We start from the raw sequence: 135688 nt of genomic DNA on the forward strand, positions 1-135688 counted from the left end.
CAGCCATTTTGTCTGAAAAGGGGATTTTCCCCCCTCTCCCTGTCTTCACGGAGGGGGTGGCGGTGCTGCAGGGGGGGTTGTTTTAAAAATAATTTCCAGGCGGCCATCTTAGTGCCTCAGCTCTGAGAAATATCTCTGAGCGCCCCCCTCAGAATTTAAATATATTTAAAGTGACGGGGAGGGGGGCAGAGGGAAGTCGAAAACTTTTATATATATATATATATATATTTTTTTCTTCTTCTTCTTTTAATCCTCCTTTCTTGTTCTCTTGGAAGGAGAGAAGAAAAAAAGTCTCTCTTCAATTTTTTCCAAGAACCCGTTTTTGGGTGGTTCGGCCCCCTCCTCAGCCGGCGGCCCCGCGGGCGGGAGCTCTGGGGGGGGGCGCCCCGGGGGCCTGGGGGGCCGGGGAGGCTGAGGAGGAGGAGGCCGCCGCCAGGCGGGAGGAGGAGGAGGAGGAGGGGGAGGAGGGGGAGGCGGGGGTGGTGGTAGCGGTGGGGGAGGCGGGCGGGCGGTGGGTGGGGGGGTGGTGGGGGGGCCAGAGCCACAGGATGGCTTCCCCTCTGAGGGACGAGGAGGAGGAGGAGGAGGAGATGGTGGTGTCGGAGGAGGAAGAAGAGGAGGAAGATGAGGGTGACGAAGAGGAGGAGGAGGTGGAGGCGGCCGACGAAGACGATGAGGACGACGACGAGGGGATCCTCGGGCGCGGGCCGGGCCACGACCGGGGCCGCGACCGCGACCGCCACAGCCCCCCCGCCTGCCACCTCTTCCCGCCGCCGCCGCCGCCCCCGCCGCCCCCGCCGCCAGGTAAGCGGCCGCCGACTCACCCCCGCCCCGGCCCGAGGGGGCCGCCGGCGCGCGAGGCCGGGCTGGGGCGACGCACCCGCCGCGCGGCCGAACCGAGGCGAATCCGGGGCGCGGAACGCCGTCTCGGGCCCGGGGCCCCGCGGCGGTCCGAGCGGTCCGGGCGGCGGCGGCGGCCGCGGGGCCAGGCCTCCTCCCCTCCCCGCCGCCCCCCGCCCCCGCCGCCGCCGCCCGGGCTGGAGAGCGCTGGGCGCGAGCTGCGCGCGCGGACCGGGCCACTCGGTCGCGGCTTCGGGGGAGGAGGAGGAGGAGGTTTTTTTTCCCTCGGCGGGGAGGGGGCAGGCAGGAAACGGCCGCGGCGAAGCCCGGGCCCCCTCCCTGGCCGCGCGAGGGACCGCGGAGACCCGGCGGCCGGCCGGCGGCGGGGGAGGGGCGCGTGGGGGAGGGGCGGCCGCGGGCACCCCGCGGGCTCCGGCCCGGGTGGGGTCGGCCGGCGGTGAAGTGGGGTGTCCGCGTGTGGAGCGGCCGCGGCCCTCCCCGTCCCCCCTCAGGAGTCGGAGAGGCGGCGGGGGGGCGGTGTCCGTGGGACCCCCACCTGCCGGGACCTCAGTGTCCGCCGGCTCGGGGCCGCGGGGGGAGGGTCGCGTGCCTGTCTGGGCCGCCGAGGACCGGGCAGGTGGCGCACCCTCCACGCAGGCCACTTCCGGGAACCCCGCAGGGAGAGCGGGCACTCAGAATGGGGGGGGCAAGGGTCTGGGGGCCCAGACGCCCCCAAGTCCATCTCCTGTGCTCGGGGCTCTTTTGTGTCAAGTGCGCACACCCCGCCCCCCCGCCCCTGTCAGTCCGGGTGGCCGAGCTGCCCGGCCAGGAGCCTCACGTGGCTGCCACTCACTGTCACTCCAGCCGGAACCACCCGCGCCCCGAGCAGGTCGGGGCGAGTGAACTGCCCACCCTGCTGCCCGGCGGCCCGGCCGGCGCTCGGCCCCTCCCCAGGGACGACCGGGCGCCTGCCTCCCGGCCCTTCCTCCCGCTGCGGAGGGGACACCCTGCTCGCCCCGGGCCGGAGACGGCCCCGCGCAGACCCCTCTCCCGGGAGTTCTCTCTCGTCCTCGAGGCGAGCATCCTTAGGCTCCACACCCTCCGCTGGGGCAGTGAAAGGGGAGACCCACGCCCCGAGCCTCTGGGTGCCATGCGGCACCAATGCACCAAACTTCGCCACGTCCAGCAGCGTGTTCTTTGTAAAACGGTCCTGCCGATCTGTGGCGCCCGTGGCAGGCGTCCTGTGGGGAGAGTAGGTGCTTCTATTTAGGAGGGCAGGGGGCTGCGTGTCGGGTGAAACGGGATAAAGCCCTCTCCACCGTCGCCAGGCTGCTCTGAAAGGGGAAAAGTTTTTAGAAAGTTGTCCCCGCGAGCCCATTGATTTGCTGGAGGGAAAAGGAATCAGGAGCTGGGAGGGAAGGCGCCAGGAAAACAGCCCAAGGGGCTAAAAGCGAGGGACAGAAAGGATGTCGGTTCCGAGGGGGATTGGCAGCTGTCACCCATTCGCATTTCCAAGTTGGGATGTGCGATCGGGGGGTTTTGATCGGGATTTAGGTTTGTGAGCGGAGCAGGGTCTGAGGGGGAGATGGGTCTTTGTGTCAGTTCTCCCTCCCCTTTCCCTCTTGGCGTTCTGAATAGACCAGAAGAAACGTCAGATGTTTTTAAAATTCTTTATTTGAATTGAAAACCCACCTCCTCTGTCTCCCAGGGCAATTTTTATCTCCCTTTCAGCCCTCCAAGTCTAATCAGTGACCTTAGATGACTTTCTGGGGTAAAACTTTGGAAAAATATTTTTAGTCTGCTCATTATTTCTGTCTAAGTGTGGGCTAAATCACCCTTCTTCAAGGAAATTTGCTCGGGCTGCCCTCCCTCAGCCTTTTCTATGTGCGTATTAGAGGCTTCTATTGTTTTTCCTTTTGACTGCTTTGATTCTCACCATTTTGTCTTACATTTTTTCCCCAAGACCAATTTTATCCCTTCCCCCCTCTCCAGTCTCCTTACATTGTTGAACGTTTAAAATAATAGCACTCGTATTGATGGGGGAAGGGAGCAGGAAGCCCAAAACTCATTTCTTCTCCCTCCCCCTTCTGGCAAGTCTAGAGAAATAATATAACATAATATATAGATGTGATTCCTGGGGGTGGGGGTGGGGAATGATTGTGGGTGGTGCGGAAAATTCTGGTAGTTTCTTTGCAAAAGGTCTGAAGATACAAACCCACCCCCTGCGTGCAATACGCATGTGCAGCAGACCTATTATGGTGGTTCGTTGTGGGGGAGGGAAGGGAATTTGAGAAAAAAATAAATATATGTGTGAGAGATTGATGGTGAGATTAGGAGAGGGGCGGGCGGGAGGCGCGGCTTGCAGCGAGGCTCCTCCCGCTTTCGGGGCTGCCAGGCTCCGCCCTCCGCCCTCCGCCCTCGCCGTCTTCCCGCGATCCGCCGGGCTGTGGGAGAGTCTGGGCTCCAGGCCAGCTTTGAGCGGCTGGTGAGACCGAGGTTGGGGTTTAGATTTGCCTCACTGCCCTCCCTTTCCTTTCCTTTCCTTTCCTAGCCACGCTGCTACCTAGCCTCTCCCCACCACTCTCTTCCGAAGTCCGGAAACCTGCTGGGGTGGGGATTGGACTTAGGGCGGCGAGGTCCCAGGGCTGGGCCCCGCCCCCAGCTGGTGGCGACCCAGGCGGTGTCCCTGGTCCTTAGCCAGTTGGCCGGCTCTTGCCACTCTCCCCGCAGCCCCGTTTCCATGTTCCTATTAATCTCCGTCCCCGGGGTTAGGGAGAGCTGACTGCTGAGGCCTGGCGTCTTACTGACTTCCTATTTCCTATTACAATTTTCACTCTGCCCTCCCCCCGCCCCCATCCCCGGGAGGGTGGGGAGCTTTCTGCAGACCCCCCACCCCCCCCTATTCCTAGGGTGTCTTCCTGCAGGAGAGGACACGGGATCCAGGAGTTAGGAAGAACAGCATTGAAGGGATTCTGAGGCAATGGAAACGGAGGCCTCCAGTGTTAATTGTGGCTAATTTTCCCTTGGCTGTTGTGGGAGGAAGGATTGTGTGTCCTGGAGCAAGGGGCTGGGCCAAGCGCTGGTTCTCTCCAGCACAGCCACAGCCACAGCCACAGCCACCTCTGTCTAACAAGACAGGTCTGGCTGGTTAGTCTAATGCTTGCTGTGGGAGCAAAGCCAATCAGGGCTCCATGTCTCTGTGGCATCAGTGTCTTCCTCTGCATGGAGTAACTCTGTCTCCTAAGCCTCCACAGACTGGCAGGGGTCATGGGAAATGGAGCAGGGGGAAATCAAGGAAGAACCAGCCCTGGCCTCTCTGACAGACATTTGGAGAGAAAGTTAGGGGCCTAGTAGCCCTGCTGAAAGCAGGTACAGGCTATCCTCGATGTGTGCTTGTAAGTATGAGAGTATGCTTGTGCATGTGATAGTATAGATGCAGGGTGTGTCTGTGTCTATATCTTTGTCTGGGTCTCCCATACTGTTTATTTATGAATGGTCAGGATGTCTGGAACTAAATTTAGAAATGAAGGGTGAGACTAAGGGACAAAGAATAGGGCCCTAGAGTTCCCAAAGGGAGCAGGGACATAGAAATAGATTTGAAGGCAGATTCCAGGCTGCTTAGGAGGAGAAGGAACCCTACATAATAAAAGCCTAATATGTTGAGTGTCCGGTCGTCTGGTCAGCCGTTCAACCAATCAGAGCATAATATGCTAATGATATGCTAAGGCAGCCCAACTGCTCGCTATGATGTGCACTGACCACTATGGGGCAGACGCTCTGACTGGTAGGTTAGCTTATTGCTGGGGTCTGGCCAATTGGGACTGAGCGAGAGGGGCTGGACAGGCCCTGGAGCCCTCCCGTGGTCCCTCCCCGGCTGGCCAACCTCCTGCATCCCTCCCCGGCCCCAGTCATGCACTGGTGGGGTCCCTCAGCCTGGCCTGCACCCTCTCACAATCCGGGATCCCTCGGGGGATGTCAGAGAGCCGGTTTCAGCCTGATCCCTCAGGCCAGGCCAAGGGACCCCATTGGTGCACAAGTTCGTGCACCAGGCCTCTAGTCTATATATATATATATAAAAGGCTAATATGCAAAGTGTCCCCTCAGAAGTTCCACCAGGAGTTCGATTGCTAGCTATGACTTGTGCTGACCACCAGGGGGCGGCACAGAATGAAGGAAGGCCCCGGCCAGCAGCCGGGGAAGGGAGGCCCCAGCCGGCAGCCAAAAGGCCCCAATCGGCCCTGATTGCTGGCCAAGCCTAGGGACCCTACCTATGCACGAATTTTGTGCACTGGGCCTCTAGTATTTAGATAATTGTGGACGCTTTCTACTGTAGGGTTAGGGTGTGATGAAGGAGCCAGAAACTATGAACCTGGGGGCCAGAAGTGAAAGTGCCAGCTGATAATTTTTTTTCCTCCAGGGCTGTGTTGGGGTGACAGAAGGCTGGGTGATCATCTGCAGGAATATAGAGGCCTCCCTCTTCACAAAAAGGATGTGAAGGGCCCCAGGGTGTTAGAGTGAGAACCCAGGTGTCCACCTTTGGCTCTCCCTTCTCAGCATCTGGCTTAGGGAGCTGCCAGCTTGTGTCTCCCCACTCCAAGTGCTGGGGTCGGGCCAGGCCAGCAGCTGGGCATGGCTTCCCCAGTTCCTGGGCAGGATGCCAGCTGGCTAAGCGAGGTTCTGGAAGGCAGGAGGAGCCCTGGCGGCGACTGAAAGGACCTGCCACAGTCGGAGCCCATGACCTAGAGCCTGGTCCCTTGTTAGTAGGAGGGGAGAGAAGGGAGTGGTTTGGCTGCTCTTTCCTTCTGACCCTTGATCTCCCATTCAGAACCAGAGCATCCCAGAGTACTTAAAAGACTCTGTTTGCAACCAGTGAAAAGAGTCAAGGTTCGGAGGAGTTAACGCTGGAGTTCCTAGAGAGTGGGAAGTAGGAACCAAGGAAGTTAGGAAGGGTGAGGTCAAGGGCCTGCATAGACCGGGAACCTAGAAGCTTAGGTTTTTCTGTTATTCTCTGCTCTAAAGATAAGGATGACATTCGACTGCTGCCTTCAGCATTGGGTGTGAAGAAGAGAAAACGAGGACCCAAGAAGCAGAAGGAGAACAAGCCAGGAAAACCCCGAAAACGCAAGAAGCTTGTAAGTGTTAAAGACTTCTGTCTCTACAGTAAGGTTCAGGAGACCCATTCCCAGAGGCCTAAATTGTTTCTCGTCCTGTCTTACCCCCCTCAATCCCTCTCCGCCCCCCCCCCCCCAAACACACCGCCAACCTCCCTGCACCTCTTGCTGGCCTGTATCTCATGTATCTGGGACCCTAACTGCACTTACTACAAACAGGGAAGAGCCTAGTTTTCTATGTAACTTGCCGTAGCAACAGAGAGAAGCAGTTGAAAGCACAGGCTCAGGAGGTAGACTGCATGAATTTGGAGCCTAGCAGTCCTCTGTCTTCTTGGGCAATTTATTTAGCTCTCTGTGCCTCAGTTTCCTCATCTGCAGAAACACACACAACCCAAACGTGCATACAAATAGATTAGTTACTGTCTCATAGGATTGTTGTGAAGGTTAAAAGAGACAATATGTATTATTGCTACGAACAGTTCCTGGCACATGGTAGGGCTGAGGAAATGTAATTTTTATTTCTCTCCCTTAGGACAGTGAAGAGGAATTTGGCTCTGAGCGAGATGAGTACCGGGAGAAGTCGGAGAGTGGAGGCAGTGAGTATGGAACTGGACCAGGTCGGAAGCGGAGACGGAAGCACCGAGAAAAAAAGGAGAAGAAGACCAAGCGGCGGAAAAAAGGGGAGGGAGATGGCGGGCCCAAGGTGAGTACAATTAGGGAGTAAGGGGGAGAAATGAATAGTGAAGACAGATGTGAGGAGGGAGAACCCCAAAGGGGGCTATTTGCTAAATGGAGAGGCTACAATGGGGGACAGCGGGAGATTGGGCTGGAGAATGGGGACATGAAGCAGAAAACCCAGGGAAGCTGGTGGGCCGGTAGGTAGGACCCACCAGCTTCCCTGGGCCTAGGCTGGGGCCTGGAGAAGCACCAACTCAGCCTCACTAAAGCCTGGTGTCTCCCAGCAGGTAGAGCAGAAGTCATCAGCAACTCTGCTTCTCACCTGGGGCCTGGAGGACGTGGAGCATGTGTTCTCGGAGGAGGATTACCACACGCTTACCAACTACAAAGCCTTTAGCCAGTTCATGAGGTGCGGTGGGACTGGAGAGTCCGCGAGAATAGACACTTCTTATTTTGGGGAGGCCCTGGCCCTTCTGAAATCTGATAAAAGCTAAGAAACTGATCTCCAAAGAAATTCACAGCACGCGCACACACACAAAGTTCCAATGTAATTTTAGGGAATCCCTAGACTCCTAAGGATCCAACGGCCACAGTCAGGAGCCCTTCACAGGTCGGGGAGTGTCACAATTCCAGCACCAGGTTAGAAAATGCTCTAGTGACAAAACATAGTGAGGACTGACAAGAGTCCCAGTTTCTCCTGGATGACTTCTCTCTAGACGGCAGCTGAGAGAGAGCGTCAGCATGCCTCCGTTTTCTTTGCTCAGTTATCCAGTCCTCTGCCCCTACTTTAGGCCCCAGTCATAATGGAGGATGCATTGCTAGCAGCAGGACCTGAGCTTCTGTGGCTCCCAAGTAGAGTAGAGTATAGCAGAGATGCCTGTTAGGGAGCAGGCACTTTAACATAGCAGTTTAATGCGCTGGAGGCAGCCTCCTGAGGTTCAGGTCCTCGTATCCTGGCAAGTAACTACACATCTGTAAAATAGGGATGTCATAGTGTGTGCCTCACAGGGGTCTTGTCCTGATTTGATGGGATAATGAATGGAAAGCTCAGTACAGTCGGTGCCTGGCTCCTAGGGAGCATTCAATACCTGGTGGCTGTTATTAAGTACTATTATCTCACCTACCTCACTGCTACAATCACCCATATCCCTGCAAGAGTGTGGCCCGTCAGACTCCACCTGATGGGATCCTTCATCAGGGCTCATGGAACTTGTTAGAAAATTCAGAGAATCATAGCAACTCAGTATTATTGTGAGGATAAAATAAGGTGTGATGGCCATAGCCAGTTTGGCTCAGTGGATAGAGCGTTGGCCTGCAGACTGAAGGTCCCAGGTTCGATTCTGGTCAAGGGCACATACCTCAGTTGCAAGCTCGATCCCAGGCCCTGGTTGGGGTGCATGTGGGAGGCAACCAATCGGTGTGTGTGTCTCTCACATTGATGTTTCTCTGACTCCTCCCTCCCTTCCACGCTCTCTTTAAAATAATCCATGGACCCAAAAAAATAAAATAAAATAAAATAATCCATGGAAAAATGTCCTAGGTGAGGATTAACAACAACAAAAAAGATGTAATGTATATGAAAGTATTTTATGAAATGTAAAGTAATATTCAAAAGTAAAGCATTTTTATATCATTTTTGTTTTATCCTTATCTTCTGTGCATTTAAATTTTATTTTGCTTTTTCTGTTTTTTTAAATACCTTTTCTGTCTTATTTAACCATTTTCTTTAAACTTTTCATTTATTTTCAAGTTGATGTTATTCTTAATAGGACATACTGTCACCACTCAGGAATCCTAGCTTGTACATAGACTTAGTTGATAAGGGGAAATGGCAATATTCCCAGAACATCTGTAAAAGGTCTCAGTCTTCTGCTTGTATGTTTACAGGCCCCTAATTGCTAAGAAGAATCCTAAGATCCCAATGTCGAAGATGATGACCATCCTTGGAGCCAAGTGGAGAGAGTTCAGTGCCAATAACCCCTTCAAGGGGTCGGCAGCAGCTGTGGCAGCAGCAGCGGCTGCAGCAGCCGCAGCTGTAGCTGAGCAGGTGTCAGCTGCTGTCTCATCGGCCACCCCCATAGCACCTTCCGGATCCCCTGCCCTTCCACTCCCACCTGCTGCTGATATCCAACCCCCACCCATCCGAAGAGCCAAAACCAAAGAGGGCAAAGGTGAGAAACCCTCTTTGAACAACTGTCACCCCACCCTCCAAGCCACATGTCCTCAAATTATAGTCTAGAACTCTCTTGTCCTCTCAGTCCTGATTGCTGCAGGAGAAGTGTTCTCCAGGAAGGGTTCTCTGTGAAATCAGAACCCACAGAAAGGATCCCTGTGACCTCTGTCATCCCAGGAGGTCATGACCTCTGCTTCTCCTCCCTCATTGCCACTCCTCATCCAGGTCCCGGCCATAAGAGGCGGAGTAAGAGCCCCCGAGTGCCTGACGGACGCAAGAAGCTTCGGGGAAAGAAGATGACACCACTCAAAATCAAACTAGGGCTTCTGGGTGGCAAGAGGAAGAAAGGCTCAGTGAGTAGCCCTTCCCTGTTCGCTGTACGCCTTCAGGGTGTCAGGGTTTGGGGCTGGGGGGTGGGGGGGGGCAGGTGTCCAGACACAGGGGTCTATGAGGGAAGCTGAAGTGGGAGCTAGAGGCCTGGGGAGGGGAGTAAAATCAAGTCAACCTCTCTGACAGCCATGGGGCTATGGGCAGTATGTTTTTCAGAGTGACGAGGGCCCCGAACCAGAGGCTGAGGAGTCAGACCTGGATAGTGGCAGTGTCCACAGTGCCTCAGGCCGTCCTGATGGCCCTGTCCGCACCAAGAAACTAAAGAGAGGCCGGCCAGGGAGAAAGAAGAAGAAGGGTAAGGGCTGTCAGTTGTGTGTGACCTTGTCAATTTGCTTTCCTTTCATTCCTTCATTGTCTTTCTTATTTTCAATTTTGAATTCTGTATTCAACCCTCCTCTCTCTCTCTCTCTCTCTCTCTCTCTCTCCCCCCCCCCCCCTCCCCGCCCTCCCCTCCCTGCCCCCTCCCCAATCCCTCTTTCTTTCTCTGTTCCTTTGCCTCCACGGGGGTATATGACAGTCCTGGGCTGTCCTGCAGTGGCCGGGGAGGAGGAGGTTGATGGCTACGAGACGGATCACCAGGATTACTGTGAGGTGTGCCAGCAGGGTGGGGAAATTATTCTGTGCGACACCTGCCCCCGTGCCTACCACCTCGTCTGCCTTGATCCTGAGCTTGACCGGGCTCCTGAGGGCAAATGGAGCTGCCCCCACTGTGTGAGTACCTGGTGCCAGCACGTCAGGGACCCGCCCGCCTTTTCCTCCGTGGTTTCCGTTGTCCTCTTCCTATGCCCAGAGGCCTGGCCTTCTCAGTAACGTGTTTAAGTGACCAGGATTCTAGTCTGTATCTCTCCCCATCCCTTTGCTCCCCAAATCAACGTTTTTAGAAACTGGGACATCCTGTGTCTTTGTTCCCACCAGTCTTCCAGGCACTTCTAGGACTTAGGTGTCCTGTCCTTGCCTCTATCTTCCAACCTCACGCCTATTTCCTTTCTTCTGTCTATGTCTGTGTCTGTCCTTGGCCTCCCAGGAGAAGGAGGGGGTACAGTGGGAGGCCAAGGAAGAGGAGGAGGAGTATGAAGAGGAGGGAGAGGAAGAAGGGGAGAAGGAGGAAGAAGACGACCACATGGAGTACTGCCGTGTGTGCAAGGATGGTGGGGAGCTCTTGTGCTGTGACGCTTGCATCTCCTCCTACCACATTCATTGTCTAAACCCACCCCTGCCTGACATCCCCAACGGTGAATGGCTGTGTCCCCGATGCACAGTGAGTGTACCCATCTCTCAGTGTTTACTGTCAGCCCTGACTCCTGTCCCATCTCTGGGTCCCAGACGTTTAGCTCTTCCTCTGCTCTCCCCCACACTTAACCCGAGATTCCCTGGTGGGATCCCTCTCCGACTCTAATGGTGGGCTCTTTCTGCCTTTTTCTTTCCTCCTCGTGTGTGTCCATCCTGAAGTGCCCCATGCTGAAAGGCCGTGTGCAGAAGATCCTGCATTGGCGGTGGGGGGAACCGCCTGTGGCAGTGCCGGCCCCCCCACAGGTAGATGGGAATCCAGATGCCCCACCTCCTCGTCCTCTTCAAGGCAGATCAGAGCGAGAGTTCTTTGTCAAGTGGGTAGGACTGTCCTACTGGCACTGCTCCTGGGCCAAGGAGCTTCAGGTACAAGGGCCTTTCCTTGCCCTCTGTCCTGTGACCCCATTTGCTGCAATTGTCTCTCTCACCCCTCTATTTTCTGTTCTTCCAAATACACAGATTTTGCTTTCCCTCACATCAAGCCTTAGGCCCTCACACCATACCTACTTTCTTAGTTTGCAAATGTGGTGTTCTTGGTCTCTAGTTCTTTCTCTCAGTTTTTATTAGATTTCTTCCCGCAGATATAACATAGTCTTCCTTAATCCCATCTCTTATCTAACTTTAACCGTGTTTTACCTATATTCTCAATTTTTTAAAAATATTTTTTTATTGGTTTCAGAGAGGAAGGGAAAGGGAGAGAGAGAGACAGAACATCAGTGGTGAGAGAGAATCATCGATCAGCTGCCTCCTGCATGCCCTAGACTGGGGATTGAGCCCGCAACCCAGGCATATGTCCAGACCGGGAATCAAACTGTGACCTCCTGGTTCATAGTCGATGCTAAACCACTGAGCCCGCTAGCCGGGCTATAGTCTCAATCTTTTTTTTTTTTTTTTTTTTTTTATATTTTATTGATTTTTCACAGAGAGGAAGGGAGAGAGATAGAGAGCCAGAAACATCGATGAGAGAGAAACATCGACCAGCCGCCTCCCGCACATCTCCCACTGGGGATATGCCCGCAACCCAGGCACATGCCCTTGACCGGAATCAAACCCGGGACCCTTCAGTCCGCAGGCCGACGCTCTATCCACTGAGCCAAACCGGCCTCGGCAATATAGTCTCAATCTTAATAAACCTACTCCCTGCCTCCTTTGTTTATTACATCCCCACACACGTCCTGACTCTGTTCTGCTTCATTGTATTCTCCTGCTTTCGCTTTAATTTGTGTGTCTCATCCCATCTCTCTCATCGCTCCCTTTTCCATGCGCTTCCCCTGGTGGCGTCTTCCTTCTTCCCTTTGTTCCCTGGGATGGTAGGGTTGTCTCTTCCCCACCATCCTCTGTGCCCCATCAGCTGGAAATCTTCCACTTGGTAATGTACCGAAACTACCAACGGAAGAATGACATGGATGAGCCCCCACCCCTGGACTATGGCTCTGGTGAGGATGATGGGAAGAGTGACAAGCGCAAGGTGAAAGATCCGCACTACGCTGAGATGGAGGAGAAATATTATCGTTTTGGCATCAAGCCAGAGTGGATGACGGTCCACCGTATCATCAACCACAGGTGAATCCTCGTTCCCTGGGAAGGCCTTGGCCCTGGGATATGCCGCCCTTCTTGTTGGAAGTATGGCCGCATGTTAGCATTTGTTAATTAACCAAATAATTGTTCTATCTGAGTAACCCCTGCTGCAGCCCCAGCCCTTCTGGCCTTGTTTCCTCTATGGGGATGAAAGACTCCGGGGGGAAGCCCAGCCAGCACTGACTTTTTGCCATTGCTTCCTTTAATCTCTAACAGCACAGGAAATGACACGTGCGTCTGGGGATCAGGGCATGAAAGCAAAACATGAAAAACATGTTTTTAGTATTTCTACTAAATACAGTGCTTTTAGTATTTCTTTCTTCATAGTACTTATTACTGCCTAGTGCTATAATTTATTTTTCTGTTTCATTGTTGCCTTCCCCAGTAGAATATGAGCTCCATGAGAATAGAATTATTTGTCTCTTCTGTTCACTCCTGACTCACCAGTGCCTGGCATATAGTAGATGCTTAGTAAATACTGATTGGATGAACAAGTGATATTGAAGCCCAGGGGTGGGTTTTTGTTTTTTTTTTGTTAATCCTCACTCGAGAATATTTTTCCCATTGATATATAGAGAGAGTAGACGGGAAGGGAGAGACAAAGAGAAACATCGATGTGAGAGAGACACATCAGTTGGTTGCCTCCCACACATTCCCAACCAGGGCCAGGATCTAGCCTGCAACCAAAGTATGTGTCTTCGACCGGAATTGAACCTGAGACCCTTCCGTCCCAAGGCCGATGCTCTATCCACTGCGCCAAACTAGCGAGGGCCCCAGGGGTGTTTTTTGATAGTTGATTTTTAGGAAGCCATTCTGAAAAAGTTAAGGTAGTATTTCAGCCATTCTGAATTCCCTTTTAGTGGCCAGCATTGTGGATTAAGTAACAAATTATGCATGTTTGCTGATAATTGTGTTTATTATGATTTTTTCCTACTTGTGATCCATATTATTTTTCTCCTCCTGTCCCACAGTGTGGATAAAAAGGGAAATTACCACTATTTAGTAAAATGGAGGGACTTGCCATATGACCAGTCCACGTGGGAGGAAGATGAAATGAATATCCCCGAATATGAAGACCATAAGCAAAGCTACTGGAGACACCGGTAAGGGAGCCATGTCATGAGTTAGAGGGAGTCTGAGGATAGAGGCATAAAAGCTAAACCTTTAGCATAAAATGAGGTACAGTAGGGACAGACCTATCTAGAATCTAGGACATTGGGAACCTGGGTCAGGTTGTTTGGGGTGGGGTTGGCGAAGAGGCAGTGTGTGGAACAGAAATATGATTTAGCCTGAGCAATGAGAAAGGGTGCTCAGGAGTAAGAGAGTTAGCTGTAGAGGTGGAATCTAAGGGTGAGGGTACAAAGCCTGGGAGAATATGTAGATTATGGGAAGTGGGAGATAGGTCTGGAATGAGTTCCGAAGAGTGGGGGTACCAAGAACCAGGCCTCACTCAGGACCCACTCTTTTCCCAGAGAACTAATTATGGGAGAGGACCCCGCCCAGCCCCGAAAGTATAAGAAGAAGAAGAAGGAGCTACAGGGTGATGGGCCTCCCAATTCTCCTACTAACGACGTAAGTCCTGTCACGGCTTTGCTCTCATTTCTGGAGCCATGGTGATTGAACATTTCCCAGAGGCTACTGACAGAACTTCCCAGAGTTTCAACAGCTTCTTTGAATAGTAGCTCTTTCTTCAATATTCAGCCTTGCCCCAGGAGTGGCTAGGAATTTTGGCATAAGAGAGCCACTAGAGACAGAAGCACATAGGACCCTTCCACCAGCTTCCTTCCCCACAGTGCTGCTGGGTGTTGTTTTAAGGAATGAGGGGGACGGACTAAAGACTAGAACTTTCATGAGCTCTGGCTATGGTAAAGGGAATTGTGACCCAACTTGGTACCAGTGCCAGGGAGGAGGGCAGAGGAGGAGACCAAGACAGCTGACAGTTTCCTTGAGCTTTTTGACTTCTTAACTCTACAGCCTACAGTGAAATATGAGACTCAGCCACGGTTTATCACAGCCACTGGAGGCACACTGCACATGTATCAGCTGGAAGGGTTGAATTGGCTACGTTTCTCATGGGCCCAGGGCACTGACACCATTCTGGCTGATGAGATGGGGCTGGGCAAGACCATACAAACCATCGTCTTCCTCTATTCACTCTATAAAGAGGTGCTGAATTCTGGGGCTCCTGAGGGGGAAGCCAGGTTGAGGCCTACGCTGGCCTGGGGAATGAGGGAATGGAGGATGGTGGGGCGGGGGGTGACGGGCAGAGGACTGGGGTATACAACCTAGACTAATGGTCCCCCCTACCCTCTACTCCCAGGGCCACACAAAGGGTCCCTTCCTGGTGAGTGCCCCGCTCTCTACCATCATTAATTGGGAGCGGGAGTTCCAGATGTGGGCACCCAAGTTTTATGTGGTGACATACACGGGTGACAAGGACAGCCGGGCCATCATTCGTGAGAATGAGTTTTCCTTTGAAGATAATGCCATCAAAGGCGGCAAGAAAGCCTTTAAGATGAAGGTAAGCCCCTCTGCTTCATATCCTCTCAGACCTCAGATCTGCCATTTCTTTGCCCCAGCCAGGATTTCAGTTTCTTTATTCCTCACTCAGCTTCTTCCTCCTTTACCCACCCTCACCCTCTGCGTTCCCGCCCTGGAGATGTAGTAGGCACTCCCAGGGGTGCACATGGATCTGTCCGTACTGGACATGTGGTGCAAGTTTGGGGGCCACGTTCAGTGATCCCTGCGTGGAGCCAAAGTTGGAGGACAGGATAACTGAGTCCCTTTGGCAGTCATGGTCAGGACAGGGTGCCCTGGTAGAAAATGGGGGTCTAGGGGCTGGGGTGTCGGGTGGCAGCCGAATGGATAATGTTGTGTTGGCAGAGGGAGGCACAGGTGAAGTTCCATGTTCTCCTGACATCGTATGAGTTGATCACCATTGATCAGGCAGCACTTGGCTCCATCCGCTGGGCCTGCCTCGTGGTGGATGAGGCCCATCGACTCAAGAACAACCAGTCCAAGGTGAGTGCGACGCTCAGGCCTCAGAAGCTTGAGGTGTGGACTCCGACTTGCCTTAACCCTAAAATACTAAGTACCAGGGGCTTCTCTGTAGTCCAGGAGGCAAGATGCCAGAGAACCTCTGGGAGAAGTCCAGGTTGGAAGAGGGTGAGGACTAGGGACTTGGAGCCTCTGATCCTGGAGGGAATGGAAGCTGGAGGCAGGAAAAGGTTGATACTGTGGGCCAACCATTTGCCACTGATGGGCCCTTTCTCCTGTCTTCTTGTCCCATTTTCTAGTTTTTCAGGGTCCTCAATGGCTACAAGATAGATCATAAGTTACTGCTAACAGGGACTCCATTGCAAAATAATCTGGAAGAGCTTTTTCATCTGCTGAACTTCCTCACCCCAGAAAGGTTTAAGTAAGTAGCTGCTTAGGGCAGTCTGCAGAAATGAGAGGGGTGGGGGGTGCTAAAACAAGTGGGTGGAGGGTTCATCTGAAGTGAAGAATAGAGCTTGAGTTCAGAGGCAAAGAACCTGACAGCTGTTCACATCTCCTCCTGGCTACTAGCAACCTGGAGGGCTTCCTGGAGGAGTTTGCAGACATATCCAAAGAAGACCAGATTAAAAAACTGCATGATTTGCTGGGGCCACATATGCTTCGGAGGCTCAAGGCTGACGTCTTTAAGAACATGCCAGCCAAGACAGAGCTCATCGTTCGAGTGGAGCTGAGTCCCATGCAGAAGTGAGATGCAAGGCGGGTTACCTGGACCAGGGGTTGGGCATTTGTTGGCAGCTTTCCAAGAGTTGGTGATCAAGTGCAACATCATAATCATTTATCTTATTGTGTCTCTTCTCTACCCTCAACCCCGGTCTTCAGGAAATACTACAAGTATATCCTGACTCGAAATTTTGAGGCCTTGAATTCACGAGGTGGTGGGAACCAAGTGTCACTGCTTAACATCATGATGGATCTTAAGAAGTGCTGCAACCATCCATACCTCTTTCCTGTGGCTGCTATGGTAGATACACGAGCTGGGAACTGATTAGTACATGCTTGGCTTTCTAACAGTGGGAGGTGCTGAGCACAGGGCTGAAGCTGGGACTGGATTTCTGAGAGGAGTAGGAATTTTAAAGGTGTGGAGGCTGGATTTGGGCTTCTAGCCTTCCTAGGCACAGTTAGAATATAGGGGTATGTTTCCTTATTCTCTCCTCCTTTCTCCCTCTTGTCCAGGAGTCCCCAAAACTCCCCAGTGGGGCTTATGAGGGTGGGGCACTTATTAAGTCGTCTGGGAAGCTCATGCTGCTGCAGAAGATGCTGCGGAAGCTGAAGGAGCAAGGACACAGAGTGCTCATCTTCTCACAGGTGACCAGCCCTGTGCTTCACGCTCACCACCCGACTAATCCCTTGCCTCCTTCCTGTGCCTGCCGTGGGATGAGAGATTAGGAGATGGCACCCTTAAGTTTCTGGTATAGCTAAGTTCCTCTTGGACCCTGGTCCCTGTTCTTTGGAAATTGTAGTCAATTTCTTTTAAGCCTCATGGAGAGAATGGGAGGGTGAACCGTCTGCCTCTTCAAGGAGGTCTCTGGGGGCTGGTAGCTATTTCTATTTCTTAACCTTATTGGAGAGGGGAGGAGAGGCAGACCTTTTGGAAATCTTATGAAAGCTATGGGTCCACTCTCCAGAAAAGCTGCACAATTAAACAGTTGTATACAGGTTTTTAGGGGATTTATAGATTTCTTTGAAAACTTTTCGTGGGTCTCAGAGAAGAGTCTCTGCCTTAGGAGAAATGATCTGAAATCAAGAAGAAATTATGACAAGAATGTGGAATGAGAGGGGGTCTGGGGGAAGCAGCACCAGGGGAGCATAGGAGTGCAGGGAGACAAGGGTAAAGATTGGGGTTGAGGGAAAGTAAAGGGATAGTCAGAACAGCCAGGGCACACCCCACTACCTCCTCATTCTGGACTCTTCTTTTCCCTTGCTCTAGATGACCAAAATGTTAGACTTGCTAGAGGATTTCTTAGACTACGAAGGCTACAAGTATGAGCGCATCGATGGTGGCATCACTGGTGCCCTGAGGCAGGAGGCCATTGATAGATTCAACGGTAAGCGGGGAGATGCCTTGGTCCCACTGCGGGAGGCCTGAGAAACCAGTGCATAGGTCCCTGGGCTGGGAGGGGCCTCTTCTGGGAGTATATAAGCCCCTTGGGCTTTTGAGTTGGGGACAGGGTTGTTTGTAGTCAGGGAATATCTAGGAACAGGTAGACTGAATTGCTGGCTACAAGAAAAGCCTTATCTCCTGATTCACTCCTCTTAGCTCCTGGGGCCCAACAATTCTGCTTCCTCCTGTCCACCCGAGCTGGGGGCTTGGGCATCAATCTGGCCACTGCAGACACTGTCATCATCTTCGATTCTGACTGGAACCCTCATAATGACATCCAGGTGAGAACTCGCCTCCTAGAGCTTCTGCACCATTTGGCAAGGAGGCTTTGGTTCATGGAGGAGGGTGTCATGTTCTGGGGTCAGAAATAAACCTCTGGGGGCCCCTAGCCAGTTTGGCTCAGTGGATAGAGCGTCGGCCTGCAGACCAAAGGGTCCCGGGTTTGATTCCAGTCAAGGTCACGTACCTTGGTTGCAGGCTCCTCCCCGGCCCGGGCCCTAGTCGGGCTCGTGCAGGAGGCAACAAATCGATGTGTTTCTCTCACATTGATTTTTCTCTGTGTCCTTCCCTCTCCTATTCTCCCTAAAAATCAATGGAATTGATTAACAAAAAAAAACAAAAACAAACCTCTGGGGGGACAGATAGAAGACTCTTCCTTGCCGGTCTCCTTTCCTGAGCATGTTGATGGCATTTCCTCTGCCATCTCCCCTGGCCCGTCCTCACTTTCTCCCACTCCTGCAGGCCTTTAGCCGCGCTCATCGAATCGGCCAGGCCAACAAAGTAATGATTTACCGGTTTGTGACTCGTGCATCAGTGGAAGAGCGAATCACACAAGTGGCCAAGAGAAAGATGATGCTGACCCACCTGGTCGTGCGTCCTGGGCTGGGCTCCAAGGCGGGCTCCATGTCCAAGCAGGAGCTGGATGACATCCTCAAATTTGGCACTGAGGAACTATTTAAGGATGAAAACGAGGGTGAGAACTTCTTTTGCAACTTCTTCGAACTGGCCCCTGCTCTCCCGTGAGCACTTCTCTTCTGAAACCCTTGAAGAAAACTGTTCTGTTCAGTCTGTGGAGAAAGTTGGCCCCTTTCCTTTCCTGTAGGGTTGAAAACAACAAATCACTACATTGACTTCCAGGGAAAGGGCCTTCTCCAGAGCTCCTGCGGAAGGGAAGCAAAGTGGAATGCTTTCCTTTGATCTTTTTAAAGTTCTGCCCGAGATTTTGGTTGGAACTCAAGAGTTCCCTCTTGTTCCCCATCTCCACCAGGGGAGAACAAGGAGGAGGACAGCAGTGTGATTCACTATGACAATGAGGCCATTGCTCGGCTGTTGGACCGAAACCAGGATGCAACCGAAGACACTGATGTGCAGAATATGAACGAATATCTCAGTTCCTTCAAGGTGGCCCAGTATGTGGTGCGGGAGGAAGACAAGGTGAGGGGCTGGGGCGAGGTAGGTACTGTCTATCCCAGGCCAACTCTGAGGGGCGGTTTCCTTTGCTGGACCTCAAAGTAGGAGGATCCCTTTCCTCTTGTTTTTTATCTGATCTTTTATCTTAGTGCCCAGCAAAGAGCAGTAGTGAACCACAAACAACTGCTTGGTCTGGGTCAAATTGGACTGTGGAGAAAGACTTAGGCACAGAAAGCGCTGCACTGATACACACATAAGGGTGCTTTCTGAGTCAGAGCAGGAGGGACGCAGAGGGCACTAGAGGAGAGGTTTCGAAAGGGAAATAACGAGGAGGAGCGTACTGAAGGTAAGAGATAAGGAACAGGAAAACGTGCGATGTCCAGAAAATGTATGCAGAGCTGAGATCGAGGAGGCAGGAGGGAGAAGGACTGGGTGAAGCGGGAAGCCACCAGCATTCATTCTCCTGCTGTTCAGATTGAGGAGATCGAACGGGAGATCATCAAGCAGGAGGAGAACGTGGACCCTGACTACTGGGAAAAGCTGCTGAGGCATCACTATGAGCAGCAGCAGGAGGACCTAGCCCGGAACCTCGGCAAGGGCAAGCGGGTTCGCAAGCAAGTCAACTACAACGATGCTGCACAAGAGGACCAAGGGGAGGACTGCCCCCCCCCGCCCCCCCCCCCGCCCCCCCAGTGCAGGAACTGAGAAGCACATAGTGCTGAGGAAGGGCCTGAGGCTGGGACATTCCGTAGGAAAGAGAGAGGCCTAGAAGTTGGGCCTTCTTTCTTAAAGGGAAAAGGAATTAGGAAGGATCAGTAGGAGCTACCCAGAGGCCAGGTGGATTTGCAAGCGATCTAAACTGTTTGGTGGTGGTGGAGGGTTCCTATGGACACCCAGGAGTCCTTGTTTAAAGTGGGTTACACAGGATTCAGGAGGGTCAGAGACAAGGTGTGTGGACATGGTTCAGGATATATGGCTTTGAAGTCAGACTGCAGACGTCATCCAGCATCCCCAGGAGGCATCCAGGAGGAAAGGGCTTGTGCAGGGAGCCATCACTGACACTGAGTCTTTTCCCCTTGCAGATAACCAGTCAGAATACTCAGTGGGATCAGAGGAGGAGGATGAAGACTTTGATGAGCGTCCTGAAGGTGGCATCTACTTTCCTGACTTTCTACCACATCTCTTCTCATTTCACTTCCTATTGTCCTTTAAGCCCAGTTTTTATATAAATAAATGCCTTTTTTAAAAATTTATTTATATATATATATATATATATATATATATATATATATATATATTTTATTGAGTTTTTACAGAGAGGAAGGGAGAGAGATAGAGAGTTAGAAACATCGATGAGAGAGAAACATCGATCAGCTGCCTCCTGCACATCTCCTACTGGGGATGTGCCCGCAACCCAGGTACATGCCCTTGACCGGAATCGAACCTGGGACCTTTCAGTCCGCAGGCTGACGCTCTATCCACTGAGCCAAACCGGTTTCGGCAAATGCCTTTTTTTTTTTAAGAAAAAGTAAAGATTACAGATGAGCAGAAAGAAAGAAATATCCCTAACCTCACCACTGTTAAAATTTGGAGTATATAACCACACAAGCTTAGATGCCTAAATGAAAGATAAAGAAAGGTTGCATCATTTTACATTCCCATCAGTAATCTTGCTTGCATCAAATATTTAATAGTAATTTTTCACTACTGAGTTAGTAGTTCTGAAAGTGCTTGGAAGAAAATTAGAAGTGCCTCCGACATGTCACAGGCCTTCCCCGAGTTCTTTATCTTGTGGGAATGGGGTGTTGGAAGGACTGGGGGGTGGAAGAAGTAATGGATCTACTTGCTGGGGTCATCCCTGTCCAGGGCGTCGACAGTCAAAGAGGCAGCTCCGGAATGAAAAAGATAAGCCACTGCCTCCACTGCTGGCTCGTGTTGGGGGCAACATTGAGGTGAGAGCTGGGCCCGGGCGCCCCGGAGTTCCCTAAGGAGAGAATGAAAGCTGGGGTCGGAAATTGAGTCACTGAGGGAGAAAGGACCAAGAAATGAGAAGCCTGGATGTCATCACCCTCTCCCGCCTCTCCCTAGGTGTTGGGGTTCAACACCCGGCAGCGGAAGGCTTTCCTCAATGCCGTGATGCGCTGGGGGATGCCCCCGCAGGATGCCTTCACCACTCAGTGGCTGGTGCGAGACCTAAGGGGCAAGACTGAGAAAGAGTTCAAGTGAGTGTGGGTGATTCGGGACAGTTGGATGAAAGGGTAAGAGCTTTGGGTGTGTCCTTCTTCCTCTTGGCCCCATATGATGTGATCTTACTCAGCTGACCATCACGCTCCCTGCCGTACAACAGTCCGAGCTCGGTTTCCTGGGGGGTGGGCTTAGCCTGACCCACCTTCCCTCAGACGAGCTGAGAGTAGAGAGGCCGGGCTTCCTCCCCATGGGAGAGGTGGTTACGAGAGGAGCCTCTCCTAGACTGTCCTTGCCTCACATTTATTTGGCCATTAACCGGGCAGGGGAGCTGGTGAAAAGGATGAGGAGCTGACTGATGGGGCCTAGGAATGAAGTACCAAAGCCAAGGAGACAGTGGAAGAACAAGGGGAGGGGCAGATGGGGGTTTAGGATTTGGAGAGGCTCAGGAGGACCCCTGGAGGCACCTCAGGAATTTAGGGTTCAGGGGTTCTGTAACCCCTGTCCTTCTTAAGGCTCTTCTAACCCACCTTCAATCCCCATGGTTCTTAGGGCCTACGTGTCTTTGTTCATGCGCCATCTCTGTGAGCCCGGGGCAGACGGCTCTGAAACATTTGCTGACGGGGTCCCTCGGGAGGGCCTGAGTCGCCAGCAAGTATTGACCCGCATTGGAGTCATGTCTCTCGTCAAGAAGAAGGTATCACATGGCCCATGCACACAGACAGTGGGGCGGTTAGGGCCTGGGTCTGGGGCAGGTTGGAGGGGATCAATGGGGGGAGAGAGGGACATATGTAATACTTTCAACAATAAAGAATTATTTTAAAAAATAAGGTACAGTCTTCTCCTCACCAAAGGGCCAAGCTGGCAGCCTGGCCCCTGTCCTTCCTCTGTCTTGCGTCCCTGAGTTCCAGACTCAGGCTGGTTCAAGATGTGACAGGGGGGACTGGAGCTCCTTGGTGTCCATTGCCTGAAGCAGATCCTGTGTCTGTGACACTCCCTCTCCCCTCAGGTACAAGAGTTTGAGCACATCAATGGGCGCTGGTCGATGCCTGAGCTGATGCCTGACCCCAGTGCTGACTCCAAGCGTTCCTCCAGAGCCTCCTCTCCTACCAAAACGTCTCCCACCACCCCCGAGGCTTCTGCTGCCAACAGTCCCTGCACCTCTAAGCCTGGTAATGGGGCAGCATAGTTGGAGAGATGGAGATGAGGCCGGTATCGGATGGGGCCAGACGCAGAGGGATTGGAGTGAAGGTGGGGAGTTTCTGCCTTCTTCACTCTGCCTTCCCCCTGTAGCTACTCCAGCTCCAAGTGAGAAGGGAGATGGCATAAGGACGCCACTTGAGAAGGATGAAGCTGAAAACCAGGAGGAGAAGCCAGAGAAGAATAGCAAAATTGGGGAGAAGATGGAGACAGAGGTGTGTGGCTACCTGGCTCCTCTAAGGAGAAGGAAGGGGGTCTTGAAGGTCAGGTGTCTGGGAACCCTGCAGTTCATCCAGATTCATTGTCTCCCAGGCTGACGCCCCCAGCCCGGCCCTATCGCTCGGGGAGCGGCCGGAGCCAAGGAAGGCCCCTCTGGAGGATGAAGAGCCAGGGGTGGCTGGAGAGATGGAGCCTGAACCGGGGTACCGGGGGGACAGAGAGAAGTCAGGTGGGTGCATGGACTTAGGGGTGATGGGCTTAGAATTTGGGGGTTCCCTCTTCTGGGTTCAGGGAATGAGGGTGACATTCTCCCTTCCTGTCCCTTACCCCCTCCCACAGCCACAGAGTCGACGCCAGGAGAGAGGGGGGAGGAGAAGCCGTTGGATGGACAGGAACACAGGGAGAGGCCAGAGGGGGAAGCAGGGGATTTGGGCAAGAGAGGTAATGGGTGGAAGGACTGGACACTTGGGAACCTGAGGGAATCAGGGGAGGTGGAGTCTGGGGGACCAAATGCCTGGCACCTGGGTGGGTTGCTGTTCCCAGTTCCAGCAGAGCACAGGGGGTAGTCGTGGGGTCTGGAAGGAGACTCCTCAGGTGTGAGCTCTGTCCCATCTGCCCTAGCAGAAGATGTGAAAGGCGGCCGGGAGCTTCGGTCTGGGCCTCGAGACGAGCCACGATCCAATGGGCGACGTGAGGAGAAGGCAGAGAAGCCACGGTTCATGTTCAATATTGCAGATGGCGGCTTTACAGGTGGGTGGGTGTCGCTTACTGCCACCTATTTTTCACTGGGATTTGCTCATCCTCATAGGGTTTCTCTTTTTGCCTGAGGCCTTAATTCCAAGTAATTGCCAATGAAATGATACACACTGTCTCTACTCCTTGCCCTCAGTCCTTCTTAAGTGCACAGTGGTCCTCAGGTTACATCGGAGCTCCGTTCCTACGGCGCGACGTAACACGATTTTCGCCGTGAGTCGGAACCCACCTACATAAGCACCTACGTCACTCACATGGAGCACATACACTGCAGTGATGAAGTGAAACAGTAAAAAAAATTAAAACAAAGATAACAATTCCTGACCTTTACTTGTGGTAAATAAATAATAAAAAACATAAAACACATATGTACATACGTCGAAATTACAGAATCTTTTTTTTTTTCATGTAAGTAAATGGGAGATGGCGACGTAACCACGAAACAACCTAAGTCTAGTCCAATGTAACCCAAGGACTGTCTGTACTCTTAACTCTAAAGTTGTCTTTAATTCTACCTTTATTTATTTATGACTATATTTTTTTTATTGATTTCAGCGAGAAAGGGAGAGGGAGAGAGAGAGACATCAATGATGAGAGAGAATCATTCATCGGCTGCCTCCTGCACGCCCCACACTGGCCATGTGCCCTGACCAGGAATCAAACCCTGACCTCCTGGTTCATAGGTTGACGCTCGACCCCTGAGCCATGCCGGCTGGGCTCTACCTTTATTCTTAATTCTAACTTGAACCTTGTTTGTAACTGCTTTTATTCTTAACCCTACTCTAACCTTGACCTGTCCCTCATAAAGAGCCCTTAGTGTCCTCCACCACTGTTCAGTTCCCTCATCTCTACCTGTTTGTTGGGTTGGATGTGGTTTGAAAATTCCTGATGCCTCATCTATCTTCCATCCTCTTTTCAGAGCTTCACACACTGTGGCAGAATGAGGAACGGGCAGCTATTTCCTCGGGGAAACTCAATGAAATCTGGCACCGAAGACATGACTATTGGCTTCTGGCTGGGATTGTTCTGTATCCTTTGATACAAATACAAGAAAAAAAAGGTTCTTACAACCTAGAGAGAGGGGAGTTACAGGGAAGAGGAGTCCACACCCAGAGAAGGGGGCATCGTGCCACCCTTTGGGAAGATCAAGCCCAGGCCATTCCTGTTAAATTCCTTGATGGTCCTCTTCCTTCATTGGCAGCCATGGCTATGCACGGTGGCAGGACATCCAGAATGATGCTCAGTTTGCCATTATCAATGAGCCATTTAAAACTGAAGCCAATAAGGGGAACTTTCTGGAGATGAAAAATAAGTTTCTGGCCCGGAGATTCAAGGTGGGCATGAGGAACAAAAGGAACAGTGTTGAAGACGGGCTTGGGTGAGAGGTGGGCCCCCTCTGGTTGGACTGTGGGGAAGGTTAACACCTTGAGGGTGGTGGTGATGCTTGAGGCCAAGACTGGAGTGTAAGCTTGTGTTTGTGACTGTGGTCTGGATCGGGGTTGGTGCTAGGGTCGGTATTGGTGTGGAGTGGGGATGCCCTGGGTCAGCAGTGAGAGCAGTGTGGTCTCCAGTCTGGCTCACTGTCCACTCACCCACTGCTGGCAGACCCTGCGCTAACTCCCTCTCCCCCCGCCCTCAGCTCCTGGAGCAGGCGCTGGTGATAGAGGAGCAGCTTCGGCGGGCGGCCTACCTGAACCTATCACAGGAGCCGGCGCACCCCGCCATGGCCCTCCACGCCCGCTTCGCCGAGGCCGAGTGCCTGGCTGAGAGCCACCAGCACCTCTCCAAGGAGTCGCTGGCGGGGAACAAGCCGGCCAACGCCGTACTGCACAAGGGTAAGGGCCGCGGCGGCCCCGCGCGGGGGAGGGCCCACAACGCTGCGTAAGTCTTCACCCCGCACCCCTCAAAATCTTCCCACCCCTCTGACCCCTTTACCCTCTGAACCAACCCCCTCTGACCTGTAACCCCACCCCTAACCCACCTGGCTTTTAGCCACTAGAGTTTGTGCAGCCAACTCTCATCCTTGTCTAATAGCATTCACAGCAGTGCTTAAGAGAGGGACTTTCTCCCCAGAACTCCATGAGGCTGTGCCCCATCCCCTCCAAAGGGTAGAAGATCTTCACTGACCCACATGCTTGCCATACTGCCGATAGCACCCTCTCTGGGGCCTTGGCCTGTGTAGAGCCACAAAAATCCTTATCCCCAATCCCACAAATCACATTCCTCAGACCTCATTCACCCACGAGGCGGAAACTACCACCATCCCACCCTCTGACCTTACCCCATGAAACTTCCCTTTGACCTTCAACCCTTCCTCCCAAACCTTCTTACCTTGAAAATAAAATATCAAATTCCAAAGCCCTTTAACCATCTAATTCTATCTGATGTAGTAATTGACTCCTGGACCCTTTGATTCCTGTTTTAATTCCTAATGCTGACCCTCTAACCTCCCTCCCCCCTAACATATTAAAACCTTGATCCTTAAATCTTTGACACCACTTACCACCTCCCCACGCCTCCTATTTCCTCCCTATCATCCCCAACCCCAAAACTTCCTTCTTACAGTATGGGATGTTCTGACAACTCCCCGCCCCTATGTCTTCCAATGTCCTCCCCTATCCTCCTTTTCTCCGTATTTTCTTTTCCTTCTTCTCTCTCCGTCTATCTCTGTGATGATCTGGTCTCTCTGCCTCTTTGCCTGACACTTACCCACTCACTGAGTCGCTCTTTTTCTGTGTACTTCTATCATTTTCTTCTTCTCTGGTTCTTTGACATCTGTGTCCTCTCACTCTCTCTTTCTGACTTTATCTGTCCGTCTGGCTCTTCATCTCTTTTCCTGGCTCCATCTCTCCCTTCCCTGTCTCTCTCTTGCCCTTCTTTCTCCGTGGCCCGGGCCCCAGTTCTGAACCAGCTGGAGGAGTTGCTGAGCGACATGAAGGCAGACGTGACCCGCCTGCCGGCCACGCTGTCTCGAATACCCCCCATCGCAGCCCGCCTTCAGATGTCCGAGCGCAGCATCCTCAGCCGGCTGGCCAGCAAGGGCACGGAGCCTCACCCCACACCGGTAACCTCCTTCCCCTCTAATTCCATTCTCCCTGTTGGTATACATACTTACATGGAATCCTATACAATATGGAAAATGACTTACTCCAGTATTCTCATCACCCTCGAGTCTCCTTATATTATACCCCTCAGTAGTTCGAGAGTTTGGTCCTTAAAGTTTTCCCTTCAGCTTATTTCCTTTCAGACTGTGGACTCTCTAACTTGGGTTCCCTCTCTATTGCAGGTCTTTCCCCCGGGTCCCTACGCCACACCCCCGGGGTACGGGGCGGCCTTCAGCTCCGCTCCCGTAGGGGCTCTGGCCGCCGCAGGCGCCAATTACAGCCAGATGCCTGCAGGGTCCTTCATCACAGGTCAGCTGACTCCCTCTCATTTCTCCTTTTCCACGCTTTTCCCTGCTCAGCCCATCTCATTTCCTTGGCAGTACCCAGTGTTTTATGGAATGGAGTTGTTCTGGGGTTTATTCTTCCCACCCTTTCCTTAGCTTCTCTTCCATTTCCTTTCTCAAAAAACCTCATCCAGGGCTTCAGTGGTTCAGCTATCTCTTACCTGAGCCCCCTCCATCTGGGCTACTTCAGAGAAAGAGAATGTGAATGAGAAGGGGGTATAGTGAGAGTTGGAGCATGTGTTCCATCATGCGGCACAAGGGGGAACCTCAGGGAGAGGTGTTTGCTCTGGTCTTACCACCCCTACCCTGGACAATTGCAAGTGGCATGAGGTGACTTAGAAATGAGAATATACTGCCTGGCCATTGTGGCTCAGTCGTTGAGTGTCAACCCATGAACCAGGAGGTCACCCTTGATCCCCAGTTGGGACAAGCAGGAGGTAGCTGATCAGTGATTCTCTCTCATCATTGATATATATATATATTTTTAATATATCTTTATTGATTTCAGAGAGGACGGGAGAGGGAGACAGAAATATCAGTAATGAGAGAATCATCAATTGGCTGCCTCCTGCACACCCGGGCATATGCCCTATCCCAGAATCAAACCATGACTTCCTGGTTCAGAGGTTGATGCTCAACCACTGAGCCATGCTGGCCAGGCTCCTTAGTGATTTTCTAACCCTCTCTCCCTCTCCGTTCCTCTCTCTGAAATCAATTACAAAAAAGAGAGAGAGAACGAGCATATACTATTGTCAGAAAGTGATGTTTGGGAGTGAAGTAGGGATTTGACTTCCTTATCCCCTTTCCTAACAGCCGCCACCAACGGCCCTCCAGTGCTGGTGAAGAAGGAGAAGGAAATGGTGGGGGCATTAGTGTCAGACGGGCTGGACCGGAAGGAGCCCCGAGCCGGGGAGGTGATCTGTATAGACGACTGACTGGATCCCAGGCCTGCCCTTCACCCAGGCCCCGTGCCCGAGGCCGACCCCCAGCTCAGACTCTGGGGTCTGCTGCCAATCCTCCGCCTTCCCCACCCGCTGGGCCACCACTGGGCTAGGAGCCCCTTTGCCCCTCTCTATGACTCCTCTTTTCAAGAAGGGCCCTTTGTCTCTCTCCACTCCCACACATCTTTCCCACCATGCTTTGAAGACTGTGCTGGTGAGAAGAGGTCTGGGTGGGAATTGGTTAGCAGGGTCTTCCAAGAACCTTTATCCTCCACTGCCAAACATACACAGCTTCCCAATAAATGGTTGTGGGGAGGTAAGAGGTGGAGCCTTTATTCCTGCAGGATAAGCTCCATCTTGTGCAGAGGTGGGGGTTAGCACTGCCTGGCCTTTAGAAACTTCCGGTGGAGGGAAGGAGCTTTGAAGAGAGGAAGGGGACTTTAGATAAGGATGACCATGAGCCCTGGCAGAGAGAAAGGGAAGAGGAGGGGTGGCTGCATGTTTCCTTCCCTTGCCTCTCCTGAAATAGAGTGTGGAGCAGTTAAAGGGAGTCAATTGCTGTTCCGCCTCAGAATAAAGGCGCCATTCACTGGCTCAGTTACCTCCTGTGTACTGGCATCTTGTGTTGGGCATCTTACCCCCTCCACAGGGGCCAAGAACCACCCCTACAAAGAGAGTAATGGTTGGGCGATACCCCCTCAAGCCAAAGAGGAGCTCCCCAATCTGACCTAGGGACCCAGGTGACCTAGAAAGGGTGGGAGAGAACACAATGGGCCAGATGCTGGGGGAACCCCCAGCTCTGGGGCTCAGGTTCTTTGAGGACTTCTCCCCTTTCTCCTGAAGGCCTGAAGACGGACTAAATTTGAGTGTGTGAGGCAGGGGGCCTAGTCAGGAGGCTACTTGCTTTGAGGACCAGAGAAAAATAATGGAGAGCCGGCTAGGGAGACACGGGCACGCACACCCTCTTCCCAGGAGGGGCTGAGGAGAGTGGCAGTTTGCATGGCGAACCCTCCACCTCCTCTTCGCTGCCCCTTCACTTTCTTGCTGGCCATTCCCCAGTCTCTCTTCACACTCACTCCTGGTCTGTCCCAATCCCCTCTTCTGTATCAGGTTTATTGGTTGTACATATAAATTATACTTTCCTTTCTGTGTGCTCTGTTATTTTTGAGTGGGAGTTCTTTGACTGGGGGGAGGGATAAGGAAAGAAAGGGTTTTGCTGTTTCATATTATCTATCTTTTTTCTCTTTTTAAAAACCTTGTGACTACCTTTTTCATTTCTGGGATCATCAATTAAAACTCCAAGGCTTTCCCACCCCAATCCTCCTGTGATGAGCTCCGTTTAGAGATGTAGCAGGACACCTATACAGGCCTCAGGTTGAAATCAGAGATAGCAGGGATTCTGGACAGAAGTGTGTGAGGGGTTGCCTGCTGCGATTCAGAACTGCCTTCTATTCATCCTTTTGATCATCCTTTCCACCTCCATCCTTTCCACGCTTAGTTCCCACAAGAGTCAGTAGAGGTCACCAAAGCTCCACGGGTTCAGTTCCAGTGTGCAGAAGTGCGTCCTTTTTTAAAGAGTTGGGGCGTGGGAGGTCAGACCTCCATAGCTTGCTAAGTATTTTAACTGCTAGACACTTCTCTGACATGTATCGTTCACTACCAGGGCTGCTCAGAAGCTGAGAGAGGTCAGACACTTTGCTTTTGAAAGTTAAAAAGGAAAGATAAAATTCAACAAACATAGCTGAGAGGTCAGACAGTTTTTGAATGTTAAAAAATAAAAGGTAAGATTCAACAAACATTTATTGGGTACATACTATGTATTAACACTGTTGTTGGCACTGGAGATAAAATAGTCACAAGTCAGTCATTACTCTCATGAAGCTTACACTTTAGTAGGGACACCAACAAAACACATACTATCTGAAAATAAAAGCAGAGAACATAAAACAAGGCATTATGCTATAGAAAGTGAGGGAAGGGGCAACACCAGGTTGAATGCTGAAAAAGGCTTCCCAAAAGAGGGAACATTTAAGCTGAGACTTAATGACAGGAAAAACCAATATATGGTTTAAATTCACATTTTTAACTCAGGAAAATCCAACTATGCACATGAATCTAGATTTCTTCAACAGAATGTCACTTTAGAACCTTCAATAAAATAGTGTATAGTTTGTTAAATACCATTTGTGTTCTAAATATTTCACCCATAGATGGTAACATCCTAGATCATCTAGGACCTGGGCTGATAATTAAAATGCAGGTTCTGATTCAGCAAGTGAAGTGGAATCCTGACACTTCCAACAAGCCCCCATTGACTGGACTATAAGATACTGATGGGATTTAAAATCTGATGCCTTTACCAAATGCCTCTTTTCTATCCTTGATAGGCCCTAATTAGGTGCCTCAGATGAATGTTCTTTGGACCTTCTGATACCTGCCCTAACAGGTTGGAGGGGGATTCTGAAATGAGGCAGGCCAGAGGCATCTGGGTAATTTTAGGAATACAGTACTGGGAGTGGGGAGACAGTGGGCATGTCAGCAGGGGCGGGTGGGAGGGGACTGCAAACAAAACGGCTTATTTTTCTCAAGCCTCTTAGTGGTAGAGAAGTGAGATTAACATGACATGAAAATCAGCCTCTTTCTCTCCTGTTCCATTTTTTTTTTTTTGAAATTTTCAAACCATTGACACAAAATTGCTAAAATGGGACTTGTTGCTCCCACACAACCAGAGTTGCCCTGGACAAAAGCCAAGTCACAGCTAAGGAAACAATCTGTCTTCTTCCCACGGGTACATAGACTTTGTTTTTATCATCATCCCTGGGCCACTCTATCCTAAACATGTATGGCTGGCACAGTCAGCAGATGGGGGCGATTCGTCTAGGAGCCTCCCCGGCTCAGCATCAACACCTCCAGGGCGTTCCCTCCTGCCGTCGGCTGCACTTCCTCGTCCGTGCCAGTCTTGGGATGGGAGAGGGGGTAGCCTTGGCATCAACCCCTGGTACGACAGCCCGCCCCCGGAACGCAGCTCCCACCTCCCTTCGGCCTCAGCTTCCGGGCCCCGGGGCTACAGCGTGCAGCGAGTCATGTGGGCCAAGTCCTTGATCTCCGGACAGTACAGAACTGGGGGAAAGAAGAAGGGTTAGTGGCAGCGGGAAGATGCAGTCTAACCCTGGGCATCCGAACCCCGTCTCTGTAGCCTCCCGGGGTGGCCCCCTCACCGTTGCTAGGCAGCGGGCGCCGCCAGCGGCGCGCGGGCGACAGCAACCTGTCCCAGAGCCGTCGGAACGCGCGCCACCCCGCGCTCCTCGGCCACGACCCCTTGTCGCTCTCTTCCTCCTCGTCGGCCTCTCCGTCGGCGTCGCCACCGTCCCTGCCCGGGCTACCAGCCTCATCGGGTTCACGTTCAGCCCGCGCCTTCTCCTCCAACCGCGACCACAAGTCCGGGTGGACAGGGATCTCCGTGACCCCGCCGCGCGGGAGCGGGGTGGGCGCGCGGCAGAAGGGGCACGTGACGACGCGGCGGAAGCGCACCACGCGCGCGGCCGCTCCGCTGCGGTCTCCGCGCGCCGCCAGCTCGCGCAGGCAGGCGGTGCAGAGCGAGTGGCCGCAGCGGGCGCGCGCCGTTCCGGGCAGGCGGCGCGGCGCGCGGGCCCCGAGGTTGAAGGGCCGGTAGCAGATGTCGCAGTCCAGCTCGCCGCGCTCCGGCAGAGACGGCACCTTCACCAGGAGCTGCATGGCGCCCGCCGCGGACTCGAGGGTGGCGCTCACGCGGCCGGCGCCGTGGGCAGCACGCACTAGCCCTCCCTGTGACCCGGCTCGGGTCTCGGGGCGGGCGCCGCCGCCTCTGGCCCCTTTTAAAAATGAGACCCCGCCCCTCGAGGCGTCACGCAGTGGTCAGGCCGCTCCCTGCGGCGGCACGTGTGGGGGCGGTGGAGGCCGGCGGCCGGGAATGTCGACGCTGACCGAGCTGGTCGGGGGATGGGGCAGGAGGCCAGAGTGATGCCAGGACCGGGGAGCTGGGGAGATAAGAGGTACACAGCCCTCTACTCCCTCCACACCTTCCTGCACCCCCCTGCCCCCCCTCCCCCCGCACAAAACCTGTGCACCTCGATTCTGCTGTGTCCGTGCAAATCCCCAGTCCTCTTCCTGAGCCCCACCCGGCCACGCGCACGGGTCTCTACAGCCCCTGGCACCTGTTCGCTCAGCTGGTCACACCTGCACAGCCCCATCCAAACAGGCTTCCTCCGCCAGGGGCTGTGCTCGTCCTGCCTCATCTTTAGCGGGCTCCGGGGTGTTTGCACGGATGCTGCCTGGCAGAAACGCTCCTGCCCGCAGCTCGCCTTGGTCTACATCACACACACACACACACACACACACACACACACACACTCACACTCACTCACCGTGCTCTGGTAAGGCTGGCTCCCCAATTTTCTTCTCCAACTGCTCAACTACCAGTTGACATCTCAGTCTTTGGAGCGACTTAGATTTCAGGACCATGGCCTTAGGAATGCTGGGAATCCCTTCGTTCCCGAGGAGTCAGGCCTGGACACCCACACACCATGATGGCTCCAGCAAAGCAGCCCAGCGTGAGTTCTGACTCAGGGGTCTGACTGCCCTCACAGGTAAACAGGACGTGGTACTCACAGCCCACATTCCCTCATGGCGCCACACCCATCCCCAGCTGCCTCCTCTCCCTCCTCTCCTGGACCTGCAATCCAGGTTCTGGTGTGGAGGTAACATCTAGAGCCAGCTGACACGTTGAGCAAAGTTACTTCACTTCTCTGGGCCTTGGTTTCCTCATTTATAAAATGTGGATAATAATAGTATTAAATGAGCTTACATAAGTAAAGGGCTTAGAACCGTGCCTAGCACAGAGTAAATGCCACATATTAGCTATAATTATTATCCTGTGGCCCCAGCCTAGGTGGTATTCATTTTAACTTCTCACTACCCAACATTTTCAACCCCCATCTCTCTGGGTCAATACCAGGTGGGTTTCTCTAGACCAGTGATGGCAAACCTATGACATGCGTGTCAGAGGTGACATGCGAACTCATTTTTTTGGTTGATTTTTCTTTGTTAAATGGCATTTAAACATATAAAATAAATATCAAAAATACAAGTCTTTGTTTTACTATGGGTGCAAATATCAAAAAAATTCTATATGTGACACGGCACCAGAGTTAGGTTAGGGTTTTTCAAAATGCTGACATGCCGAGCTCAAAAGGTTCGCCATAACTGCTCTAGCCCAGTGGTCGGCAAAATCATTCGTCAACAGAGCCAAATATCAACAGTACAACGATTGAAATTTCTTTTGAGAGCCAAATTTTTAAAACTTAAACAATATAGGTAGGTACATTGTTATTAACTTAATTAGGGTACTCCTAAGCTGGCCTTTGCTAAAAACGTCTTCAATCTGATTGAGGTACGTTCGTTCGCTGAGGTTGACCCCTTCCAACTCTCCCATCCACACTCGTCTTGTATACTTGTTTTGTCTATCTCCTTTCCGAAAACCGACTTCTGCGCATGGGCCACGAAGTTTCAATCGCACTGTACGTGCGCGCCCGCACGTGGTATTTTGTGGAAGAGCCATACGCAAGGGGCCAAAGAGCCGCATGTGGCTCGCGAGCCATGGTTTGCCAACCACTGCTCTAGACCAATGCATTTACTGGCAGTAATAGGCAATGTAGAGTTGGTTTTGCGTTTTAACTACATTGTTAAAACCTTAGAGCAGGGGTGGGCAAACTTTTTGACTCGAGGGCCACAATGGGTTCTTAAACTGGACCGGAGGGCCGGAACAAAAGCATGGATGGAGTGTTTGTGTGAACTAATATAAATTCAAAGTAAACTCATTACATAAAAGGGTACGGTCTTTTTTTTTTTTTTTAGTTTTATTCATTTCAAACGGGCCTGCCCACGGGCCGTAGTTTGCCCACGGCTGCCTTAGAGTGTAATCTTTGTGAGGAGGTATACCATCATTTTTAAGCAATCATTTCAGAACTAAGTTGTATTGTCTTCATAGTCACTTGGGGGAAGCTACCTACTTATTTCAATGATGCTGTCATAATTCAAAACTGTTTTGGAAATTCTCTTTGGGATGGTGTTCAGAGATCTCACATATTTTAATATCCCCAGTTGGTGATTAAATCTTAACCTTTTAAGGTAGATTTGATTATATAAATGCTCCCAACATGTTTCACAGTTAAAGCCTCTCTAAGCTTCAGACCTGGGTATCCAGTCACTTGCTCCTCCTTTCTTATCTTCCAGGACCCAAACCAATCATCTCCTTGTCCAAATCAGCATCTCTTCCAGTGTTTCCTACTTTTTTTATCCACATCCAGAAATCTACAACCAGCTCACAGAATTATGAAAAAAATGATGAAGAAAATTGTGTTTAGAAGTTGTTTCAAGCCACTAAATTTTGGAGGTGATTTGTGCATCAATAGATAATTGATCTAGAAAGTTTCTTACTGTCCTTAAGCCAAAGAATATTCTAGAGTGCCCTCTAAGTCACTGTATGTTCTGAACCCACTCGTGTCTCACATTCTGCTGCCATTGCCTCTTTGTCCTTAGACACGGGCTTTGGAGATCTTTGGATCCAGTGTTCTTTCTGCTGCAAAGCTTTCTTGTATGCTGTTCCCCTCACCTTCTGGCTTTCACCTTAGTAACACCTACTTGTCTGTCAGCTCTCGGAGCAGCCTTTCCTCCGGCCTTTGGACAGCTGAAGGTTCTGTCTGGGTGTTGTTTGTTTGTTCCGCCCATTTGTAAGTTCCATGAAGGTTGTTCTGAGTCTGGTTTTGTTCACCATTGTATCCCATAGTAGGACTCAGTAAATATTTGTTAAACTAATGAGTGAAGTTGCCTGGCTGGTGTGGCTCAGTTGGTGAATGTCATCCCATGCACTGAAAGGTCACCAGTTGGATTCCCAGTCAGGGCACATACCCAGGTTGTGGTTCGGTCCCTGGGGTGTGTACCAGAGGTAACCAATGCTTTTTTCTCCCTCTCCCTTCCTGTCTAAAGTCCATTAAAAACATATATTGAAAGAATTAATGAGTGAGGTGAGTGATAAATGTGGTGAATGAGGTGTGACAATAAAGGAAGGTTTTTTTGCAGGGGGTTTCTAAACTGCCTCTGAAGGTAATTATAAGGGGCTTTTTAAAATGTTCTGAGCAATGGGGGAGGCATTTTTAAAAGAAGTGCATAACCCTCCAAGGTGGTTATATAAGAGAGGACTATTTTGAATTTATAAATTCACGTATGTTTGTTACAGAAAAACTAACGATAGTTTAGTCATACATTTTACCTCTTGGTTTCCTCCACAGTCTTCCCAAATGAGTAGAAGATGATGGGAATGGTATGTACGTATTCATTCGTTGATCCAGTTGGTTGCTAATCCATAAAGTGGTATGCTGCTTTTTCTCTTTTGGAAATTGCTCTCCCAGCTTCACGATCAGGGGTGAGGATGGGTAGCAGGGAGATGGTGAGGTGGTGGCGTGTTTTTTTTTAATCCTCACCCAAGGTTACGTTTTCATTGATTTTTAGAGTGACAGGAAGGGAGAGCGAGCGAAACATTCATGTGAGAGAAACATGGACCGGCTGCCTCCCGCGCGCCCCCCAACTGGGGACCAAACACACCACCTAGTTATGTGCCCTGACTGGGACTCGAACCCGTAACCTGTACCGGAGGATGCTCCAACCAACTGAGCCCCCCGGGGAATGGCAAAATTGTATTTTAAGAAAGGCAGAGCACATTCTTCCCTGCCTTGTGATCCTTAAAGGTTGTAACTTTCCACCCACTTTCTATCCCAGGGACATCAGAGTCCTTTGGGGAAGACTAAGGGGCTGTATCTGACATAATCCCATTCAATTCTGCTTTCCTGCCATCCTCACACGTTTTCTTTTTTTTCCTTTATAGCAATAACTCCTTTCCCTTTCTCTGTATCATCTCAACCATCGGCCAGTTTTCATTTTACCTCTCCTTCACCAAATCCCAAAGCCTCAACTTCAGAACAGCCCTCCCATTCAGCCACAAGAAAACCACAAGAAACTTGTTCCTTAGCATGTGTGGGTATCAGGCAAGAGTGAAATTAAGGAGTTTAAGACCAGAAGTGTGAGGGCAGTGGTGTCAGGGGGAGGAAAAAGACCACGAAGCCAGATCTCTCTGGGTTCTAAGGAATGTGGCAACGGGAGGGAGGAAGGAAACTGGGGCCCAAGTGCTTTGGTGCTGGGCCCTTGGTGAGAGTGGTGCCTGGGAGCACAGTGCTTGGGTCTCTGGGGTAAATGAACAGTGGAGAGAAAGCTAGTAGGGGAGCTTTCTAATGGCTGGGGCTAGGCCAGATATCTGAGACTGAGCCCCTAACCTCCCACCCCCTGCAATTTCAGACAGTGATGAGGAAGGATTAAGATTTTATTTACAATTCCCTGGAAAGTCTTACAGAAGAGAGGCCATTATTATTGCTTTAAGATTATTGCCAGAACTAAGCCTGCAGTCCTCCAAAGCCAGGTAGAAGTCCTGGCTCAAAAGTCTATCCCCAGACCCTTTTATGTTAGCCCCGTATCCCTGGTTTGACCGAAAGGCTGTCACTATTTCCTGTGACGCACAGCCCGACCGCTTTCCAAGGACTGCCCTGGCCCAGCTATACATCTGCCATCTATTTTCTCTCGACCTTTGTCAGAAACAACGTATTAACACTAATTCCAGTTTTAAGCCCTTCTTCACCTCCTGGCTGGGAGTCAGGGTCCTTTGTTCCTAAAGATTATCATGTAGTTCCCGCCAGGACCAGCCTGGCTTCCTTTGTGCAGCATAACGGCATATCATAAGAACTCCATTTTCCTTCGTCCCAGATGACGTCACAACTCACTTGTTAGGTGAGTACCCCTTGATGACATTTCAAGGGCCACTTTTGAGGTACTCTGCGTTTCTTGTGCCTACCGTTTAGCTTTTTTTTACCCCCTCGGCTATTGGGGTAAGAGAGAAAGAGGGGAGACCAAATGGCAGAGGGGATTGCCCAGTAGCTAGCTCATGCCTGGCATTAGCAGAAAGGCCTGGAAGAACGCAGAAGGGAGCAGCGGACTACTTTTCCTCTCAAGCCCCACTGCGGAAGGATATGGCTCTGTTCATGCGTGTAGACTATCGAAGCCGGAACTCGTTAGTGGGCGGGACCACTTGGCTCTGGCAGCTGCGTGGAGGGATCTGGAGCTGGAGGGGTTTGGCTTCCGGGAAACAGTTCTGGGTGGGCAGGGGTGCAGCGGCTCCAGATTTGGGTCTCTGCGCCCCGACAGACTATTTCTTGGAATGTGGTTTGTTCCCCAGGAGCCCGTCTATCTCCATAACCGTCTGCGAGGTCAGCTGGCTCAGCACCTGGAGGAGGATGGGGTGGTTGGGTCACTGAAGAAGGTTCTGAAGTTTGAGGGCCTGACCTTAGAGGACCCAAGGGAGCAGCACAGAGGGCCAAGTGGCAGGGAAAGAGTCACAGCTGCGCCCGTTTTGCCTTGTCACCCTGGAACCTCTCATCTGCAAAGGGAGGGCCTGGTAGTGAGTCCTAACCTTGGGTTGGACAACGAGGCCTTGACCCCTGGGGAGGGGCCAGAGAGGGGCTCTGCCTCTGAGTCCCCAGCTCACCTGTAGGGCACCCAGATGTTCTATCAGCTGCTCTGCACTCGACACCCCCAGCAAGACCGAGCTGACACCCTCACTGCGGAGACACCACGCTGAAGCCAGAGGAGGAAAGCAAGAGAACTGATGGATAGGAATGAACATACGAACTTCAGAAGTGTCTCGGAGGAAGAGGATTCTCCCTCAGGACAAACCACTCTTGGGTTTGAGAGTTTCTCGGAAGGAGACAAAGCCTCTACAGGGTCCAGGGCAGGCAGTGTCTCACCAATAGCCAGCTGCGCCACAGTGCAGCCCAGCTGGTGAGCTATGGGTAGAAGGTCCATGACTTTGGCTTGTTGCTTCTTGCCATCCTCACTCTGCACTTTGTCCTTGAGCCACTGGTAACCCTGGAGGCCAAAGAGGATCATCAAAAGACACCCCCACCACCACCACTACCACCACCACCCTGGAACAGCCAAAATAGCCCAGTCCTGCCACCTGAGCCCCAAGATCAAACCTTGATGGTGGCCCTGCAGGGATCTGGGATTCGCCCATCATACTTGCTGGTGATGAGGCCACAGGCCAGAGGGGACCAGGTGACGGAGCCAACGCCTAAGAGGAAGAGGATTGGATGTGGGGAAAGGAATCCAGGCGATGCTGAGCCCAAGGGAAAGGTAGGGACGAGGGGGCTTCGAACCAATCTTGTGGTAGAGCTCTGGCAGCTGCATCTCCACCTTTTCTCTTTGAAACAGATGGTGCTCTGCTTGTTCACACACTGGAGGAATCAGATTGAACTGCCTGGCCACAGAGTAGGCCTCCTGAGTGGGGTGGGAAAGAGATAGGGGTGTGGTGAGGAAGCACTCTTTCCATTTTCTTCCACTCCTCTTCCTCCTCCTCCAATAGAGGGGGTTTGGAGTGGCCATGTGAAAAGTGGGCATCAGTTGTGGGACAGGGGGAAGTGGGGTAGCACACTCACCATGATTTCTGCAGCCCCCCATCGGGATGTCCCCCAGTATAGAGCCAGGCCCTGGTTGATGACATAGGTCATGGCTCGAACAATCTCTAGGCATATGGGAGAGGAGAGCCTTACTGCCAGATCCCTGGCATCCAGGACTCCAGATCTGCAGATCTCTGCCTGCCCCACCCAGACCCCAGGCATCTCTGTGAAGTCAGAGAGGTTGCTTTCTGCTCTTTGCTTCCCTCCCTGTCTAAGTCTTGGGGATCTGAGCATCCACTGTGGAGCTTGGGAGGCCTCCTGAACAGGAGCTGGCTTCCTGTTGAGGTTTGAGAAGTGCTCAGTTTTGAAGGACTCTTAGAGTTGGGGTGCTGCGTTTACCCTCCATGGGACTGTTGGGATCTGAGCGATTAGCAAAGACGATGTCCACATATCCCAGCTGGAGACGTTCCAGAGATTCTCGCAAGCCTGGGGTAGGGATGAGGACAGGAAGGTAAGTACCTTAGTTTCCGTTTCGGAAGAATTCAGATCTCACCATTTTGCCATGGCCGTCTAAATCCCAGTCCCCCTATTCAAAGCCTCTCACTCAGGAGCTTCAGAGAATGTTCCCAACTCCTCTGGGTTCCATACCAAGCCACTTCAGGTTCCCAGTCTCTTAACTCTCACCCTCGATGATGTGTTTGCGGCTCAAGCCTCGCTCAGTTTCTGCCCTGTAGGAAAAGGTAAGTCAAAGATGAGGTGTGACACAGATAGGAGACCAGGGCTGGTCTGCACCTTGAGGAACTGGGATTGCATGGGTTCTCACAGGTGGAATGTAGACCTGGGGTAGCAAATATGGGGACAGCCGTCACCACCGTCCCATACACCACACACCCTCTGTAGATCGTTTCCCCACTTAGAGTGGGGCAGCCACTTACTGTCCTCCCCCAAAAATCTTGGTGGTGATGACATAGCTTGATCTCCTGGAAAAAGAAAAACGGGAGAACCAGCAAGAAAAGGACTTTTGATGATTATGTCCCTAGCAACCCCCCCCCCCCAAAAAAAAAACAACAAAACAAACACAGTCTCACCTCCAACCTTTGCTCCTGAGGATGTTGCCTAGGGTCCTTTCAGCCCTGGGAGAAAGACAGTGTAGACACACTGACCCCTCCAAGGAGGATCAGTTCCTTCCCCTCTTCCTCACATTTCCCTTCAACTAATTCCCTCTCTTGTTAAGTGGAGAATAAACCAGGAGTCCAGTTTATTCAGCCCCATCCAGGACTAAATAATAAAAGCTCCTGGAATTAGGGGTGTAGTCATATAGTTTTCATTCAGTCATTCAACATGTATCACCTGTGCCTCAATTATGCACCAAGCTCTGTTCTGAGTTCTGAAGGGACAGAGTAGGATGAGGGGAGTGGGACAAGGAGACACTGGTTCCAACCATTTGTGTTGCCCCCTCCCCTTGAGTCTACAAAATCCCACCTATCCTTCAAAGCTTAGCTCAGATTCTGCCTCTGAGGGAAACAGAAAATGTTCTCTGATTGCTATAGACTATGATCAGTCCTTGTTAGCTTCCATAGCTCTTACTGGTGATTTTCAACCGGTATGCCACAGGAATTTTTAAAACATGTAATAGCCGACTATTTAGTCGGGGCACTGGCCTCATTTCCCTTAAATTGTCAAATAAAAAAATGACAGCAGCCCTAGCCGGTTTGGCTTGGTGGATAGAGCATCGGCCTGCGGACTGGAGGCTCCCAGGTTCAATTTCTGGTCAAGGGCACATGCCCGGGTTGCTGGCTTGATCTGATCCGCAGTGGGGAGTGTGCGGGAGGCAGCCAATCGATGATTCTCTCTCATCATTGATGTTTCTATCGCTCTCTCCCTCTTTCTTCCTCTCTGAAATCAATAAAAATATATTTTTAAAAAATTGCAACAGCCAACACAATAATGGCCATCCACTGTGAACGAATCAAAATTATATATATTTTTTTGGTCAGATTGGCCAAAAAAATTTTTTTGATGTGCCGCAGAATTTAAGTAATTATTTTATGTGTGCCATGAGATAAAAAAGGTTGAAAATCACTGGGCTACACAATTCTTTGACACATAATTATGAACTAAGATGTGATAAGTCTTGAGTTATGGTGGACTGTTATTCATTCTTTCATATCTCCCTGTCTCTTTGGTTGGTTTGTTTTACTTACACTGTGAGCTTCTTGAGGGCACAGTGATGTTATCCCACCAGCAGTGCCTGCTCTGTACTAGGCTCTGTGTAGGTACTCAGGTGACACGGGGGAAAGCAAGACAGATTTCATAGAAGGAGGAGCATCCCAGTTGAGCAGCAAATATGGCTACAGGAGCCAGTAATGGATACCGGTGTGTCGGAGGGCAGTGTAAAGTGCTTTAGGAACTGAGGGGGCCAGTGGGGACCTGGGTGAGGCTTCCTGGAGAAGCAGACATCTGGCCAGGACTTGAGGATGAGCAGAAGGGTTTGCCATGTGGAGGAGAGGTAGGAGTGGCTACTCCCTGTGTGAAGCCACGGGGGGGTGATATGGCATGGTGTGTTTGAAAATTTAGATTTGGAAACCCCCGCCGTTGCACATAATTGATGCCCAAGATATATTTGTTGGTTTTCTTTTATTTTGACTGCACAGTACGCCCATTGCCCTCTAAGCTGATGTTTGGGACTATGATCCCCATAATGTTTCGGGGGCCCCACTGGCTGACAGGTTAGAACTTAGTGTTGGCAGGATTCCCAGAGTTCTTGAGATGGAAAACATGAAGCCCTGCTGTTCTCTCAGTCTTCTAATTATAACTTAGCTCTTTCGCCCCAGTCCTTACTTTCCAGCTGCGTACACCTCGGTGTCAAACAGGTTTATACCATGTTCATAGGCTGCTGTCAGCACGTCCTCTGCTGTCTAGGGAGGTGAGAAGAAAGAGTTGGAGATTATCCACAGGCCCCTCAATGACCTCCCTCATTGCACTCTAGCACCTTCGCCTTAGCACCTTAGCCTTGATTTCTACATTCTCTTCCCTTTTCCCATCCCCCAGCCTCATGTCCCCTTCGCCATTCTCCATGCTTGTTGTCCAAACCCCAACCCAAGTCCATTTCCCCTTGTTCTGGTTCCCTCATAGCCCCTCACCCTGCTTCTAGATCCCATCACTTATACCTCATCCGAGATCTGAGAACCAAATGTGACCCAGGTACCTGTAAGTGAGAAGCCAGGCATGTGAGAACTGTGGGGGGCAAGCCATGAAAGAACACCCTTCCCTTAAATCTTTTTTCTAACTCACCTAGGCCAAGACAGGACACACGAAGACCAGACTTCCCTAGGTTTCTGCGGGAGACAGAAGTAGCAGGAAGGTGTGGAGCCTCCATTAGGAACGTAGATGATCAGCCCCCAGCTCCTCTCCTTCCAGGATGAGAAGCCCTCAGGGGGTCTCAGTCCAAAACTAGACCCAGTGGGGCTACGGAATTGGGCAGTGCTATGCTCGTAGCGTAAGTGAACAAATAAGTGATTGCTCCTCTGGATACACTGTAACATGCTTATCTTCCTTCCTATCACGTTGAAGATGTACTGCTTGGCTTGTGTTTCTGCTGGTGGGGTTTTGTCTGTGTTTGAGTCATCTCTGGCAGGTGTGGAGTTGGGGGCTGGGAGGAATGTGACTGGCCGAGTGTGATGAGTTTGTGAAAACAGACCTTCAGACAGAGAGTGCTATGCTAAAGGGCAGACATCGGAGTGGGAGGAGTTAACCAAGTCAAATTCAGTCACTCAACCAAGGGTCCCTGGTTAGCCTGGCAGATGAGACTCCAACAAAGGGAGGCAGGACACCTAGGTGGGGAGTATGACAGGAGGGGGCCAGTTCTCCCTCTTCCTCTCCCCACTCCCTCTGCTCCTGTGGGCTTGTGAAGTCTGTCTCTGAACGAGAAAGACCCCTCCTCCAAGCCCCCACTCAGGGAACCAGCTCCCAAGCGGAGCTGCCACATGGAAGGGATGGAATTCCTCACCTGACAAAGCCAGGTGGACTCAGCTGGGTGAGCTCAGCTCAGGCCCAGGCAGGAGCCCCCCTCCTCCCCCTCCTCCCCCTCCTGCCCCCATGCTGGTTCTGAGAGCCCAGCAGTTCTCTGAGATAAAGTTGGTTAGTTACAGTCCACCTTCCCCACCTGACCCCTGTTCCTCAGCATGGGGTTGAGAGATGTGGTCCATCTTTCCACCTTCTGTCCCCACCAAGATAGGTCGCAGGACACTGGGCCCGCGGGGCAGGGCAGGTGGGGGCGGTATCTGGGTCAGGCACCCTGAGCAGTCCGGGGTGAGAAGCCCTTTCCTTCTCCCTCTTCCCAGGACACAGACCCAAGGACACGGGGGGGAGGGGGGGCAGGGGGGGCGCGGGAAAGGCACCCTGGGGATCCCTGCACCCCTGGCTTTCCTGGGGGTAAAAAAAACCTCAGGAGCATCCCCAGGCTCTGACGGGACCGGGTCAACCTTGGTAAACTTGCATTTCTCCTGGTAGGGGTATCAACGGAGACCAAGAGAGGGACCAAGTAAGGGAGGGCCGGTGCTGGGAAGAAGAGAGAGAATGCGCCGGGACCTTCCGAGCGAAGTTTGAGGGGGTCCTGGGGCATCTCAGGAAGCTTCAGGGGTCAGGAAAGGGGAGCAGATTGGGCGGGCTGCCCGGCCACCCCCATACCTGTATTTCATGCCGGTGCCTCGGCCGGTGCTCTCTCGGAGGGCCCCAGGGGGCGCTGGGGGTCGGGGGACCACTGCGGTGCGGGCTTTGGGGCCCGACCCTCCTCCTCCGGGAGGGTTTCCGTGCACCCCGCCGACAGGCCCGCCGTTACCGCCCCCGGGGCCGGGCCGGGCTCCACACAGACGGTCCTCGCTGTTCCGGCTGCGGAGGTTCTGCTCGGTACACGCGATGGACACCTGCATGCCGGCTGCCCACGGGGAGGGGGCTCCAAGGGGGAAGGAAGGGAGGAAACCGGGGAGCCCGAGGGCGGACAGGCGGGTGCAGTGGCCGGAGCCCCGAGGAGAGCGGGGAGGCTGCGGAGGCTGCGGAGGGAGTCAGCAGGCAGGACCGGGCCCGCGGGGGCGGGCGGCTGGAGGTCGCGGAGTTTGCGGTGGGAGGAGGGAAACGCGGGGGAACCACGAATGGAGGTATTCGTCCACAGGGGCACTGGCGCGGGAAGTGAATGAGGGTAACGGTGGGGGGCGATCCAGGAGGGTAGGGACCTAGGGAGGAGTGGGGGGGGGGGGGGAAGGTGCCACCTCAGGCTGATCCGCAGGGGACCCGCTAGGTTCCCAGCCGTGTCCGCAGCGGGCCCGGCTCATCAACATGCAGGCACCGCCCCTCATCTGCATAACCCCGCCCGCCTCCCGGTGAAACCCGCCTCCTCTGCATAAGCCCCGCCTCCCGGAGCTCTACAGCTTGACAATTGGAGGTCCTCGGAGGCCGGGGAGCTGCGCTGGAGAGGGTGGTTCTCGGGTCTCTCTGGGTCCCCAGGCAGGGCGGGCTTCCTCCCCCTCAGCAGTTCTCAAAAGGGGATGATTTAGTCCCCCAGAGGGCATTTGATAAGATCTGGAGACATTTTTTTACTATCACTACTGGGGATGGGGAGGAACGTGCTACCAGCATCTAGTGACTATCGCCCAGGATAAAGCACAGGACAGCACCCCCCGCCCCAACCCCCCCGCCCCCCCGCAAACAATGAAATATCCAGCCCAATATATCAATAATGTTGCTGTTGGGAAAACCACGGTCAGCGCCTCTGTGCAGGCTCAGAGGATGTGGCCACCCTGGCTCATGCCTCTATGAGTGGGGCAGGGCACCCGACCAACCGCCCAAACTGACACACTCAAGACGCAGATAGTGACAAAAAAAAGTTTATTCTGTACTTCTCATGGCATCTGGTAGAGGATAAACCTGCAGAGAGGGCCTGGTTTGGAGGTGACGGGGAGGGCACCAGGGTGGGCTGCACGCGGGCTCGAGGGCAGGCAGTGGAGAGCCCTGAGGGGAAGCAGGTTAGGAGGGGCCCCAGGAAGACAGATTCTCCTGAGGGGTGAGGTGGGTGCTCCTTCAGCCAGCCCTGGCAGAGAAGAAGGGCAGAGAGCGGATGTAGGAATCCAGGCGGGAGCGGAAGAGCTCACTTTGCACAGTTTGTCCAAGCGGGCACAGGGGGTTCTTCACCACCAGCTCCACGTACAGCTGTGGAGAAGGAGGGTGTTAGAGCCAGGCTTTGGACACTTCTTGTTCCCGACTCCAAACCTAGTATAACCTCAAGGATGTGTGAATGAATACATCAGGCTCAGGGGCTGGGAGGAAGCCCTCCTGGATGAGAAACCAGGGGTGGGAGTGTTGAAAACTCTGACTTCAATAGAGATAAAATAGGATCCTGGCAGGAAATCTGAAGGCGTCTCGGGGCTCTACATGGCCATGCCACCCTTTGAGGAGCTTCGGGGGAAGGGTCCCAGGGGCGGGCACTGACCGCACTATAAATGTGATGCAGCACATCTCGAATGGGCCCCACGCCCAAGTCAGTGTTCATCACAACCTTGATCCCCGTGGGCGTCTCGTAGTAATGGAGTTTGTAACGGCTGGTTTGGAAGGCCAGAAACCCATCCTTCCTGCAGGGATGAGGAGGATGTTAAGGAATGGGAGCAGAATCTTCCCCAAAAGAAACTCCTAATCATCTCTGGCTCGATTCCCTTCTCTTTAAACATATGTGTAGGTGCCTGGTTGAGCAGACACCTCCCCCAGGCTCTGTTCCCCCTCCCCACACCCAACCTCTCTATCATCAGATTTCCCCCACCATCGCTCCATGCAGCTCTGTCTCTGGGAGCCAAAGGCCCCTTCCACTCCAGAAAGTTTCCCCAACCCCCAATTCCCAAGGCTGGTCCTTTCCCCCTCAGCATGCCCCCTGACTCCGCGTACATGTCTAGCGGGGACATCTTGCTGACAAACGAACGAATAGAGAAGAGCATCCCGTACATGAGCTTGAACTCCTGGAGGAAAAAGGGCAGAGTTAGCTCTCGGTTGTTGAAGGAGACGGGCCAGGGGTGGGAAAGAGCCACGGTTAGGAGCGGGGAGGCTGGGCTAGGACTGTGTGCGTCTGGAGATGCGAGGTCACCCGGTGGCGCGGGGCCCCCTCGTCACCTCCTCCTTGGAGATCCCCGCTTGCTTCTTGCGGTGCCACTCGCTGTAATGCAGACAGACTCCATTTCGGTCAAACAGGTACAGGTTGTGGACAGTCATCTGCGGGGCACAGAGCGTGAGCCTTGCGCTAGGACCGCCCAGCTCCCGTGGGTTCCGGCGTTCCGTCCCTGATCCTTCCCAACTGGCGGGTTCCCTCTCTCCCAAACTCACCGGAACTGCTCCAAGTGCCTGTCACTAGATACTTCCGGTTTCCGCGGAGCCCCGCCCACCCGTCCTTCCGCAGCCGCGGAGCAGTAACTCCGTCCAAACACCTCTCTCAGCCAGCGCGAGGCCCGAGGGACTGCGCGTGCGCATCCTGGCTCCCGGGCCCCTGAAGCCGTAAAAGCCGCGGCGAGTGCGGTCCCGGGATGGTGACGTCACGGAGGCGAGCGAGGCGGGGCTGCGCGCGGTGGGCGGGCTGCTGCCAACGGTTTTGAGTGTCGGGAGCGCGCGAGGGGAGGTCTCGGTCTTCCCGGATCCGGGCTCGGGGGAGGGGGCTGTCGCTTGTCCTCGCCTTGACAAATTGGGGGGCTGAGAACTGGAGGTGTGGGGTAATTGGGACGGGGGAACCGGGGTGGAGCATCTCGGGCCAGGTTTGAGGGCGGCGTCCTCTCTAGGGACGTTCTGAGGGTGTGACCGAGTTCACAAAGTTTCCTTCGGGGTAGGAGGAAGGGAGGGATTCTAGGGAGCCCGGCCATGGCTTTCTTGCTTGGAGGGGATGTACAGGAGAGTTGACCCTGGGTAGACAGGTGGAGTGGGCGGAGGGGTGCAGTGGGCGGAGGGTGCAGTGAGCGGAGAGGTGCAGTGAGCAGAGAGGTGCAGTGGGTGGAGGGGTGCAGTGGGCGGGGAGGTGCAGTGGGCGGAGGGTGCAGTGGGCAGAGAGGTGCAGAGGGGTGCAGTGGGCAGAGGGGTGCAGTGGGCGGAGGGTGCAGTGGGCAGAGAGGTGCGGGGAGCCTGACATCCCTGCCTCTGAGACTTGAGGCAGTTGACCAGCAAGTGAGGCAGCTGGACGGAAGTTAGGTCCTTATTGGATTTGGGGGTTTTTCGGTTTGCACGTTCTGGGTGTGGGGATTTAAGAGCTGAGTTGACCAGAGACGTAGCCTGTGCAGAGCTGACCTGTAACTGTCAGCACTAGATGAACTGCAGAGGTGCTTCTGGCCCACAGGTCTTCTGTCCCCACTCCGTGCTGCATCCCCCCTTTCCACAGTTTCCAGGAGCTGTGAAAGGAGATGCTCTTGCTCTCTCCCATGACCGGAGGTACGGGTGGGAACCTTTCCTCTAGCCAGAAAGCCTCCAGACCCTTATTCACCAACGTTCCTTGGCTTGGAGCCTTCCTCCTTTCTCCCAAATCTTCCTTTTCTGTGCACGTTCCCCACTGGACTCTCCTCAAGCAGAACCTGGAATTCCCAGCTCTGCTGTCTCCAGTTCTCTCTTCCCCGTACTCATGGCCACATCAGCTACCAGTCCCAGTTCACCGCTCCGGGCAGAGGACCTCCTGAGTGACTCCTCAGAAGCCCCTGGGCTGAACCAAGTGTCCTCGGAGGTGACCTCCCAGCTCTATGCCTCTCTGCACCGCAGCCGGCAGGCTGAGGCCACAGCCCGAGCGCAGCTGTATTTACCCTCCGCCTCCCTCCCGCCTCATGAGGGCTTAGACGGCTTGGCCCAGGAGCTGAGTCGAAGTTTGTCCATTGGATTGGAGAACAACTTGAAGAAAAAGATGAGGGAGGTGTGTCTGGGGCGGGGGGGGGGAGGGGAGGGTGGACCTCTAAGATTTTGGGATTGGGGGTGATAAAAAACAAAAAGCTTTATTGAGATTTGAACTCTTGTTGGATTTCAAATTCCTTTTAAGTACACAGTCATGCTTGTTTCCGGAAGCAGATGTATATGAGGGGGAGAGTGGCCTGGGACACTGTAATTTGGGAAATCGTGAAATTTCCCAGTGTTTTCCTTTGTCAGAGATACCTGCACTGTGGGCTAGGTTGCTGTGTTTTGACTGGGATTTGGGGGCTGGGGGTGAGGATAAGTTTTCTCCATCCTAAAAAGTAACTAGGGACTTAAGGATAGACCAACATATGCTAAGATCCCTCCAGCTCAAAACTGTTTTGATTGTATGGTTCAAAATTAGGTATGTAAATAACAAAAGCATCTATACTAATAAAAGGGTAATATGCTAATTAGACCAGGCATCTTCTGGACATCCTTCCGGACAAAGCCACAGTGGCGGGGGCAGAGGCAGTTAGGATGATCAGGCCAGCAGGGGAGCAGTTAGGGGGCGATCAGGCCAGCAGGTAGAGGTGGTTAGGGGCGATCAGGCAGACAGGTGAGCGGTCCTGGATTGCGAGAGGGATGTCCGACTGCCGGATTAGGCCCGATCCCTAAACCAGCAGTCAGACATCCCCTGAGGGTCCCAGATTGGAGAGGATGCAGGCCAGGCTGAGGGACCCCCCCCCCCCCCACACACACACACCTGTGCATGAATTTCATGCACCGGGCCTCTAGTAGTTTAGTAAACATGTTACAGAGAAGATATTAGTGTTGCATAGAAAAGGTCTCACAACAATTTGCAGACTGGTAGGCCTTCCAGAGTTCGAAAAGCTGATAGCCATGGGCTACACAGTCTTTAGGCGGGGTATTTGCTCTCTAGTTGGTAAGAATCCTCTCCACATTTAATTTAACGTGCCAGATCAACTTATTCACACAACCTGTCTGGCTTCTGTACACATTTGAGTGTCTGACCCTTATTGGGTCACGTTCTCTTGTTCTTGCTTTTCTAGGTGCTGGAGCAAAAGGTATTGGGCTTTAGGGGGTACTGGATGCCATCTACCCTGGCAGTAGTTGAATATAGATTATTCAAGTTGCTTCTGGTTTCTGTGTTACTTTTTTCTAGGATGGTTCCAAGCATATCTTTGAGATGGAAAGTGTTCGGGGCCAACTCCAGAGCATGCTCCAAAACTCACGTGATACAGCCTATCGTGAGTAAATCCCTTCCCCACAAAGGAGAACCTGGATTTACGGGATGGGAGAAAGTAGAGAAAGGAAGTGGCTGCGGGAGGACCTAGACCTCTGACAGGATTTCCGGAGGAAAGGCTCCGTTCTTTGGCAGAGGGGCTGTAGGAGTGGGTGAAGTAGAAAGGAAGGTGCTCTGCTCTCTTCTCCAAGTGGTCCCTGTTCTCTCCTTACCTGACCCTGGCTGTGGGTCCCTCTGCCTCCCTGCAGGGGATCCCCTTACTCCAGGTGCTGGTTCAGAGAGACGGGAAGAAGACTCCTTTGACAGTGAAAGCACAGCCACCTTGCTTAAGTGAGTTCTCCTTGGGATTCTTCTAGCTTGCTTTCTTGGAAAGCCGAGTGTTCTATTCCTTTACTGCCCTTGTACCTCTTAAAACCTAAGACACTTGTCACTTAGCTTTTGGTTTTATCCGTTCTCTCCTATCTTCTACTCCCTTTACTCCTTCAAGAACATGGGCATCTGCTGACTAGTACCTGGCCTTCTCCCCACCTCTAGTCCTCCCTCTCCCAGGAGAGTTAGCTTGCTTCTGCTGAGACTTTTACCACAGGAAGTGTGGCATAGAGGAAGGAGCACTATAGAGTGAATCACAGAACCTATGTGCTACTATGGTTCTACTAGAGGCCCGGTGCATGAATTCGTGCATGGATGGGGTCCTGCTAACCCTGATCGCGGTAATCAGGCTGGCTAGGGGAGGGGCCTAGAGCAGTTCGCCGGCCGGCCCCACCCCCCTGGTCGAACTGGTCCAGGGGACAATTTGCATATCAGCTTTTTGTTATATAGGATCACTACCTAACTTAAAGACTTCAACCGAGTCTCTTGCCCTTTCTGAATTTTAGTTTCCTTATTTGTAAGATGTCACGGTTGGACTAATGGGTCTCAAAAGTTTTCCCAATCTTAATATTTCTACCTGGTTTGCTCAGCACCCGGCCCCTGCAAGACTTATCTCCATCTAGCTCAGCCCCAGCCCTGGAGGAGTTGTTTCCCCGTTACACCAGCCTTCGGTCGGGACCCCCACTCAACCCCCCGGATTTCCAGGGCCTGAGAGATGCACTGGATTCAGAGCATACACGCCGGAAGGTGAGATATCAAAGCTTCCTTTTGAAAGCAGCAAAGATTAGAAAAGGGCTGATGCTAAAAAGGCAGAGGCTTAAGGGCCCACAAGCTGGGACTTTGCTCAGGTGGCTCTTCAAGGAGACCTTCTTTCACCATCCTGTCTAAAACGGCACACCTCTCCTCCAGGTAGTCATTGCTCTCAGTCCCTTCATGTAGCTTATCACAGTCTGATAGATCTTGCTTGTTTTGCCCTTCTGAAAACGAAGCTCCTTGTTCAGCACTGTCTTCCTAAGGTTTAGAATATACCCAACACATAGAAACACTCCATAAGCATGTGGTGAATACACTGTGAACTCTGTTGCCTTGTACAGAGGCTTCATAGCTGCTGATGTAATGAGCTTTATCTCTCTGCACCTTAGCCTGTCTGAAGTGGAAGAAAGAGACACAAGGCAGAAGAAAAATCAAAATCATCTATTATGTTGTCATTTTTGGAACTCTGTCTTCTATTTTATTTTTTTTTTAATATATTTTTATTGATTTCAGAGAGGAAGGGAGAGGGAGAGAGAGATAGAAACATCAATGATGAGAGAGTTATTGATCGGCTGCCTCCTGCATACCCCCTACTGGGGATCAAGCCTGTAACCTGGGCATGTGTCCTCACTCGGAATCGAACCCATGACCTCTTGGCTCATAGATTGATGCTCAACCACTAAGCCACGCCAGCTGGGCTCTGTCTTCTATTTTCAACTGCCTGGGCATGAATGAAAGGCTTTTGCCTTTATCCTTGCTTTGTTTAATCATTGTGTTCAATGAGCTTCTCAGGCAGGAATAACCGCCACTCCTTGCAGCGTGGGCTGCTGCACCTCTGCCCAAAGGTCCATAGATCAGGGAAGGGGAGAGCCTGGAAGCTAAGCCCCTGCTCTCTGAGATGGCAGAGGAAGGTGGTGGAGGCCTTGGGCCTTAAGGTTCCTGCTCTATAATCCCCGACTTTCCTCCAACTCTATTCTGTTCTTGGGACACAGCCCATTTCCTGTCTCCAGTCCATTTCCCTTAGAGGAGGTGGAAGGTGTGGTGCTTGGTCAGACTGAGGATGGCAGCACTCAGTTTCCTTATCCTTCTTCCCAGCATTGCGAGCGCCATATTCAGAGCCTACAGGCCCGAGTGCTGGAGCTGCAGCAGCAGTTAGCTGTGGCCGTGACTGCTGACCGCAAGAAAGACATCATGATTGAACAACTGGACAAGGTGCCAGGCTAGCAGAATGTGCTGGGTCTCTCCACGGGAGCACCAAGGAATAGTAAAGAGGGGTGGCCAACCAGCATCTCTTTGGTCATGCTAGGAGCAGGGGTGAGGGGTGGTTACTGACTCCTGGGAGAAGGTGACTGTTGATCTTACCCCCATGGACAGAAAGAGGACAAAAATGTTATTTTGAAATTCCATCTGACTTTCCTTTCCTGAGACCCTGGCCCGTGTGGTGGAGGGCTGGAACCAGCATGAAGCCGAACGCACAGAGGTACTTCGGGGACTCCAGGAGGAGCGCCAGGCAGCTGAACTCACTAGAAGCAAGCAGCAGGAGGTGGGCAATGTGTTTTACATGGAATTAGAACCCAGGTCACTGATTGCTAGCATAAGGGGAGTAGAAATAGCTCTGGGATTAGGTCCTTACAGATTGACCTCAATCTTGCAGTAACTGGCCTGACAGTTCTCTCCTATTTCTGCTCCTGTCACTGTTTCTGTTGTTCAACTTGCATCACTGATATCTTCCCAGCTTTCCGTACACCTTGCAGTCTTTTTGGCTCTCAAGTCATTTCGTTAACTCTTAGTTTTAAAGTTTACATTGTTAATGCTTATTGAAGTATAACATATAGAGATTCCCCTCAGTTCCTCTGTCCTATGTACCTCTCTTCCCAAAAGACAGTAACCCGCCTGGAACAAAGTCTTTCTGAGGCCCTGGAGGCCCTGAATCGCGAGCAGGAAGGTGCCAGAATACAGCAACGGGAAAGAGAGATGCTGGTAAGAATGCTGGGCTTGGTTAATTCCAATAGAGGCTGTTATGTTAATTACTTCTAGAAGGCTATGGGCAATTGGTGGATGTGGGAATTCAAAACTTTAGTTACATCAGGGCAATATTTCTCAAAGTGTGTTCCTTAGAACACTAGTTCCGCTAGATACTCTCCAAAAAGGGCTCTGCCACCAAGTAAGTTTGAAAGACTACAAATTAATCCTCACCACATACATCTAGGGCAGTGGTTCTCAACCTTCCTAACACCGCGACCCTTTAATACAGCTCCTCATGTTGTGGTGACCCCCAACCATAACATTATTTTCGTTGCTACTTCATAACTGTAATTTTGCTACTGTTATGAATCGTCATGTAAATATCTGATATGTAGGATGTATTTTCATTGTTACAAATTGAACATAATTAAAGCATAGGGATTAATCACAAAAACAATATGTAATTATATATGTGTTTTCCAATGGTCTTAGGCAACCCCTGTGAAAGGGTCATTCGACCCCTAAAGGGGTCGCGACCCACAGGTTGAGAACCGCTGATCTAGGGGATTATTTTAAAATACGGATTTCTGGGACCCATCCCCAGAGGTTTTGACTCAGTAGATAAATGGTGGTTAGGAACCTAAATATTTTCAGAAATTTCCTAGGTGATTTTGTTCAGCCAGGTTTGGGAATTCTAGTCTAGGGCATAGCCAAAGAAGGGATGATACTCATTCATGTTTCTTATTGCTGAAATGATAAGGTGATTACCCATATGAATTAGTAGCCAGCTTTGGAACTTGTTGCATGCATGACACATGCTTGCTACATGCATGCTGGTACTTAAAATCTTAACAGGCTACATCCAACCGTGTTATGAAGGTTGCTGGTTGGCTAGTACATGATAGTAGGCTGGGGTTTTTAGTCTTTGTGGAATTTTTTATGATGGTGATAGCTTTTATATATTGAAAACTTACTAAGTGCTAAATGCTTTACATATACTTTTTTTTTCCAAAGGATTTTCTAATTGATTTTTTGAGAGCGAGGAAGAGGGAGAGAGAGAGAAATATCGATGTGAGAGCGATACATCGATCAGCTGCCTCCTGCACTCCCCCTACCAGGGACTGACCCTGCAACCCGGGCATGTGCCCTGACCAGGAATCGAACCGGCATCTTTTGGTGCATGGGGTGATGCCCAACCAACTAAGCCACACCGACCAGGGCTACATACACTTTTTACTTTAATCTTCACAAGTTAGACCCTAATATTATGCCTGCCCATTTCACACATAGTAAATGACAGAGCTGGGATTCAAACTGAGATTTGAACCCAGACTTACCTATTTCTGGAACAAAAGCCCTAATCATATTATAATCCTGTAGGCTTGTCAGCTTTTGTATTTTTAATGGACATAATTCTCAGCAGGCACATTGTATGGGGGTGGAGGGGCAGATTGCTGGTCTCTTGAGGGCATGCTGAGGATCTTGGTTTTATCCTGGGACTATAGGAAGAGGAAAGGCAAGCTCTGACCTTGAGCCTGGAGCTAGAACAGCAGCAGTGCCGGGCCCTGCAGGAAGAACGGGATGAGGCTCGTGCTGGGCAAATCAGTGAGCACCGACAGTTGGAGACACTGCAAGTTGCCCTAGAAGAAGAACGGCAGACCTGGGCCCAGCAAGAGCGCCAGCTGAAGGAGCGCTACCAGGCCCTGCAGGAGGAGAGCCAGGCTCAGCTGGAAAGGGAAAAGGTAAAAGCAGCAGTTGGGCAATGGGATCAGATGAAGGGCAAGATAATTGAATAAGATGGGATGTCAGAATGTGGGGTATACGGGGCTGGGATGGAGAGTGAAGAACTATATGTGGGAGACAAGGTGGAGATTGTAGGGCCAGCTAGAAGGGCTTGGGCATCAAATACACGAAAACCAAAGAGTAAGGTTAAACAGAGATTAGAAACTAGATCAAATGTGAAGGGAGGGAAAGGAAGCTTGGGTTTTCGGGGGGAGGGGGGGATGAATTGGGGAATAGAGGTAACCAGGAGACAGGAAATTCGGTGTGTACTTAAGTGTGATTTCCCTTTCTCAGGGGAACATGCAGAGGGAAGCCCAGGCCGCCCGGGAGGCCCAGCAGCAGCTGGCACTGATGCAGGCCGAGACGCGACGGGTAGAAGGAGAGCTGGATACAGCCCGGAGAGAGAGAGACGCCCTGCAGCTGGAAATGAGCTTGGTGCAGGTCAGTGGAAGGAACTCTGAAGCAGCGTGACCCTTCAGAGTCATGGCAAACACTCACGTTTCTAATTAGACTTTTATGGGCCTTTGTTTTTATGTGTAAAATGTGTGTTAAGGGAAAATTAATACGTTTCTGAGAGCAAGTCCATCTCAGAGACTTCTTTCTCTTATTAGTGGTTGACTTAAGAAGATATTCAATTTCTGGGTTAGTTAGACCAGTGTTTGAACAAGCACACTTCTTTCACCGTCTCATTGAGTTGGAGGACTGACCACATGGAAACTAATTTATCATGGAGACCAACGGTATAGATGTTAGTAAACAACTTATAAGTAGCAATTTATAAGCTGCTCTCACTCCTGAATTGGTGCTAGATGTATGTGTGTACTTGTGTATTCAGTAAGCCTGTTGAATAGCCCCTCCGTGTAAGCTCTGTGCTAGGAGCCGGGATCAGCCCTTGCCAACAAGGAGCTCTCCAGCCAGGTGGGAATTTGTCCAGTGCACACATTTGTGAAGTAGTATGGTAAACGATAATTGAGGGTAAGAACTACTCAAATGTCATTTTCTTAGTGAGGTCTTCCCCAACCACACTGAGTAAAATCTGCAACCTCTGACAATCCATTTCCCTTCCCTGTTTAACTTTCCTCCTAATATACTACGTAGCATACCTTTTAAAATCTTGTTTGTTTTCTGTAAGATCCATGAAAGCAAGGATTTTTGTCTATTTATTGTAGAATTCCAGAATAGTGCCTGGCTTTAGTGTTCAAGCCCTCTATTTCCTTATTGTTCTACTATTACTGAAAGTGGGGTATTGAAGTCTCCAACTATTATTGTAGAACTGTCTATTTCTCTCTTTATTACTGTCAATTATTAATGTATTTGGGGGCACTCTTAGGTGCATAAATGTTTATAATTGTTCTACATTTTTTCATGTTTTTATTTATTTTAGAGAGGAGGGGGGAGAGAGAGAAACATCAATGTGAGAAACATCGATCAGTCACCTCCCATACACACCCCGACAAGGGATTGAACCTGCAACCTGGGCATGTGCCCTGACCAAGAATCAAACTGGCAACTTTCAGTGCATGGGTTGATGCTCAACCAGCTGAGCCACACTGGCCAGGGTGCTAATATCTTCTTGATATAACTTTTTTGACTTAAAATTTATTTTCTCTCACAATAATATAGCTCCTGAGCTCTCTTTTGGTTACTATTGGCATGAACTGTCTTTTTACTTACAACCTATTTGCATCTTTGTATCTAAAGTGAGTCTCTTATAGAAAATATATAGGTGGCCCTAACCCGTTTGGCTCAGTGGATAGAGCATCAGCCTGCTGACTGAAGGGTCCCAGGTTCGATTCCGGTCAAGGGCATATACCTTGGTTGTGGGCACATCCCCAGTAGGGGATGTGCAGGAGGCAGCTGATCGATGTTTCTCTCTCATCGATGTTTCTAACTCTCTATCCCTATCCCTTCCTCTCTGTAAAAAATCAATAAAATATATTTTAAAAAAAGAAAATATATAGGTGGATCATGGCTTTTTGTTTTGTTTTATTAATCATAGGCATATACAAAATTCCCTATTTAGTTTATTTATGATGATAACTACCTTTTTTTCAATTACAGTTGACATTCAATTTTTTTTTTTTAAGACTAATTGCTACAGTCTTTTTAAAAAATTTTTTTATTGATTTCAGAGGGAGGAAGGGAGAGGGAGAGATAGAAACATCAATGATGAGAGAGAATCATGGATTGGCTGCCTCCTGCACTGGGGATCAAGCCCACAACCCAGGCATATGCTCTGACCGGGAATTAAACCGTGACCTCCTGGTTCATGGGTCAACGCTTAAATGCTGAGCCATGCTTGCTAACTTGGTTAGGCTTGCACACGCCCTCTCTCTCTCTTTTCTTTTCTCAACCTCTCTTCTCTTCCCACCCTCTTCTTCTTTCTCCCTTTCCCACCTCATATTATTTGAGAGTTTCTTTTGGACTTCATGGGAGAATATCCTTTTTTTATAATTTAAATTATTTAAGATTTATTTTATCTCTTAATCTATGGTCAGCTTTTCTAAATGTTTCATGTGTGTTTGAGAACATGTATAGTGTTTGGGTGCAGTTTTGAATGTGTGTCTAGTTTGTTAACTGTTGAGACCATTATAACCATATAGATTTTTTTCTGTTAAATCTCCTTAGTGTGGATTTGTCTATTTTTCCTGCAGTCTGTCAATTTTGCTTTATACATTTTGTGGCTATGTTATTAGATGCATATAAATTTTTAAATTGTTATATCATTTTCTGGTAATTGGATGTTTTATCCTTACGAGGTGACTATCTTTTATAATGCTTTTGCCTTAGGGTGTATTTTTGCTTAATATTAATCGAGCTCTGCCAACCTTTCTTTTAAAAATAGAATTTTCCTGGCAAATGTTTTTCTAATCTTTTTACTTTCAACTTTTATATATTTGTATTTTAGTCAGAGCATGAGGTTCATTAGCATTTAATCTATTTATTCATAGTTGGATCTGTGCTTTACTTTATATCTTATTTTGTCTTGCCTATTCAGTGTTTATTTTTCTCTCTTTTCTTTTTTTTTTTTTTTTAATATATTTTATTGATTTTTTACAGAGAGGAAGGGAGAGAGATAGAGAGTTAGAAACATCGATGAGAGAGAAACATCGATCAGCTGCCTCCCGCACATCTCCCACTGGGGATGTGCCCGCAACCCAGATACATGCCCTTGACCGGAATCGAACCCGGGACCTTTCAGTCCGCAGGCCGACGCTCTATCCACTGAGCCAAACCGGTTTTGGCTTCTCTCCTTTCTTGTATCTTTTAGATTCATTACTTTTTGCTCATTTTACTCATTGACATTTTTCTTCCTCAGCTAGTTTCAAAGTCATAAACTCAATTTCTGTTTGTTTGTTTGCTTGTATATGGGTTACTTTAGAAATAATCACATGCATACCTAAATTATCAAAGTTTAATTATCAGAGATAAATATCAAAGACAAAAAAAGAAGCATCAATTCTACATGTATGGCTCAAAGTAGAATTCTCAGAGAACTTTAAAAATTGTTTTTTAAATACAATAAAAGTTATCTGTACCACTGGTTCAAATATCTATAATAATAAAAGCATAATATGCTAATTAGACCAGACGTCCTTCTGGATGAAGCCGGGGCTACTAGGGAAGCCCAGGTCCCAGGTGCCAGAGGGAAGCTGGTGCCAGCAGCCAGGAGAAGGAAGGCCTAATCTTGCACGAATTCCATGCATCTCGGGCCTCTAGTACTAAAGTAAAAAGCATTGATTGCTTCCTCTTAGCACACCATTTGGCGTGCCTCCTGCCAGAGCCTTCTCATTTATGGGCTGGTGCATTAAAAATATGTGAGCATGCTATGTATTTGCTGCAGCTTGTTAGATTTTTAACCTCAGATTGTAGACACCTTTCCATGTCAGTGCATGCAGATGTATATCACTCTTTCTAAGGGTTGTATAATAGTGCAAGGAGTAGATGGATCAGAGGTTACCTAAGCACTCTTCTTTTGAAGAGAAGTTTACACGGATGCCAATTTTCACTGTAAAAACAGTGCCGCAGTGAGCGTCATTCTGCATAGCCTTTGGTGCCCCTTCCGTGGGACAGACTCCTGAGCCTGGAATTGCTGGCTTAAAGGGAATATATATAATTGTTTTTTTCATTAAAGAAAGTAGGCAGCCGCAACCGGTGTGGCTCAGTGGACAGAGCGTCGGCCTGCGGACTGAAAGGTCCCAGGTTCGATTCCGGTCAAGGGCATGTACCTTGGTTGCGGGCACATCCCTAGTGTGGGGTGTGCAGGAGGCAGCTGGTCGATGTTTCTCTCTCATCGACGTTTCTGACTCTCTATCCCTCTCCCTTCCTCTCTGTAAAAAAATCAATAAAATATATATTAAAAAAAAAAGAAATTAGGTAACAAGATATCTAGAGTCAAAATCATAGAAACAGAAAGAAGAATGCTGGTTGCCAGGATTGAGGTCATCATTTAGTGGATATAGAGTTTCAGTTTTACAAGATGAAAAAGTTCTAGAAATCTACACAGCAATATAGTTAACACTACTCAAATGTACACTTAAAATGGATTAAGAGGGTACATTTCATATTATGTTTTTCTTACCACAATTTAAAACATTTTTTAAACAATTTAGGTTAGTGCAAGAGTTTGGTATGATTGGGACGTATTTGGGAGCAGTGAGGTAGATGGGTGGTGGGAAATCATAAGGGCCTTCCTTGTAAGTCATGTTAAGTAGCTAGAACTTTCTTAGCCAGTTGGGGCATTTGAAGGGTTTCAAACAAGGGAATAAATTGCACATTTTTGTATTTTTGGATACTTACCAGCCACGAAGGGGAGGATCTATTGGGGCCAGAATGGGAGAGGGGAGAGGGTATGGTAGAGGCAATGAGGTCAATTAGACTTGAAATGATATTGAATTAACGTAGTGGTGAGTGGAGGGGTAAATTAGATGTTAAGGAAATAGAATGGAACGATCAGTTGGAAGGGGTAAAGAAATAGGAGAAGTCAAGGATAACTCCAGGTTGCCGGAACCGGTTTGGCTCAGTGGATAGAGCGTCGGCCTGCGGACTGAAAGGTCCCAGGTTCGATTCCGGTCAAGGGCATGTACCTGGGTTGCGGGCACATCCCCAGTAGGAGATGTGCAGGAGGCAGCTGATCGATGTTTCTCTCTCATCGATGTTTCTAACTCTCTATCTCTCTCCCTTCCTCTCTGTAAAAAATCAATAAAATATATTTTTTAAAAAAAAAAAAATAAAAAAAATAAAATAAAATAAAAAAAAAAAGGATAACTCCAGGTTTCAGATAGCTTTCGTGTTTCAGTGGAGATCGGTGTCATTAATTAGGGCAAGAAATATAATAGGGACAGAAGGTTTGAGGGTAAAAAACCAAATGAGCTCATTTTGGATGTATTGTGTTTGAGGTGTATCCAAATAGTTATTCAATAGTTGTTCTTTTTTTTTTTTTTAATCTATTTTTATTGATTTCAGAGTGGAAGAGAGAGGGAGAGAGAGATAGAAACATCAATGATGACAGAGAATCATTGATTGGCTGTCCCCCACTGGGGATTGAGCCCGCAACCCAGGCATGTGCCCTGACCGGGAATCGAACCATGACTTCCTGGTTCATAGGTCGATGCTCAACCACCGAGCCATGCTGGCTGGGCTCAATAGTCATTCTTAAAGCCTGGAAGAAAGGTCTAGGCCCGTGGTCAGCACACTGCAGCTCGTGAGCCACATGCGGCTCTTTGGCCCCTTGAGTGTGGCTCTTCCACAAAATACCGGCTCTTCCACAAAATACCAACTTCTGCACATGGGCCACGAAGTTTCAGTCGCACTGTACGTGCACGTCCGCACGTGGTATTTTGTGGAAGAGCCACACTCAAGGGGCCAAAGAGCCGCCTGTGGCTCGTGAGCCGTGGCTTGCCGACCACGGGTCTAGGCTAAAGAGAGAGAGATTGAAAAAGTGTTCAAAGTATAAATGGCAGCAAAAAAGCATGGCCTAAAGGCCAAACATTGATTATACACATGCAGAAGCATCAGTGGCCGGAGTGTTAGTGCGAGGTCAAAAGAAGGCTGAGGACAGGACTGAAGGAAGCATTGAACCTTTATGGACAGAAGGAAGAAGAGCAATCAGCTGAGTCCGAGGAGCAGTCAGATAGAATGAAAACACGGAGATGGTGGCAGGCGGCATCATGGGCGCCAAGGGAACATGGTTTTAGAGGGAAGGGTTGGTGTAGGTGGCAGATGTTGCAGCAAGACCACATAAGACTGAGAAAGCACCACTGTTGGACTTAAACATTAAATTCTTTCATGACGTATACTATAAGTAGAAATCATTTCAGTGAGTTGAAAAAGAAATATGAGAAAATGGAGAGAGTGATATAGCCTGGTTCTGCTTTAGGAAGAAGGGACACTGACATTTATTGACTGTCAGGTACTGTTACCTCTGACACATGACAAATTTGATTACGTAACATTTATTTTGGTTGAAAAAAATACGTTTCTTTTATTCAGAGTCATTTTCAGCTTTGTGTACACATAAGGGTGAGTACTTCATGCTCTAAAACAGCGGTTCTCAGCCTATGAGTCGCGACCCCTTTGGCGGTCGAACGACCCTTTCACAGGTGTCGCCTAAGACCATCCTGCATATCAGATATTTACATGACGATTCATAACAGTAGCAACATTACAGTTATGCAGTACCAACGAAAATCATGTTATGGTTGGGTCACAACATGAGGAACTGTATTTAAAGGGCCAGAAGGTTGAGAAGGAAAGGTCTAAAAGGAAAGGGAACCTCTTCCACTCCTGTGGCAAAGTTCTTGACATGTCCCCTTGGGCATGTGAGGAGACATGTTGGCACATGGGTTTTTGTCTACATCCTATCATCGGTCCTCTCTTAATTCCAAGCAGAATTGAGCTATTCCCCACCTTCCTCACTCCCAGGCCCGGTATGAGAGCCAGCGGATCCAGCTGGAGTCAGAGCTGGCTGTGCAGCTAGAGCAGCGGGTGACAGAGCGGCTGGCCCAGGCTCAGGAGAGCAGCCTGCGGCAAGCAGCTTCCCTGAGGGAACAGCACAGGTACTGGGCCTTCCTGGATGCTGCCCCTCCTCGGCCACACAGGTGTCGTTCGTGCCCCGCCCACATCCTCTCCGAGCCCTTGTCGTTTCCCACGTGCTGGCTGCCGCACCTGGGGGACAGCTGCCTACAGGTGCACAGAGAGCCAGAGTGCTTGATGACTTTCCTCCCAGAGGGCGTAGCCTTTCCCCAGTGACTGATGGGACAATGATGAGCTGTGACCTACTCCATCTCCAGAGCTGCCCTGTGGGATCGAGCCTCCTTCCCATCCCAGTCTCACTTCCCCTCTTCCCCACTCTCCTACCAGTTTTTTTTTGAAAATGCTTCTTAAGTGAATTATTTTCCTATAAATCCTCATCTCAGCCTCTGCTTCTGGGGAGCCCATCCGAAGGCACCAGCTTTGTCCTCGTCTCTTCCTGAGCCCGCTGTGCCCTGTCCTGCTGGCCGCCTGTGGCTGGCTGGCTCACAGGCACACGTGCTGGCTTCTGTCTCCACGTTCAGTTTTCTCGTCTCATCCGTGTCCTCGTAGGAAGCAGCTGCAGGACCTCAGTGGGCAGCACCAGCAGGAATTGTCCACTCAGTTGGCTCAGTTCAAGGTGGAAATGGCAGAACGAGAGGAAAGGCAGCAGCAGGTGGCTCAGGACTATGAGCTCAGGTACTGGCCCTGGGCATACCCCTTGCAGGCCTGGTCCTTTCCCTGCACGCAGAGCCCAGCCTGGGAGTGGTGAGAGCTGCCCTCCATAGACCTTCCTCTTCTGCGTTGGTTCCACCTCCTGTCAGGATTTCCAATGTCTCTGACATTCCGTTTTGGTTCCTCTTATTCCAAGTCAGCTCTCCCGTCTTTTCTTCAGACTGGCCCGGGAGCAGGCGCGAGTGCGGGAACTGCAGAGTAGGAACCAGCAGCTGGAGGAACAGCGGGCCGAGCTGGTAGAGCGACTTCAAGCCATGCTGCAGGCCCACTGGGAGGAGGCAAACCACCTGCTGGGCACCTCTACCCTGCCTGCCAACCCCCCAGTAGGCATTACCCCTAAGCTAAGCCGCTCAGAGTTGTGTCTAGATCCCTTCTTTGGAAACCTAGCTTCCTCCCAAGGGAACTCCTAAGTTCAGGTCCTTGGACCTGCATTGTTTTTCTTTTTTAAATCTGTGTGCTTTTCCCAGAAATAACTGTCTCGTCAAAAGAAATCTTTTTTCCATGGCCATAGCTCACCAGACTGGCCTCACTGCGTTGGGCCTAACTCTCTTCTCTCCACCCAAGAGGTGGTGAGGAACACATGATATTAGTCTTGCCAAATGGTAGTTGAATTATGATGTTAAGGGCCAAAATTATTGCTAAGTCCTGCCCTAGAGTAGGGTTGAGAGTCTCACCCTTGACCCGTCTTATGTTGGCATCTCCTGCTTCCTTCTTTTAATTACGAAATTTTTATTATTAGCTAAAATGTTTTTTTGACTAGGTGGTAGCATGCACATGGTAAGAAAAAAAATCCAAACAGATCAAAAAGATACACAGTGAAAGTAACCTCCATCCCATATCTGCACCTCAGTCTCCCGGTTCCTCTCCCCAGAAGAACCACTGTTACTGGTGTCTTGAGTGCTCCCCCCACAAATGGTAGCCTTCTTTACACTGTTGTATAATTTTTTATTTAAGTACTTATTGGTGGAATTTAAAGTTGTTGCCTATATTTTGCTACATGCTACAAATTGCTGCAATAAATATCGTCAATCTATGTTTTTGTGCAAATATATCTATAAAACTTCTAGAAATGGAATTGTAAGATCAAAAATAAGCATTTTAAAATTTGATAGATACTATCATCTTCTTTTAAGGAAGTTCTACTAATTTGTAATCTGTACAGGGTCTTGCCTCTTTAAATGCACTCGGCTTTGACCCTTCTTTGTGCCTCCCTCTTATGCTCAGGCCCCAACTGCCTGCCCCTCCAGCCCTGGGCCTCAGGAACGCGAGAAGGAGAGGAGGAACTGGACTGTGCCTCCCACGGCCGTGGCCCTAAAGCCTGTATTGCAGCAGAGCCGGGAAGCCAGGGACGAGCTGCCTGGAGTTCCACCTGTTCTCTGCAGCTCCTCCCCAGACCTTAGCCTCCTGCTGGACCCCCCTTTCCAGAGCCAGCATTCCTTCCAGCCCCTGGAGCCAAAGCCAGATCTCACTTCCTCTTCAGGTAACTGGGGACAGGCATCTTTGGGTTCCCCTTACCTGCACTAATTGGCTCCCTCCTACCTCGCTGCTTTTCTGTCTGGGACTTGAGTATTTAGATGTCTGAGTGACCTTAGGTTGCAAGGAGTAGAAATCTACTCAAGTTGGCTTGAATAAAGGCAGGGAGAGCTCATGGAAATGTGATGTAGCTGGACCTAATGAGAACTGGAGTTTGGACCCAGCAGCGCTATCAGGGTCTGAGGCGGCTGCTCCCCCTCCCTTCCGGCTTGCTTGCATGGGCTCTTGACTGCCTCTCCCTGCACATCTGCTTCTCTCTCTAGGTAGACCAGCACTTCCTGTGCTCAGGACTGTAGCTCTCGTAACTTTAGCTTGAACATGGATTTGACCAGCCAAGACGCTAGATAACCTTACAGAGACCATGGTGTCTGTTCCTTAGGCCCAGTTTAAAGAGAAGCAATCTGATGGGTTGGCAACAGTCCCTTAGGTTGGCTAACCTTGGGAGTGTGCATCTTGGGTGGATGGGGGTGCTCTGTGTGGTGCAAACATGACAACCCAGGTTGAATTAAGAATGAGGGATGCCCTGGCCAGTGTGGCTCATTTGGTTGGAGTGTTGCCCTGTGCACCAAAAGGTCTCAGATTCAATTCCTGGTCAGGGCACATACCCAAGTTGTGGGTTTGATCCCCAGTTGGGGTGTGTGCAGGAGGTGGCCAATCGATGTTTCTCACATCGATGTTCCCCCTGAATATTAGTTTTGGTTCTTTAAGTAGTTTATGGTGGTACTAGAGGCCCGATGCGTGAAATTCGTGCAAGAGGCTTGGCCCTCACAGCCCCGGCTTCGTCCGGAAGGTCGTCCGGAAGGACATTGGGAAGGTCATTCGGCTGTCCGGTCTAATTAGCATATTATGCTTTTATGATTATAGATTTATTTATTTAGAGTCTGAGTACTACAGCTTTCCCCTTCCATCTACACTTCTTAGCATTCAGCTGATTCATCTCTCAGTCCCCTTCCACCCTTTCCTCCAGCTGCTTTAACTTTTCGTTATCTTCTCCTTGCTGCAATGTCCCTCGTATATTTAATAGGCCTCTTTTGGGGGGGCATTTGGTGAGCTGAGTTGTGGAGGAACCCCTGCCCCACAACATACACATGTGCTTGCGCACATACATGTTTCACTCTACAGCTGGGGCTTTCCCCTCTGCAGCTGGAGCCTTCCATCCGGATCACAGAGCAGAACGGCCGTTCCCTGAGGAAGACCCTGGGTCAGATGGCGATGGCTTCCTGAAGCCAGGGCTGCCACACCCTTCTCAGCTGGAGGGCCTCAAGCATTTTTTGCACCAGGTAAGAGAGGGCCCACTCATCCCACCTTCTTTTCTTCTTCCTTCCTCATTTCCTTTTTCTACTCTAGGAGTCCAGGCCTCTGGCTTCATCTTCCTTTTTGGATGAATACTTTGTCCCAGCTTCTTACTCTCTGTCTTATTCCTGTCTCGTAAATCCTTTCTGGAACTTAGGTGACCAACTGTAGCTCTTACTTCCCCAGCTTCTGCTTCCCTCAGATACCTAAGTCTCTTTCTTTATTGGTCCTGAGGGAACCTTACTCTCTTGTCCTCCAGCTGCTGGAGACAGTACCCCAGAACAATGAGGACTCCTCTGTGGACCTGTTACCCCCTAAGTCTGGTGAGTGCCAGCCTAAAGGAGGTTGGGGCTGGCCTGGAAAAGTGGGAGTGGGTTGTGTGGGAAGGACTGTGAGGAGGTGGCAAAGATGGTGGAGCCTAATAAAGGCCAGGGGGCAGGACCTCCTTGGCTCTTTAGCCCATTTCCTGATTCTTTGATCTCTTTCCTTTTGCTAGTTCCCCCGACTGTCCCATCTTGGGAGGAAGCCCCTCACGTGCCACGCCTCCCACCCCCTGTCCATAAAACTAAAGTACCCTTAGCCATGGCGTCTAATCTTTTCCGGGTCCATGAGCTTCCCTCAACCCATTTACAGAGCAGTGGTCCCAGCAGTGGCTCCCCAGAGAGAGGTAAGCAGGTCATGGTTTACTGGGAGATAAAAAGGGAAGGGATTGGGTGTGGAGCAGTACTTGGAACAGAGGCCCTCTGGGTTCCTAGGAGATGGGATGAGGCCTGGGGGAAGAGGGCTAGGATGACAGCCATGACTGATGTGTCTCTAGGTGGAGATGGGCTCGTGTCCTCGAGGCAGCTGATGGAGATGTTACGACTGTACCAGGCTCGGGGCTGGGGGGCACTCCCTGCTGAGGACCTGCTGCTCTACCTGAAGAGGCTGGAACAGAGCGGGTACCAGGCTGGGAGGGAAGGGAGGGAAGGGAGGAAGGATTAGGGGTAGAATCTGGACTGTGGGCAGGCAAATGGGTCAGGCAGGGAAGAGAGGGGTGTGCATGTTGTCCATTGAGTACTCTTTTCTGGGGAGGAAAGTGCGGGTGAGATGTGCAACAACACGTCGTTTCTTCCCGTCTCTCACTGCTCCCCACCTTTCTTCTGTCTCTTCCTTTCTAGTTTGTTTTTTTCTTTGCTTCTAAAAAGTCTCTTCACAATGTCTTTCTACCTTAGTTTTGTCTTCTTTACCCTGCGGCTCTTAATTCCGAAGCCTCGGCTGTGATTTCCTAGTATAACTCAGTATTTGATTCCACTTATACCTCCTCCTGTTTAATTCCAGGTCTATCTTGTTTATTTTTATTCTTTTTTAAAATATATTTTTATTGATTTCAGAGAGGAAGGGAGAGGGATAGAGATATAAAAACATCAATGACGAGAGAGAACCATTGATTGGCTGCCTCCTGCACACCCCTTACTGGGGGATCGAGCCCGCAACCCTGGCATGTGCCCTTGGTCAGAATGGAACCTGGGACCCTTCAGTCCGCAGGCCGATGCTCTATCCACTGAGCCAAACCAGCCAGGGCTATTTTTCTTCTTAAGAGACAGAGTTGGGGAGTAGTTCTTCTATTCAGTGTCGGGGAGAGTGGGAGGAACTGCTTCCCCATCTTGCTCCCTTTATGGCAGGTCTGATAGCCGAGGGGATACTGTCCCTAGAAGGAACACAGACTCCCGCTTGGGTGAGGTCCCCCGGAAAGAGGTGAGCACAAGCAGGGCAGAAGGAGGGGGATGGAAGGGCTCCTACTCATTCGTTCCTCCAACTCCACTCACTCCCGAGGCGGGCTCTGTTCCGGCCCCTCCCCTTTGCCGAAAGATGCTGGTCCTCTCCAGGCTTGATGCCTTTCCTCAGTGGGGTGGGGATGAGAGTACACAATGCTGACTGTCTCTTCTCTCCCTTCAACTCTCAGGTTCCCTCCCAGGCTCTCCCTCGCCGCCTGGCCACAGTCCCTAAGACTGAAAAGCCTCCAGCACGCAGGAAAAGCGGACACCCTGTCCCTGGCAGCATGAGGAGCCGGGCGGGAATCTGGAGATGAGCCCTGCCCTTTCTCCTCCTCTTCGTGCTCTTGTTACTCTCTTAATAAATGCTCAGTAGTCTGTGTTAGAGTCTGTGACTCTTAGGAATTGGCACATGGAGGTTTTGTAGGAAACTATTTTGTAAAGAAACCTCATTTTATTCTGTTTGAGTATTTTTTTTTTAAATATATTTTATTGATTTTTTACAGAGAGGAAGGGAGAGAGATAGAGAGCTAGAAACATCGATGAGAGAGAAACATCGATCAGCCGCCTCCTGCACATCTCCCACTGGGGATGTGCCCGCAACCCAGGTACATGCCCTTGACCGGAATCGAACCCTGGACCTTTCAGTCCGCAGGCTGACGCTCTATCCACTGAGCCAAACCGGTTTTGGCCTGTTTGAGTATTTTTTTATACGTTACATTTCTATTTTATATTCTGTGGAAAAAGACATGAGGACAGTCTTATGGCTAGATTGGAGAAGTTTTAATGAGCTAAGGTTCAATGTTTAAAAGCCAAAACCTACAGAATGACTAGCTGTGGTTGGCAGTGTAATTTTGAATGATTTTTATTTTCTTTATACATTCCTGTGTTTTCCAAATTTTCTAAAACAAGTATGTATTATTAAACAGAAAAAAACAAACTTTTTAATAAAAGAATAAGTTATGGAAAGAGTTTGAGTAAAAATTTGATTGTTGGAGAGATAGATTTTTCTTTCAGGAGCAGATAATTATTTTAAGATTTTAACTTTTTAAAAAATAATTCATTTGAGAAAGGAGGAAGGGAGAGGGGGTGTAGAAAGGAGAGGGAAGGAGAGAGAGAGAAACATTAACTGGTTGCTTCCTGTACACTCCCAGACCTGGGATTGAACCCTCAACCTAGGTATGTGCCCTGACTGGGGATCAAACCTACAACCTTTTGGTGAATGCGATGATGCTCCAACCAGCTGAGCCCCCGCCCAGGGCCGAGGTGAGCGTTTTTGTGAGAGAATCTACTGGAGTGTGAAGTCCTTCTGTTTGCTCCTGAATTATTCGGTTAGGCCCAAAATAGATACAATGGGATACAGACTCAAGTAGCATTTCATATTAATGAATGTTTAGGTCTTATTTCCTCCCACCTAAAAAGTAACTTCCTAGCCCCTGGGAGAGGGAAAAAGGAAGAAAAGATAAACACACCTGACCAGCAGGCGGATGGTTCTCCTGCCCCGACTCTGGCCAGGACAGCGTGGTCATCGGTCTCACTCGGGACTGCGCTCGCTGGCAGAGGAACAAGGGGCAAACTCGCGGAGGAGCAGCGCTGGGCTCGGGGCTTCTCAAGCTGCCTCTTCACCCACCGACGGAGATGTTTGCTTTTCTGTTTTTTACCTCAAATACATAAAATTGATTTGACCAAACTCTGTGACTTACGACACAGTATCATTTTTGGTAGCAGAGGGTTTTATACCATTTTAAAAAACTGGCAAAATGAACACCCAGTCTTATCTCATTATCTCTTGGATTCCAGCTTGCCGCCGTCAGTCAGCGTGCCCTACATTTTTCTCAACATTAAAGACAGTCAGGAGAATATTTTCCAGCTCTCCAGAACAAAATCAGAAAAGGGCACAGTGCTGACTTAACCATTTTGTGAGGTAATTATTTTCACTTTTTGCAAATATGCTGTACCCACAGAAAAGTCTGCTTCTTCACCAAATACCACCAAGGAGGCTGGGGAGGAGGAGAAAACCCACAGTCAAGCAGCCCCCCATTTTTCCTCCTATACTTGTCTTGGGAATGCTCTGAGAGAAAAATTAAAATATTTTTGGAGCTCTATAAAAGCCCTCGTTTAGACAAGGGGGTGCATCGGTTAAGATCAAGTTTCACTTGGCGTTCACAGGGTGTGATATGGGACTTTGCCTCCTGAGGACTCCCACAGCTACTTGGTATTGGTAGGGGAGGCTCTGGTGGTAGAATGTATTAGGGTAAAGGCTCAGCTGTTATAACAAACCCAGTGGTACGTGGCTTTTGGGCCAAGTTTGTTTGGTAACGTCCAGAACAGTGGGTGGTCCTGCTGCACATGATCACCTGGGTCTCGGGTTCCTTCCATCTTGTTGCTCTGCCACCCCCTAGGTCAGTGTTGTTATTTGTGTGGTTGAAGCAAGATCATTGTCACGTGGGACTCTCAACTGGCAAGAAGGGAAAAGAGCCATGTCCAATGGCGTGAGACCCACACTTGGAAATACACACGTCCATTTCGTTGCATTGGCAAGACCTTGGTCACGAGCCACATCTACTCGGAAACGGAGCCTAGTTGGCTGCCATGTATGCAGCTCTAGCTCTATTACTTTACAAGATCTAAGGACGAAGAAAGAATGGATTTGGGCGGACAACTAGCCATCAGTAGTGACTGTGCAGATAGTGGAAAAATGCACCAGACCATATAAATTAGCCCAGCTGTGTCGAGTGTTGCTGAGGCGTGGAGCGACGGAACCTCTACTTGTGCTCTACTGGAGAGAGGCCCAGGAGAGGAAAGTAGATCGCTTCGGGAAATATTTTTGCATTAAATAAAAAATGTGATGATGCCCACACCTTGGGATGCAGTGACTCTGTCCCTACGGAGATGCCCTAGAAAAACTTGCCTGTGTGTGCACCAGGAGGCAAGTACAAGAATGTCAGAGCAAAACCTGCGAACCAATGTCCGTCGTGGTGCAGATTCACATAAGGAAATACCACACAGCAGTACCAGCGGATGAGCTGAAGGTATATACGTTAATATGGATAAACTTACAAACTGACGCTGCGTGGGAACGCAGATTGCAGAAGAAAACGTCCGGTACACTGTTCTTATCAAGTTTGGAAACAAGCACAGGCCAGTCCGCATGGGGCCCTCACAGGCGGCCTGACTCAGGGTTGGAGGTGAGAGGGGAGTCCATTTGGCAGGATGGCCTGGCAAGGTGTCAGAGCAGCGGTGGGTGCGAGAGGGCATCTGTGTGAGGAGGGTGTGGTGCGAGATGACTACATACGGGGGTTGATCAAGTACATAAACATATTATGAACAGTGGGAGCCAGGTTTCTCACTATTGAATGCATCAGTGTGGATTTGTGGTCTTCAAAATAGATACGGAAGTACAGATAGATGTAAACGGGTGTGTGTACGTACATTCACCTATCCCCCAGCAATACCCTGTATTTTCCTAGGATTATTCTAACAAATTACTACGAACTACGTGGTATTATATAATAGAAATTTATTCTCCGTTCCGGAGGCTAGAAGTCTGAAACATGGTGTTGGCAGGGACACATTCTACGTTTTCTCTGAAGGCTCTTGGGGAGGACACTTCCTCCAGTGGTTACCAGGGATCCTTTTCTTGTTTTGCTTTTTGTTATTTGTTTATTTATTGTTAACCCTTGTCCGAGGATATTTTTCCATTGATTTTTTTTTAAGGAGAGTGGAAGACAGAGAGAAACAGCGATGTGAGAGAAACACATCCATTGGTTGCCTCCTGCATGAGCCTCAACCAGGGCCCAGGCCAGGGAGGAGCCTGCAACCAAGGTACGAGCCCTTGATGGGAATCGAACCCGGGACCCCTTGGTTCATGGGCTGATGCTCTATCTACTGAGCCAAACCGGCTAGGGCATCAGCGATCCTTGATGTTCCCTGGCCTGTAGACACATCAGTTCAATCTCTGCCTCTGTTGTCACTAGTGTTTTCTCTGCACCCCCCTCCCCCCGCCCCGTGTCTTCACATGGCCTTTTTATAAGGACATCAATCATTGGATTTGGGGCTCACCTCAATCCAGTATGACCTGGTCTCAACTGATTACTTCTGCAAAGACCCTGTTTTTCTAAGGTCACATTCAGAGGTACTGGGGGTAGGACTCAATGTATTTTTTGGGGGAGATACAGCTCAATCCATAATAACCCATTAACAACACACCTAGCATCCAGCTCTTTTTTTAACACCATTCTCTACTAAAAAGGAACTAGGGCTCCTTCAAGAAATGGCTGATTCTAGGTCTGGAGCTGGGATAGTACAAGATAAACTTAGAAAGTCATGAGATAAACAGTAAGGAAGGCCCAGCTGATGTGGCTCAGAGGTTGAGCATTGATCTATAACCAGGAGGTCACCCAACCGGGGGTTAAACCTGAAACCTGAGTATGTGCTCTGACCAGGAATCAAACCCTCCATGTACAGGACAACACTCCAACCAACTGAGCCACACTGGCCAGGGCATTAATGTGTATCTTTTATATAGACCGACATTTGTAATTTATACATTGATATCCCAAAATTGCTTTTATTTAGCCTGGATTGGGGCTTTTGCACATCAGCAAATGAACCAGCATTTCACATTGTCTTATGGCAATCACAGAGAAGTGTTAATTTGTGTATACAATTGAAAAATTTATTACTTTTGCTTTAAAAGTAGAAATCAGCCCTGGCTGCTGTGGCTCAGTTGGTTGAGCATCATCCCATGAACCCAAAAGTTGCTGTCAGGTCACATGCCCGGATTTCAAGCTTGATCCCTGGTAGGGGGCATGCAGGAGGCAGCTGATCCACTCTCATATCGATGTGTCTCTCTCTCTCTCTCTCTCTCTCTCTCTCTCTCTCTCTCTCTCTCTCTTTCTCTCTTTCTCTCCCTTCCTCTCTCTCTCTCTCAAAATCAATTTAAAATATTTTAAAAAACAAAACAGAAGAGTACAACTGCCAATTTTAACAAGAATACAATTGAGCCCTGGCCGGTGTTGCTCAGTGGTTAGAGTGTTGTCCTGAGCGCCAAAGGGTCGCAGGTTCAATTCCTGGTCAAGGGCACATACCTGGGTTTCAGGTTTGATCCCCAGCCCTGGTCAGCTCCTACATACATATGTGAATAAACCTGCTAATCTGTCTTTTGTCAGTGTAATTCACAGACCCTTAGCACTGAATTTCAGAGGGCAGAGGGGAAGTTTTTCCTCTTCAACAGAAGCAATGATTTTAGAATCTTCTTCAAGTTTGGGGTAGAATTTAGGGACTTCAGCTCCCCCTGGAGGAATTCTAGTCTTAGGCAAGCCCTGCAGTAGACAGTTTTCTATCAACCCAATGATTTTCACAGTGTGAACCTGTTTGCTTGAAGCCCAGAGTCACAAAGGAGACCTGAGGTTTCATGGAGCGCTGAGGCCAGGTCTCAGTTCTAATCCTAGAGAAAGAAGACGCTGGTGGGGAATTGCACGCATGCCCCCTATTTCCAGGGCCAAGGAAAATGCAGTGTTGTATCTCCTTTTCCACATTTTCTTATGTGAATCCACTTTTGTTTTCTACTCCCACTCGTGCACTGGGCCTGGAATTGAACCTGCAACCCAGGGACATGCCCTTGACTGGGAACCAAACCCATAACCTTCCAATGCACAGTACTATGCTTAACCCACTGAGCCACACCAGCTGGGAGGTTTCACACCTTTAACTTTTATTATTTATTAGTTAAATATAAGTTTATAGTGTGAATATGAACATTTTTCAAGGTTGTCAAGAATTCTCAGACATCCCAAGTTCTGATGGCTGCAGAATATTACATCACATGTATGTGCTGCAATTGTGTGTAATCAACCCCCAAGTTTGGGCAGTATGGTTTTGCTATAATACATTAATGTTGCATTGGACATCTTTGTACAGAAATCTTTGTGCTAAGATCCCATATTATTTCCTTATGGTGATTCCTTAGAAGTAGAACTAAAGTAAGTTGGAGGGTATACACGTTTTTAACTTTTCTTTTTATTGAGGTATAACTTTAAGGGCCTGTACCATGACCTGGAATCGAAACATGACCTTCTGGTTCATAGGTCGATGCTTAACCACTGAGCAACACCGGCTGGGCTGAGTATGCATTTTTATTATGGAAATAATTTATCTATATATGTGAGGACATTTGGACAGTACAAGAGAAAAAAACTAAAAATATTCATATCCTACCATCCTCTTCTCTTCCTCTCTGACTTTATTGGATTTGGGGTGTGTACATAGAGTTTTTTTCTTTTTTTGGTTAATCATCACCCAAAGATATTTTTCCCGTTGATTTTTAGACAGAGTGGGAGAGGGAGAGGAAGGGGGGAGAGAGAGAGAGAGAGAGAGAGAAACATCAACATGAGACACATCAGTTGGTTGCCTCCCACATGCACCATTTTTAAGAATAAACTCAAAATGTACTAAAGACTTAAATGTAAGATTCACAATCTACTCAATAGTGTTGGGAACATTGGACAGATACATGCAAAAAAAAATGAAACGCCTAGGTAAAAACATAGGCAATAAACTCTTTGACATTTCTCTTAGTAATATTTTTTCTGATATAAGAGAAACAAAAGAAAAAATAAACAAATGAGACTACATCAAACTAAAAAGTTTTTGCACAAGAAATAAAATCATCAACAAAATGAAAATACAACCTACTGAATGGGAGAGGATATTCGCCAATGATACTTCAGTAAGGGGTTAATATCCAAAATTTATGAAGAACTCATACAACTTAACATCAAAAACCCCCAAACAATCTAATTAACAAATGGACAGGGGACCTGAGGAGACATTTCTCCAAAGAGAACATACAGGTGGCCAAGAGACATATGAAAAGATGCTCAACATCACTAATCATCAGAGAAATGCAACTTAAAACCACAATGAGGTGTCACCTCACACCTGTCAGAATGGCTACCATCACTATATCAACAAACAAGTGCTGGTGAGGATGTGGAGAGAAGGGAACCCTTGTGCACTGTTGCAGATTGGTGCAATCACTATGGAAAACAGTATGGTGGTTTCCTCAAAAAGTTGAAAATAGGACCAGCCGGTGTGGTTCAGTGGTTGAGCGTCGACCTATGAACCAGGGAATCAGGGTTCAATTCCTGGTCAGGGAACATTCCCTGGGTTGCAGGCTCAGTTCTCAGTAGGAGGCATGCAAGAGGAAGCAGATTAATAATTCTCTCTCATCATTGATGTTTCTATCTCCCTCTTCCTTCCTATCTGAAATCAATAAAAAAAAATATTTTTTTAAATTAAAAATAGAACTACATTATGACCCAGAAATTCCACTACTGGGTATATATCCAAAGAAATAAAAAACATTAATTCATAAATATGTCCCATGTTCATTGCAGCATTACTTACAATAGTCAAGATATGGAGGTAACCCAAATGCCCATCATTAGACAAGTGGATAAAATATATATATATATATATATATATATATATATATATATGCATAATATGCTAATTAGACCAGACATCCTTCCACATGACCTTCTGGACGAAGCTGGGGCTGTGAAGGAAGCCCTGGTCCCGGGTGCCAGGGGAAGGACGGCCTACTCTTGCACGAATTTTGTGCATCGGGCCTCTAATATATATATGGAATATTACTCAGCCATAAAAAAGAATGAAATCTTACCATTTGCAACAACATGGATGGAGAGGGTATTATGCTAAGTAAAATAAGACAGAGAAAAACAAATACCATATGATTTCACTTATATGTGGAATCTAAAGAATAAAATAAACAAACAGGAAACCAAGATGGCGGCATAGGTTAACGCCGGAGTTTGCTGCCTCGAACAACCACTTCAAAAATACAACTAAAAGACGGAACAGACATCATCCAGAACCACAGGAACGCTGGCTGAGTGGAAGTTCTACAACTAGGAGGAAAGAGAAAAGCATACCGAGACTCAGAGGAGGCGCAGTGCTGAAGTAAAATACTAAGGTGCGGAGTGCATGCGGAGAGGGCTGGCGGCTGAGGGCGTGGTTGTTGTTTTCAATCGGGAGGGCGTCTCAGACCCTGAGCTCCAGATCCAGGCGAGTCTCTAGGGACCCAGACTCAAACGGGAGAAGCGGGACTGTCTGGCTTCGGTCGGAACTCGAAGGCAGCTTTCTCTCCGAGGTTTGCAGAGGTTGCTGGGACTCTGAGAGGCAGAGCCCCCGGGGACCGGACTGAGACCAGCCATAACTGCTCTCACAGTCCACCCTGTTGATCCCCTGGGACATGCCCAGCCCACGCCCTGCACAGAGGCATTTGCCGGATAGCCTCAGGCAAAGGCTAGATTAGCACCTCCCTAAAGGTCAGAAGTTCTCACTGCAGACACAGCTGATTCTCATAGCCACATGGCCTGGAGGTCAAATCCCCTCTAGTATTACCTACAACAATCAAGGCTTAACTACAACAAGACTGCGCACAAAGACCACTAGGGGGTGCACCAAGAAAACATAAAAAAATGCGGAGACAAAGAAACAGGACGCAAATGTCAGAAATGGAAGATATAGAGCTCAAAACCACACTTTTAAGGTCTTTCAATAATTTTCTAAACACTGCCGATAAATGTAGTGAGATCCTCAAGAAATCTAATGAGACCCTCGATGTTGTGATAAAGAACCAACTAGAAATTAAGCATACACTGACTGAAATAAAGAATATTATACAGACTCCCAACAGCAGACCAGAGGAGCGCAAGAATCAAGTCAAAGATTTGAAATGCAAAGAAACAAAAAACACCCAACCGGAAAAGCAAAAGGAAAAAAGAATCCGAAAATATGAAGATAGTGTAAGGAGCCTCTGGGACAGCTTCAAGCGTACCAACATACGAATTATAGGGGTGCCAGAAGATGAGAGAGAGCAAGACATTAAAAACCTATTTGAATAAATAATGACAGAAAACTCCCCCCACCTGGTGAAAGAAATAGACTTACAGGTCCAAGAAGCGCAGAGAACCCCAAACAAAAGGAATCCAAAGAGGACCACACCAAGACACATCATAATTAAAATGCCAAGAGCAAAAGACAAAGAGAGAATCTTAAAAGCAGCAAGAGAAAGAAACTCAGTTACCTACAAGGGAATACCCATACGACTGTCAGCGGATTTCTCAACAGAAATTTTGCAGGCCAGAAGGGAGTGGCAAGAAATATTCAAAGTGATGAATACCAAGAACCTACAACCAAGATTACTTTATCCAGCAAAGCTATCATTCAGAACTGAAGGTCAGATAAAGAGCTTCACAGATAAGGAAAAGCTAAAGGAGTTCATCACCACCAAACCAGTATTATATGAAATGCTGAAAGGTATCCCTTAAGAAGAGGAAGAAGAAGAAAAAGGTAAAGATACAAATTATGAACAACAAATATGCATCTACCAACAAGTGAATCTAAGAATCAAGTGAATAAATAATCTGATGAACAGAACGAACTGGTGATTATAATAGAATCAGGGACATAGAAAGGGAATGGACTGACTATTCTTGGGGGGGAAAGGGGTGTGGGAGATGCGGGAAGAGACTGGACAAAAGTCGTGCACCTATGGATGAGGACAGTGGGTGGGGAATGAAGGCGGAGGGTGGGGTGGGAACTGGGAGGAGGGGAGTTATGAGGGGGAAAAAGAGGAACAAATGTAATAATCTGAACAATAAAGATTTAATTTTAAAAAAATTAAAAAAAATAAAAAAACAAACAAAACAAAAACAGACTCACAGAACAAACTGATGGTTGCCAGATGGGAGGGGATTTGGGGGACTGGGTGAAAAATGTGAAGGGATTAATAAGTACAAATTGGTAGTTACAAAGCAGTCATGGAATGTAAAGTACAGCATAGGAAATATAGTCAATAATATTGCAATAATTATGTATGATGCCAGGTGGGTACTTGAATTATTGCATAAGTTATATAATTGTCTAACCACTATGCTGTACACCTCAAACTAATATAAAATAATAGATAATGTCAACTGTAATTGAAAAATAAAAAAATAAACATATTGAGCCTCTTGGCCATATTTATATCTTTTTAAAATATATATATTTTTTATTGATTTCAGAGAAGAAGGGAGCGGGAGAGATAGAAACATCAATGATGAGAGAGAATCATTGATTGGCTGCCTCCTGCACACCGCCTACTGGGGATCAAGCCCACAACCTGGGCATGTGCCCTGACGGGGAATCAAACCCTGACCTCCTGGTTCATAGGTCAATGCGCAACACTGAGCCACACCAGCCAGGCCATATTTATATCTTTAGAGAAATGTCTGTTCAGGTCCTTTGCCCTTTTATAAATTGTGTTGTCTTTTTATTATTGAGTTGTATCATGAAAACAGAAAAGAAGAAATTGCTAACTTACAAGCTGATTTTTTACTCATTTTCAAACCTGCTTTTGAATGAGGCCATATTTTTTTTTTAGAACTGCATTTTAGCATTCAAGTGATGAGAACTTTAAAAACAGAAATTTCCTCTGCTCTCAACTGGCCAAGACAGGGAAGGCAAATAGAGGCAACATTTAGTAGTTTCATTTGAAGAAATGGTACTTAAAAGGTGCCAGTTCACTCTTGACTTTTTAAACCAAAGCTGTGATAGTCTTATAGCCTCAGTTCGGAGAGCCCAGGCAGAGACAGGGACTAGATGAATGGCAGGGAGAGTTGATCTTTGACTCAATTAGGCTGAATCAATCTTGTCATTGAGTTCCCAGGAAAATTCAATTACAGGTCAAGTGTAGGAAGTCCAGTAATCGTGGCTTAAGCAGCAGAAATGACAGGTGATCAATAGCAGCCTGAGGATGAGTTTGACTCCACAGCCCCTGAATCTGCAGTGGGAAAAGGCAGCAGAGCCACAGAGAGGAAGAGGCTGCCGGAGCTGAAGAACTAACCACCGAGAGGTTTGCCCAAAGCCAAAGGGGCCCTGGAAATGGCACTGCCACCCATGCCTGTGTATCCAGTTACTGAGCTGACTCATGGGCAGAGGGGCTCCAGGGCGAGACCATCAGACCCGGTTAGGAGCCAGCACAGTGTCTGTAGCTGAGGGCGGTAGCATATGGCCAGAAACTACACGACCAGGCCATGGCCAGAGGCGGGGCTGCAAGAAGTGGGCTCTGGGGAGAGCAAAAGTCACCATTTGGGACTAGAGACAACTCCTGCGGAAAAGAGCATCTCTTTAGGAATCCCTTTTTCCTGCTAAACGAAGTACTAGTATGAGATTCACGGTAATGACTGCTCGCTCTAGTGGTGACATAAATATTGCAAGAGGAGCTTTGTAACAGTCCTCCCAGTAGCTTCAGGGAAATCCCACTGTCTGAAACAAACAAAAGCCCACGACCACAGCGCTGCCTGGGTTGCTCAGTTGGCTGGAGCATCATCCCGTACACAAAAAAGGCTGGGGTTTGCGTCTCCGTCAGGGCCCATACCTAGGTCTCAGGTTCAATCCCTGGTCAGGGCCCATAGAGAGGCAACCAATTGATATTTCTCTCTCTCTCTCTCTCTCTCTCTCTCTCTCTCTCTCTCTCTCTCTCTCTTTTCTTCTTCTTCTTCTTCTTCTTCTTCTTCTTCTTCTTCTTCTTCTTCTTCTTCTTCTTCACTAAAATCAATAAACATATCATATCCCTGGGTGAGGATTAAAAAACAACAATAACAACATCACAACAAAATCCCCAAACTTTTTGTGTGGAAAAAAAATTCGAAATATGTTGCACTATAGTTTTTCAAGATGTTACCATTGGGAGAAGTTGGGTAAAGGGTACATGATATGACTCTATCAATTTTTACTCAAAAGGTTTAATTAAATTGTACATAAAGTCAAAGGACATACAATAATCTGGGATAAATATGTGCTAACTCTAATACACAAAGCGCTTCTAGGAACGGAGAGGAAAAAGACCACCACTACAATAGGAAAAAAAATGAGCAAAGGATATGAAGAAGTAGTTCACAAAAAGGAGATACCGTATAAGTCTTTAAACACATGAAAAGAAGGTCAAACTTCTTCATAAGATGAAACTATAGCGAGACACCACGTTTTCCTGCCTCACAGATTGGCAAAAATCCCATATACAACAGGTGGACAACATACTGTGCTGGCCAGGGAGTTGGCCAGGGCAAGGATCTGAGTTACAGCTGCTAGCCTCAGGGCCACTGCCAACGGGAAAAACTAAGCTGAATCAGTGGATGGAGCGTCGGCCTGAGGACTGAAGGGTCCCGGGTTCCCGGGTTCGATTCCGGTCAAGGGCATGCACCTTGGTTGCAGGCACATCCCCAGTAGGTGGTGTGCAGGAGGCAGCTGATTGATGTTTCTCTCTCGTCGATGTTTCTAACTCTCTATCCCTCTCCCTTCCTCTCTGTAAAAAATCAATAAAATAAAAAAATAAAAAAAACTAAGCTGAAACAACACAGCAAAGGAAGTTAGACTGATTTATAAGGCAATAGGGAAAGAGAGAGGAGAGTTTAGGGCAGCGGTTCTCCACCTCGGCTGCACATTAGAATCACCTGGGAATCTTTTTAAAATCCTGATTTCTGAGCCTCATCCTCCGGAAATGCTCTTCCTTTGTTACTCATGTTGTGGCCCCACCCCATAACAAAGAAACAGAATTTCTGGAGGACGAGGCCCAGAAATCAGGATTTTAAAAAGATTCCCAGGTGATTCTAATGCGCAGCCAAGGTTGAGAACTGCTGGTTTAGGGGCTCATCCCAGCAAGGTGTGAGTCATTAAACGGTAATTAAGAAATGGGACGGACAAAGCAGACGGAGCAGGTCAAAGCAGCTCTCGGCACTTGGGCGGAAGCCCATGCTGACCCACCGGCGCTGAGGGACCCTAAACAAATCGGCGTTATTCAGAGTAGCTTGGAGGAACTCGAAAATGGAGCAGGCAGAGATGACAATGAGAAACCAATGAGAAACCAGACTTCAATTAGCCTGAGACCATGGTCTCACAATCGAGTCAAATGAAGACATTTGGAAGGGTCTGAGTCCCTTGGCCTTGCCCCTGCCCGGGATTCAAGGCCACATGTACATGCCTGGGTAACATGGCCATGGCCCAGGGATAGAGAAGAGACAGTTCTGGGACTCAACATTGAAGCTCCATACCCTGTGGTTCCAAAGCCCGTTGGTGAGGTCCAGCAGGGACTACAGTTAGATCGAAAGGAAACGGGAACGCAACAGTGGGTGAGATTGAAGTGGAAGTTTGGGTGAAAGTTGTCATGTTTGAACAGCCTCTGTGTGAAGTGGTTTTGTCTCTTTATTTGTTTTTGTTTTTTTAATATATTTTATTGATTTTTTACAGAGAGGGAGAGGGATAGAGAGTTAGAAACATGGATGAGAGAGAAACATCGATCAGCTGCCTCCTGCACGCCCTCTACTGGGGATGTGCCCGCAACCCAGGTACATGCCCTTGACCAGAATCGAACCTGGGACCCTTCAGTCCGCAGGCCGACGCTTTATCCACTGAGCCAAACCGGTTAGGGCTGTCTCTTTATTTGAATGTATTTTGGGGATGGATAGTGTGACTGGAGAATGCATCCCCCATCCAGTAGTGCAGAACAGAAGGCGTGTCAATTCGCCCTCTGCCGGGACTGCTTGGCTGTGCTGAATGGGAACTAGTAACTTGCCTGAGCCCGCACAGGTTGTTAATTTGGAGCAGTGTGGAATACCTGGTAGACGAAAGGAGATTAGAATGCCCCCTTAGAAGCTAGAGTGCTGGTGTGGACAGCCCTGTGTGCAGCACAGACCAGGGCTATTTATGGCAAAAGCACCACTCAACAATGACCACTGGGTCATTACAAAAATTTTCCATTTGAGAGATAATTACTAGCTTGCTTTTGGACATTAATGGAAACTGCCCCCATGACTGAAGGTCATAAAATTGTCTTGCACCTGAATTCCCATCATGTCTTGAGTGGTGTTGGAGAAACACTCTAATGGGGAGGGCAGTGCCCAGAAGTGTTTCATAACAAAAATGGGAATGGTTTACACAGGGACATGCTGCCAGGGGGTGGAAGAGCTGCTATCTGCTCCCTTAGGGCCAACTTGGGAGCCACTTGAAATGGTGCTGGATCCTCAGGGCACTAGGGCCGCTTGGGCAGGGCCTATGAACAGCTCTCTAACTACCAACAAGGAGCTTCGTGGTTTGTGGGTGGCAGTGCCAAGATGAACAAAAAGCACCCTGCTTGGGAGACCATCACTCTAACGGGAGACGGTAAATTAATTCAGCTCCGCAGGCTGCACTGCATGCTATTTGGTGCTCTGTTTTCGTTTTTACCAACTCATGGATGGTGCCTCATTGCCTAGCCGTGGGGTTATGCAAAAGGGCAATGGAAAACTGGACTATTAAAGGGATGGCCATACGGCTCATTGCTCCATGGAAATAAATCACTATGAAAACTTAAAGGCTGCATCACGTCGGACATGTCAAAGCCCACCAGAAGACCTCCCTTCCAGGACTGGACGGCGATTGGAATCTGCGAGTGCCCATCCGGCTGTGCTTGCTTGAGGCGGCCGCCCAGGTCCATGAAACGAGTGGACAGGGGTGCGCACTGCAGCCAAACAGAGATGGGCTGAATCGAGACCTCCGCACCCTCGGAGACACAAAATGTCAAAAAGAACTGTTCTGCCTGCCAATTAGAGAGCCAAGAGCTGCAGATGGCTGCAAATGGGCCCTCAAAGGAGTAGTCATGCACTCTGGACGGGGCTCTGTGCACTTGATGCAAATGCTCAAAATACTACAAAAGATTTAAACAGAACACATTGCACCAATTTGTACTGGGGAGTCACACACTTTGTACCAAGAAATACAATTTTCATCTTCAGAGTAATCATCTGATAGGAATCGGAACAGACAAGGGAAACTTTTGTTGTCCGAAGCAGGGAGAGACAAAGGCATGACGTGCTGGCCCCCACACCTTCACCAGTGTGAGCTCACATTCAGTATCAGGGAGGCCAAGGGGGAGTTGCCACAGGGTATGTTCCTCCACTTTTCTGGGTGATTGAAGAAAGGAGGAGGGGGAGGAGGAGGAGGAGGAGGACGAGGAGGGGAGGAGGAGGAGGAGGGGAGGAGGAGGGGGAGGAGGAGGGGGAGGAGGAGGAGGGGGAGGAGGAGGGGAGGAGGAGGAGGAGGAGGAGGAGGAGGAGGAGGAGGGGGCACAAGTACAACTCTTCCCCCACATCACCTTACTTTCTCATTTTTCTTCCTGATACCGTGATCCCAGGACTGTGGGTACCAGAGGCAAGGATGGTTCCAGGCAGGAAACTCTAACTACGCCCTTGAACCGTTCTTTATGTCAGAACCCCTGCGGGCCTGACGGGGTGGCTGTGTCTTTACCTCATCTGACAAAATTGGGATGAATGCTGACTACAGCCCAGGTGGCGAGAGGGACAATCCTACCCTGTGTGCAGGGAGCGGGCTGGGGAAGCATGTGCGAGAATAGTGTAACAGGCACTCTGGGCCAGCACAGTGACCAACACTGACTTCCTTTTCAAAGGTGGGAAAGTTTTGATGAACAGAGGGGATCCAGAGACAGGGAAGCATGGAACAGAGTGAGGAATCTCCGAGGGAAGGCAGGGGAGGGTGGGTGAGAGGTAAACAACCAAAGACCTTATATGCATAACCATGGACATAGACAATAGGGTGCTGAAGGCCTGGGCTGGGGGCGGGCTGAGGGGGTCAATAGGGGAGAAAAGGGGGCATGTGTAATACTTTCACCAATAAAGGATTTTTTTTTTTAAGGTGGGAAAGTTTGGATATAAATGGAGAGGAGAAAAGGTAGCTGTGCCTAAAGGAATGAATCCATGAGCTCTGCAGGGAGGGGAATTCAGTGTCACATGATGCCTCAAGAGAGACTCAGATCAAGGGGTGGCATTGTCTCTTTGCTCAGTTATGGAGGAGGATGGAGCAGCGAAGCTATGTGTTACCGAGACCAATGTTGCTTTCAGAACCCGACAAGGCCAAATGGAAGCCTGCAGGCCTGAGTGTCGTGTCTCTGAGACACGCTGTGGTTACACAGTGGGGATGGGCTGGACTAGCTGTTAATGGCTGGGTAGGACTTGAGCAACGTGCCAATTTTTCAGGTTACGTCTCCTGTTACAATGTGGTGTAACAACTACCTCCTGTCTAAGATTCAACTACCTTATGTAAACAGTCTCATGAAGATACCAGCACCAATATTCCACTGGATTGGGAAAATGGCCTGAGGAAGAATGGAATTAGCTAACCACCCGCAGCTTTCCATGCTATCTTGCTAGGAAAAACCCAAGCCACAGGGAAACTCTAGAAAGAGAAGGAAAAAGGTCCTTGACCTTAACGGACAGCCCAGCTGAGCAACCAGCTCCAGCAGCACCCGCTGCGGGCCATGCCCGGGGCCATCTCGGGTGCCCAGCCAGCATCAAGTGCAGCAGGAGAACTGCCCAGGTGACGCCCATCAATCCACGTTCTGAAATTACAAATGGTCGGTGCTTCAGGACACAAGACGCTGGGCTATTTATTACTTAGCAGTCACAGACAAAGCACCTGACATTGCCAGTTCCCAGGGCTTTTATTGATTTTTTTACAGAGAGGAAGGGAGAGGGCTAGAGAGTTAGAAACATTGATCGGCTGCCTCCTGCACACCCCCCACTGGGGATGTGCCCGCAGCCAAGGTACATGCTCTTGACCGGAATCGAACCCGGGACCCTTCAGTCCGCAGGCCGACGCTCTATCCACTGAGCCAAACCGGTTAGGGCTCCAGGATCTGCTCTTTTGATGTCTGTCCCGCCAGCCCTGGGTCTGAGCTTTCTCTTCTCTGCGGAGTCCGTGATAGATCATCCATCCCCAGGTTCCAGAATGCGGACTGCCCTGCCTGCTCTGGTTTCCGCCCCCATTCTTTGTGGCCGATGGGTTCATGCCTTTTTAATTCCTGTATTATCGTTCCTGTGAGGTTTTGGAAGGGAGAGGAGATGAATAGATCTGTTTAATCTGCCCTGTTTCATTCCAAGTTCCTCCTGCATTAACATAGTCACGGAATTTCCCCTCCACTTCCTTTTTCACTCAAGAGCTCCTCTGCCCAGAAGCTCCTCCCAGACTCCATCCACACACCCTAGAGTTGGGAGGTTTGGGGTCACTGTCCTCCTCACTCCCCATTGCTTCCTTAAGGAACATGCCTCCGTTCCCTGACGAGCATCACTGTCTACTGGCCAGTGAGCACAGCCTCTTCTTCATCAGCGCCCATCTTCTCATTCTCACGACGTCGGCATCCCCGTGGTCCACTCGTTCATCACTCTTCCTCTTAGTTCTCTGCCTTCCTTGTGTCACGTGGAAGACACCTCCTTTAGTCACGCCCTCACAGGATCAAATGCCAACCGTGCCATCCCCTGGCCTGCCCATGCCTGATGTCACTAGTTTGGCAGAGCCTGCTTATCACAGTGGCTGGCAAAGGAGTCTCGCCTTGTCGGAAGCTGCTCCTGCAAGCTGTGCCCTGTATCCTGTGTCTCCCAGCTCCGCCCGATCTCACTCCATCTCCCTGTGTCCTCACCATGGTTCCTGAGGCCCGTCCAGCACCCACAGAGCCTGATTTTGTCGGCAGACCTCTCCTCCCTCACCCTCTGTCCATGTCATCTGGGTTAGGCTGGCTCCACCCTCAGCCCCAGGTGACCCAGGCCTTGCCAGTCTATCACGCTGCCAAGGGATTGCAACGGGCTGGGGAGTAGTCAGAGTCCAGAGACTCCATTCTCAGTCTTTCATGGTGTTACCGGACTGAAGGGGTCCCCTTGCCTGCGTGCATCAAAGCCCAATGAGACATGAACAGGAGTTGGCAGCCAAGAGAGTGAGGAGTTCTTAAGAGATGGCGCCATGCCTGGGCTCACAGGCGCTCATACTCAAAGACCTGACTCCCCGATGACTTCCAGGGGGAAATCATTAATCATTATGACTAAGGGAGTTAGGGTCATGGTCAGGGTCGTGGTGTCTACCGATTGGTAAGCACTGGGGCAGGGGGTAGCTGGTCATTGCATCTGGTCCTGATGTCAGCCAAGGTGTTGCTTCGTCCGGTTTCACAAAGATGCGGTTTGTGGGGTTGTTCTTGAGCTGAAACTAACTGAGGCCTAGATGATGTTATCTCTACTTTGGCCGAAACTCTTTCTCTGCGGTCAACAGACCTGAGGCTGTGTTTCAAAAACGACTGAATGCGGACCAGAACGTCACTGACCGGAGGCTCGCTGACTGAGCGAGGGAGACGGGGAGGGCGAGCAGAGCGCCAGGTGAGGCCAGTGTGAAGAAAATCAAAATAAAAGGCAAATCAAAGGAAAGAAGGCACCTGTGTGGTTACAATGGAAGCCATTAGGTAAGTGGGGTCTTTGTTGAACTTAAGCCTGGAAGGAGGGGGCTGTTTAATGCTGAGTCCAGCTGTGCCTGACGTCTATACGATCCGTAAATTTTCAGTTAGGAGAACCCACGAAGGCTTCCTGCCTTAGCCTGTGTGGTCTTGTGTCCCTGCATGAATCTATCAGGAGAATCCTGTTTAGAAATGGCCCAAGAAATACTTAAAGAAACATCTCTCTTTTAAAACAAAACACCCCACTTCAGCCATAGCCCTACAGCGCCCCCTGGTGGAAACCATTGTTTCTCATGCTGGACAATATGCCTTTATTTCAACCCACCAAGTGTCCCAACGGCCTGCACGTTATCCAGGTTAATTTAGAACAACTTTCCTAGTTCAAAAAAGTATTTAACTGCTGCTATTTATAATCCTGATCACAGCCCTTTCCCATAATACTTTGTACTTCAGAACTATGATCCTGAACAAAACATGTCCCAAAATCATGCAGCGAATTTAGAATGTGCTAGTCCATTAGGAATTAATTTTTATAACCATCTAAAAAGAAAAAAGTTGCACTGATCGGTTTGGCTCAGTCAGCCTGGGGACTGAACGGTCCCGGGTTCGATTCCGGTCAAGGGCATGTACCTTGGTTGCGGGCACATCCCCAGTAGGGGGTGTGCAGCAGGCAGCTGATCGATGTTTCTTTCTCATTGATGTTTCTGACTCTCTATCCCTCCCCCTTCTTCTCTGTAAAAAATCAATAAAATATATTTAAAAAGCAAAAATATAGAAGAGAAATAGACAACGGTAATGTACCAGAATTTTAAAATCCTGTCAAGTCTACTTCATTGGCTTCTGGTTTCAAGGACTGTTCGACACACTGACCTCTCTTTTCTTTCCACATTCCATGGAAATGATCAAAGGGAGAAATACAACATGAAGAAGAAAAAGAAAAAAGATCCGACCCAGCAAACCAAAAACGCACAGAGAATGCCATCAACAGAACAGAGTATTTGAGGGATTTGAGGAAATGCATTGTTTCCGTTGGGAGAGAGGGCAAGCAGCGCTGAGACCACCCCCACACACACCCACACAGAAGGGCTTCCCGCCCCCTCGCCTGAGAAGGTGGGAACGTTTCTCATGAGCACAGCAAGGCCCCAGCTCCAGAGCAAGGCCTGGGAGGGCCTACGTGTCTGGGCAAAAGGGTTTTTGAGCTGTGCCGGTGCCCGCTTCATGGTGCTGTTCTTCCCCCGTCGCTGAGCCTGTGAGAACTTGCCAAAGCAGGTACAGGAGTGGGCGGGGAAGCCAGAGAGGCAATGTGTGCACGTTCCAGCAAATTCCTGCCACCACTTCAATTCAGACACCACCCAATCCAGCTGCCACCCCAATCCAGCTGCTACCCTAATCCAGCCCTTTCCACGGTTACCTGACCCTGCTGCGCACAGACAACGCAGAGGCCCACTGAGTTTGCCGAGGCCAGAGAGAGAGTGGCCCTGCCCCACCTCGGCTGCACAGAATGGTGCCCTTGGGCCTGTTGCTCCAGCTCCTTCAGCCCCTGTCAATGCAAAAGCACAGTGTGCGTTCCACATGCAAAGAAAACAGCCCCTGCACCTCAGCCGAAGACTGAGTGGCGAGGCCTAGCGTCCCTGAGAGGAGAAGGGGAGACACAGCGGCAACCCCAGCTAAGAACGAGAGCCTCACCTTTCCTGCTAAGGAAGCGAAGCCCAACTCTTCAGGCCTGGAGGACATGGGAAGAGGAAAAGGACGGTGTGTGAAGAAGTCAGGCCACATGTTCTGCTTTCCCTTCTTGGTTTGGAATTGGAGAGTCCTGGCACTGTGAGTCCCCCACATGGACCTGCAGGAGCTCATGGACATAGACTAGGCAGTGATGGCGAACCTTTTGAGCTCCGCGTGTCAGCATTTTGAAAAACCCTAACTTAACTCTGGTGCCATGTCACACATAGAAATTTTTTGATATTTGCAACCATAGTAAAACAAAGACTTATATATATATATATATATATTTTAATTGTTTTATTGCTTAAAGTATTACAAAGAGTATTATATATTTTTTAATTGAAGACGTATATTTTTGATATTTATTTTATATATTTAAATGCCATTTAACAAAGAAAAACCAACCAAAAAAATGAGTTCGTGTGTCACCTCTGACACGTGTGTCGTAGGTTCGCCTTCACTGGACTAGGGGATGCTTCAAACCTGAAGCCCCTTAGGTAGCTGTGTCCCACAGGAATTGGGCAAGAGCATGAAAGAGGCAGGTGGGGGAAAGGAAGACGGAGAGCCTCACAATGTGGTTGGACGCAGGGGACCCAGCACTCCCAGCTTGACACACTGAGGGGGGACCGGTCTGCTGAGAGGCCCCTCAGACAGCGGATGCCCAAGGAGACCTTGATGGCCATGGGCATGGAGGGGCTGCAGGCAGCAGTGGATGCCATGCCATGCCCAAGGTCAGGTGGGACCTGGTGCTCCCAGCATACACCAGTCCAGAGAGCAAACCAGCCCGCCTGGGTCAGGAAACCGCTGAGGAAACAGGGACAACCACCCTCTCCCCATGCCCACGTGCCACCTTGGGGAAGGCAACGCGAAGGGGAAGGACAGCCTTGTTAAGACGAACCTGGGAATGATTGCATCACCAGGTGGAGCAAAAGTAGGTTTACGATTATGAGTACGTGAAACACAGAGTTTCCTCTTGTATTATTATCTACTAATGACTGTGTTATTTTCCCTAGGAACCACTGTAAACCTACTTTTGCCCCACCCTGTATTTATGCCAAGGGAAGTGTCTGGAGGAAACAGAGTCCATTAGCCATTCATGACGTTCGTGTCTTTTCTCCTGCGGTCCGCATGAGAAAGGAAGGAGGCAAGACCAGTCATAAATACAGAGCGTCCCCATCGTATGCATACCTGAATGTGTGTGTAAACATGCAACCCTGCTACACAAACAAGTCAGAATTAAGAACACAGTAAATGGCAAAGCACAATAAAAAAGAAACAACAGTGAGAAAGGAAACCAGCAAAACGTAGTCGTCTTCCTAAATATTTGAGAAATTTAATGCAATTGATTTTTTAGAAAGATTTCTAAAAATAGAAGACATATGATTAAAAAATAAAAGACAATATTTTTTCTTAATCTGAAATAAGAATTCTAGAATCTAGATTCTTTTCAACTTTCTGATTGGGGGCGAGGTGTGAGTGGAGAGGAAGTTTCAAAAGACAAACCAAAAACCACAATGAGCTGTCGCCTCACACATGTTAGAATGGCTATCATCAAAAAGGGAAGCCTGGCCAGTGTGGCTCAGTGGTTGAGCACCGACCTATAAACCAGGAGGTCATGGTTCAATTCCTGGCCAGGACACACGTCCGGGTTGCGGGCTCCCCAGTGTGGGGCGTGCAGGAGGCAGCCGATCGATGATTCTCTCTCATCATTGATGTTTCTTATCTCTCTATCCCACTTCCTTCTTCTCTGAAGTCAATAAAAATATTTTTAAAAAATAAATAAAATTTAATGTATTACTAAGATTTGTTTTAAAAATTATTTCATAACATACTTCCGCTTCTTGGGAAAAGTACCTTCCTTACAACCTTCCTCACATTAATCCTGAGCCCACATTTGCGGGTGTGCCATATACACACACAAAAAAAGATAAAGGCCTACATATTGCCTTCCTGTGGCTGCTGTAACAAGTGACCATAAACCTGGTGGCTTAAAACAAAGCAAATTCGTTCGCTCCTAGTTCTGGAAGTCAGAAGTCCAAAGGCAGTTTCATGAGGCTCCAATTTAGGTGCTGGCAGGGTCACACCCTGGAGACTCTCAGAGGCTTTCTGGAAAACCCATTTCCTGGGCTTTTCCAGCTTCTAGAGTTATGTTCCTTTAATCCGTGGCTCATGGCCCTTTCATCCATCTTCTAAGCCAGAAACATAGCATCTTGCTTTAGTCCTCATTTGCTTCCTTCTCTCTCCAATCTCCCTCTGCCTCCCTCTTATTAGGACAGTTGTGATGGCAGTTAGGGCCCATCTGGATAATTCAGAATAATCTCCCCATCTCCTGATCCTAATGTTTATATGCATTTAAACAGAAAAACACTACTTAAGGAAATAAGGTAAATCTATACTCAAGAACATGGGGAAATGAGGTAAATCTATAAGAACATGGGAAAATGCCCAAGGGATATTATAAAGAGAAAAATAGAAATTAATAAGCAACAACCAGTTAGACATATAATAGAAGAACCAACAAGAACAATTCAAAGACAAAATACGTACGTTTTAACTTGTACAAGAAACACGCATTGTTTCTGTAGGCAGAAAGAACAAAAAAAATGGTAATTTAAATTGTGTTTTCTAATTTCATAGGGAGACTATATATTTCTGTTCTCTCCTCACTGTTCTCTAGCTGTTACAGACTGCAGTTTGATGGAACCCTGGCTTTCCCCTTCTATTTTTCGGATTTAGTGTTATTTTTAACTCAGCCTGAACTGTTTTTCAGGAATGAGACTTCCACCCCCCCACCCCACCCCACCTCACCCCGACTTGTCTACTCCTATCAGATTCGGGCCTCATTGGATAAAAAAGACTAAAAGTCCTTTGTCTCACTGAAACCTTAAGGAATCATCCCCCCTCCCCGCCTCTTTTTTTTTTTTTTCTTTTTTTCTGCTGCAGTGATTCCACAAGCAGAAACTTCTAATTCCTTCTGTCGACTCCACAGTCCATGACTTTATGGAGGGTGGAGGAGGGACGAACAATCTCAGAAGAAAGACATTTCCCTTTCCCTCTAAAGAAACAGAAAGGGCGACCTTCCGGGCCAGGCAGGAGCTCTACCTGCGGCCGAGTTATTTATAGGACTTTAAATATAAACCTGACCTCTGGTAACTCCCAGCAACTGCTCCTTTAAGGGCGGCCCCGCCCTTTCTGTAAGAGGGTTGTTTTGCTTCAGCACATTTTTTAGCAACAAACAAACACAAACAAGCTCTGATCTGAGTCACTGGGAGGGCTGGGCAGCCTGGTGGCTGGCTGGGCAGCCTTGGCATGGGGACCAGGATGGATTTAAAATATTCTGCCCCTAGAATACAAAATGGTTCGGCCGCTGTGGAAAAACAGTATGGCAGAGTCCTCAAAAAATTAAAAATAGAACTTTTATATGATCCGGCAATTCCACTGCTAGGTATATACCCAAAAAATTTAAAGTGGTAACTCAAACAGATGTTTGCAACCATGTTCATAGCAACATTATTCACAATAGGCAAAAGGTGGAACTAACTCAGGTGTCGATGGACAGATGAATGGATTAACAAAATGTGGTACAGACATACAATTCAGCCTTAAAAAGAAAGGAAATTCTGACACACTACAACATGGATGAACGTTGCGGAGATTATGCTAAGTGAAATAAGCAAGACATACTGTATGACCCCACTTATATGAGGTACCTAGGGTAGTCAAACTCATAGAGACGGTACAACGGTAGGTGCCAGGGGCTGGGGGAGGGGAAATGAGAAATTACTGTTTACTGGGTATGGAGTTTCGGGTTGCGATGATGAAAAGGTTTTAGAGATGGGTAGTGGTGATGTAGCAAAACCATGTGAATATTTTTAATAGCATTGAGTTGTACACTTATAAAATGCCTAAAATGGTAAATTTTATGATACATGTTTTACTATAAAAACAAAGTTTAAAAAATTCTGCTCCTCATCCCTGTCTACATTACCTGTCCTTTCACGAACCCTAGAGGACAATCAGGAGATTATGGATTAAGCCCAGTCAGTCTCCAGGCCTCAGTCTCATCATCTGTGAAATGGAAGGGTTGGGTGGAGCACCCACAATTCCAAGTTGTGACAGTAGAGGAGAGATTTAAGGGAAATAACCCTTATGGAAAGTAGGATGCCCAGGACTATATCAATAAACATTGACACCTAATCAATTTTGAGATTTTACTACCGGTCAAAAATTAAAAATTTTCATTTAAAAATTAAAACATTTTGAAAATTAAATCTTTACCATTGAAAGTATTATATATGTCCCCTTTTTTTCTCCATTGACCCCTTCTAGTCAGCCTCCTGTCCACCCCCCAGGCCTTCACCACCCAATTGTCTGTGTCCATGGGTTATGCATATGTGCGTACAAGTTCTTTGTTTGATCTCATCCCACCCACCCACTCACCCCCCCTTCCCTCTGAGATTCCAGTCTGTTCCATGCTTCTATGTCTCTAGATATATTTTGTTCATCGGTTTATTTCGTTCATTAGATTCCAGATATGAGTGAGATTATGTGATTTTGTCTTTCTCAAAATTGAAATATTTTTAAAATATATTTTTATTGACTTTAGAGAAAAAGGGAGAGGGAGAGGGAGAGATAGACACATCAATGATGAGAGAAAATCATTGATCGGCTGCTTCTTGCACACCTCCTACTGGGGATCGAGACTGCAACCTGGGCATATGCCCTTGACCGGAATCGAACCTGGGACCCTTCAGTCCACGGGCCAACACTCTATCCACTGAGGCAAACTGGCTAGGGCAAAACATTTTTTTTAAATTATAAAATATTTCAAACATACAGAGGATCCCCTGAGGTCTTAACACTCTTTAAAAAAAATTTTTTTTTCATTTTTTAAAATGGATTTCAGAGAGGAAGGGAAAGAGAGAGAAATATCAATGATGAGAGAGAATTGATTGGCTGCCTCCTGCATGCCACATTGGGGATGGAGCCCGAAACCCGGGCATGTGTCTTGACCCCTTGATCTGCAGGCCGATGGTCTAACCACCCGGCCAGGGCTTGCTGTGTTGTTGTTGCTTTTCAGTGCTTTCCATTCCATCGCATGGTCTGTTTGTTAATCACTAAACCAATACTATAAAGTATCTTAATCATTATAGCTTTGTATAAATTTTGATATGCAGTAGGGCAAGTTGCCCATCACATTCTTCTTTAAAATTGATTTATTTTTGTCATCTAGGAAATTATATTCATTGTCACCGGTCACTTTCACACAGACCGCCAAGAGATTAAGCAGTGTTCCCAAGGTCACAAAGTCAGGAAGGAGGAATCTACCCAGATCTGCTCAAGGCCAGAGTTCCTTCCACTGCCTCCGGGGGTTCTGCCTTCCCAAGGCCAGGCACATGGCGTTCTAGGCACCAAGAGGTGGATGTCAGAGACTCCCGTGTGGGCAGGCAAGAGAAGGTAGGCAGGTGGGCTGGATTGGGTTTGGTCTCTGGGGTACAGACTTTGCCAGCCAAGAGATGGGGCTTGGCCTTTAACTGGCAAAACTGGGAACAGGCCCTAGCCGGTTTGTCTCAGTGGATAGAGCTGAAAGGACGCAGGTTCGATTCTGGACAAGGGCACATGCCCGGTTGTGGGCTCGATCCCCAGTGGGGGACTTGCAGGAGGCAGCAGATCCATGATTCTCTCTCATCGTGGATGTTTCTATCTCTCTCTCCCTCTTCCTTCCTCTCTGAAATCAATAAAAATATCTTAAAAACAAAAAAACTGGAAACAGAAGATTGGAGGGAATGGAGCTGAGAACTCCCACCCCAGGACGGAGAGCCCACAGGTGTCCGTGGGCACAATCTCCTCACTTTTCAGGCTGAGCAGGGTAGTGGCTGCAGCCTGAAAGGGGACCTGTAGCTTCTTTTATGCTGGGGTTGTGGTCGGGGCGTTGGAAGGTTTGGGGGAAAGAATCTGGAATCCAGGCGATACCCGCCCCTAAAGCCCCATCTTCCTCCAGCCCCTCCCTGCCTGGTTAAGGGGTGCTAATCAGCTTAGGTAGATTAAGGGCTCGGCCTAGCTGTTCCCACACCCCCGCCTGGCCCGGCTGGAAGAGGACACCTGGGGGAGGGCGTGTGACCCCTCACCTGGCCCTGGGCCCGCGCCCCTACTTTACGGTGAGTGGCAAAGGCCCCTCCGCGCGCACTGGGGTTCCTTCTCCCCCTGGGCATTTAAGGAGGGCCTGTCCCTTCTGACCCCGCCTCCCGCCCCCCTCCCGGTGGCCCTGACGAGGGGAGAGGGGCAGACAAACAGGGAACTGGAAGCGAAGGGTTGGGAGGTGCGGTGGCTTCTAGGCCAGCGGTTCTCAACCTGTGGGTCGCGACCCCTTTGGGAGTCGAACGACCCTTTCACAGAGGTCGCCTAAGACCATCGGAAAACACATATATAATTACATATTGTTTTTGTGATTAATCACTATGCTTTAATTATGTTCAATTTGTAACAATGAAACTACATCCTGCACATCAGATATTTACATTACAATTCCTAACAGTAGCAAAATTACAGTTATGAAGTAGCAACGAAAATAATTTTATGGTTGGGTCACAACATGAGGAACTGTATTAAAGGGTCGCGGCGTTAGGAAGGTTGAGAACCACTGGTCTAGACCATGCCCTGGACCCCATCTTGTCATCCAAGCCAGAGGAGGGGAAGTGGAGATACTGGGTTAACTGGGCTTTGAGAAACTGGGGGGTTGCGGAGAGAGCCTAGGAGAGGGGGAGGGTGTCTCATCGTTCTCCCTGCTCTGTTCATGCCACAGAAGCGGGCAATGACCGCCGGCGCCGTCCTCGCGGGTGGTCGTCCGGACGCCCGGCTCTGCGCCCCCGCGCGGCGGGCTCCATCCGCTCCCCGCCTCCCGCGCGTGCTGCCCCGGCGGCCTGGGCTCCAGCTGCTGCTGCTGCCGCTGCTGCTGCTCCCGCCGCCGGCCCGCGCCGCCGTGTTCACGGTGGGGGTGCTGGGCCCCTGGGGCTGCGACCCCATCTTCGCCCGCGCGCGCCCGGCCCTGGCCGCCCGCCTGGCCGCCGGCCGCCTGAACCGGGACGCGGCCCGGGAGCGCGGCCCCCGCTTCGAGGTGGCGCTGCTGCAGGAGCCGTGCCGGACGCCGGGCTCGCTGGGCGCCGTGGCCTCCGCGCTGGCCCGCGTCTCGGGCCTCGTGGGTCCCGTGAACCCTGCCGCCTGCCGGCCGGCCGAGCTGCTGGCCCAAGAGGCGGGCGTCGCGCTGCTGCCCTGGGGCTGCCCCGGGACGCGGGCCGCGGGCACCACGGCGCCCGCCGTGACGCCCGCGGCGGATGCCCTCTATGCCCTCCTGCGCGCGTTCCGCTGGGCGCGCGTGGCCCTGGTCACCGCCCCCCAGGACCTGTGGGTGGAGGCGGGACGCTCACTCGCCGCGGCTCTCAGGGCCCGCGGTCTGCCCGTTGCCCTGGTGACAGCCATGGAGCCCCCGAATCTGTCTGGAGCCCGGGAGGCCCTGAGGAGGATCCAGGAGGGGCCCCGAGTCAGAGGTAGGCTCCCCGCGGGGGCGGCGGTTGATGGTTCCGCTGGCCCGGGCGGATCCGGAGCGGAGCGTCTGTGTCCACAGCGGTGATCATGGTGATGCACTCGGTGCTGCTGGGTGGCGAGGAGCAGCGCTGCCTCCTGGAGGCTGCAGAGGAGCTGGGCCTGGCCGACGGCGCCCTGGTCTTCCTGCCCTTCGACACGCTCCACTACGCCTTGTCCCCGGGCCCGGAGGCCTTGTCCGTGCTGGCCAACAGCTCACAGCTGCGCCGGGCCCACGATGCGGTGCTCACCCTCACGCGCCGCTGTGCCCCGGGAGGCAGCGTGCTGGGCGCCCTGCGCAGGGCCCAGGAGCAGCGGGAGCTGCCCCCTGACCTTAATCTGCAGCAGGTAGAGGGACCAGGGAGGAGAGAAGAGGGGGGGGGGGAGCTGGGGAGGAAGCAGAGGATGGCCAACTTGGGGCAAGGAGGCTGGGGGCAATGAGTGGAGAAGTGGATACAGGCATGGCAGGAGAGGAGGATGGCGTCAATGGGAGAGAGGGGGACGACAACCGGCAGAGAATAACTAGCAGCTCCACCTGCTCTGGAGACTCCTGGGTAGTGTGAACGCCCTGGCCCAGCTTGCGTGGGGCATCGTGGTGGATTGAGATTGTTTCCCGAGAGACTGAAATGAGACCTCTCAAGCCCGGCTCGAGGAGTGAACCTAAACTCCAGCATCTTTGCGGCCTCCAACAGCACCAGCCGTGCAGTCCGTAATAAACAGCTGGTGCTCTTAAGAGAGCAGGAAGGAGAGAGGGTGCAGATCCAACCCCCATGCCCATTTCAGAGGTGCTCCCTGAGGGGGTGGGGGGGTTTAACCTTTTGAGAGCCATGACGTCTCGTGAGAAGCAGAAAGGTCCTTAGGCGGAGCCAAAAGCTTCCATAATCATTTAGATCCACAGCTTATTCCTGAAACCAGCTAATACCCAGGATTCCCTGAGAACCCAGAATGCCAGTTCAGACCATCTAGTCCCACCCCATGCATAAAAGGGGGGCTATAAGCCACTAAGATAGAAGGGAATTTAGATGTCAGTGAGCAGAAAACTAACAACTAAAAGGGCCCTATGAGAGAGGGCTATAAGTGAAGGGGGGTTGAAATACTCCCCACCCAAATTTGGGGTAGCCCGTGGAGGGGAGGAATGGGAAGAGGAACAGAGGTGGGACGGAGAGAGAGAGAGAGAGAGAGAGAGAGAGAGAGAGAGAGAGAGAGAGAGAGAGAGAGAGAGGAGAAAGTGGTGAAAAGAAAAAACCCTCTTTAGTTCTCAGTAAGCAAGGCATCAAGTCCTGTCACGTTTACTTCTAAATCCATCCACTTTCTCCATTTGCACGGTCACTGCCCTGGTTCAGGCCACACCCTCTCTGGTCCAAACCTCAAAACAAAATCTTCCACATGGTCCCTGTTTCAGCACTTACCTGTCCCAGGCCTTTCTCCACCCACCCATCAGCTGGAACTTCAGAAATGTGACTGTCACGCCTCTGTTCAAAGCCTCCAAGGGCTTCTCCTGCAGGATAAACGCAGGTCTCGTCCCACAGCTGACCGGTCTGCGGTTCCTCTCTCTTCCATCTTCTTTGAACTTCAATCAGACCAGCTAGTTTGGTTCCCCTAAATGGGTCCTTCTCTTTCGCCTCTGTGCTGCTGGCTGCACTGTTCCTGCTCTCCTGCACCAGCTGTCTGTCCCTAGATAATTCCGGCCCATTTCCTGAGGGAGGGCCACTCCTTCCAGAAGCCTCTGCCTGGGTTAGGGCCCTTCTTCCTGTCTCCACAACTATCTAGGTTACTGGACCTCACTCATTGTCCTGCCTTAACATCCTTATCTGTCTCCCCAACCAGAGGAAAGATTCCCCGAGACAGGGACTCTGTCTTGTCTACGGATACATGCCTTGTGCTTTACATACTGCCTGGCACTGTGAGAGCTGGGACCATAGAGAGGTTCCATAAGGTCCTGGGGAACGAAAAGACTGAAATAGAAATTGAAAGCTCACCAAAGATGGGAAAGAAGGCTTTTAGGTGAACGATAGGTAATGATATTAAAAATATATTCAGGCCCGGCTGGCATGGCTCAGTGGTTGAGCATCAACCATGAAGCAGGAGGTCATGTTTCCATTGCAGTCAGGGCATGTGTCCAGGCTGCTGGCTTGATCCCCAGTAGGGGGCGCACAGGAGGCAGCTGATCAATGATTCTCATCATTGATGTTTCTATCTCTTCCTTCCTCTCTCTGAAATCAATTAAAAATATATCCAGGGCAACCAACAGGAAAAGGAAGAGAGGATCTGTAGGTAGAGTTAGAATTCACCAATGGTGAGAAGAGTGAGAATCCTGAGAAGAAGGAAGGTCCGTGGGGAAAGGAGATGAGATAACCAGTGGGAGAGAGGAAGACATAGACAATAGGATGTGGGGAACCACTAGGAGGCGAGAACAGTCAAGGGCTTGAAGGGCCCCAGGAGAAGGTAAGGAGAAGGGCTGTCTGTTTATGGGCCGTGACCCCACACCCTGAGCCCCTTCTTCTTCCCCAGGTATCCCCACTCTTCGGCACCATCTATGATGCGGTCTTCTTGTTGGCGGGGGGCGTGGCGCGAGCTCGGGCGGCGGTAGGTGGCAGCTGGGTGTCTGGAGCAGCTGTGGCCCACCACGTCCAGGATGCCCAGGTCCCGGGTTTCTGCGGGGCCCTGGGCAGAGCCGAGGAGCCCCCGCTTGTGCTGCTGGACACAGATGAGGCGGGGGACCAGCTGTTCGCCACATACATGCTGGACCCCACCCGGGGCTCCTTCCGCTCTGCTGGGACCCCAGTGCATTTCCCTGGAGGGGGCCAGGGGCCTGGGCCCGATCCCTCTTGCTGGTTCGACCCAGACATCATCTGCAACGGAGGTGAGGGCAAACACAGCCTCCACTAGGACAGTCACCAGGCACCTCCCACAAAGTGGGGACAGACAGTGAACTCTTCCTGTAACTCCTCCATGAGGCCCTTTCAGGTCCTCCTGGGACCCCTCTCTTGCTGAGCCCCTAAAGCCCTCTTTCTGGCTCCCAGATGCTTCCCCTTAGCAGAACTCACAACCTTTCACTAGTTCCCTTTCTTGGCTCCCCTCCCCCTGTCCAGGAGCCTCCAGGATATGGCATGACTGCTTGCTTCCCTAGAAAGGGTGCCTCTCCTCCGCCAGGTCCTCAGTGTCCCTCTCGCTGCCCCTCCAGGAGTGGATCCGGGCCTGGTCTTTATCGGCTTCCTCCTGGTGGTTGGGATGGGGCTGACAGGGGCCTTCCTGGCCCATTATGTGAGGTGAGTAAGGAAGTGAGGTAAGTAGGAGATGAGCTTGGCTCTCTTCATGCCAGAAATGCAACTGTACAGCAGGACAGCAGGCTGGGTCCACTCAAGATAGACGGGAGAGTTTATGTGAAAGGGACAGGGGGGAGGGGTGCTAGAAGGCTGTCATAGTCCCAAGGGATGTCTGGTTTGGGGATGGCTGCCCTCCCCTGAGCACCATTATCCCCTTCTGGCCTCCTCTCATGCACCTTGGCCCCCTTTGCGGACCTCCTCCCCCTACCAGGCACCGGCTACTTCACATCCAAATGATCTCAGGCCCCAACAAGATCATCTTGACTCTGGACGACATCACCTTCCTCCACCCACAAGGGGGCAGCTCTCAAAAGGTGGGAGAAGCAGGGAGCCAGGATCCAACTATGATTCCTTAAGTATCTGGTCCCCTGCCTGGGCCAGCCCTCACCCCAACCCCAACTGGAAAGGAGGCCTGGTGTCTGCTCTAGCCCTGTCCCAGGCCTGATGTGTGCACTGAGGGGACAGGCCCTGTCCTGGCTGCTTCCTGGGCAGTGTGAAGCTCCAACAAGAAATGAATGTTTTGTAAACTGTCAACTGCTGTGTCCCTGGGAAGTAATGTCATGATCACCTTCCCTAATTACTATTTCTTCCTCTCCCCTCTTTAACCCCCAGAACTCTGCCTGAGCACTCAATATATCCGGGACTCGGAGTATATTTTGACCCCCTTGAATTGACCTCTACCCTCCAGGTGGCCCAGGGTAGCAGTCGGTCGAGTCTGGTCACCCGCAGTGTGTCCGACATTCGCAGCGTCCCCAGCCAGCCTGCGGATAGCTCCAACATCGGCCTCTATGAGGTGAGCCTGACTCGCAATGAGGCTGAGCGCTAACTGTTCCTAGAGTCATGTCATATCCTCAGGAAATGGAGATAGGACCCCCGAAGAGGCTCTAGGGAGAGGTCATACATTTCTGAAAGGGAAGCATCTGGGAATCCCTCCTGCGCCAGGATTTTTCACTTAGCTGTGATCCAGGCTAGGCGTCCTCAAAGGCCAACCTCAGTGCCCCAGGGGCTAGAAGCCTGCCTGGTGGGGAGTGTGCTGGGACCAGCACGCAGCCTGGTGTGGCCACTGAGAACATCCCCCACTGTGTTGGGAGCCCCTGGCCCTCCCCCCTCAGTGATAAGCATTCAGGTTACTGAAGGGCACAGGCCTCCCAGGAAAAGTAGGTGCAGAGGGGCATCTGGGATATGGCTCCCCAGTCACAGAAAGGACAATTCCAGGACATGGATTGTTCAGGATGGGGAGTTTCCAGACACGGCTACCCATGACTCAAACCAGACTCACGTTTTGACCCCACCTAGCATCTCCACCCAATTCCAACCAGACTCAGGAAGAGCAAGACTTCGAGGGGGAAAAGAACGTCACAAAGGGCCATGAGGACATTAACTATGGGCTCAGCAAATCTGATGTTGTGGAATGAGTGGGAGATAATGAGAACAAGTTCTAGGAGAGCTGAGAGAGAGCTCAGCCAATCAGAAGGGGAGGGGATGTTTAGCCAGAGTGTCAGGTCACGGAGAGAATGCAGAGACTGCTGGTAAGTCATGTAGAAGTCATCACGCCATATGTCAGGGCAGCACTATTGTCACTTGGGGCAGGTTATTCTTCACTATATTGGGCTACCTCGTGCCTTGAAGAATGTTGAGTGTCTCCTTCTCTGGCCCTTTTTACTAAACATAGCCCTCAGTGTTGTTGTTTTTTTAAATATATATATATATATATATATATATATATATATATATATATATATATATATATATTCTTATTGATTTCAGAGAGGAAGGGGAAGGAAGTGAGAGATAGAAACATCAATGATGATAGAGACTCATCCACCAGCTGCCTCCTGAACACCCCCAAGTAGGATCAAGCCCACAACCCAGACATGTGCCCTAGCTGGAAGAAATCAAACCATGACCTACTGGTTCATAGGTCACTGAGCCACATTGCTGGGCTGCCCTCAGTTTCTGCGGCAATTAAAAATGTCTTCACTTTTTTTTCCAAATGCTTTTTAGGGGTCTGTATCAAACCCCCAAATTCTCTTCTTGTCCAAATCCCTTATCAACAGGCAAGGCCAGCTAAAAAGGGTGTCCCAAAATTCACAGAAGTAGTAATTTTGATAGAAAACACAGGTTTATAATTAAAAATTGTAAATTTTTTATTGATTCACAAAGTATACAGTATAGGGTTATGTATGGAATAGCATATCTGGTAAATGGCCTCCACGGCACAAAAAACTGGATTATCATGTCGGAATAGCGGGCACCATTAACTGTTATTGCCTGAGCAGCCGCATTTCAGTCATGGAAAATTTCAACAAAAGAGTGCGTATGTGCCAGCAAAGCCGTGGAGGCCATTTACCCGACATCCTATTCCATACATAACCCTATACTGTATACTTTATGAATCAATTAAAAATTTACAATTTTTAATTATAAACCTGTGTTTTCTATCAAAATTACTTCTTGCGTGAATTTTGGGACACCCTTTACAAGGTCTAGGGCAAAATAAAAATGAAGGGTCCCCTTGTTCATCCAAGATGACAACAGCAGATCATTAAACCAGCTCAGGCCTACTGAGCGTGGGCCCTGTGTGACTGCATACGTCACATGCCCATGAACCAGCCCTGCCATCAGCTGGGGCCAGTGGGGCCCAGAGCCTTGAGGGGAGCTCCCTAAACTTCACCATTAGTCTATAGTAAAGCCTGATCTACCCAGACTCCTGACTCCCACCACAGTGCTCTCATGGCAACAGATGGTGATGAAGGCTATGACTTCAATGACATTTGTGTTGGCAATGGCTTGCTTAATAGGACTCTTGGTGAGCACATCTGGGTAGTGAAGATCGTCTTTCAGGCCTTCTGCATCTCTTACCCAGGGGTGGGCTCTCACCCAGCTAGCTGTCAAGTGGATTAGTAGGCATCAAACCCAAACTCCTGGCTCCTGACACTCTTTGTCACATGGAAAATGTTCTGGGACAGTGGAAATGGGGGCTCTAGGGCTCTTTGCATCATGGGTTTTTAAGAAACTGAGTTCACTGCTCATATTTCTGCTCCAGGGAGACTGGGTTTGGCTGAAGAAATTCCCCGGGGATCAGCACATAGTTATCCGCCCAGCAACCAAGACAGCCTTCTCCAAGGTAAGAGTTGGGCCCATGATGGGGTATGGGGTGGCCATCATTTCTCCTTTCTTGCCTTCTCTTTGCAGCTGGGCACAGATGTAGGCCCCAAGTGGAGAGGTCAAGAGGTCTCAGTGGAGTGTCCCCTCCTCTCTAAAGCAGGTTTCCCATTATGCTCTCTCATAACACCAGTTATTTCCTTTGATGTGCTGGTCATAATTTGTAATTTTATGTTCATCTGTGTGCCCGATTATTTCTTATCTGCCTCCCTTTCTAGACCAAAAGCTGTGTGAGGGCTTCCCCGAGCCCCCTCCATTATATTTTCAGCACCCAGCACAGTGTCTGGAACATCAGAGAGACCCAATGAGTGTTTGTTGAGTGAATGATAGAAAATGAAAAATGGGTTTCCAGTTCTGTCAGCTCATTCATGCAGAATGGCCTGGTTGATGCATACTGAGTGAAGTGGAAGGTTGGCAAAGAGGCTATAAAATGGCTTATTCTGGTCCCTCCAACCTTAGTGCCCCCCTTACCCCTAACACCATGCAGCCTTGGCCTGGCCTCCTCCCCTGATGCCTCCACAGAAGCTCTTGGTCATGGCTGCAGAGTGACTTAAGTTGGCTACTTGTATGGGTCAACGGACTACATACTAGTAAATCGCTACTTAATAACAGCAGGCAGGCATTTAAGATGAAAAGAAGCCCTTCATTGAACCAAAGGAAAGCTAGAAAAGGAACCAGTCACCTGCTGGCCCCATTTCCCAGCATGCCCAGTGGCGAGGGCCTCTGTCCTGCTGAGTGGGTGTGGCCTGCTTGAGGGCTCTCTGGGACCACAGCTTGACTACTCAGCCCCTACTTCTAGAACTTGGGGAGGAGGGTGGGCGTCTCAGGCATAGCTGACTCCCCAGTACAAGCCTTTTCAGGTGTTGTTTTTTTTTCGTTTGTTTGTTTTTTAAATATAATCTTATTGACCTCTGACTTCAGAGAGGAAGGGAGAGGGATGGACAGATAGAAACATCAATGATGAGAGAGAATTACTGATGGACTGGCCCCTGCACACCCCCCACTGGGGACGGAGCCCACAACGTGGGCATGTGCTCTTGGCCAGAATCAATGCCAGGACCCTTTGGTCTGCAGACTGACGCTGTATCCACTGGGCCAAACCAGCTAGGGCCATTTCTGTTGTTTTTTTGAAAGCAGTGCAGCTTCTCCCTGGTTCTTCCCTCAAAGGCTGTTACATCAGAAGGGGTGGGTGGTGGTGCCGGTGGCTTCTCCTTCATGAGGTGTTTCTCCTTGAGACATGGACCGTTCCAAGTCTGATGGCTAATAAATCAGAACCTGCCCAGATCCCGATGCCCCGTGCAAAGGTGTCTTTTCATCCATAACTTTAAACTAAACCCATACTCAGTCTCTGAACGGCAGCCTTTGAAGATGTCTTTTTCGGAGCGAGAAGCTGTCTGTAGAAGAAAGCCCTCCTACGTGCCCTATAGACCTTCCATTCACCACTATCGTCCCATCTTCACAACCAGACCTGAACAACAGCCTCCTTCCCACCTTGCTCCCGGGGCAACTGCCTGTTAACTCCCCCCCCCCCACCCCCCCCCACCCCCCACCCCCCGCCCTCAGCTCCGGGAGCTGCGGCACGAGAACGTGGCCCTCTACCTGGGGCTCTTCCTGGCGGGGGGAACGGACAGCGCCGCGGCCCCCGGGGAGGGCATGCTGGCCGTGGTCTCGGAGCACTGCGCCCGGGGCTCCCTGCACGACCTCCTCGCCCAGAGAGACATCAAGCTGGACTGGATGTTCAAGTCCTCCTTGCTACTGGACCTCATCAAGGTGTGCGGGGAGCGGGAGGTGCAGAAAGAGGGGTGCGGGGGAGACAGGGCAGGGGAGCCGGGGCTGAAGCGGCCTCTCACCCCACCCCGTCCAGGGAATGAGGTACCTGCACCACCGAGGCGTGGCCCATGGGCGACTTAAGTCCCGGAACTGCGTGGTGGACGGGAGGTTTGTGCTTAAAGTCACCGACCACGGCCACGGGCGACTCCTGGAAGCGCAGAGGGTGTTAGCAGAGCCTCCCAGCGCGGAGGGTAGGATGCCCTGGCTACCCCTGGCGCGGACGAGCAGCCCCGGGGTCCCCATCATTTCAAGGCCCTTCTCTCCCTCCGCCCTCGCTTTCTCTCCATCTCTCATCTACTGGAGGCGACTCCTGCTACGGAAAAGGCCTTGTGACCTCTAAGATGAGGGGGGCGGACGGTGAAGTCCCAGAGGCGGGGCCTTACCGGGGCGCAGACTCGTCCCTGAGGAGGGACCTCCTGTCCTGGCGACGGGGTCTGTTCCGAGTGGGACGGAGCCTAAGGGCGGGGCTTGTGCCCGGGGCGGAGTCTTCTCGGGGCGGGGCTTGTGCCCGGGGCGGAGTCTTCTCGGGGCGGGACTTGTGTCCAGGGGCGGAGTCTTCCAGGGGCGGGGCTTGGTGCAAAGGGCGGGGCTTTTTCGGAGACGCCCTGCGGGTGGTCTCCCCTGGTGAAAGCTGCAGCCAGCGGGGCCAGCCTCAGGCTGGGGGAAGGGAGGAGGGGGGGTGTCTGTCCCCAGTTCCCCCAAGGCCGTCCGCGCGCCCACGCCTTCTTCCCCGGCCCCAGACCAGCTGTGGACCGCCCCGGAGCTGCTCCGGGACCCAGGCCTGGAGCGCAGGGGGACGCTGGCCGGCGACGTCTTCGGCGTGGGCATCATCATGCAGGAGGTGGTGTGCCGCAGCGCCCCCTACGCCATGCTGGCACTGACACCCGCGGGTACGGCCGCCCCTCGCGTGGGGTTTGGGCTAGAAGAGCCTCCTGCTACTAGGCAGAGCCTGGCCAGACCCGGCCTGGCTCTTTTCCGAAAGCCCAGTGCTGAGACGTCATTATGGAGGCCTTGCTTCAAGCTGGGGGCTGAAGGGGCCGCGCAGTAGAGAGCCCAGCCTCAGGATAGGCAGGGGCGGCTCTTAGGCGCCAGACTTCAGTGGCTTCCTCCGGCCTGATCCTGGCCTCCAAACTGCTCCCCAACGGATGGAACAGGCTCCTCTCTGGTTCTTAGAGGCCTTTGGAGGCGGCAGGGTCGGGGGGAAGATGGGAAGAGAGCAGTTGAACATGGTGCAAATCCATGTTATTTATCATCTATAGGACGCAGCAAGCTACTCGATCATCCTAGCCCTCACTTCTTATGTGTAATAAATGGTAGTCTCTGTCACCTTACTGCCCCCTGCCCCCCGGGAGTTCAGGGTTCTCTTGTTGCACCCAGCAAATCCCTTCCCCACTTACCAAAGCTCTGATTTAAGGGACCCCCTTCTAGGCCCCCCATCTTGAGCTTCCACGATCAGGCTTCTGTTCTGGTGCACCCCCTCTCACGGTCCCCTCATGCCTCCAGAGGTGGTGCAGAGGGTGCGGAACCCCCCTCCGCTGTGCCGGCCCTTGGTTTCCGTGGACCAGGCACCCATGGAGTGCATCCAGCTGATGACACAGTGCTGGGCAGAGCAACCGGACCATCGGCCCTCCATGGACTGCACCTTCAGCCTGGTTAGGGGCTGGGATTGGGCAAAGGCTGGGCTGGCCACCTGTCAGCAACATGGGGAGATGCAGGAAGGCAGGCTGGCAGGACCTCCGACAGCCCAGGCTCTTCCTAAGGGGCAGCCTGAGGACTGGGCTTTAGGTGGGGGCAGAGTTAGAGTGGGGGCTGTAGAGACCTTTGGAGCCTGAGATGGAGCTGTGGGTGGGAGAAATATTTGATTCAACTCAATATTTATTGATAACTAAATGTGGCAGAAAGACCCTGGGCCTGGGAATTGGTGATGTGGGAGGAGCCCTCCCGCTGAGGATGGATTGGTTTCAGTGCTCTGTCAATTACTAGCTGAGACCAGCTGACCTTATGGGACCTCATTTCCTGTGCGCCTACTAATAATGTGCGAGACCCAGTGCCGGGCATCCTGGGTGTGGGAGGGGCTTGATGAGTTGACGATGAATGAATGGGTGAGAGAGAGATAGTCAGGCATAACACAGCCCCATGAGAGGGCCAGGGCAGCCAAGGTCCTCAGCAGCCACACCAGCTTCCTCCTCCGACTAGTTCAAGAGCATCAACAAGGGCCGAAAGACCAACATTATCGACTCCATGCTGCGGATGCTGGAGCAGTACTCCAGCAACCTGGAGGACCTGATCCGGGAGCGCACGGAGGAGCTGGAGCTGGAAAAGCAGAAGACAGACCGACTCCTCACGCAGATGCTGCCTCCGTGGGTGCCAGCGGGGAAGAGTGGGGAGGGCAGCTGCAATCCAGCCAGACTGGGGCGGCCTCCGGGTAACCGCACCGCCGGCCACCCCTAGGTCTGTGGCTGAAGCTCTGAAGATGGGGACACCTGTGGAGCCCGAGTATTTCGAGGAGGTGACACTGTACTTTAGCGACATCGTGGGCTTCACCACCATCTCTGCCATGAGTGAGCCCATCGAAGTAGTGGACCTGCTCAACGACCTCTACACGCTCTTTGATGCCATCATCGGCTCCCATGATGTCTACAAGGTGGAGTGTGCAGGGGACAGGCCCTTCCTCAGGGTCGCAGGCTTCCGGCCCAGCCCTTCCCGATCAGCCCCCAGGCCACCAGCCCTGTCCTCCTTCCCAGACCTCCTCTCCTGCCGGTCCCCAGCTCAGTCCCCCAGCTCGAAGGATCCCCAGTGTCTCTGTGCTTAAACCCAGTGTAGGCCTCCGGACAAGGGACAATCACTTGGGGCGGCGGGGTGCTCAGTACTGAAATCCTGCACCTCCCCTACAGGTGGAGACCATTGGGGACGCCTACATGGTGGCCTCCGGGCTGCCCCAGCGGAACGGGCAGCGGCACGCGGCAGAGATCGCCAACATGGCCCTGGACATCCTCAGCGCCGTGGGCTCCTTCCACATGCGCCACATGCCCGAGGTGCCCGTGCGCATCCGCATCGGCCTGCACTCGGGTGAGCCCGCCCGCCGGCCCTGGGAGCTCCCCCTCGGCCCGGCTCTGGATTCCCGGGCAGGAGGGGGGCGGGCGCTTGCCGTGAAGCTACCTTTGCGTGCAGGCGCTCCGGTGCAATTAGGGGAGCTGTAGCTATTAGGGTACGTTTGAGAGTATTTCCTTGGGGCAGCCGGTGGAGATTATGGGGTGCTAAACTCCCCCTAGGCCTCCGGCGCCACCCAGCCGCCAGCTCCAGCCCCGGCCCCTCCTCCCCACCAACCCCGCGTCTCCGCAGGCCCGTGCGTGGCGGGCGTGGTGGGCCTCACCATGCCGCGGTACTGCCTGTTCGGGGACACGGTCAACACCGCCTCGCGCATGGAGTCCACGGGGCTGCGTGAGTGCGAGGCGGCGGGCGGGGCCGCGGGAGGTGGGCCGACGTCGTGGGGTCCCGGGAGGAGCCGGCCAGGGGGAGGACGCGGGAGTGGAGCCAGGGTCATCGCGGTCTCTGTCGCCCCAGCTTACCGCATCCACGTGAACGCGAGCACCGTGCGCATCCTCCGCGCTCTAGACCAGGGCTTCCAGACGGAGGTGCGCGGCCGCACGGAGCTGAAGGTGAGGCCGGCCCGCCCCGCGCTGCGCCCGGGCGGGAGACACCGCTGGCCGCGCCCGACCCGGCTCTCCCCGGTCCACGTAGACCTCGGGATCCACCCGCCCTCGCCCCAGCCCGCCTGAGTCCTCCCCTCCCCGTGTCTTCCCAGGGCAAGGGCGCGGAGGAAACGTACTGGCTGGTGGGCAGACGCGGCTTCAACAAGCCTATCCCCAAACCGCCAGACCTGCATCCGGGGTGAGGAGCCGTCATCCGCTGGCGGGCGAGCCCCGAGCGAAGGGCGCGGCCTTTCTCCTTGCCCCTGGCCCAGTGCCTGACCCCGCCAAGTAGCAAGACCTGGGCCCTGCCCTCCCAACTCCCATTCCGACCCCTGAGGCCGCCCTCTCCCTGCAGGGCCAGCAACCACGGCATCAACCTGCATGAGATACCCCCTGAGCGGCGCCAGAAGCTGGAGAGGGCGAGGCCGGGCCTGTTCCCGGGAAAGTGACGTTGGCTGGGACAGGTGCTGCCCCTTGGCTCCCTCTCCCCAGAGTGCAGGGGCTGCATACTCTGGGAGATGCCTCCCCGGGACGGCTCCTCTTTCCCAGCTCAAGGACCAGCCCTGCCTGCAACTTCCCATCCAAGCCAGTGGGCCTGGTTTCTCTCTGCCTTAGGGAGGCCAGGCTGGTTCCTAAACCCAGAGCTTTCCCCTGGGAGGCGAGCACCAGCCACACAGATTCTGGTAGGGTAGGTCTGGAGTGGTCCAGGAACTCAGACTTGGGACTCCCTGTAACCATGACCTTCTGTGACCTCTCCTCTGACTCCCTCTGCAATAACCAGCCCTCCACCCCCACCCCCACAGGCTGTGCCCTGCTCAAGAGACAGAACTCTAGGGGGCAACATTCACCAGAGGACAGATGACTGCAGAAGCCCTTCCGGGGCCCCCACCCGCCTTCAAGAAGCTCTGACCCATGACCCTCCCCTTCCTGGGTGAACCCTCATGATTCCTTTCCACGATTTCCCCTGACACACTCCTCTCCCCTCAGGTTACCCCCAGAAGGTCCTCTTCCTGACAGTTGCTGCTGTAGGTGACCAAATCTGCCTACTACCCGCCGGTGGCTTCTGTGCAGCTTTTTGTCCAAGGATTCTGGGCCTTTGAAGATCTGGTTGCCAACCAGCTGTGTGACCTTGGGAAGGTCTTGTCCCTCTCTGGGCTTGGGTTCCCCTCCTTGGTGAAATGCGGAGTGGCCTAGGTGGGGTCCACACCCCTGGCTCTGACGGCTGGGTTTTAGAATGCTTGGCCTTGGGATACAGGGCACTGGGCATGTGACCTCCAGCCCCAGTGACCCTGAGACCAGCAGGATGTTGAGATAGGAGGTGGGGAGGGGGGTTCTCCACTTTCCAGGGCTTCTTAAGGCACCAGGAAGGAGGTTCTGGGATTGGATGCCCCAACCCCAGAGAAGGTGACCTCCTGTCCCATCAGAATAGGGGATGTCACATAGGCTGAGGATGTGAGGGCTTTCGTTTAGCCTCAAGCGTCAGTCCCTGCTCCATCCCCCACCAGTCCGGAACTGGCTCCTGCACTTGTGGGCATAGCCACGTAACTTGCCTAAGTGCAGAGAAAAGCTTGCTTCAAGGCGCTGGAGAAAGAAAAGCGAACCAACTGCACCAAACCTTTACTCACCAGAACACCCAAGGGATAGTAGTGTTCTCAGCTTAACTGGCAGCCACCCCATGCTGGCAAGTCCCTGCTGAAGCGTCTTTTGTGGAACGCTGATGTTCCAGAGCAGGGCCTCGGCATGTCTGCCTGGATGTCCTTCCCCATCGCTGCAGACCACGATAGAATTTAGCAGGTGCGGCGGGCACCCAGGCTGCCACTCTAAGTAGTGAGCATCCAGCCCCTGGAAGTATGCAAGTAGAACTGGAGACACCATTGACCAAGGACATAGCCAGAGGGAATTCCTGGGTGGAAGGATGAACTAAATCCTCAATATGCCAAGTGTGGTTGGTGGACCAGCAGCAGTGACATCACCTTGGAGTTTGTTAGAAATGCAGAATCTCGGGCCCATGGAACTAATGATCCTGGGATCCCTAATATTCCAGAATCTCTAAGATGTCCTAAAAACCAGACTAGACACTAGCCTGAGACTTTTCTGATTGGCCAATGGGGTGATTTTTATTTTGTTTGAGTTAACATTTTAAAATCAAGAGATACCACATTCAGCCCTAGCCGGTTTGGCTCAGTGGATAGAGCATCAGCCTGGTGACTGAAGAGTCCTGGGTTCAATTCCGGTCAAGGGCTTGTGAGCCCGAGTTGCAGGCTCTTGCGTGCTCGATCCCCAGGGGGATTCTCTTTCATCATTGATGTTTCTATCTCTCTCTTCCTCTCTGAATCAATAAAGATGTATTTTTTAAAAAGAGATACCACATTTAAAAATATATATACCAAATTTCTCTCTCCTCTGAAATTAAAAGCCCTGCAGAGGGCAACTGCTGGCTCTGCTGGAGCTAAAGAGCAACTGCTCCTCAATCCAAGCTTCACCCTTCAGCTCTCACGGTCCCCATCACTCCCTGTGGACTCCCAGACACCAGGACTCTCTGAGCATCTCTCCTGTACTTGGCTGGCGCCTGCAGGCATTTGATCTCAGGACTCCTGGAGTAACTAGTGTTAGGATTGCAAGTGCTCCTGATAGTTGCTTTGTCTGATTTGTAAAATCCTTGAAATCCACAAGCTTAGTGGTCGTGCCCTCCTTCCTAAAGGTAGAAAAATCTAAAGTCCAGCACTTGTAGGTTCTGGTGACTCAAGGTGGTGCTGCTACAGTGAGTAATTCAGTGCATTTTAAAAAAACACACATTTTAAACAGAGTTTGGAGATGATGAATTAAAGATTTTGTAAAAACCTTGATACGCACACAAAATATTTTTAAAATTATGTACATTTTAAAACGTCTCTCTTCAGATTTTCTCTGTACTTAGGTCCCAGGGATCGAGGGCAGATTCTGCATTGCTGGTGCTGGACCTGACAGTGTGGATTTCGCTCTCACTCCCCTGCCTCTTCCCTCCCTTCCCACCCACCGCACCCTCTCCTTCCTCTCTCCCCGCTGTGAGGGGCCTGGGTAGCTAATGGCCTGTGATTCAGTGAAGCCTCAGGGAAGAGTTGAGCTGGGATTGGTGCAGGGGGATTAGTGTGGGTTGGCTGGGGCAGTGCATTCCCTAGAGGAGGAGGAGGAGGAGGAGGAGTCGGAGGAGGAGTCCAAAACTAGGTTGAGGTAGAAGTGGTGCAGGCAGGGCTGAGCAGGTCCCTTCCCACCCTCAACTCAGCCTTGTTACCAGGCCTCCATCTCAAACGAGCAGATGTGACTGGGGAGGAGCCTGGTAGAGGAGCGTCCTGTCCTCAGATAGGACAGCTTGGGGACCACCCACCCCAGAGCTCACAGAGCTAGGGGGAAACAATTAAGCCTGCCTCCTCTCTGCCCCTCAAGCCCTCTTTCTCTATCCCCGACTCTCCCTCTCCCGGGCTCCCTGTCTACCTGCCTCTAGGCTCCTCTTTCTCGGTCCCCAGGTCCCCTTTCTGCCTGGCAGTTTATCCCTGCCTTTCTCTGCAGTTCCCCCATTTCTGTGGAACCATTTTTCCTGGGCCCAGTCAATATCCTGTAGCTCTGCTACCCCCTGACTCAAGTCCTCTCCACCTATGTACTCCCTCCTGTTGTTCCTAGAACCTGGGCAACTCTTAGACCTGGCTTGGTCATTAGGCATGCCCCGCCTTCAGATGTGATCACACTACCTCTGCCAGCTGGTCTGTGCCAGGAGCCCACACTTGGGACTGTCTCCCCCTTGCAATGGCTCTGTAACCAGGACCAGTGATGGCCACAGCAGGGACCTCCCGCAGCTGCTGCTCCTGGGGTCTGGGCCCTGCTCCCCATCCCCTCCTGCAGTAGACACAGGCACCCCCGTTAGGCAATCTGTGATGCTGCATTGTGGGGCTTTGCTCACTGGATCCTCTGGGCTGTGCACTGTGGGCATCAGGCCAGGTGCAGTGGTGTTGGGATTTGGGGGTGGGGTTTGGGGTTGAAATAAAGGTGTGCTTTCTTCCATTTCATGTTGTGTGGTCTTTTGGCCTGGGTGGTCTGAACACCTCATCCCTGGAATGTTCAAACCTGGCATTGCTAGGGAGGGCTTCAGATAGAGGTGAACCCCAGAGACGGCATAGGCAGGGGGAGGTGAGCCAACAACAACACCCCCCAGAAACTCCTCTGCTCAGGGGGTCTGCTCTGAGGGGGCCAAGTAGGAAGCCTCAGGCCTTTTAGGCTTATAGAAAAGATCAGGGTGTCTGAGGCTCTGGAAATGGGTGGTGTGGCCTCATCCCTTGGTCACAGACAAGAGAGAGGAAGGGAGAGATGGGCAGAGCTCACCTGTGGCCATGACACGTGACCCATGACCTATGAAGGCCAGAGGCCAAGACTGAAGGAACAGAGCCCCCAAATGGGGAATTGAGGTCCATGGGTCTCTGGGCAGGACCTCGCCAACAACCCACATTCCACCTCTGACCCCTCAAGAGCCTGCCACTGAGAATGAGAGCAAGACAGACCATCCCAAAGCCACCAATGTGAGACCAGCCCATTGGTTATCCATTTCCTTTTGAGCCCAGCTGTCCCAGCCTCGAGCCTACTGTTCCTGACATGATGACTCATAATGGACATGGGCTGTTCTGCCTTCCCAGCACCCATCCTGCTGAACGGTGGGCAAACATGCCTGCCTCATTCTCAGTCCCTGTGGAACTGGTGGAACCGACCCCTGACCTTGCCTCCAGTCCTGCCCAGCCCATCCCTTTGGCTGCAGGCCTTGCTTGAAGCACAGGCAGGTGACCTGGACCAGGGAAAAGAAGCTCAGTGCTGAGATGCTCCTGGAAGCCAAGCGAAAAAGTTGTCTCTTTTCTCTGGGGTTGCTGAGAGGATGGGACACTGAGTGGTCTTGCCACCACAAAGATAAGGAGCAGAACTGACAGATGGGCAGACGCCCACTCTGGCTGTTCGGGTACCAAGGGCTCACAAGTTGTTTTCTTTGCTTAAGCCAGATCGAACTGGTTTTCGTGTTGTTGTTTTTCATTGTTGTTCTTTGTAGTCAAAATTGTCCTGACAGACAGTCCTCAAAAAAATTATGAAATGCAGTGGGGGCTAGACTGGTTTAACATGAAAGAAAAGAGAAAAATGCTGGACTAGGAGGGAGGAGGAGAGTGCAGGAAAATGATGGAGAGAGCAGTTGAGAGAACAGGCTCTGAGCCAGCCGGACCCTCTCTGTGCTGTGACTGTCCATGTAGGGGAACCTAACCCAGCAAGAGGTTAGGGCAGTGATGGCGAACCTTTTGAGCTTGGTGTGTCAGCATTTTGAAAAACCCTAACTTAACTCTGGTGCCGTGTCACATATAGAAATTTTTGATATTTGCAACCATACTAAAACAAAGATTTATATTTTGATATTTATTTTATATATTTAAATGCCATTTAACAAAGGAAATCAACCAAAAAAATGAGTTCAAGTGTCAGCTCTGACACGCGTATCATAGGTTCGCCATCACTGGGTTAGGACCTGGGGTGAGAAAATGCACACAGCCTTTTTGCCTTGTCAGGAGTCTTGTGCTGACTCAGCATTTAGAAGGTGGAGGAATATTTCTGGGTCCTGCCTGGAAGGAGGACATGCAAATGAGAGTGTGAATGGTCTCTAATCTCAGCACAGCGCCTGCTGTCAACACGCAATAAGTCAGCGGTTCTCAACCTGTGGGTAGCGACCCCTTTGGCGGTCGAATGACCCTTTCACAGGGGTCACCTAAGACCATCCTGCATATCAGATATTTACATTACGATTCATAACAGTAGCAACATTACAGTTATGAAGTAGCAACGAAAATAATTTTATGGTTGGGTCACAACATAAAGAACTGTATTTAAAGGGCCAGAAGGTTGAGAACCACTGCTAAGTAATGAGTAAGTGACTAGACTTTGACAGGGAGATTAGGGTGGGGCAGATGGCTCTCCCTGCTGCCTGAGTGAGGGAGTAGAGAAATTGGGGAGGACACCTGTGATGTCTGGAAAACCTAGGCTCCTGCAGGGTGGGGCTTGCTTCTCTTGGCTAGAGACTCACCCATCCAAACTAAAACCACTTGTCACCTTCCCCAGAGACACCCCACCTCACCATCCACCCTGAGCTTGTGTCTTTGGCCCTGGACCCCGAGAAGGGCGTGCTGTCCAGGCATTTACCTATTCTGCTCCCAGGGAACTTGGATCCTGCCGTTTGGAAAGCACATGCCCGCACACCCCCAGTCCTCTTTCCTCACACCATTTTGCACACATGAGCACGGCTCCAGCGGTGAAAGGACTTAGAGACTGGGTGTCCGGCAGACCTCGGGCTCAGGAAGCAAACCCAGTAGCTCAGACTCTGGGCCTCAGGTGCTTCTCAAGGTGCTCTGGGGAAGTTCCTGTTACAGGCAGTTCCGCTTCATGCCGCCTGATCCTTCCCTGAAATCCCGCAATTTAAACTCCAAAACAGCACCTGTGTCATCAGATTATAAAAGAGTTTTGACTTGGTGGGATATGAACATTTTATGTCTCTCCAGTCAGTGCCTTCAAAACTTTAGTCCAGTTGAAAACTCCAACTTTCTTGCCGAAACCAGTTTGGCTCAGTGGATAGAGCGTCGGCCTGCGGACTGAGGGGTCCCAGGTTCGATTCCGGTCAAGGGCATGTACTTGGGTTGCGGGCACATCCCCGGTGGGGGATGTGCAGGAGGCGGCTGGTCGATGTTTCTCTCTCATCGATGTTTCTGACTCTCTATCTCTCTCTCTTCCTCTCTGTAAAAAATCAATAAAATATATTAAAAAAAAAAAAAGACACCTTGGATGTTCATGTGTCATCTTTAAAAAAAAAAAAAAAAGAAAAGAAAAGAAAACTCCAACCTTCTCTCTGCTCTAAATGTCTGCTCCCAACCTCGCCTTTCAGGGACCTGGGGTGGGAGGAGTGCATGTCTGCTCCTTCCTGCCTCCCCCAACTCTGGCTCCATGATCTGGAGAGGAGGGACATGGGGGCAAAATTCGATCTTGGGAACCCTGCCCCTCACTCTTCAACTGAGAAATACAGAGGGAGCTTGACTGGTCACCTGCTGGAGAAGTTGCCCTGGTCTCACGGGGCTGCTTGCTGATGGCGGCGGGTGGGAGGGTGGGCAGTCCCTGCCCACATGGGCATGTGCAGGGGTGGGCTCACTACAAAGTGAAAAACGTTGAAACTTCACAGCCCCTCACTTATACAAACCACTTCCAAGCCCCCCAGCCAATTTTGTTTTCTTTTTTCAAATATATTTTTATTGATTTCAGAGAGATAGGGAGAGGGAGAGATAGAAACATCAATAAAGAGAATCATTGACTGGCTGCCTCCCGCACACCCTACTGGGGATGGAACCCACAAGGGAATCCACCAAGACTCCTGGTTCACAGGCCAACGCTCAACCACTGAGCCACATCTTTTCTTTCTTTTCTTTCTTTTCTTTTTGTTAATCCTCACCTCGAGGATATTTTTCCCACTGATCCTTAGAAAGAGTGGAAGGAAGGGGAGAGACAGAAAGAAACAATGATGTGAGAGAGACACTTCTATTGGTTGCCTCCCGCACACGCTCCCTGCAAGTGCCCTTGACCAGAATTGAACCTCAGACCCTTCAGTCAGCGGGCCACTGAGCCAAACCGGCTAGGGCTGCTTCCTTTTCATAAAGAGGACCTTCAAACTGGAAAAGCTTCAGGTCCTCCCGCTGTTTGGGCCCATCCTGGGTGTGGCTTACCGTGGCCCTCTTTGTTACTAGGCCCCTGGGAAAGCAGCTGCTCTGTCTCTCCTTATCCCAGCAGAGGCAGCACCGTGTCCCTCTCTGGGCACCACAGCCCCCGTGTGCCCCATGCCTGTCAGGGACCCCCGAGAATTCCCTAGGTTCAGTCTGTCCTCTGACCTCCATCCTCCTCCAAGAGGAGCCCCAAGAACTAGCCTCTTCCTCCTGCCCTCAGGCCACAGGGAACGGACCAGGAACTACCACGGCCTTCTCCTCAGGCCCCTACCTGACTCCGCTCTGTTCTGCAGCCCAGCTCCGCCCAGCCCGCAATGTGCTGCCCATCCCCCACCCTCAAAGGCACCTCCGGTCTCCATACATGATTCTGCCAGAGAACTTGGCATTTGTTGTAAGGAAGGGTAGCCCCGTCCCAGATGCTGTATCCCACCAGCTGTCTCCTTGCCCCACCCTGGCCATGGTGCCGCTGGGAGCGTAGCTCAGTCTCCCTGCCGCCCCTGGAGACTGGCCACTCCTTCACATCCTCTCAGGGAGGGGCCGGGAACCCCTACCAACACGAGCAGGAGGAGCCCTGCCCAGCCTACCCCCAGCAGAGCTTCAGGCAGGAATACCTTGACCCCCTGTACGAATAACTGGTCAGGCGCCAGGGTGCGGTCAGTGGGCACAGGTACCCCGGGGCGGGTTTGGCGATCAAACAAGAGCAGACGGACTTCGCCTATGACTCGGATGTCCCTGGGTATGTGTCGGGGTACCTTCACACAGAGGGTTTCCCCCGACCCTCTCCAGGTGGCCGGACCGTGGGCTCTGGCTGGGAGAAACCTGGGCGTCCAGTCCCAGATGATGTCTGCGTCGGCCGTAAGAAGTCTGGAGGAGACATCAAGCAGGAAGGGGTTGGAGCATTCCGAGAGAGACCACCCTGCCAGCGCCGAGTCCCTTGCAGGGTGGCGGTTTCTGGTGGCCCTGCCAGTGACCCAACAAATGCCCACTTCACTGCCTGGGTGGGCCGGGGGATGGAGTTCAACCCAATTGGGCCTGAGGAGGTGGCTGGCGAGCATTATGTGTACAAGTTCGTGTGTGAGCCTGAGGCCCTCTTCTCTCTGGCCTTCCCGGGCCGTCAGCGTCCAGCGCTCAAGGCCGAGTTTGACAGGCCGGTCAGTGAGGAAGACACAGTCCCTTTGTCCCACTTGGACGAGAGCCCTGCCTACCCCCCAGAGCTGGCTGGCTCTGCCCAGCCCTTTGGCCCCAAGGGTGGCCACTCCTACTGGCCCCTGGCAGCTGCTCCCTGGCCACTGGGGGCTGCTCTGGGTACACAGAGATGAATTTGGCGTGGGGAAAACCCTCACTCTGAAACCCACACATGTCTTTGGAGCAGATCCCATTGGCCTGTCAGCCGCCCTTGGCCAATTGGAGACACTGCAAGTGCCAAGTTGGAGCCTCAGAAACTCCTGGGGGTTTCAGTTCTGGCCTCCCCCTAGGTCCAGCTTAGAGGCCAAGCCCTTCTCCCTCTCCCCAGTCACGAAGAACAAGAGTTTGTTCGGTTCTGGGGGACAAAGAAAGGGCGTCCCCACTTTATCATGGTGGGGAGGATGCACGGAGCTCCCCAGATCGCCCACTGTGGGGAGGCAAAGCCTGGATCCTGCACGCCACTCCCAGCTGTGGCCCTGGAGCGTCCTGCTGGTCAGCTCTTGGTGCTCTGTGTTCCCAGGGACCCGACTGGGGGAGGCTGGGGGGAGGAGCCTGCCAGGGGGCGGGGTTGCTGGTGGAGCAGGGAGGGCTGGGTTCCTGCTCTGAGGGACCTTTGTTCTGCCTCTTCCTAGGCCCAGGCCTGGGATATCACCTCTACCACATCTGCCAGACCCTAATAAAGGCCCCTGCTTCTCCTGTGCAAAAACAGAAAAAAGAATGGATGGTCTGGGCAAAGAATATTAATAGACTACTCCAAATTAGATATACAAATGGCCAATAAGCTATTATTTTTTAAAATATATTTCTTATTGATTTCAGAGAGAGGGATGGAGAGGGGAGAGAGAAACATTAATGATAAGAGAGAATCATTGATAGGCTGCCTCCTGCACGCCCCCTACTGGGGATCGAGCCAGCAACTGGGCATGTGCCCTGTCAGGAATTGAAGTGTGACCTCCTGGTTGATACTCGACCACTGGGCCTCACTGGCCTGGCAGCATTAGTTATTAGTATTCACCCAATAAAACCAGATTTTCCTTCTAAATCTTCCTCACGAGAGACCTCCTTGCGATGTCCCTGGCCTCCCCGCTTTGCCCGGCTGGCCTCTCATCTCCCCGCATTAACCTGCATAACAACCCTTCCCAGGCGCTGGGATCTAGGGCAGCAGAGCTCATGGGCCTCACGTGACTCCGTGTTTTGCCGCATGGAATGCAGTGTTTACTGTGGCAACTCAGCTCTTCTGGAATTTGCCCCCTTTCCATTCTTCCTCCTCAGCACACACTGAGTCTAGGGGGGCCAGGCACCCCGATTCTCCCTCCCTCCTTATCCAACCGCTGCCCCTTCTTCAAGCCCAGGCCCCTTCTTCAAGCCCAGCTTGTGCCCCACCTCCCCTTGAAGACTTCAGGGACCCCTCCCCAACCCAGCCCCACCCACCTATGAACACCCATAGCTGGAGCTGCCTGTGTCAAAACGCTCCTTTAAAAAAAAAATAAATAAAAATGTTTTTTAATTGATTTCAGAGAGAGAGAGAGAGATGGAAACATCAATGGTGAGAGGGAATATCATGGGTTGGTTACTTCCTGCACGCCCCCTATTGGGGATGGAGCCCGCAACCCGGGCATGTGCCCTGGCTGGAAATCGAACCTGTGACCTCCTGGTTCATAGGTTGATGCTCAGCCACTGAGCCACGCCAGCTGGGCTCCTCAAAACCCTTCTTAGTAACAGATCCACACACTCTTCATGAGCCCTACTCTGCTGGGTGGATGCCGTGGTGAGAGAGGCAGACCCTTCTCTGCTCTTTGGGAACCAACAGTGGAGATGGACCCAACCTGCTAGTCCCAACCCAGCGGGGGCAGGGGGTGGTGAGGGTGGCAGCTGACATGTACTCCTTCCCTATGGTTTGATCAAGCTCAAAAGGCTGGGCTGTAACTGCCTGCCGAGCCAGCAAGCTGCAAAACGTGAGGGGTGAGAGGTGGGCAGGGGCTGTGGCTGGTGGAGAATTCATGCTTGTCTCATGGAGACAGCGGCACCTCAGCTCTGACTACAGCCAGATCTTTAGATTTGCAAGAGCAGTTAGACATTTTCTAGTGTTTAAGTGCTGGCCATTGATTCAACTTGGCATCTGCAGACCAACTCTGGCTCTCGGGCCCTCTGTTGGCTCCCCCTGGTGGATAGGAAGCTCGGCTCAGTGGTTTATAAGCTGTGTGCTTGGCCATTTTCCTTCTCTGGCCTCAATGTCTTCCTTTTGGGGCAGCTGGTCTCAGCAACTTTTGTCTCCCATGGGCTGCATCACCTCCCAACTGCTAGTCACCCGTGTTCCCGGAGCCCTAGGCATCGGCTGCCCAGACGACACTGCAGTGAGCAGTGAGCAGGGGCTCGGAGCTGCAGGCCTGGCTCAGGGAGGGCTTCCAGGAGGGTTTCTAAGCCGCATGAGCTCAGGTGAGGTGCCCGTCCCCGTCTTCCACACTCTAGACCCCCCTTCCCCAGGGCAGCAGCCCCTTGGGTGTCAGCTCCATTCTCTCCACCCCACTCCTGGCTCGGGGTCCTTGGTGCCCTAGAGAGCTTCGCTGGCCCTGCCAAGTATCTCACCTGCTCAGCCCACCATGCTGCCAGCAACAGCGGTGGGGTGAGCCGGTGGCAGCCCTGGCGGCCAAGCAGGGCCACTGGAAGAGTGGGCCTGGCAGGAGCACTGGCAGCCCTGTGCTTACTGAGTGTGGGGGCTCCGTTTGAATTCCGCGCCTGGGCACCCAGGATTCCCACCGCTGTAGATCTGTGGTTCCTGCAGCCCCCAGCTAGGTCTGTGGCTCCTGCAGCCCCCCAGCTAGATCTGGGGCCTCATTCCCTGAGGTCAATGCCACTCGCCATGCCCTCCTGCTCTTCTGGAACATCAGCGATGAAACCAAGGACACAGCAAGCAGGGCGCGGGCGGGAGAGGAGGTGTCTCGGGTTCCAGAAGAGCGGGTGGGTGAGGAGGGGTCTGGGGACACTGGGTTCCTTGGAGGGACACTTAGCAGGCTGGGCCCTTTCATGGAACGGGCCTGCAGTGACGTGGGTCTCTGAGAGTTTGGTGAGGGTGGCAGGGGTTCCTAGCAGGGGGAGCTTAGAGGGGTCTGGGTTTCCTGCACGCGAGCTGAGGGCAGTCCCTTGGCCTGGGTGTCTGGAGGTTTATGTTTCAAGTTGGACAGGTTGGGTGGTCTAGGTTCCTAGGTGGGCGGGTCTCGGACGGTGGTCTGTGTGGTCAAGTGGGTTTTCTGGCGGCTGGGATCCCTGGTGGCCTGGGTGCCTGAGCTGGGGGACTGAAGACGGACCGGAATGGCTCTGGGTTGAAAGATGAGGCTGCGGCATCACGGAGCAGCGGTCCCAGCCATCTCTCCTGCGGTCCCCGGCGGGACACTTCACCGAGGGGCCCGCAGCGGCCCACAGGAGTCGCCTGGTCCTTCTTTTGTGGGACATCGGGGAGCAGAACCGAGGCCTGACGCTGCCCTGCACCTACCGGGACCCCCGCGGGGGTGGAAAACAGCCGCGAGAGCCAGCCCTTCCCTCCCCATCACCTCCGACCCTCACCTCCCGCCTCCCCCTCCCGGCAAGAACCGCCGCCCGGTGCACCGACAGGACAGACGCAGGGCTCGCGCGGGAAGCGTTTTTTGTTTTTTGGTTTTTTTTGTTTTATGCTGTCTGTATTTTCTTAAATAGCCGGGCGCGGGGCGGGGAGAGGCGAGGGGAGGGCGGTCCTAGATGGAGATGCTGTTCTCGATCAGCACGGGGTCCAGGTAGTAGTAGGGGATGGGCAGGCACTTGTTGCGCTGGCGGATGTTGTGCGAGATCTGGGCCAGGCGCTGGCGGAAGGTCTCCATGCTCCGCCGCGGCACGTCCTCCACGAAGTGGATGTCGGAGAAGTAGCCCAGGGGCCGCTGCGGGCAGAGCGGGCGGCTGACTCCACCCCCGCCCCCCCCCGCCCCTCCCCGCGGGAGCCTCTCTCCCGGCCCTTCCTCCCCGACGCGCCCCTCCCGCCGGGCCCACACCCCAGCGGCCAGCCCCTGCTCGGAGTCCGCCGCCCCCTCTTCCCCCGGGGGAGCCCCCGCACCCCCGCCCCCCTCACCCTGTCGTCCGGCTCCCGGCTGAGCGTCCAGAGCACCAGCAGGATGATGCACGTGGTCTTCACGTCGGGCAGCGTGTCCAGGAAGGTCTCCTGGGTGCTCAGCCCCTTGGCCTGCATCGGCGGGTTGCGCATGGAGGACGGGAAGTTGGGCATCCAGGAGGTGAACTCCAGCTGCAGGGGGGCAGAGGCGGGGCCGTGGGTCGGGGCCCCCAGGGTCTCTCGAGGTTAAATGGAGGTTGGGACTGAGGGTACGCCCGAGCCTGGCGGGGGGGGGGGGGGGGGCGGGGGCTGGTGGGCACGGGTACCTGCCCGGTGTTGACAGCGGCGTGCTTGGCGGAGCAGATGAAGATGATGATGGCGACGTAGCGGATCAGTTCGGGGACGGTTCGCAAGCACGTGGGGAAGCCTGGGGGAGACAGAGGCCCCGGCATGGCCACTCCCGCCTGGTCCGGACTGGCCGCGAGAGGGCGCGACCGAGCCCAGCTCAGCCTGTCCTGCCAACATCAAGCTGCCACTCCTGCCCTCATCCCGCCTGGGTGGCCCTCCTGTGGTCACATCCCCATTCCCCCACCCCCACCCCCGTCCACACCACAAGCCTTGGCGAGGGGCCTCAGCTGGCCTTGGCGAGGTCCAGGTCCACTCCGGGCAGCTGCCTGAGATGAGGCCCTCAGATCTCCTCCAACTACCTTAGGGGAGTCTCTGGGCCCAGGTCTCAGCGGGGAGCAGCTTTGGAAGAATCCTGCCCTGACTCCAGTCCTTCATCCACTGCCCGCCACACACAGCTCCGTGAGACACTGCTCGCTCCAGATCGGCTCTCAGTAGCCTGGCTCCTGGCCTTGTACCCAGCCAAGCCTCTCGCTTCTTTCCCCGCCTCCCGCCTGCTTGCCGGGCGACCCCAGGCTCCAAAAGCCCAACACAGTCAACCCAGACCTATGGCCTCCCTCCTAAACCCCACCTCCCTCCACGCCCCCACACCAATGACACACCCTCTCCCCAGTTTTGAAAGCTCTAAACCTGAGCGTCACCCTTGGCCCCTCCCCCGGCCCCCTTCCCACGTATCCCCCACTGCCCAACGCAAACCAGTCACCACGTCCTGTCATTTCTTTCCCAACTCTCTCCGGAATCCTCTGTGTCTCCACAGCCCCCACCCTAGTCAGGCCCCTGCCACCTCCCTCCCGCACACCACAGCAGCTTCCAGCTGTCTCCTACCTGCCCTGCAGCCTGATCTTGTTCTAACGCAACTCTCATCTCGCAAACCCCTCCATGGCGCCCTCTGGCGCTGGGAGTCACTCCAACCCCCTTAACCAGGCTGCCCAACCTGGCCCCTGCTCATGGCTTCAGCCTTAGCCCCACCAGGAGCCTGTCAGGCTCCCACCCTCAGCTCCAGTTGCAGGCACCTGTCAGCAGCTCCCAGAACTCTCCAGCCTCACCTGCCATCGCATAGCTACCCTCCCCATCCGGCAGATCTCAGCTAGCTCTTAGCTCAGATGTTAGATCTCAGCTAGCTCTTAGCTTGCTGCTGCCCACCCCCACTCTCTACCCACCACCCCTCCCCAAGCTGGGATAGGTGCCTCCCCTGGGCTCTTGTCCCCACCAACAAACTGCACCAGCCCTGCTGTCACTGCCTGTTTGCTTGGGCAGACACCCCCACCCCCCCACCCCGCACCCCCAGCCGCCAGACTGTGAACTCCCTGAGGGCGGGGAGAGCAGTTCGCCTGCCTCATTCCCTTTTGCTCCTCAGTAACCAGCACAGTGTTTGTCATAGATGCTTGTTGAGTGGGTGCCCAAGTGGCATGACTTCAAATGCTTTCCCGCCCCTGGAGTCTGCCAGCACCCACCAGCTCCCCAGCTTGTAGCACCCTCTGCCCTTTCCTGTCTGCGCTCATGCCCCGTTTCTCAGAACACTGGGACCCCTCCAGTGTTCTGAGTGGTCATCTCTACAGAGATGACCCGCAGCCCCTGAACTCAGACAGGGACCAGCCATGCTTCCTTCCCCAGCCTCTCTGAGATGATGCTGCTCTAAGGGACGGGGAAGGGCCCCGTCAAAATCCTAGAGCAGCGATTTGGCCTCCTTCAGCCCCCAGTGAGACTGCTCCAGCCCAGCCAGAAGGGCCCACCCCAGCACCCTGGACCCCTGCCGGATGCCCGGGTGCCCGGGCCCATACCTGAGCTCTCACGCCCTAGTAGGCACTCCTTGAATATCTCCTGCACCCAGCACTGCAATTCCGGGTCACCCTCCACAGCTGCGTCACACGGGTAATAGTAGGTGATGATCTCTGTCACATACCTGGCCAGGGAACAGGGCCTTAGTTTGGACCCTCCTCCTGCCCTCCCCAGCTGTGCTGTTCCCACCTCTCCCAGGATGCCCTGGCCCCAGGGCTGCCCTAGGCATGTGGGTGAGCAAGTCCTGTGGGGCAGAGATGGCCAGGGTTGCTTGTCAAGGTCAGAGATGGCACCAGACCCAAGCTCAGGCACTTTAAGGCTCCCCTCCAACACCTCAGGGTGTCTGAGTGCCACCCACTGCCGTCCCCATCTTACCTCTCCAGGGCGTCCCACACTGCCAGGCAGTCATCGCGGTAATAATATCCCGGCAGGTCCTGCACCCCGCGCTCCACAAAGTCATTGGGGGGGTAGCAGCTCTCATAGGTCATCTCTGACAGATACCGGGCCATCAACTCAGCAATGCCCTTCAGGCCCAGGGACGTGGCCTATCAGGGAGGAGCGAACGCTGGAGCCAGCGGGTTCCTTGCAAGTCCTCCCCAGTGACGCTCACATCCAGCTCACACGCGGTTGATGATGATCCTGCAGCCCCCGCCCAGCCTGCTCCACCCGGAATCCTCGCCCTCCAGCCAGCACACCAGCCCCTGCCTCTGCCTTTGCAGACGCAGCACCCACTTTAACCCGTCCCCTCTCTCCGTGCTCCCTCACGAGCTAAAGGCAAGTGGGAAGCCCTGCTGTTAGGTGACCTGCGAGGCCAGAAGGAAAGGGAGTATGTTGCTGGTGTTGGGGGCAGTCTCACCCTGGCAGTGAGCCCCCCCTCATTGAGGAGGATGGCCCGTCCAATGCTGTTGATCTGGATGGTGTATCGGGTGTGGGGGACCAGGAGCTGTGAGAGAGCAAAGACAATGAGAGAACTGACGCTATCCCCCAGAGCACCGTGCACCCCCAGTTCTGCAACATCAGACCGGCTCGCTTGTGGGTCCCCAGCGGCCTCCCCTAGTCTCACTGGAGTCCCTCTGACTGCTGAGCAGGCCCGGCGGCTCTCTGAGGCCAGGCGAGGGCAGGGATGCTTCAGCGAGGCCCTTCACCCAAGCCCGTACCTTGTAGAGGGGGTGGCACATGGGCAGCTGCCTCAGCACGGCCAGGCAGAAGGCCTCGCCGATGAGGTGGGACCCCAGCAGGTGGGCGATGGCCTCGTGGTAGTAGAACTCAGCGTTGCGCACCCACGTCTTGGCCAGCAGCCAGTCCCACTCAGAGTCGTTGGGCAGGAAGATGGGGCAATTGGGCCCAGGGGTCTGGCTGAGCTGGGAGTGGGGAAGGAGGGAGTTAGGGGAGGGCAGAGACCTAGACACACAAGGACCCTCAGGAGGGAGACCAAGGGGAGTCTGAGGACGTAAAAACTCCGCCCTTACACCCCAGTCTCTGTTCCCCGGAGCACAGCGAGGCCTTTCCTCCCTCCTAACATCTGCTCTTGCTGTTCCCGCTGCCCGTGGTACCTTCCGCTGTCCCTTTCTCTACTGGCTGCTCCTATGATTCTTCATGAGCCAGCTCACAAGCCACCTCCTCTGAGAAGCCTTCCCTGTCTCCGCCCCACGGCCGCCACATGCAGCTGCGCAGGTTTGCACTGCACAGGGACACCCAGCCCCCTGAGGGGAGGGCACTGCCATCTAGCCTAAACTGCTTCACTAACCAGCCACGGCACCAGGACCTGACTTTTCTTATTCGGACGGGAGTCTAGTGGAGACCCCGGGAAGGAAGCACCTCTGTCCCATTTTCTGCCAGACCCAGACTCTCCAGGCAGCTGCTAAGTGCGATTAGCTCCGCATTTCCGTGCTTATACACACAGCACGCAGACTGCACACAGGTGCACCCACAGGAACCGCGTGCATGCATGGGCGGCAGGCACACAGGTGTGCACACGCAGGCTAACACAGAGACTCCGCCACAGGGCCGCACACCAGGCTCTGCGCTAGCTGCACACCCAGATAGGCATATACATAAACAGGTATATTCTCAGATGCACACAAACGAACATACACTCACAGGGACACACATGCTAACACAAAGAGCTGCGCACACACACAGAGGCTGGCCTGCTCACCGCGCGTTCACAAAGGGGCTACAAGCACACACACAGGCCCACACACTCACATAGCTCACACACACATTTATGCACACAGCTGCGCAGCGGCGCCCACACTGCGGCAGGGCCTGCACCCCGGCACCTGGATGGCGATGGGCATCAAGTTCCCTTCCGAGTTCAAGTGCAGCAGGCAGAGGGGGGCGCACTGGTGCTGCTTCTGGCCGTTGAGCTCCACGGTGGGGATGCCCTCCAGGATCCTGTAGTCGGCCAGGTAAATGTTCCCCTTCTGGAAGGGAGCGCCATGGGCGGGCAGGTCGCAGCAACACGGGGCACCCATGCCCACACCTTGGGTACCGAGTGCTCTTGCCCCCCTCTTGGCCAGGGACCAAGGGGGAGTGATGGTGACCGCGGGGCAGAGCTGAGGGGGTGGGAACTCCGCAGGCAGCAGAGGCGGGGGGAGAGGGGATGCCCAGGATCGAGCAAAGCCAGAGGCTGTGAGCGTCTCCGCCGGACCAGGCCTCACCTCCAGCTCCGCTTGCAGGCACGTTCCTTCGCCCAGGAACGGGGCCACCATGTCGTCTGTGACGGGGAACTTGTCTGGAATCCGCGTGCAGCGGCGGATCACGCTGGGGTTGATGCCGTTGAGGTACTGGTACCCAAAGAAGCTGTCCTCTGCCCAGTGCTCGGCTACGTATTCTGGGAGGATGGTGCGGAGCGTCACGGCGATGCCCGGTCCCCATCAGGGACAGAGAGGCATGGGGCCACGGCCCGGGACCGAGGAAGGCTATGGACACCCCAGAGGAAAATGAAACCCCCAGCCTCCCCTGAGGGGCCTAGGGCGACGTTTCCCAACATGCCGCCAGAGGGCGCGCTCACCCAGCTCGCCACTCCTGCCTCAGGTTCGCCCGCTCCTCCCACCCAGCTTCCCCGACGTGAGGGTCCTGCCTCCTGGACTGTCCTTCCGCCAGAGATCGCTGGGCTCCCCGAGTCCCATTCGGATGCCCCACCCCCTACCGGAGATGGTAGTCTTGTAGGCAGGGAAAACTTTCTTAATGTCCTTCAGTCTCTTCCACGACCGTTTGCAGTCCACGAAGCCTCGGAGTTTGAACCTCAGCGCCCTTAGGAGATGGGGGGGGGGGGCTGTCAGAGAGGCTGCCAGGCGCCCGTCTGCCCCCCCCCGCCCCAGGTCTCTGAGTCTCCAATTCTCTGCTCTCTCTCTGGGTCTCAGGGTCCCCGGGCCCATAGCTCAAGGTCTTTCTAGGCCTCCGTCTCTGAGTGTCACCTCTCAGGCTCCCTGGCCTTTCTGATCAGCTCCATCTACCTTCCTGGCCATTCTAACCTCCGGGGCTGTGGTGGAGGTGGGCATGGAGCAGAGGGAGCCCTCCACCCCCTCTCACTCACACACACTCACATGGGCCCCAGGCGAAAAAAGAAGGAGGCTGTCTTGATGAAGGAGTAGCGCAGATTTAAGTCCAGGAACCTGGTGGCCTTGAAGTTGATGAGAATCGGGAAGCCGGGGATATAGCCATTCCACCTGCAGGAAGGAACGGAGGTCTGAGGCGGGACACCCGGGGTCCGGGGCTGGAGGAAGGGGCAGAGCCCAGAGGCCCACCCAGGGCAGCCTCAGGTCCTTACTCAGGCCGGTTGGGGTTTCTCCGGGCAGGAGGGCGGTAACTGGGGATGTGCACGTAGTTGGGCAGGCCGGGCACGAAGACCCTCCAGCTGCAAAGAGAAGCTGAAATCGTGAGCCCGATGCCCATGCACCAGAGGGCAAAGCCATCCCTGGCCCCGCGGCCTCCCGCAGCCCTTGCCATCCTCCCCGCACCGGTAGAAGTCCTGCTTGGCTCTGATCTCCTCCCTGCGGTGCTCCAGAAGGATTGGGAGGCAGTCGTCTGCTGTTGTCTTTCCTGTAGGGAGAGCAAAGAGGTGGGGGGGGGGGCCTCAAGGTCAGCCCTGATATCTGCCCACCCCCACCCATTTCAGGGATCAGAATTCAGCTTCTGCCTCCCAGGTTGGCTCTGGGGTCCCATCATGATCAAGGATGGGAGAGGGAGGGTGTTTCTCCTCCCAAAAACTGAGATAAAAGGACCAGGAACCACTTGGGCCAGTGTGGCCAGTTGGTTAGAGCATCATCCCCTATACTGAAAGGTTGTGGGTTTGATTCACGGCCCAATTGGGTACATAAGGGCTGTTTCACTATCTCTCTCTCCCTTCCCTTTTGGGTAAGGATATTTTTTTAAGGATCAGGAGCCCGAGCTGGTTTGGTTCAGTGGATAGAATGTCAGCCTGTGGGCTGAGGGGTCCCAGGTTCGATTCCAGCCAAGGGCACGTGCCTGGGTTGCAGGCTCCATCCACAGTAGGGGGTGTGCAGGAGGCAGCCAATCAATGATATTCTCTCATCATTGATGTTTCTATCTCTCTCTCCCTCTCCCTTCCTCTCTGAAATACATTTTAAAAATACATTTTTTTTAAAAAAAGGATCAGGGATCACCCTCCCCCTTGCTTCACCCCCTCCAGCTGGGCCCTGCTGCTACAGGGATGGCCCTCTTTCAGACCCACTGAAGTCTTAATAACAGTGACTTAGCACTTACTAAGTACAGGGCACCTTCTAAACACTTTCTTTATATTAATACTTTGATCTGCACAAGCACAACCTTACAAGGCAGGTGAGTACGGTTAGAGGCTCATGGCCTCTTCTCCACAATTCCAAAACCCAACAGGCTATACAAATTGGGTTGGTTTGGTTTTCCACCATTTAAGTGCAAATTCCTTGGTTGGAAAAAATCTGCTCAAAATTTACCTGAGACCATAAACAGCCTTATTCAACTCACTTGGTGTAACTTCATAGTTTTTGCCACAGAAATATTGGTATATTTGATTAGAGAGTTCCCTGGTGAATATATCATATAACATATGGGGTGTGTGTGTGTGTGTGTGTGTGTACACACACACATACATACATATATATGGAGATATAGAGATAAAGATATGTGTGCATCACATTTCTATATCTCTTCTAAATAAAATCTCCATTTTAAAACATGTCTGGCCCCCACAGTTTCAGCTAAGGGACAATATTGCCATGCTCATTTCACAAGGAAAAAACACTCAATATTACACAGCGAGAAAACAGTGAGCTGGGATTTGAACCAAGGCAGTCTCCTTCTGATCACTAACCCACTATCCGCTAACAACCAATAGTTGTTAAGCCTTTTCAAAATTCCTTTTAGAGATTGTCTCATTGGATTCTCACATCAACCCTATGAAGTTAGTTCTGCTGTTAGCTCCATTTCACAGGCGAGTTCACTGAGGCTTAGCAGAATTGAGAAGAATACCCAGACGTCCAGCTGAGTATCCAGGCGAAGCTGAGATCCAAATCCGGGCCGAGCTTTCTACAGCATCCTGGCTGGAAGCCACAGCCTGGCAAGAGCCTATCCCTGCAGCCCCATCACTTTCCTTCAAGGTTCTCTTCGTTAGCTGCTCCCTCCTCCCTCTTCCTCAGCGTCTGCTGTATTCTGGGAGCACGGCACCCCCTGGAGTTGTGTAACACAGAGCCCTAGCTCAGCCTCGTCCCAGAGTGGGAACCTCACTCCTTCAAGGCCCCAGCAGGTGACTCAAGCCTCCCTGCCCTGGTGTGTTTGACAGCTGCCCCACCCAACCCCATTCCTACACCCTGCCACCCAGTGTCACCCTGCCTGTCCCCGGCTTCCATGCCACTCAGCCTTATCACTGTGGGGAAATGCTTCGAATCTCCCATAAAACCCTCCCTTTGGCTTCCCCATCCTCCCCCAAACCTGCTTCCCCCGGCCCCTGCCTCTCCTTTCCCCAGCTCAGGCACGGTCCCCGCCTCCCCGGAAGAGGTTCTCGCCACAGGGCAATGGATGAAATGGGATGGTCAGCTGCAGGGCTGATAGAGCTCCAAGCTGCAGGCCCCCTCCTCTGTGTCCTCCCCTCTGACCCAGCTTGAGGGCAGCCAGCAGAAGCTCAGTGGGGAGTCAGGGGGACAGAAGAGGACAGAGGACAAGCCTGCAGTCCCATGTAGCAGCCACATGTTAGGAAGCTGGCCCGAGGGTAGACAAGGGCTCTGGCAGGGGTGGACGTGAGGAGCGCAGGCCCTCGGGTCCTGTCCTTCTTCCCTGGGGCAACCAAGCTGCTGGGGAAGGAGCTGGGCCACCACGGGAAACCCAGCAGTCTGTATGAGGCTGAGCGGAGTTGAGATGTATGCCCAGACGTATGCCCTGTTGGAGCCGGAGGGAGCCTCACGGGATTAAGAGGACCTTTGGGAGTAGCCGTGAGGCCTGTTAGAGAAATCAGGTGTCTTGTTGGGGCAGGAAGGAGTCCTTTGGAGCAACAGAACTTCCCGTCAGTCTAAAAAAATGCTCTTTAAGAAACCCAGGGCATGATGGTAAGGCACAAGGCCTCCTGCTATGGCGCCACGGAGAACTTGAACTGGCAGCCTCCGTAATGAAACGAGGCAGCCGTCGGAGTACCGGGGCTTCTGACCAGAGTAACAAGGCATCCGGTTGTAGGAACAGAACCTGCTGGATCACAGGGAGTCTTTTCGGATTAACACGACGTGCTATTTGGGATCAATAGGGCATCCGACCAGAATCCTGAGGCCTGTAGCCAGAGTAGCAGGGGGTCTTTTTAGAGTGGCTGGGCAGCCACGAGAGGGGAGGGGAGGGGAGGGAAGGGGAGGACAGCAGAGGCAGCAGAGAGCAGGCTTGTCTTCAGCGGGAACCTTCGAGCCTGAGGTCCTGGGGGTAGCCTCACGCCTCATTCACCTCTGTTCCTCAGGGTGTAGCCCGCGCTGGGCCCAGCACAGCAGCGATGACTAAGAGGAATACGTAACAGGGGCAGGAGTTCCCAGGAGTCCCCGTGGGGCCGGCACCTGGCTAGCGTGTACAGTGGCCATGCTGGAGCGGCCTAGCTAGAGCAAGGGGCCTCAGGGCACGGGCTGGGCTGGTGAGAGCTTGCCTGTAGCCTCCCGCAGAGCCAGGGTCTCGTAGCCATCCATCCACTGGTAGGCGGGGAAGTGGTAGATGCGGCCGTTGGGTGCACAGATCTGCACGTAGTTGCAGTACCAGGGGTTCTTAGGGAAGAAGGAGTATCGCTCCTTGTGCAGGCGGATGATGATGAGCTCCCCCAGGTCCTGCTGGCACTGCACAGTGTACTCATCCACCTGGCAGGGCACAGGGCCAGCTGAGCACGCAGGCCTCAGCCCTGGCTGCTCGGGTGTCCCACTGGTCTGGCTCCTCACCCAGGCCTGGCGCATGCAGCTCACCTTCCTGAACTGGGGTGACCTGATCTTGGGCTCTCTTCCCACCCCTCCAGCCTGACTGTCCCCTGCTGGGCCCACCCACCCTCCCTTTCTCCACTCCCAGTTCCTGAGGTCCCATCCTCTCACCCACCTCCCCAGTCATCGGAGGCTGCAGGAGCCGTGCAGACCTCCGGGGCTGTTGTATAAAGGGACCGGGGCCCCCAAGACCCTTACAGTCTTAGAGTGGGCAGAAGTGGCCAGCCCCCTTTCCTCCCACTGAACAATGAAGATGTGGAAATTCAAAAGAGGCCACACAGACAGTGACCTATTAAGGTCACATAGCAGCAAGTTCCTGAACCAGACTCCTAATCAGGGCTGAGGGCTGAGGGCTGAGGGCCCAGCACGCGGTGCCTTCCGCCATGGAGAGGTCAGGCCCCAACAGAGAGGCTGCTCTGATGTCACCTGAAGTCGCAGGGACTCCCATGTGAATTTAAGCTGGTTCTGATGCACCTTAACTTAGGAAGAGTGAGTAAGACTAGAAGAAGGAGGAATGAGGGAGAGGGCAAGAGAGGAAGTGGGAAAGGATGAGGGAAGGAGTGGAAAAGGGAGGAGAGAGAAGGAGAGATAAAGGGAGTAGGAGAGGGCTGAGAGATGAGGGATGTGGGGTGAGTGATGCGAGAGGAGGAGGAGAGAAGGAAGAGGTAAGGAAGGGGAGGGAAAGAGATGAGGAATGACCAAAAAGGGAGGAGAGGTGAAGACCAGGGAGGAAGGATGGCCCAAAGACCAGGGGAGGCTGGGAGTCAGGTCTGTGGTGAGGGGCACCCAGAGTCACCCTGGCAGCCCCACTGCTTTCAGACCTGTCCCAGGCCTCCCCAACCTCTGCTGGCCAAGCTGTCTCCCTCCGCTGCACCCCCGCTTCCCTCCTTATGCTCCCCAGTCACACATACATATACACACACCACATATACATACACACACTCACACATACACATATACCAAAAGCAGACTCACACATGTACCACACACACTCACACACATACATACATACATACATATCCCACAACACAAATACCTGCACACACTCACATATAGACCAAACACACACACATACATACACACACCAAACACGCATATATACACACATCACACATCTACATATACCACAAATACCTACACACCACACACACTGACATACATATACACACGCACCACACACAATCACATACACACATCACATTCACACATACACACACCACACTCACATATACATCATACATACACTCACACGTACACACGCACACACACACCACTCACATATACATCATACATACATTCACACGTACACACACACACACACACACACCACTCACATATACATCATACATACACTCGTACACACACACACACACACACACACACACACACTTACCGCCCCGGTTGCAAAGTCTCTCCCAAAATGGTTCAGCCGCTGCTTATGGCTCTCCCCTTCGGTCCCCACAATGGTCAGTGAGATGGAGTCCATTGTCCCTGACAAGAAGTCGTCACCAGTGGCCACCTTGACTTTGTAGGTGGCCATGGCTGCTCTTCAGGGGGCAGGAGGGGGAGCTGAATCCCCAACACTGTGGAGAGCTGCAGGGGAAGCCAGACACAGAGAGGAGTGGACAGGCCAGCCTCCCGAGGTGGCCAGGCGAGGCGAGGAGGACCGGCCCCCCGCAGCCCAGATCCTGGAGAAGCTGCTGCCCTCGGCGGCAGGATGAGAGCCAGGAAGGCTGGGTGAGGCCGTGCTCCTGGCTGTTGAGCAGGTGTCTGGGCTGCAAGCCCTCTGGGAGCTGGCGGGGAGGCAGGGCGCCGGGCCTGCCTCTGAGAGGGCGGGTGGAAGATGCCTTAGATGAAGAAGACTCCTGGGTGGGGGAGCCAGTCCAGCCTGAGCCAGGGCCCCAGGGAAGTTGGGGGAGGGGCCTGGGCGGGCCTCCAGATCTTTATCGTCCTAATAAGCTCCTTCCTTCAGCCCGCCCCTGGGCTGCAGAGCTGGGCACCCTGCTGAGCAGAGCCATGGCCAGTCAGTTACCTGCGTTGGTTCTGGGGCCCCCAGTGGGTGGGGGTTAGGGGAAAGGGTGCAGCTGGCCTGCTTCCTGGCCATTCCTCTCTGGGAAATGAGACAGGCAGTGGCCTCAGCCGGAAGCTGGCCCGTCCTGCCAGGGCCCAGAGCCACCAAAGGAAGGCGTTGGGTGATGAGGCTGGAGCTCAGGGACCCTAGAGAGGCTCCAGGGAGAGATGATCAGGGATGGGAGAGGAGGGGATTTGTTGCTTCCTGCTGAGCCAGGGTCAGCTGAGGAGGGATGAGGGTTGACTACAAAAATAGAAGACGGTTACATTTGGGACGCAAGTACTAAGCTAAAGAATAAATATGTAGCCCTAACCGGTTTGGCTCAGTGGATAGAGCGTCGGCCTGCAGACTTTAGGGTCCCAGGTTCGACTCCGGTCAAGGGCATGTACCTTGGTTGCTGGTACATCCCCAGTAGGGGGTGTGCAGGAGGCAGCTCATCGATGTTTCTAACTCTCCATCCCTCTCCCTTCCTCTCTGTAAAAAAATCAATAAAATATATATTTAAAAAAATAAATATGTAATTTGTAGTATAATCATAACAGAACTCTACCCAGCAATTAAAAATAAGAAGGAACTATGACATGAATTAATCTTATAACAATGATCTTGCACAAAAGAAGCCAGACATAAAAGAGTACACGCTCTATCATTCCATTATATGAGGTCCAAGGACAGGCAAAACCAAGTGATTCTTAAAAATGTCAGACCAGTGAGTAGCTCTGGCCTGGGAGAGCCATGTAAGGAGCTAGAAATGTTCTATGTCTTGATCTGGGTGACATATATGACACTATAAACACTTTATTCTATCTGTGTTATCCCTCAATTTTATAAAGTACTCACTCCACCTCCCACCTACCCCCAAAATAGGAACAGAAAGAATGAAGTTAGAAAGAGGGTTGGAATCAGGGATGGGTTCCAGTGGAATTGGGTTTGTCGGGAACCCGGTCATTCATTCCTCCATGCCTTCATTCATTCGGGAGATGTTTAAAGGGTACACACCGTGTTCCAGGGACTTTTCTAGGCGCCGCAGATACAAAGAAGAAATAAAATACACACAGGGCTTCCTGAAGCTGTAGAGAAGGACAAGAAGCAGTGAGCAATTTCTTTGCCGTAGGCTTAGCCAGCAGGTGCTCTGAAGAAAATAAGTCTGGAGTGGAAAGGGAGCCACGAGGACTGGGGTGGGATAGGCCCAAATTTAGGAAGGTGTTGGGACTAAGATTCTATGCTCCCCACATACACATAAGAACACATGAAGGAAGTGAGAGGCCCCGAGTTATACTCTCAACAGCCAGCATTTGAGACCCAGGGAGAGTGAGAAGAGTCACATTCCCATCCCCCTTTTCGGGCCTGCCCTCTCCCCTTCTGCCTCGCAGGGCAGCTCCTGCCAACCAGGAAGCACCAACCAGGTTTCCACCCTAGTGGCACCTTCTGAAACCATCGAGGGAAGGTCAAACGGTGCCCAGCCCACGTTAGGGCCCCAGGGAGCTGGGATTCTGAGATGGAGAGAAGGTTCTGGTAGGTTCAGGTTGAGCTTAGAGATAGGGGTGTGGTTGGAGTTAGGGAGTGAAATGACCTTTTTAATACCCAAATCTGCTCATGCCACCCCCATCCCTCCAACCCCAGATCAGGCCTGGCAGTGGCTCCTTCTTGCCTTTGAAATGAGGACATCGTCCCTTCACAGGACCCCCCGGCCTCCTTCAGGCAGCTCGTCCTCCACCACAGCCCCTGTGCCCTCTTCTATGTGGGACCAGGTGCCTTTCATTCCTCAGCTGCAGAAGATCTGTGCCTGGCACTGTGTCAGAGCCTAAGAATACAACGTACCCAAGGCAAGTCCCTGCCCTTTCTCCTGGAGCTTACATTCTGGTGTAGGAACAGACAATTTTACCTTATAATTAAGTAAGTTAAATACTCTGTTAAATAGTGATAAGTGCCAAAGAGAAAAAACAAAGCAGAGAAGGATAATATAAAGTACTAGAGGCCCAATGCATGAAATTCATGCAAGAGTAGGCCTTCCTTCCCACAGCTGCCGGCATCGGCTTCCCTCACAGCCCCGGCTCCGTCCGGAAGGTCGTCCGGAAAGATGTCTGGAAGGACATCTGGCATAATTAGCATATTACCCTTTTATTATTATAGATAAGGGAGCAAATTTTAGACATAGAGTGGCCGAGGAAGAGCTCTTTGAGAAGGGACTTTTGAGTAACCAGGGGTGGGCAAACTTTTTGACTCGAGGGCCACAATGGGTTCTTAAACTGGACTGGAGGGCCGGAACAAAAGCATGGATGGAGTGTTTGTGTGAACTAATATAAATTCAAAGTAAACATCATTACATAAAAGGGTACGGTCTTTTTTTTGCCGAAACCGGTTTGGCTCAGTGGATGGAGCGTCGGCTTTCGGACTGAAGGGTCCCAGGTTCGATTCCGGTCAAGGGCATGTACCTGGGTTGAGGTCACATCCCCAGTGGGAGATGTGCAGGAGGCAGCTGATCAATGTTTCTCTCTCATCGATGTTTCTAACTCTCTATCTCTCTCCCTTCCTCTCTGTAAAAAATCAATAAAATATATTTAAAAATAAATAAATAAATAAAAGGGTACGGTCTTTTTTTTCAATAGTTTTATTCATTTCAAACTGGCCGGATCCAGCCCGCGGGCCGTAGTTTGCCCACGGCTGGAGTAAACACATGAAGGAAGTGAGGTCAGTCCCTTCCAACCACGGGGCCCTTGCACTCTAACTCTTGGACCTGATTAATGTGATTAATGTTTCCTCTTCTCATCTTAGCTTGACAATTGCTTCATCAAGGAAGGCCAAATTTAACTAGTAATGGCTCTCCTAGCGTGATAGTTAACTTTTATTAAATTATTTTATTTTAATGTTTTATTGATTTCAGGGAGGAAAGGAGAGGGAGAGAGATAGGACCATCAATGATGAGAGAGAATCATGGATTGGTTGCCACCTGCATGCCCCCCACTGGGGATCGAGCCCATCAGGAATCACACCTCACACCGTGACTTCCTGGTTCAGAGGTCAATGCTCGACCGCTAAGCACGTCCAGCTGGGAGGTAGTTAACATTTTTTTTTTATTAATGTCTGACTTCCCCAAAAGATTAAACTGTCATTTGCTTTGCTTTTCTCCCCAACTCCAGGCACAGTACCTGGTACCTTGGAAACTCTTGAAACAGAATTCCTTTTTTTTATTATTAATCCTCACCAGAGAATATTTTCCATTGATATTTAGAGAGAGTGAAAGAGAGGAAGGAGAAAGAGAGAAAGAGAGAACATCAATGTGAGTCATTTTGATTGGTTGCCTGAACCCTGACAGGGGCCAGGGGTAGAACCTGCAACCTAGCTGTGTGCCCTTGACCAGGAATCAAACCTGTGACCCTTCAGTGTGTGGGGCTGACATTCTAACCACTGAGAACACTGGCCAGGGCGAAACAATTCTCAGTGGTTGGATGGATTAGTGATAAGAACAAGGTCAAGGTTAGGAACTGCATCAGCAATAGAGTTGGAATTAGGGTGAAGATTCAGAGAACTGAGGTAGATTGGGGTAATGGTGAGGTGAGGGGCAGGGGGAGGTGTGTGTGGGGAATGGGTTAAGGAGATGGAGACAGGATGGGGGAGAAGGCTGAAGATGAAGGTCATGCCCCCGCCCTGGGTGACTGGCAGGGCTGTCTCATCCACCTGGCACCATCTTGTCCCCACGGAGAATAGGAGCTGTCAGGCAGGTCAGGCCCGCCCTCTCAGCTACCCCATGACTCTTGAGGAATGCTAGAAGCCTGATGATGCAAATTTGCATCTTAAGATGCAAATTCCTTGCAACCTCTCCCAGCCTCCTTCCTTCTAGCCACTCCTCTCCCCTGGAGACTGTGTCCCCAGGGGGCTGCTAAGGCTTGGTGAGGAGCAGGGTGGGGTGGAGTGGTAATTGAGGCTCGGGGACTTGGGAAACTGCACCTCAGGTTCCTCTGGGGCACAGGGGTGAGAGGCCCAGCCTGACTCTCTGACCCGGTGGAAAAATCACTCAGTGGGGGGTGGGGAGGAAGCAGGGGCACACAGGTGACGGGAAGGTAGGGTAGGAGGGGACCTTGGCGAATGGGGAAGGGAGCCGTGGGTGTAGAAGAGTTTGGTAGGGTTCTACCTCCATCCCCCGAAGGCTGCCTCCTCAAGGCATAACCCACTCTCAGTAGGTCTCCCCTCAGCCACTCGCTCTCTCCCAACAAAGCAGGAGTGGTGGCGGCTGAAGTCTGGAGTGGGGCTTAGGGTCCTGAGGGAAACAGAGATGGAAGTGGGGATGGTGGGGATGGGAATGCAGCTGGGGACATGGACGGGATTAGGCATGAGGATGTCACTGGGGCACTCCCCAGTTACGACCAAGACGTGGACGCATGACTCTGGGTAGGTGCTCATTGGGCTGAAGAACTGGTTCTCCTGGACCGGGGTGGACCCGGAGAGCAGGAGAGGCCTCTGGGAAGGATGTAAGCTTGCACGGCTGGGTAACAGTGGGCCGCCCACACAGGAAGCCCAGTCTTCACTGCTGGGGCGCCCCCCTCCTCATCTTGCCTCACCTCTAGTCCTGCAAGTCAGGGAGCAACACTTAGGTCCCCACACGCCTAGGACACAGAGACAAAAATCAAATTGGGTCGCTTCTCCGCTTAAAACTCACCAGAGCTTAGAATGGTGTTGCCCTTAGAATCAAGACCAAGGACAATGCATGACCCAGCTTCTGTCCATCCTTCAGCCACCTTATGCCAGCCCCTCTGGCGTTCTCCTCACTCCACAAACACATGCCCTTCAGGGACCCAGCTCTTGACATGTCCCTGGTCTGTGACACCTTTTCCCCAAGCTGTCCAAGTGTTCTGTTCTTCTCATCCGGATCTCAACTCAACGGCCACTCCTCAGAGAGGCCTTCCCTGACCACCAGACCTAATGTTTCCCCCCACTCACCACCACCCGTCAGGCTCACACCCCACCTGGTTTTATCTCCCGACTACACTACAACCATCTGAAAGAATTGATTTGCTTGTGTGATTATCTATGTGTTTGCTGTCTGTTTCCCTGTAAGCCAGTAGAGGTAGGATGGTACCAGGGGAGTTGACAGCTGCTTCTCCAGTGTCTCAAACAGTGTCTAGGGAGACGTGAGCCATGAGGCAAGTAGATCCTAGGATGTCAATGCTGGAGGGACTTTCCAAGTTTTCTTGTCCCTCCCATCCATCTGACATATTTGGGCCACTGAGGCTGAAGGGCTTGCTCAAGGCCAGCCGGGAAAAGAGGGCTGGTATGCTTCTCGCTATCACCTTCCAGGCTGATCAAAAGCACAGAAGGGTCCAGAGTGCACACTAGAGGAAGCTTCCTATCGGACAGGCCTCGAACTTTACCTGAGCCCCTTCCCCAGAGACGCCCAGAGCCTGGGCAGAATCCTACGTGCAGCTGGCGGTGTCTCCTCAATGAATCTCCCTCCAAACTGGTTTTCTGGAAAATCAGATTCTAGTAATCCGCCCTGCTCCCTCCCTCTCTGGCTCAGGGGCATTTTTAGGACGGGCATGCCTCATTCTAACTTTGGTGCACGCACACCAAGGAGTATTCGTCCTCTTGAAGGGACAGGCTGCCTGAAGGTGCCCTGACACCCTTCCAGCATATCCTGGTCCTGCTGTTCGAAGTAAAAGCCCAGACTTAAAGGGTGGGCACATCCAGCCTCTGCCACAGTCTTACTGGCCACAAGGGACGCCTCTGGATATTTCTTAGTCCTATGATTTTGTTCCAAAATGGACAAAATCTGGTGATTTTTACTAAATTCTTAGCTTGGAATCTGCAAGGGGAGATATCTCCAAACATACTTCTCCATGCACAATGACATAGAATCATCATCTCCCAGGATGCATCTCAGGTGCAAGATGTGAAAATCTGACCTTTGCCATAACCAAAGATGCACACACACACTTCTTTCCCCTCCCACCTCCCACTCCCGGCACTGTGTCTCCGGCCGGAGACCGGGTTTGATTAGGCACAGAATTTGACTCAAGAAGCAGAGTAGGTAAAGGGGGCAGGATTCGAGGTGCAGGGAAGCAGGAAACAGGAAG

At 51.7% G+C, this 135688-nt stretch overlaps 7 protein-coding genes, 1 long non-coding RNA gene, 1 other non-coding gene and 1 pseudogene across 35 annotated transcripts; 5 read left to right on the top strand and 5 right to left on the bottom strand.

The window, feature by feature from the left end:
• Positions 1-542: 542 nt before the first annotated feature.
• CHD3 (chromodomain helicase DNA binding protein 3) lies at positions 543-28517 on the top strand. Of its 19 annotated transcripts, none has more exons than XM_036341452.1 (40): positions 543-804; positions 5860-5972; positions 6484-6654; positions 6899-7038; positions 8517-8800; positions 9028-9155; positions 9337-9487; positions 9710-9903; positions 10217-10450; positions 10642-10845; positions 11831-12042; positions 13029-13160; positions 13530-13629; positions 14032-14223; positions 14378-14578; positions 14941-15078; positions 15354-15475; positions 15625-15798; positions 15934-16075; positions 16288-16419; positions 17042-17159; positions 17372-17496; positions 17957-18188; positions 18483-18649; positions 19100-19277; positions 19708-19773; positions 20492-20577; positions 20714-20847; positions 21362-21506; positions 21819-21981; positions 22103-22224; positions 22322-22457; positions 22568-22669; positions 22850-22978; positions 23901-24009; positions 24183-24315; positions 24621-24862; positions 25547-26045; positions 26268-26394; positions 27243-28517. In XM_036341452.1, exons 1-40 carry the CDS (start codon positions 549-551, stop codon positions 27362-27364), a joined length of 6555 nt encoding a protein of 2184 aa, XP_036197345.1. In that variant the 5' UTR covers positions 543-548; the 3' UTR covers positions 27365-28517. The 19 variants fall into 19 exon arrangements, with proteins under 19 accessions (XP_036197345.1, XP_036197354.1, XP_036197356.1 ...); XM_036341461.1 differs by having other exon boundaries at positions 25882-26045; XM_036341463.1 differs by having other exon boundaries at positions 24621-24816; positions 25882-26045.
• On the top strand, positions 20976-21114 carry LOC118672576. Its single transcript, XR_004973131.1, has one exon.
• A 635-nt stretch (positions 28518-29152) lies between the features above and the next one.
• RNF227 (ring finger protein 227) lies at positions 29153-32092 on the bottom strand. The gene is given in 4 exon segments (XM_036341473.1): positions 29153-30329; positions 30403-30490; positions 30589-31386; positions 31774-32092. Coding segments are annotated over 3 exon segments (951 nt in total). The 5' UTR covers positions 31871-32092; the 3' UTR covers positions 29153-30329; positions 30403-30434.
• A 3676-nt stretch (positions 32093-35768) lies between these two features.
• KCNAB3 (potassium voltage-gated channel subfamily A regulatory beta subunit 3) lies at positions 35769-43102 on the bottom strand. 3 transcript variants are annotated; one of them, XM_036341489.1, is made up of 14 exons: positions 42595-43102; positions 41200-41243; positions 41076-41113; positions 40747-40823; positions 38994-39038; positions 38841-38885; positions 38590-38633; positions 38305-38391; positions 37945-38030; positions 37666-37786; positions 37486-37580; positions 37255-37375; positions 36996-37084; positions 35769-36734 (listed from the first exon to the last, which is right to left on the bottom strand). In XM_036341489.1, the coding sequence occupies exons 1-14, from the start codon at positions 42834-42836 to the stop codon at positions 36657-36659; spliced, it is 1212 nt and encodes a 403-aa protein (XP_036197382.1). In that variant the 5' UTR covers positions 42837-43102; the 3' UTR covers positions 35769-36656. The 3 variants fall into 3 exon arrangements, with proteins under 3 accessions (XP_036197382.1, XP_036197383.1, XP_036197381.1); XM_036341490.1 differs by having other exon boundaries at positions 37945-38057; positions 38296-38391; XM_036341488.1 differs by having other exon boundaries at positions 36996-37375.
• A 669-nt stretch (positions 43103-43771) lies between these two features.
• TRAPPC1 (trafficking protein particle complex 1) lies at positions 43772-45420 on the bottom strand. Its single transcript, XM_036341491.1, has 5 exons — positions 45268-45420; positions 45058-45156; positions 44836-44906; positions 44390-44528; positions 43772-44109 (listed from the first exon to the last, which is right to left on the bottom strand). The coding sequence occupies exons 2-5, from the start codon at positions 45154-45156 to the stop codon at positions 43981-43983; spliced, it is 438 nt and encodes a 145-aa protein (XP_036197384.1). The 5' UTR covers positions 45268-45420; the 3' UTR covers positions 43772-43980.
• A 542-nt stretch (positions 45421-45962) lies between these two features.
• Positions 45963-65830, top strand: CNTROB (centrobin, centriole duplication and spindle assembly protein). 5 transcript variants are annotated; one of them, XM_036341484.1, is made up of 19 exons: positions 45963-46822; positions 47984-48068; positions 48313-48394; positions 49057-49180; positions 50282-50398; positions 50613-50729; positions 51068-51166; positions 52657-52893; positions 53228-53374; positions 59858-59991; positions 60518-60643; positions 60840-61002; positions 61904-62159; positions 63335-63492; positions 63765-63828; positions 64002-64172; positions 64323-64446; positions 65170-65242; positions 65451-65830. In XM_036341484.1, the coding sequence occupies exons 1-19, from the start codon at positions 46541-46543 to the stop codon at positions 65574-65576; spliced, it is 2685 nt and encodes an 894-aa protein (XP_036197377.1). In that variant the 5' UTR covers positions 45963-46540; the 3' UTR covers positions 65577-65830. The 5 variants fall into 5 exon arrangements, with proteins under 5 accessions (XP_036197377.1, XP_036197379.1, XP_036197375.1 ...); XM_036341482.1 differs by having other exon boundaries at positions 45964-46822; positions 49024-49180; XM_036341483.1 differs by having other exon boundaries at positions 45964-46822; positions 49024-49180; positions 63356-63492.
• A 26058-nt stretch (positions 65831-91888) lies between these two features.
• On the top strand, positions 91889-107099 carry GUCY2D (guanylate cyclase 2D, retinal). The gene is made up of 19 exons (XM_036341515.1): positions 91889-92862; positions 92940-93244; positions 95408-95759; positions 96081-96165; positions 96434-96536; positions 96911-97015; positions 99269-99349; positions 100951-101157; positions 101252-101408; positions 101958-102107; positions 102721-102869; positions 103414-103577; positions 103669-103861; positions 104112-104286; positions 104560-104658; positions 104782-104876; positions 105023-105108; positions 105265-105373; positions 105897-107099. Exons 1-18 carry the CDS (start codon positions 92112-92114, stop codon positions 105356-105358), a joined length of 3351 nt encoding a protein of 1116 aa, XP_036197408.1. The 5' UTR covers positions 91889-92111; the 3' UTR covers positions 105359-105373; positions 105897-107099.
• LOC118672109 lies at positions 100425-102367 on the bottom strand. 2 transcript variants are annotated; one of them, XR_004972991.1, is made up of 3 exons: positions 101601-102367; positions 100987-101365; positions 100425-100616 (listed from the first exon to the last, which is right to left on the bottom strand). It is a non-coding gene; the product is annotated as an uncharacterized LOC118672109 (long non-coding RNA). The 2 variants fall into 2 exon arrangements; XR_004972990.1 differs by having other exon boundaries at positions 100425-100647.
• A 5983-nt stretch (positions 107100-113082) lies between the features above and the next one.
• Positions 113083-113985, top strand: LOC118671554 (annotated as a pseudogene).
• A 3503-nt stretch (positions 113986-117488) lies between these two features.
• ALOX12B (arachidonate 12-lipoxygenase, 12R type) lies at positions 117489-129393 on the bottom strand. Of its 2 annotated transcripts, XM_036341513.1 has the most exons (15): positions 128940-129393; positions 127228-127432; positions 124076-124157; positions 123886-123972; positions 123662-123784; positions 123265-123368; positions 122774-122946; positions 122393-122536; positions 121268-121471; positions 120967-121053; positions 120486-120655; positions 120113-120234; positions 118253-118353; positions 117948-118118; positions 117489-117759 (listed from the first exon to the last, which is right to left on the bottom strand). In XM_036341513.1, the coding sequence occupies exons 1-15, from the start codon at positions 129084-129086 to the stop codon at positions 117580-117582; spliced, it is 2100 nt and encodes a 699-aa protein (XP_036197406.1). In that variant the 5' UTR covers positions 129087-129393; the 3' UTR covers positions 117489-117579. The 2 variants fall into 2 exon arrangements, with proteins under 2 accessions (XP_036197406.1, XP_036197407.1); XM_036341514.1 differs by lacking the exon at positions 120113-120234.
• Positions 129394-135688: the final 6295 nt, after the last annotated feature.

This window comes from Myotis myotis, unplaced genomic scaffold, assembly GCF_014108235.1.
Source record: "Myotis myotis isolate mMyoMyo1 unplaced genomic scaffold, mMyoMyo1.p scaffold_m19_p_17, whole genome shotgun sequence".
Lineage (NCBI taxonomy): Eukaryota > Metazoa > Chordata > Mammalia > Chiroptera > Vespertilionidae > Myotis > Myotis myotis.

Coding starts and splice junctions, on each gene's coding strand:
- CHD3 (XM_036341452.1), top strand. CDS start 549: ATGGCTTCCCCTCTGAGGGACGAGGAGGAGGAGGAGGAGGAGATGGTG. Junction 13,161..13,529: donor CAAAGCTACTGGAGACACCG/GTAAGGGAGCCA, acceptor CTCTTTTCCCAG/AGAACTAATTATGGGAGAGG. Junction 22,670..22,849: donor AGGGGATTTGGGCAAGAGAG/GTAATGGGTGGA, acceptor CATCTGCCCTAG/CAGAAGATGTGAAAGGCGGC.
- KCNAB3 (XM_036341488.1), bottom strand. CDS start 42,836: ATGCAGGTGTCCATCGCGTGTACCGAGCAGAACCTCCGCAGCCGGAAC. Junction 38,886..38,993: donor CTCAGGAGCAAAGGTTGGAG/GTGAGACTGTGT, acceptor TTCTTTTTCCAG/GAGATCAAGCTATGTCATCA. Junction 38,634..38,840: donor AAGATTTTTGGGGGAGGACA/GTAAGTGGCTGC, acceptor CTTTTCCTACAG/GGCAGAAACTGAGCGAGGCT.
- TRAPPC1 (XM_036341491.1), bottom strand. CDS start 45,156: ATGACTGTCCACAACCTGTACCTGTTTGACCGAAATGGAGTCTGTCTG. Junction 44,907..45,057: donor CGGGGATCTCCAAGGAGGAG/GTGACGAGGGGG, acceptor TTTTTCCTCCAG/GAGTTCAAGCTCATGTACGG. Junction 44,110..44,389: donor TGCATCACATTTATAGTGCG/GTCAGTGCCCGC, acceptor CCTTCTCCACAG/CTGTACGTGGAGCTGGTGGT.
- CNTROB (XM_036341482.1), top strand. CDS start 46,541: ATGGCCACATCAGCTACCAGTCCCAGTTCACCGCTCCGGGCAGAGGAC. Junction 51,167..52,656: donor AACGGGAAAGAGAGATGCTG/GTAAGAATGCTG, acceptor CTGGGACTATAG/GAAGAGGAAAGGCAAGCTCT. Junction 64,173..64,322: donor CAGTGGCTCCCCAGAGAGAG/GTAAGCAGGTCA, acceptor ATGTGTCTCTAG/GTGGAGATGGGCTCGTGTCC.
- GUCY2D (XM_036341515.1), top strand. CDS start 92,112: ATGCCACAGAAGCGGGCAATGACCGCCGGCGCCGTCCTCGCGGGTGGT. Junction 102,870..103,413: donor TGGACTGCACCTTCAGCCTG/GTTAGGGGCTGG, acceptor TCCTCCGACTAG/TTCAAGAGCATCAACAAGGG. Junction 104,877..105,022: donor GCGGCCGCACGGAGCTGAAG/GTGAGGCCGGCC, acceptor GTGTCTTCCCAG/GGCAAGGGCGCGGAGGAAAC.
- ALOX12B (XM_036341513.1), bottom strand. CDS start 129,086: ATGGCCACCTACAAAGTCAAGGTGGCCACTGGTGACGACTTCTTGTCA. Junction 122,947..123,264: donor CTACAAGACTACCATCTCCG/GTAGGGGGTGGG, acceptor CCATCCTCCCAG/AATACGTAGCCGAGCACTGG. Junction 121,054..121,267: donor TGTGCCACCCCCTCTACAAG/GTACGGGCTTGG, acceptor GCTCTCTCACAG/CTCCTGGTCCCCCACACCCG.